This window comes from Musca autumnalis, unplaced genomic scaffold (genome assembly GCF_047663935.1).
Source record: "Musca autumnalis isolate F117 unplaced genomic scaffold, ASM4766393v1 scaffold_4, whole genome shotgun sequence".
Classification (NCBI taxonomy): Eukaryota; Metazoa; Arthropoda; class Insecta; order Diptera; family Muscidae; genus Musca; species Musca autumnalis.
Genome location: NW_027411977.1, coordinates 180757133 through 180901311, shown reverse-complemented (window position 1 = coordinate 180901311; position 144179 = coordinate 180757133). Strand labels below are relative to the sequence as shown.

Genomic DNA, 144179 nt, shown 5'->3' with positions numbered 1-144179 from the left:
ATTCCAGCTGCATATATTTGCGCTTCCGTGCGTGACATCAAAAATACTGATGGTGCCTCAGGTCGTTTTAGTTACTACTGCAGAATTGTTGTGTTGTTTTGTGTTGTGTTCTATTTTTTTTTTGTGTTATTTGTTTTTGGTTTTTTAGTTCAAAATTTCTATATTGTTATTTTAGGATCTAATTATGAGTGCATTTTCTCGCACCTGTATATTTCTGAAATATGGTGTTCCGTGCAAAGTGAAACAAAAAAACTTCAAAGCTGAGGAAGTATGTAATGAAGTTTTGGCACATGTTCAACTGGAGACTGAAGAGCACGTCTTCAATATATTTTATAGTCGTATATATAATATTTGCAAAAGATTGTCGAAATATTGGAGAGATTGCAATAGACACAAATCTGTTCTCTTAAAACGACATGCGAATTGGCTTGGACTAAAAAAAGCAATAACCATTGAAAAAAGAGTGTCACACTGCCAATCATATTCCACGGATAATAAAAAACGTGGACGGCCTGTTACTGATTTCGCAGACTCTACGAAAAGAACTAAGGAACGGCGTCTAAATAAATTAGCTGAAGTGGACGAATCAGCTGCTACTGCATTGCGCGATGTATGTTTCCAAGCAGAATCGAAAATATCGGAAGTGAGAGTTGTTGAGGTACTTTCACTTATAACACTGTGCGACAACAAAATAAAAAATGACGAGGAAAATCGAGTAGATTATGAAAGTATAGCTAAAAATATGAGACACGTGTATCGGCATTTTAAAAGTTTACGTCGGAGAGTAACCAAAATAGGCGGTGCAAGTTCCTCCCATTTTTATTTTTTTTTCGAAATATTCGAGTTAAGATATCTTTGAATCCTTGCATTTCAGGTATATAGTGTCTTTGGCAACTTTACGGAGGAGTATGTGGGCAATATTTTTGTTAAACATGTTAACCCTCATGCGGTTCATCAAAGGGGTCTTTTTTGTCCTTTTTTCAAAAATCTTTCAAAAACTCCTTAAAAATGTGGTTGTATCAAATCCAAATATTCTACAAAATTTTTTGCCATAAAATTTTACTATAGGTCTCAGAATACACCAAATCTGTAACTCTTGTCTAATCGCCAGGAATCTCTAAAAATGAAAAACACGTTTTAGGGTTAAAGTCGGACTTCATCTGAGTTTATTCAAAATTGTCCCACAAAACATAATTTTAGAGAGATGATGTCAGAGACAAAAATATTCTCCGTCAAATTTCACTATGGGTCACCAAAGAAACGATATGTCTATTTACATTTTATAGGATGAAAATATCAGTATCAATTTTGCTGAAAAAACATTCCGTAAATGCCACCAAAGTAGGAGTTAGTCCCATCATTGTAGTTTTTTGGACCACACCAAATTGTGCATGTGAGAGCCCATATGACACCTATATTTTCACTTGACCATAGCCGTAGACCACTAATGTATTTTCACTTACAATATAAGCAACCAATGGCTTATCCAAACTACGGAATTTAAGTTGAAAGTACTAAAAATATGTAATTTGGGCAGGTCCAATGTGGGTTTTTTATATTCCAAATATGCATGCACCACAAATATTTCAAAAGCATTATGAATGGAACGCACAACATCTTCTGTATGAATTCACAACGAAAAACCATCAATATGATATTTACAGTATCCAATCACAACGACAATCTGTCTGAAAATTGGGAAATATGGCCCTAAAACATATATATCAAAAACAAGTGCTGCTAAGAATGTTATATGCTATGGTTACAGATTTCTTTTATTCAGAGACCCATAATGAAATTTCATTTGAAACATTTCTTTCTTTAACAATATTCCCAAAAAGTAAAGGATTTTGCTAGATTTTGATCCAGTATGGAATTATGTAAAATTAACAGTCCAAAATTAAAACATATAATTTCATCCTAATATATATAAATTTGTAATCTAATTTTTTAAGGAAATAGTATACATAGATATATGTCTTATTTTGAAACTTATAGTGAAATTTTGTGTAGAATTTTTCATCCTTTGACACTTTTCACCTATAACCAAGTTTTATATTACTTCCATGTACCAACTCGAAAAAAGAAGGAAAAATTTTTCATCAAAAAAATTGGGAAATATTTTCATGTTTTTTCAGCAAAATTGATACTGTTATCTTCATCCTATAAAATGTAAATAGACATTTCATTTCTTTGGTGACCCATAGTGAAATTTGACGGAGAATATTTTTGTCTCTGATATCATCTCTCTAAAATTATGTTTTGTGGGACAATTTTGAATAAACTCAGATAAAGACCGACTTTAACCCTAAAACGTGTTTTTCATTTTTAGAGATTCCTGGCGATTAGACAAGAGTTACAGATTTGGTGTATTCTGAGACCTATAGTAAAATTTTATGGCGAACAATTTTGTAGAATATTTGGATTTGATACAACCTCCTTAAAAATGAGGTTTTTAAAGATTTTTGAAAAAAGGACAAAAAAGACCCCGTTGATGAACCGCATGAGGGTTAAAATGTTTAACAAAAATATTGCCCACATACTCCTCCGTAAAGTTTCCAAAGACACTATATTCCTGAAATGCAAGGATTCAAAGATATCTTCACTCGAATATTTCGAAAAAATTAAAAATGGGCGGAACTTGCCCCGCCTATTTTGGTTAGTTTCCGACGTAAACTTTTAAAACGCCGATACACGTGTCTCATATTTTTAGCTCTACTTTCATAACATATTCGATTTTCCCATCATTTTGAAAAAAATTGAATTTTGTTGCACAGTGTAATGGAAACCAATCTAACCAAACATCAATATTTATTGATTCGGAAATTTATAAATTCAAATTGTCATATAAGCTGTTGCCCAGCAACCAAACAATTCTTTCTGAAAAGGAAAAAAGCTACCCAAATGTAAACTCCATTAGTGTTACCGAATCAAAAGCGGAGGTGGAATTACAAGATCTTATGAACCACACCGCCTCTCGAATCTTGGAACTTCAAAGGGAAACGCTAAATCAAATAACGCAAGATAATGGAACCAAGCTTGTTCTAATTGGGAAATGGGGTTTTGATGGGAGCACAGGCCATAAGGAGTATAAACAGATGTCCTCTTGTATCAAACTTAATGAGAGTAGTTTGTTTGTAACATCATATGTACCATTAAAATTGATTGCATCTCCGCTTGATACGTGTGAATCTAAAGTAATCTGGACAAATCCTCGCCCTTCATCAACACGGTATTGCAGGCCAATCCGGTTCCAATTCATAAAAGAAACAACTGAATCTTCAATAGAAGAAAGAAATTATTTTATGAATAAAATTGCCCAATTAGAACCTACCGAATACTCTATCAATGGGGAAAAAATATGTGTTGATCACAAACTTCAACTAACCATGGTTGATGGTAAAGTTTGCTGTGCCTTAAGTCAATCGTCATCGTCAAAATGCTATATTTGTGGAACAAGCCCCAAGCAAATCAATGAGCTCGAGGAGTGTTCGAACAGATCGACTAGAAGAGAATACTATGAGTTTGGATTATCTCCACTGCATTCATACATACGTTTTTTGAATATTTTTAACATATTTCGTACAGAATTAATCTAAAAAAGTAGCGAGTAAGATCAGTTGAGGATAAGCGGGAATTTTTATCTAGAAAGAAGGAAGGATAAAAACAAAATTGAGAGCGAGAATGGGGTTGATTGTTGATGAGCCTAGATCAGGCGGCAGTGGAACATCTAACGATGGCAATACCGCACGAAAATTTTTTAATAATGTTGCATTATCTGCCGAAATTATTGGATTAGATAAAGTACTTTTTGAACGTTGTTCAACATTGTTACAAGCTATTTCATCTGGTCGAAATATAGACATTATTAAATTTAAAACATACGCCTGGGATACAGCTTGTGAACTTGTCAAAGCCTATCCTTGGTTTTACCTCCCTGCAACTGTACATAATATTTTACTTCATGCTGGTGAAATAATTCAGTATGCCTTAGTACCCATTGGAGAACTCTCAGAAGAGGCAGCTGAAGCCAGGAATAAGGATATAAAAAACTATAGGTTAAACCATACGCGAAAAATATTCAGAATTGCAACTAATAACGATTTGATGAATAGACTAATTTTAAGTTCTGGCCCGTTTGTAACGGAGCAAAGAAAATTACCCTGCAAACCAAAAAGAGCGCTATCTGAAGCAGTTCTTGAGTTATTGGATGGAATTGAATAATGTTATGTACTTATATATACCTATTTACATATCTTGAATAAATGTTTTATTTTTCTCTGAATAAAGTTAATTTTAAATTGCTGACAAACCAACTTAAAAATTTAGTCAAATATTTCAAAATACCTGATATCGGGAGGGACTGTTATATGGGGACTATTCCAATACCTGAACCTATGTCCACTAGTTTTGGTGGGGGAGTTTCTTGACCATTGGGAACCCCAAATGCCAAGTTACAGCCAATTCGGACCCAAAATGTAGATAAAAACATCAAAATACCTGAAATCGGGTAATACTGCTATATGGGGGCTATAGGAAAAAATATACCCAAAGTGATGATTTTTTGGATACAGTCTTTTTAACTCATTTTAAGCACTTACTGCAAAAATCAGATCGATCCGACGATTAGAAATATTTTTGCCGCACCTTCCCATACAAGTGGGACCACTGTGTCCTGTTACCTCAGTAAGTGGGAGTGCAATCCCGCCGAAATGGCTTTTAGGATAATGTCGTGAATGCCCTCCGTCCCACTGAAACCTTGGCAAGGACTAAGAGAACGCTCCTTAGTATCGTCGCCATTCAGTTGGCCTTGCAGGGTGAGTTGATAAAACTATCCTGATTAGCTCCCGATCTGACTCTGAACACAAGTACTCAACCATCGCGAGGACCTCAATGCTCGCAAAGGCACCCTCGGGGTCTTGCAAAGGGTAACTGCATTACGTGTAAAGATAACGCGAATCGATTTGATTTTTGCTGTAGCAACTTGTATCCACTGCCCCCCATACGATGGTACAAGTTTCATCCGGGGGCAAGTCCATACTTCCTGAGAAAATACCCTGAAAAGTGCAAAAAAATCCCCATGCCACCGTGTGTAGTGATTGGAGCTCAAGATAACTCTCGAACGGATCTGCCGATTCGGTCCAAAATTTCTTCGATTTATGTTCGATGCTAAGCTATATCGCTCCACTCCTTCAGGTACCTCCCCCACAAAAGTTCAAAAATGTTCGGAAATATTGTGCGCACGATAACTCTTGAATATATCAAGTTTGAATATGAACTATATTTGTCCACTCCTTTGGCTACCTCCCACACAAAATTTCGGATAAATTTACTCTAAGGCCCGTTCTCGAATCACTTTGATTTCTTTTGAAGCTGCCTCCTTTACGTCGGCAAGAGTTTTTTCAGAGGCAAGTCCATACATCTTGAGAAAATAGCCTGAAAGGCGCAAAAACCCTATGAACGCATCTGCCGCTTTGGTCCAAAATTTGGTCTTCGTCATATTTTGTCCAAAATTAGTTTCAGTTCGAATGGGCAATATCGGTATTTCCCCCAATATTTAAAAAATGTCACTAAAATGGTATGCACGATATATCATGAACGGGGCAACCAATTTGGTCCAAACTTTTGATCTCCTAATATTTTGTCCACATTTAGTTTAACTTCTACATGGTCCATATCGGTCCTCTCCTCCTCCTCTCCTCCACAAAAGTTCAACATTTATTTCTATGTGCAGTTTAGGGTCTGTTTGAAGATCCTTGGGAAATGTATACCGATGCTGTTCGTTGTGGCCCCGTTAACAGCGAGATTATGTTTTCCGTGGACAAGTCCATGCTTCCTGTCATACTTATCCAAAAGTTATACTACGACCCACTAAAGTGACTAGTGGGCGCTATATCAATCGAAAAGATATGACCCCCAAAGTAAGATCAACTTCCATAATGGACTATGCCGGTACATTCCTTCAAGTACCTCCTCCACAACATTTTGAACTTTAATCCCAATCCACATTTTTGTCGGCAAGTTCAAATGTCCAAAAAGAGCCACAAAATGCTGTACGTAAATGAAAGTTTCGATTCATATAGGCTGAGGGTATATCTCTGTCAGCAAAGCCGACTGATACTTTTTTTCTTGAGCCGTGTAGCTCAACTCATTCGGAAGATAGCTTGATTACAATTACAGACGGACGGACAGGGCTAAATCGACTTAGAATTTTACGCTGATCAAGAATATATGTACTTTATAGGGTCGCAAATGATTATTTTAATGAGTTACAAACGGAATGACAAACTTAATATACCCTCCACATTATGGTGAAGGGTATAAAAATATTTGGAAATATTTCAAAGAACAATTAAGAAAATCCCTACAGGGAACGATGAATTATGTCTGTCCAAACATTCGGTAAAGTGTTGATTTAAATATTGATGCATTGCCTTGGAGTTGGATGTTAGCTGGTAGTTGGTTCCAAAGTTTAGCAGAGTATATGAAAAAATTTCATTCAGAGAATTTGGAGTGGTGCCTTCGTATAACCAGTTTTTCCCCTTAGTTCAATTGTATATATGATTTTGTGAAGAAAAGTTAGAACTTTAATCTTAAGAATATTGTCGAAAGTCGCGAAGATATGTGGAGATATCCAAAACTGTAGTCTTCTCTGCCTTTCCAAAGCAAATAAATTAAATTGTGACCCACTTAAAAATGTTGTTTTAAAATTTAAATTAAATGAAAAAAAAACATTTAACTCAACTTGACAATTTACTCGACTTGTATTGTTGTCTTGTTTTAAACATTTGTATTTAAGTCTTTGTTTGTGTACAGTTATAAAATATGCTCTAATTTAAACCGCTATCGTGAAAATTTAAACTTTGCTCAACACGATCCAATCTATAAAAAATAAAAATATGAAAATAAAACGAAAAATGTTTTCTTCTAGGTACACAATATGTATATAATTCTTGGAAATACTTTACCTTTGATTAATGAATGACATGGTGTTTAACTTTCCTTCAAATGACACCATTCTGTGCAAAAATAATCATTTAATTAGTTATTGAACCAATATAAAAATGCCTACAAATAGTACCAACCTCGAATTCATACCATTGATACGATTATCCAATTCTTGTGTTCTATTAATAAAATACAAATGATGGAATTCAATAAGGACCTGGTTTTTGAAAGCTAAACTTACCTGGGAGAAAATGTATTAATTTGCCCTTCCAGACGCCCAATTCTATTGGAAATATTTATGCAAATTAAAATCGTACCATTATAAAAATATTTACAGTTTTTACCTTTGTGACATCATTTGCATATTACTTTCCATGGCAGCAATACTGTAACGTAATATGTTTAAAATTAAAAACAACATTTTATTTATCTAAATAGAATACCGTTGATTTGTTGTTTTTACATTTTCATCCAGCTGAGTTGTTTTGTTTAAAACTTCACTTAATTTTTCAAGTAATAATTTCACCACAAATACATGATCCTCGTTATTGGTTAAATCCTGAAAAAAATTACAAATTTAAAAAAAGATTTAAAATTAAACTTTGAATATAAATACCAATTCAGTCTTTTGACCATCAACACAATTTGAAAATTGATATGAAAATAGAAATATTAATATCAAATGTATGTTCATTTTTTGAAATGCGTTGTTTGTTTATGAACGATTTTTCTGAAACTGTTAATTCGTTTCACAAACTTGTTATGTTGCACATTTCATGTTTCAAATATTATCATTAGGGGACTTTTTCATAATCTCCATCCATTTAAGTGATTTACGTGAGGTTAAATCGGGGACTAACAATTTTATAATTGTTCTCATTTCTTATTCTTCTTATCTTTAAACAAATACATACATTTGAACTCTTACTAGAGATTGCGATTTAGAATTCGGACATTCGTTACCTTAATCCCTTATCACAAGAACGGTACAAAATTTATTAAAATGTACTTACTTACATACTTAGCTGGCCATCTACAGAATATTTGTTCCATAAGCCGAACTAAGAAAATATCTTCATTCATTCATTTTGTTGCTATATTTTGCTAATTCGGGATATCGTGTTCTCTGATTTCTTCTCCCACTTGTTGACTCCATCGAAACCATGACCTTCCAGTTCTGCGCGAGCCGCCATGCGGCCGGTATTGGTAGGTCTTTTTGGCGGGTCCATCATCACTCATTCTTATGACATGGCCTAGATACATACGTTTAACTATACCGATGTCGCTGCAGAGTTGATACAGCTCGTTGTTCATATGATGTCGATATTCATCGTCAACGCATATTTTTTTCTCTCGAACACACCAAACACTGCCTTATTTGCTTGCGCAAGTACCCATGCTTCGGAACCATACATTATTTGTTTGACGAAATGTGGCTTTATTTTTGAACTGCTTACTTACCAAAATAGCATCTGTTGGTCAATACAACTCTTCAATTCTACAATTTCACAACTGATGTTGTTTGTTGTGTTTTTATACCCTCCAACATAGTATGGAGGGTATATTAAGTTTGTCATTCCGTTTGTAACACATCGAACTAATCATTTGCGACCCTATAAAGTATATATATTCTTGATCAGGATAAAATTCTAAGACGATCTAGCCATGTCCGTCTGTCCGTCTGTTGTAATCACTCTAGCGTCCGCAATAATTGAGATAGAGTGCTGAAATTTTGCACCCGAGGGTCTTTTTTCCATAGGCAGGTCAAGTTCGAAGATGGGCTATATCGGTCCACTCTTTGGTATAGCCCCCATATAACGGTACCTCCGGATTTGAGGTATTTTGACGTTATTCGCCACATTTGCAGACCGAATTAGCTATAATTTGGCACTTAGGGTTCCTAGTGATCAACAAACTTATATCTTAAAGGATATGGGCATAGGTCCATGTTTTGGTATAGTCCCCATATAACGGTACCTCCCGATTTTCGTTATTTTGAGAATTTTAGCCACAATTTTTAACCGAACTATCTGCAATTTGACATTTGTGGTTCTCAGTGGTCGTGACACATCTCCACCAAACATCGTCAACATAGGTCCATGTTTTGGTATGGCCCCCTTATAACCGTACCTCCCGATTTTCGGTATTTTAAGAATTTTAGCTACAATTTTTAATCGAACTAGCTGTAATTTGCTATTTGAGGTTCTCAGTGGTCATAAAACATCTCCACCAAACATCGTCAACATAGGTCCATGTTTTGGTATAGCCCCCATATAGCGGTACCTCCCGATTTTCGTATTTTGGGAATTTTAGCTACAGTTTTTAACCGAAATAGCTGTAATTTGACATTTGAAGTTCTCAGTGGTCATGAAACATCTCCACCAAACATCGTCAACATAGGTCCATGTTTTGGTATGGCTTCCTTATAACCATACCTCCTGATTTTCGGTATTTTGAGAATTTTAGTTACAATTTTTAATCGAACTGGCTGTAATATGTCATTTGAGGTTCTCAGTGGTCATGATACATCTCCACCAAACATCGTCAACATAGGTTCATGGTTTGGTATAGCCCCCATATAGCGGCATCTCCCGATTTTCGGTATTTTGAGAATTTTAGCTGCAATTTTTAACCGAACTAGTTCTAATGATCGGTATTTTGAGAATTTTAGCTACAATTTTGTCTATTCAAAAATAATCGTCAATATAGGTCCATGTTTTGGTGTATCCCCCCATATAACTGTACCTCCCGATTTTCGGGAATTTTCAGTGGTCACGAAATTTCTTCACTATAATTCGTCAACATGGGTCCATTTTTGAGGGTCTACATTGTTTTGATGAAACTACCCTCAATTTGACTCTTGAAGTTCCCTGCAGCTATATAAGTGGTACCTTTCACCTAGCTGAACACATTTTTTTAGATAAGATTAGATAACACTGTGCAACAAAATGGAGGTGAAAGTCTGGGGCACGGAAAATTCCTCTTGGGGAAGAAAGGCCTTGGTGAGTATATTATTTTGTTAGAGACCCTGTGGGCCATCAGGAATTAGCGTTATATCTTTGTTCACTGTTGCTTACGTGCTCTAAAAAAACAACAAACAAAGATATAATGCTAATGCATGATGGCTTACAGGGTCTCTTGCAAAAACTTCATCACGCCATAACGCGGAAGTTCGACTCACGGCGCATCTGTTTGTGTGTTTTCAATATACACACACCAAGGGCTTTCATCTCCAAAAGGAATTATCTCTGCCCCAACATTTGTGTTCACAGTGTAATTTAAGCAATAGTGGGAGGCAGTTGGAGGCTATCCATTGTCGAAAAGTTGTTACACCTAAAATTGTGAAAGGACCCTAATTATTCCATTTTAATTAAGACTATTTTATGGTGGAGGGTATAAAAAATTCGGCCCGGCCGAACTTAACGTTTTTTTACATTTTACTACCTCAAAATGATAGGAACCAACTTCCACTGTTGTTCCGAGCTCTATGGACGCATTGCGCGTCGACGCCATCAACTTGGTCTTCTCGCCGTCTACCGCCAGACAAACTTGAGCAGATTTTCCTTCGACCTTCTTAAGGGTACCAGTTACTTGTTTTACTGATAGGCCCCTGATGTCTATATCGTCAGCAAAATCAAGTAACATGTGGCTATTACATGGAGGAAAACAACGCCTCTCTAACATATGTCCCAAACATATTTTGCAACAAACAAACATAATATATGTTTGGGTCCTGCAAACAAATATGTACATGTTTGGGTGCAAAAAAATTATATGTTTGTGTGCAAAAAAATTATATGTTTGGGTGCAAACAAATACAAACTCAAAAGCCACAAAAAACAAACACATGCATTGGTGGGCGCTTTCTGAGAACAAGGGAGCGTAAATTTCAATGTGAAACACATTGAAATGTATGCTCACTTGCTCTCAGTAAGGGCTCACTGGCTATCTCAAACATATACACACGTTTATAAATGGTGGTGATTTATTGAAAGGCATTTAACAAAAGAAAAACTAAATGAAATAATTTATAAAAAGTCGCACTTTAAAGAAAAATTTAAAGAAGCATCGTTGAACTCTTATCCTTGGTTGTGAAATAAACACATTTTCCTCAAAGTTGAAATCGTCAGCGGGAAATCGGCATCTGGAATCAAATGATTGTATCCATACATCCATATTTCAAATATACATATCAAGCTTTTTGTAGAAAATTAATTATGTTGAAACTGAGGTATGGGGTATTGTAACTCGCGAAAAGTTTTACTGTACCATAACTTTTGACCGCATTTCGGTAAAATAAACTGTTTTAGCCCGATTCACAGAGGGGTTTCTTAAAATCCATCCACTATCGACATCTATTGCACCACTCCGAAGATTGGATGTGGGTGAAGATGCAGATGTGACAAACGGAGCACAACTATATTGGTCCTGGGTTTTCCTCCGTCCCGGCACGGACCAAAATAATCTGGAGCAGGCATTTCGGGATATGCTGCTCCCAACACAGAAAACGGTACAAATACAAACATATGTACACTAAGGTGGCAGCCGCTGGCCGGAACACGAAACGATAGAACCCGCTGCCATGGGATTGACACGCACCATTGTCTCACAAATAAATTTCGAAACCGATACATTCGTAATTTTGAGTTTTTTTAAATTGTCCGTTTATCCGGTTTTTGAGTTTATACGGAACATACAAAAGTTGATTTTTTATATAAGATGAAGAAGATGGTTTTGTTCTAAAAACTATATTAAAAAGACTCAAAATTATGAAAATATCTTCACCCCTTCAAAAGTTTCAGAATTTTGACCAGGAAAAAACAATTCTGAACCACTGTGCGGCGGTCGGCAACAATAGAGAGTTTTGTTCTTCTTATTTTTACTCCAAATTTAGGAATTTCAAATATATTAAGAATTAAGAAATTCATACTTTGAAAAGTAAAATTGTAATTTCTTTTAAATCTTCATCAAATACTACTTATGCACTTGTGTGTGTTTGTACAGTGACTACACACATACATACATATTACTATTACACACAATAAACCCCCCATTACGCGGAGGTAATAATCCTTTATTTCACATCATTGATTGTAATGATGCTTTCTGCCAAGTGTTTGTCTTGTATTAACCACGAACCCGGTATTGTTCAAATGATTGAATTGATTGTTGTACGTTGTTGCTGTTATTTGCTTTCGACGACGACATGAATACAACAACACACATTTATATGTATGGATATGTTTGTATGGTTATTGTTGCTGTCGGACTTTTACAGAGAATTCAATGCTAATGGGGAAATCATAACATACACAACATGAATACATTTCGATATGAGTTTGAATACATCTGAATTTCGTTGAATACCATATTCAGCATTCGATATTTAATAAACCGGAAATAATATCTGAATTCAAATTTAAATGAACGGAAGTAATTTCAACAACATCAGCAACAAAAGGCAACCAGCCAGCCAGCATGATTTCAATGGACCCAAGCAACAACATACTTACGTTACCAACCAGCAAAGCAAGGACCAAAGACCACCATTGGTTACAGATCAACAACAGTCAGCCAGTCACACACAGTTCGAATACATGCGGACGCATATGAATCAAATGTGTGTGTGTGTGTATGTGTAAATATCCGCATACATAAATAGAAGATATACATACACACATATTTACACATACACTCCTACATATATTTCATATATATAATTAAATGAATATGAATGTGTTTGCATTACTGAATCAGCAACATCATCATGGGCATCTCTCCACAAATATTGATATCCTGTAAAGAAGCTATAGCTGCAGCACACATTATTAGTCCGTCCGTCCGTACATTCAGGTGGTAAATGGAAATTATTTTACAGAGAATAATATATTATTGAAGAATATAATAATTTCTAAATAAAATATTACTGAAATGAAAGCTGAACCACCCCAATATACCGGATATGAACAAATGCTCTTGGTATGAATCACATAAATCACTGTTGATTTAACTTTAAATAATGGACATTTTTCATTGTATGCATGCGAACAAAATTGGAAACCCATGGCTGCCAATCAATAACCTGATCGGATTTTAAATATAAAAAGAAAAGCTTGGCAATATTCATTGAATCATTATCATCGTACTAAATTAAGTACCGTGGAAAATATAGAAACTGTTTCACGGGGAAAATTTGTTTTTTTTTTGTGAAGAGAACAGATGTGGGTTACAATTGAACGGAGTAATGAATCGGAGAAGAGCAAAGAGTTGTTTTCATTAAATCCTTAGAAACAGTATCTACAGAAAATCAAGTGAAAATCGGTAAGGTGCAGAGCTGGATTTGGCGCACAGAATACCTTGGATGAAATACAGCACAATTGCGATTAATTGTACCCCGATATGATACTCAAGTTCCAATAATCGGGTAGGCATTCCTCTTATCGGATGGTGCCAACTAGTTGAGACATACACCTTATCAGTCGAGCACGCTATCCCAACATATTATCGTATTACCTGATCGCCTCAACCTATACCAAAGCCATCAGTTTTGATGTTGCACTTGATTATATCTCCTATACTTACTTAGTTGGCTCTCTACAGAACATTTGTCCCATTAGCCGAACTAAGAAAAGATTTCCTTTCCACTTTATTTGTTACTTTTTACTCCATTCCACTTCCACTTTTTTTACTTCATTGAAGCCTTGACCTTCCACTTCTGCGTATACCGCCATGCGGCCCGTATTTTATCGGTGTAAAACTTTCCCCAAAATTATGTCGGTGTAGGCCCACGCCTTCATATAGCCCCTATACACGCAGAGAAATATATGTTAGAAATATGTTTGGATACAAACAAATATATGTTTGCAACAGTTTGTAACATATCTCAATTTTATATGTTTGGGTACCAACATATGCTTTGTTGTTGTTAACCAACGTAGCAAGCGAAGAGGAAAATAAAAAATGGTATAAATCGTTTTTCTGCAGTGTTCTAGAGACAATTGTTGGTTAAAGTGAGTCAATAAATCAGTGTTTTGTCCATTCATAAAGAAATTTTGCTTTTTAAAAAAAGTAAATGTCCAATACATTTTATAATTGAATCAAAAAGTGAATGGAAATATTTGATTGGACAAGGAAGAAATCTTATTCAATATTGGTAATTACATCCATACATTTTTCATATACATACATACATTCATTTACATTATATAATCATTTGATTCCAGATGCCGATTTCCCGCTGATGATTTCAATTTTGAGATGTGCTTTATTTCACAACTAAGGAGAAGCGTTCAACGATGTTTCTACATAATTTTTTCTTTTTAAAAGTGCGAATTTTTATAAGTTATTTCATTCAGTTTTTTTCTTTAATTAAAGTCTGTTTTGTCTTTCTTTGGGATTTTGCTTCATTCAGCCCCCATAGAACGGTACATCTCGATTTTTGGTATTTGAAGGTTGTGGCCTCAATATTCCTCCCAACAACGGGAGGGTGAAAAAATTTATTTTTGCTTTGGTGGTGTTTATGCGTAGCGGACTAACGCTTGTGTTTCGTTCTGTGTTATTGTTGCGATTTATTCTTCCACAAGCAGTCATTTTTCTGTAAATCGCAGTTAACCAACCTAGCAAGCGAAGTGAAAAAGAAAAAAAAAATAATGAAAAAGAATAAAAAAGGTTGTAGGTGTCGATCTGCATTTATTGGGACTTTTCCAGAATTTGCCGCAGAGTAAATATCTGGTCAATGGCGAGCTTGTCAGGTCTACAACCGCATTGGTATGGTCCAATTATTTCATTGACCGTAAGCTTAAGTCGTTCGCACAATATCCCTAAGACTATCTAGTAGGCAATAGAGAGAAGACTTTTGCCCCTTGTGGACGGAACCCAGGATGCTCAGGTTCCAATCGTCGGGTACGCATTCTTCCTGCCAGATGGTGCTAACCAGCTGATGCACACACCTTATCAGCGTGTCTCCTCTGTTTTGAACAGCTCGGCTTCTAAGCCATCGGCTGTGCTGCCTTAATATTCTTCAGCCGGTTTATTGCTGTCTTTACCTCATCTGGGCCGGGTGGTATACATTCAATACCATCTTCTGGGTTTGGATCTGTGGTATCTTCATCGTCTTCGCTACTATTGGATATCACCAATTTGCAAAAGTGATCTTTTCATATCCTTAGCACAATATCTGCATAACTTACTAAATTACCTTGCTGGTCTTCGTAGCGCTAACATTTGCATACCACACTGGCGCCGCATAGGTGACCGATGACCGGCATATTGAGTCATAAGAGGTCAACAACGTTTCATTGTCAACACCCCAAGTGCTGTCGGTCATCGGCTTGAGAACCTAATTTATATGTACATCTGATTTTGTCGCAAATATCTTTGGCTTGCGCGGACGACATAAACCTTCAGTCGAACGTTGCACCCAATAGAAATTTAGCACTGATATCTGGCTATCTGGCTGCAAAATATGGTCCAAGTAGTTATTTTAGTTTTAGTGTAATATTTTTTTTAAATTGGGAAGTCAAATTTCAATCGCCATATATTCAATCGGCGTATAATTTCATATTCCTGAGATGGAAGAGCGGCACTGAGTAAGAAATGTAGACATTTAACCTGTCACATATGTCTTCCACGATAGGACTTGACGTCAAGATCGTACAATTATCTGCATACACTACGGTCTCTATGCCGTCTGCAAGATGTGGAATTTCAGAAAGGTAGAGGTTAAACAGGTCCGGAGATACCACCCCGCCTTGGGGAACTCACTGTTCCACACGACGGGTCTTGGATTTCTTTTTTCAGAATTCCACACATATACTTGATTATCTAACGTTTCATATATGTCTGGAGGGAAGTCTTTTCTCTATCCTCAAACACCTTGGCATTCTTGACGATATCGAAGTTCTTCCATAGGTCAAATGCCACCAAAAATGTTCGGTCGCACGGTCTGCTCGGGTCCAATTCTCGATTGATATGTGTGGATATGGCTTGTAATGGTGTTGTGATGCTGTGTTTCGAGAATCCATGCTGATGTTGGACAACTGGAAAACTACTCATCACGGGGAGAGGTAGTTCCTCTCATCGTTACTGAGGACAGGACGGAGATCGGCCTGCACGATTCGCCTCTACTAGCTGCATTAGCGGGACCACCATGACAACTTTCCAGGTTTCTATGACATGGGTGGCTAATGATATATTGAGGACCCTTGTTAAATACTGAACCATGTTTTCATCCAGTTGCTTAAACATTAACGTTGAGGTACCGTGTGAGCCCAGCGCTTTTAATGATTTCGCGTTTCGTCGCTGGGGGCTGGGGAACTGATCTAATTTAGAGTATTCGACCAGTAGGCATGTATCGAGCGGCTGCAGCTGTGATTATTTCCCTGAAAAGGATCTAAGGGAGTGCCAGCTCTCTGAAGTTGTAAATTCTCTGAGACCGTGTCAATCAGTTTTTGCGTGGTTCCGAAAAGTACGGCGTTAGAGGCTATGAGGTCAGGTGGTCTGTTAACGGAGACGATGAAGCGTCTTCATTCAGCATGCAAAATATGGAGCTATCAATTCGCTCGATCAGCGCTGTACCCCTCTGGTGTGGGCCACCAGTCCCGGCTCTGTTTGGAGACCAACTGGTAGTAGTCTTCTTGGTTACGACGTTGTACAAATGACTTAATTTTGGGAGCACGGCTGCCAGTTGCCCCTAGACGTCAACAGACGCCCAGTCTGGTAGTTGGTGTCGGGCTCCTTGTGGGAGTATTGTGGTGGTTGTGGTTGTACCCAAATCGCGGGTAGAGTCTCTGGCTTGAATGTGGTGTTGCATTGCAACCGGCTGTCTGAGCCATAGAAAGATAGGAATTTTTGATGAGTTCGGCACCAAAGCAATGTGGTGAATAGGGCCAAACACTTGAACAGAATTAGTACCTTTCATGGGCCGCTGGATGGTCGCTTGGAGTCAGCTCAGTGTTGTGTGAGCACCGTGGGGTTCGACCGGAAGGTATTTACCCAGGTTAAACACTGCATATCTGTACCCCTCTGGTAATTGCCTAGAACGGAATTCCAAAGCTCAGTATGAGTATTGAAGTCCCCTAGCACCAGACGGTTGGTTATGGCCCTCCAAAAGTGAACTGTTGTCGGGCATACAACATAAGCAACTCTACCTCGGCAGTCCCATACTTTACTGCTAACCTTATAGATTCCATGTATACGTCACTAGAGTCAAGCTCAAGCGAGATAGGGATGTACTGGACAGACTGATTTATACGGAAGGTAAGTCCTCCTCCGGTTCTTATACGATCCCTTCGCAAAACGTTGTAACCATCGTAACATTGCAAGCTACAAGTGAGGGTGAATTTTGTTTCCTGGATCGCGGATTTCCCATTATGTTCCTCTGACACATAAAGTATGCAATTTTGATGACTTTCCGGAGACCGTTGGAATTGGATTGCATGTATGATTAATTTGTGCGGCGCTGAACAATAACATGTATTGTTAGATGCTGCCTTATTTGTTACTGAGGACACATCGGGGGTGTCTCTTATTCCGATGACGACGATGATTCCGACAACGAAATTGTTGTGTTTTATATCTCTTTTGCATTGTTCAACATAATAACAATTTTCGTCTCCTTTTGTATAAAATAGTTTGTGGTAATTGTTTAGATTCCGTTTGTGTTCGAAAATTATTAAAAAATTAAAAAAGAAATTCCTAACAAAAACGCTATTTTAATTTTCCCCTAAATACCATTTAAGAGTAATTTTGACTACAAATCCTTAAACAAATACATGTCTAGTTCCATTGCAGCTATAACTTAGTGCGTAGCTTTGGCATGTTGTTGTGTCGCATCTTTTGTTCCATTCCACTTTCTGTAATATGACGAAAGCCTTGTTTTATTCCTTTAGTGTCACATACTAAGGATATGTTTTTGTCCTCAAAATGTTCAATGAATATATACAAACTCTTAAATGGTTTAAATAAAATAATCTCCTAATCAGTGTCATCAATGGAATACACTTCAATGCATAAAAGCATGACAAACAAATGTCTCTGTTGACACTTGGCTCTACTGCAGACTTCACTAATAACTCTTTGCTGTAGAAAAAATTGTTCGAAAACTCTTTTTTAATGATTAAATTTTTTTATTTCTTACCCCATTCCTTTTTATTGGCAGTTGATGGTGTGTTTCTTTTTGTTTTCTCTTGTCCTTTTGTGTATGTTCTGTTGAAAACCCATGCCATAAAAATTTATTGAACCGGAAAATATAACGATAATTACATTTTTTCCCGATTTTCGTTCGTACAGAATTTTGTTAGAGATAGGGAATAGGATAAAGGAAGAAAAAAATTGAAAAAGCAAAATAAAATAATTAAGACAAAAGTTGAACGGCCTTTACAAATTTATTTTGCTATGTATTCGTCATTTACGTACATAAATGCATATACATACATATATACATATGTATGTATGCATAAATCGTTTACAGCATTCCATATCTATTCGTATTTACCAGGGTTTCGGAGTCGAGATATTTTTGGCTCGACTCCGACTCCGACTCCAGACGAGTTTTTTTCACGACTCCGGCTCCGACTCCGACTCCGGGTCGACTCCGAGAGTAAATTCCTATACCACTAAAAATTAATAAAATTTGCACAAATTATTAACTTTTTCCTATATTTTGGCCTATATAGGCTAATGTGTTAGTTTTTCCTTACATATTCATTAGAAAGGGCATTCGATCGAATACATTCGAACATATCAGTATAATCTTTAAGTTTTCAAAATATGTGAAAATGAAGGGGCAATACGAATCATAAGGAATACATGCAATAAAAATTATAAGCAATTCATGACCAAGATTCAAACTGGATATTAGCCAACATTTAAGTGTGGTTAGCTTTAATTTTTACTTAATTGTTACTCAATTTTTTCGAACTTTTTTTTCTTCTTATGAGGGCAAAACCTATAACTCTGCCCTCATTGAGTATATAATGAATCCTAGAAGAAAGTTTCGCCGTTTGTCAGACTTCTGAGTTATGGCGGGATTGACCAACAACGAATTTATGATGCCCTAATTCAGAAGAGTAACCATCCGAATTTTTGCGAAATTTACCGAAATACATAAACATACGGTTTTTTGAGAAAGTAACTGGGAGAACTGATAAAGGACAATGAAAACGTGACAATATCGATTTCTTGGATATGGAAACCTACATATAATTTTCAGTGGAACATTTTTGTAGAATATTTTTTTTTTTGTTTTACTTTTTGAGTTCAAGAACAAAAAGGACATGGAAGGAACTGAGCTAGAAGGACAGCATATTCGACAGAAAGGTTTCTCATTCTATTTAATTGAAAACATGTCATCTACAAATGATGAAACAATATCTCCAAACAGAGATATAAAGCTATTTTCTCAATGATTGATGGGGGCCAAAAAATTCATTATGTCATAACTCAGAAATTTCAGCTGTGGGATCCTTTGGGGTTCTCAATTGGGGCTTTCATTCCGAAAAGTAATTTTTCCTCCCCCAGATAAGATTTCCCATAGAGGCCACAATGTCTTTAACAAGAATGACTTCTCATAAAAAACAAGATAAGAATACCAATAGACCTTTGTGAGAAGAACAGTAATACTTCTGACGAAAGAGGTTAAAGGTCCAATCTAAATTCGATTGTCATAGAACTTTACTTTTGTTTGCAAAAATGTAACGAATCAATTGGATCAACAATAGGATGAAATAAGGATGAATAGACTACACTTCAGAGGATAGTAAATATCCTGTGAATTGTCCTTTAACTGAGAATAATATACCGTTTGTATATATGTTTTCTCATACCTTTCTTTTAAAATAAATAATGATTTTTAAAAAATGTTCTTGTTCCAAATTTAATGTTGTATTTCTATAACGTGGAAAAAATTTCGTCCGGAGTCGGAGTCGAGTTATTTTTTTTCGACTCAGACTCCGACTCCGACTCCAGCAAAATTGCTCGACTCCGACTCGTAGACTCCGACTCCGAAACCCTGGTATTTACAACATTTATTTTAATTTTCGCGGAAAATTGACAAATAATAAAAAATCTTTAAGTAACAACCTTCAAAATACCGAAAATAGGGAGGTAACCTCCTTTGAAGGCTATATGAACATGTGGACCTATACTGCTAACTCTCTTCTGGAATGTTTTATACCCCCATCGAAGACTACATACAAAATTTCAGCCATTTCGGTATGATATTAAGACATATCAGAGATATCAGAGACCTTCAAAATATCGAAAAATGGAAGGTTCCCTTCTATGGAGGTTATATCAAAAATGTGGATCGAAATATCCCATTTTCAATACAAGGATATAATAAACTTCTGTACCAAGTTATAGAGCTCTATCTTAAATATTGCGAGCTGTGTCTTGATTTCAACAGACACACGGATGGAGGGACGTGGTTATATCGACATAGAATTTTATACTGATCAAGAACATATCGCTCATTTACTCAAAGAGTGGCATAACTCAAAAATGCGTTTCCTGAGTTAGCAGTTTCCATTTTTTCTACGACTTATAGTCTATCTTGTGTCAAATTTCCACATGGATATCTCTAAAGCTCAACGAGTTACAACTTATTTTTTTACACATATCAACAACAAAGTATTTTGAGTTTATGAAACACTAAAATACTTCAAAGTTGTTATTTTATATTTAGTGTAATAAGCTTTGTATGTTGGGAAGAAAATTTCAATCGGCAACTTAAAACGCGTTTTTCTCGAAATTGGGTTTTTGAGATGTGTCACACTTTGAGTAAATACAGCGACTGTTACTGAAAATGATGCAACATGAAATAAAATATATAATCGTTGATAATATTTTGTAGGTTGAAAAGTTTTCATTAAGATGGCATAGAAAAAAACATATGGAATGGTGGAATAATTGGTTCCCTAACGTTTTCAGTAGTTTGTCACTGATTCCGATAGAAAAAATGATGTTCCTTACGTAATTTTGGCATGATCGTAGTTAGTGCCCCTTTGTAGACAATTTGGCTAGAAATTTCTAGTTTTTGAAGTTATTTTCCAAAAAAATTCAACACCCATTGTTGCCATTCAAGCCCAAACAATACTATTTATTTTACTATTGTTTTTGGTGCGAGTTTTTTTTTCAAGCAACATATCACAGTGGTGGCACTTACATGGGAAAGCGTGACAAAAATACTTCTAGATAATATATAAAAACACTGTAACCAAAATATTGCAGTCCTAGGTCCAAGTTTTCGCGTGGTTCCCATGAAACAATTTATTCTGAATTGAAGTACATATTTACTGTTACCAACGCACAGTGTCCGATTTTCTGTAAAACCTGGCCAAAACTCTAAAAATGAATGGATTTTGACCTAACCTTTGGTTCTTATGTTTTTCGGGCCGCTGATTACATTTTTGATATTATTTAACCCTCAGACGGTCATTTAAGGGGTCTTTTTGGTCCCTCCTCCTATAAAATGTGATCTTATCGGATCAAAATATTCTACAAATTTGTTCGCCATCAATTTTTACTATAGGTCCTAGAATACACCAAAACTCTATATCTTACCTTAACTCCAGAAATGTGCAAATTAGAAAAACATTTTAGGGTTAATGTCGTACTTCATCAAAGTTTTGGCAAAATTGTCATACAAAGCATCATTTTAGAAGAATGGCGTCAAGGACAAAAATGTTCTCAGCTAAATTTCACTATAAGTCACCAAAGAAATGAAATCTCTATTTGCAGTACATACCAAGGAAATATCGGTATCAATTTTGCCAAAAAAAACCAAGAAACTAAAATAGGAGAGCAAGCTTCCACAATTTCTACAGTTTTGGAAATATTTGAGTTAAGATCACTTGGAATCCTTGCACTTAAGATGTATAATGTCTTTGGCAACTTTACTGACAAGAATGCAAGGAATATTTGTTTTAAAAAAATTAACCCTCGTGCGTGTCATAAAAGGGGTCCTTTTGGTCCCTTTTTCCACAAATCTTTAAAATCTCCTATAAAATGTGGTCGGATCAGACCAAAATATTCTAGAAATTTGTTCGCCATAAAATTTTACTATAGGTCTTAAAATATATCAAAACTCTAAATTATGCCTAAACGCCAGAAAGTGACCCTATACTATATTCTGACATTCTGAATGAAAGAAAATCTGTATATACCTGCAAGACAAAATATCACATAAAAACGAAAAGTGGAAATATGTGCAGGATGTTTCGATGGAAATTGGTAAAAAATCCTTCCTTTTTTATGAAATGATAAATTTCACGGCCCAACTCGATCTTACTCACAACTATTTTCATAATTTATTGTGAAAATTGATCTTGAAAAAAATTAACAAGTACGGACATCAATTATTAAAGAAAGCACAATTCATTGGCGACATTGAACATCTTTCACATACCTTTCATTACAATTACAAAAAAAAAATTTAATAACCGTTGTTTATTTCGCAAATTATCATAGATTTATAAACAACTTAAATATTAAAAAAAAAATTCCAAATAGGGTCACTTCGACCTGCTTTTATACCCACTTATTAAACAAGAAATGTATATATTTTTTCATAACTGCACGCACTGGGATCCTGTAAACAATATCTGACCCTTTTTAGTGTAAATTGATAATTTTTTTCGATTTTTGGCCAGGTTTTTTGGAAAATCGGACACTGTGCAACGCACTGTTCAACCGAGTTTGCTGTAATCCGGTATCAGAATTCTTATTACATATTAAACCTCCCCAAATATTCAAACCGAATAGGTTTTAATAATGAACTCTGAGTTCAGAATACCACATTATAAAGAAATGTCAAAGCGGTCCACTTTTGACCATGTAGAGTTACCATAATGTTTTCGGTACTTTATGTAACTTAATCACCTTTTTTATGAATAGTTACCTGTAATAATGTTTTTTTGGTTCTCAGTGCGGGGAAAATCTACACGTTTTGCCGTGGTCCAACATTAGGGTGTCCCAAAAAAGAAAAATTATTTGTTAAAGTAAATACCCCCAAAACTTTTTCTTTCTCGAATATTCCATGCGGCTCTAAGTTATCATGACAATAGAAATCGCTAATAGCACAAAAAATATAATATTGAACATAAATGAAAAAAATGACATAAAATTACTTAAAAATATTTCAAAACGCATAAATTCAACGCATAAAAACGAGTTAAACTTTTGGTCATAACTACTATAACTGCAAAAGACCGAAAAATGTCTAACCAATTTTGAAATCTACAGACCCTTGACTTTATTTTGATACTAATGGCGATTCTTGCATATTCTTGGAAAGTAACTACAACTTTAAGAAAATCCATACATCCATATTAAATATTTTCAATTTGGTCTATATTATAACTAAAATATTTGGTAACCCTTGCAAATTAGAGGAAGGAAACCGAAGTTTAGGGAAATTACTAAATCATTCAATTAATTAAAGTCGTGGATAATAGTCTTTTGTTTCAAAAACTCGCTTAAAATATAACCATTTTTTTCTCATTTTAAAATACATCTTTTCTCCATCCACATTTCTCGCATTCACTGTGCATATGCCTTAATCCCTGAAAGCCCTGTCTCGCCTGGTTGCCTTGCTTTCCTGCTTCATTTCTGACATAACAAAAATAAAAGAATAAAGAAGAAAAGGGCAACCTAGTTCAAAATTGGCTCGGCCTTCTTTATTCTTTTATTTTATTTATGTCAGAAATGAAACAGGAAAGCAAGGTAACCAAGCGAGGCAGCTTATGTGCCCAGGCCTTTATTTTTTCTGGCATAGTGTGGTGTAAAATTCTTAGTTCGGATGAAAATCAGTATATCTGGCGTAAAATCGATATTTTACTTGTGGAAGAAGGCAACACACACCTGCGTTTAAATAAATGAACTGTCGCTATCAAAATGGTTAAATGGTTTGTACCTACGTACTCTACACATACCTTTAATAATTTTTCATAGTCAATTTTGGAAAATAATTTCAAAAACTAGAAATTTCTAGCCAAATTGCCTACAAAGGGGCACTAACTACGAACATGCAAAAAATACATACAATGTCTTAATTATTAATCGATTATTGTGGTGCATTATTTTCAACGCTCAATTTAAAATTGTCCATTTTTTGTTTTCCGGTAAAATTTTAGTACAGCGGTACTGTAAATGAAATATTTTTTATTTATTTTATTTTATTTTATTTTATTTTATTTTATTTACTTTGCAATTGAAGCCAGTTTACAATTCTATGGCCAATTTAAATATAATTACAAAGAATCCACATGAATATCATAGCTACTCGAAAATATAATTAAGTAATTACATATATTTAAATAATCTTAATAAGTAATATACATTAATGATTTTAAAGAATTAAATTCAAATTTGTTTAAAATAACTAGCACAACATTATTTCATAACTACTCAGCTATATAGCCTACTTATAGAAAGGAAGTATTATTTATAATGTCTAAATAATTTTAATAAGTAATGTAGTTTTTGTTTGAAACGTCTATCATTACATTATTTCATAGCTACTCGGTATTTTTCTATGCTATCTTAAAGACAACATTCCAGCCTACAAAATTATGTTTTAAATTTTTAAAAAATCTCAACTCGTTTCAAAGTTACCAGCGATTACATTTTCTATTTCATGTTGCATCATTTTCAGCGACAGTCGCTGTATACTTTATAGGGTCTACGCCGAATATTTCGATGTGTTACACGACTACTACGAGAAAGTAATCTAATTGACTTTCAAATTCTTTCCCCCGTTGTGGGGAAGAAACATAAAACCATTAACAATTTCAAATTGTAATGATTAAAATTGAAACGCTTTAAAACTTGTTTGCAATTATTGTTTAAGTAACGGCTATTATCAACGCGGTAATTATAGATTGCCTATGGTATGGCGGAAAATATAACAACAACATTGTTTAGGGGTAACAAATGGACCAACAATAATTTCTGTGTCATTTCAAACATATGTTTAAATTAAGCTAATTCCTTGTGTATTGTTTAAGTGTAATTAATCAGACAAACGTTGTAAACTGTCTAATTTAGATATTTAAACAATATGCTGACTGAATAATTACCCTAATATATCTTTATTTTAGGAAATCCTATAATTAATCTGACTCGAATTTATTCGCTACTTCGCTGCGGAGTTTCAAATCAGCATATTTGAACTGAGACATTAATGCTAATTAATACGGTTAATAATTTTAATGGTCTCCTTTCAAATATTCCTCGCTTTTATGATGTTTTGAATATAAGTCAACCTTTTCGTTATATACCCTATGTAGATCCCAACATAGTAGTATTGTATAAAGAAGTTATGCAAAGTTTGGTTTTCCCAAAAATAACGTAACATTTTAAAATTTCGGTCTCAGATCCACCTATATATGGTAAAAATTAAATTTCCTTTATAATTCCATTTGAAAGAATTAAAAAAAAAAATTTGCTAGCACATCTACGATTTTTGGTATAGAGGTTAAGGAAAAAAATCTGGTTTCCAATCTGCTCGCGTTCACTAAATTGTGTTATAGCGGTTTTTATTCTCTTATAAAGAAAAGATATTTTAAAGTTCCTTATTTGTTGTATGGAGAAAATGTGTGCATATATCAGTAACATCATTTGATATCCATCCGTAGATGCACCATAATTTGTAACATTTGTTTTTTTTTTCGCGGAAAATCAAAAACTTAAAAAAATCTAGGAAAAAATCTAAATTATTCTACCTTAGAGTCCGTATAAACCTCTAAAAATAAAAATTAAAAATATCTACAGAATCTAGACAATGCATAAGAAAATGTGAAACCGAATTTGTAGAGATTGGGTATATATGTAAATTGCATATTATAGCAACAATAAAAGAGAAAAAACTTATTGTTAAACAAGTAAGAACAGACTATAGTCGGACGGGGCCGACCATGTGATACCCTATACCACTATCCCTGTGCACTAGCTTTCCGGGCTAGCTGTTATAAGATGTGCATTAGAAATTTTACCAATTTTCACACAAAAGTTTTGATCAATTTAACCCGCTAAATATTATCCGATCATACCGTTGACTTGCACGCTACTTCTTCATCTCAAACCAAAACTACGTTTAAAATTTCGCGCCGATCGGACTATTATTGCGACCTACAGAGCGGCTACAAAATCGAGCAAAAATTTTGTTTTTGGTCCATTTCATCCCTTTAACATTTCACGATCATCGCCAAAAACTAATCAGTTCTATTCTGGTCCAAACCCGACCTCCATACTAAATTTCGTGACAATCGGTCCATAATTGCGGCCTCTAGCTTGATTACAATTTTTAATGGACGGACAGACGGACGGACGGACGGACGGACACACATCGCTAAATCGCTTTATCTCGTCGAGATATGAAGTTTGGTATACCACATGAGGGGTCTACGACGAATATTTCGCGGCGTTACATGAATTTTTGGGAAAACAAACTTATTATACCCTTTTCCACATTGTGGTATAGGGTATAAATATTATTCGAAATATATATTTGTATATGCTTAGTTTCTTACAGTGATACCTTAAAAGGATAGGAAATTAAAAGTAATATTGAAATTAGTGAATGTTGGTTGATGCGCATCCGATTTTGGATACAGCTAATCAATCTATTTCAATATCTATGCATATTTCGATGTTCCACTCGGCGGCCTTGTGTGCCGTCAGTTGCATCTCACAATGCCAAAAACCTTAAAGTGGGTAAAAGTCACGCAATGTGCACACGATTTTGATGCGCATCCGGTTTCATTAGCGCCCATAAAAAATACGTCAATATACACCTATTTCAAATAGATTCTTTTAGAACCGCGGATGTGCCTCCACATTCTATTTTGCGTAAAAAACGATATTACTCGCGTATCTCTGTAACTTATGGCACGCGTTTTCGAAAATATTATAATCGTGTATAAGGGACTCCATTTATGTAAACATTTTTAAAGAAAATCGCGGTTTAGTACTCGGATTTGTCAAAATATGTTTTTGCTGATTTTCCAATTTTAAGGTATCTATATCCGCGTCTTTAGTTAATAGATTCGATCGCAGAAAGGCTCATTAGATCCGTCCCGTAAAAAAAAAACTAAATTCACGCGGGGTTCAAAGGAAATTGAATGACACTTGTAAATTTTAAACGCAAAAATAGGTTTTTTAAGAAAATTCATGCATCAAATTTTGGCCTTTAGACTCCAATCACTACGACACTCTAAGCAGCACACTCATGAGATATACATTAAACGACGTAAAATCACGAATCCTATAATCCCATTACTAGTTTGGAATATTATATTGTTGCGCGTCTGGATTATTAATTATTTACCCTTTTTCTACATTGATGCCAACACAGCTTCCACGAAAATTAATTTTAATGGTCTACATTATGGGATCCCTCCTAAAATACTTCATTTTAAAGAAGACATACTATATACAGTGCCCGGCATAATTATTTTGTCAAGTTTGAAAAAATTATGTGTTTGGTTTTTTACCGGATTAGACTTCAACAAAAATATGAAAAAATATTCTGGCTAATCCTTTACTAGAGTACTTAAAATTAGTAATAAATTTTAGCAATTCAAATTTACGATTGCACTTTTGTAATGTAAATAAAATTTCACTGCGTGGCATAAGTATTTTGAAAAAATTGTTTTATTGATTTTTAGACTTCAAAAATTAAAAATGTTTTGTTTATACTTATGATTATTATTAGTTACGGCAAAAATAACGTGTTTTACAAACATCTGTACCGTTATGTACCCATTTACGGATCGATATTTCAAGGATATAGGGATATTGAAGAAATTTGTCTTTAAACAACATTTTCGATGGTTTTCTCCCATTATCTCGGAATATTTTGCGGATTTCCACTTTTTAATGAGAGTAGGAACCATTTTCTCTTACAAATGTGTCATTTGGATGAAACTACTTTTAATTTGAACCCGAAATACGCTCCAAACCTGCACCACAAAATTCAGCCTTACCATAGTAGCAGTGTTCTGCAAATGAATACATAACACTTCGATCAGTTTACTACCATGTATTTGTGAAAAATTGTTTAAAGTGCGAAAATATTCATTACAGTCCACAGCATTATCGATAAAAATTAAATATCACAGTATTATAAATGGTGGATCAACCTATTCTGATGCCTGGGAACATTTGGGCATGGCAGTAGCATCAGAAGGGCATTTATTTCACAAAGATATCAAACTTTTTGGCGGTTTTTTGACTCAAGCTTACTGAAAAGTGTATTTAAAAATGAATTATGTTCAAATACATTTTTATCAGTCCATAATATCCTCCACCGCAATGATTGATGGGGTGCAAATGATTTTGATCGAAAATCTAATTGACAATTTCTGTGGCTGTGATTTATCAACCGAGTGGAATAGCAAAAAATGACTTCACGTTGATTTTTTTCTAATGTTTAGAGGTTCTAGTCTTAATAGAGAGTTTGCTTTGACATCGAAATTTCTCAGAAGATGAAGATTTGTGTGCTTAAGTGAGATAAGATTTGCAATTCTGCTCTATTTACCGGAGAACAACTTCAGTAATTTCACATTTTCTGCCTAGATCGCGCATATTTACATCGTTTTCAGTATTTTGAGATTTATTTGTAACAAAATAAATAGATAACTGCAGCAATGTCTAAACATTAGCCACATTTATTACCGAAACTGTAATTTTAAATATCACTACAATTTTTGACACCAACATTCCCTATTTGAATTAAAAATCTATGACTGTCAAGTACATTTTCTCTAAAATGTTAATAATTTAGCTAAATCAATTAATTTTGTTACCAAAAGATTCGATTAAGTACCAAAAGTAATATAATTATGACATGTCAAAATACTTATGCCGTATTGCGTTTGCCTCCCTTTTTAAACATTCGCCTACCTAATCACAAATAAAGCTGGACTTTTTTTGATCCACTTATTTTTATTTAGCTGAGAGGACAAAGAAAAGCCCTAAGCTGTTAATATCCCGTTATATGAATGCTGACAATAATTATATGCCCTTTAAGACAAATGTAGATTTTGTCAAAATAATTATGCCGGGCACTGTAGAATATGTTAACAGTTCGCGAACTATGAATGGATGAAACTCGGATTCATATTGTATGTAGGTTTTGACTAACCCCCATGGACCGGTATTACCCATGTTTATGTATTTTGAGGGATTTTTGTAAAATTTTCGAACCGAGATTGCTGTAATTTGGTATTATGTTCAGTCAGAAGATAAGAATATCAACGATGAGCTTTTATAAAGAGTGTAGCTAAATTTTCCTTCTGGAGTGGATATAACTTGGTATTTTAGAATTTAAATGGGTAGAAAATCTCCACTCAGAAAATTGTAAGTATAAAATGGTTATCATCAGTTAAAATATTATTATCCTCCAAGGAATTATACTTAGTGCAAAAAAGATCTTAGTAGTTACTAATTGTTCATATTTAATTCAATAGAGTGGTGGTGGAGGGTATAAAATATATGGCCCGGCCGAACTCAACGCCGTTCTTACTTGTTGAATATGTTATATCTCAAAAATTACTGAACCGTTTTTCATGAAAATTGCTGACACCTTTTAAACTTTGCCCGGGGTAAGGAAATGAAATAGACCCATAGTCCCTCTTATGGGTATATGTACATAGAATCATTTTCTTAGTCGAATTATGTATGTCCTTCCGGTCACTACATACAGGTCGAAATTATTGTCCAATTCCAACGAAAAGTGGGGAAGATCATTTGTAAGCCATCGGAAAACGTTACTGTTTTGGTGCGAATCGGTTCAGATTTTGATATATCCCCCATATATATTTTCGGCCGATTTCATGTATTGGGTGCACCAACCTGTACATATGTCCAGTTTCAATGAAATTTGGAACCCCTGATGGAATATGGTCTAGAAATAAATTTGCTATATTATATTTAAATCGGTCCAGATTTATATTTAGGTACAAAATTTCACCGAATTCAAAGTTCAGATTTCAATTTAGCAGGAAAATTTCACTGAATTCAAAGTAGAAATAAGTTTGTCAAATTCTATTGAAATCGTTTCAGATTTGGGTGTTTGGTGTACCAAACACAAATTCTATCCAATTTTCATTAAATTTTCTTTCGATTTCATATATTGGACGCAAAATTGGACAAATATTTTGATGAAATTTTGTAAAATGTGACGCAATTTGGTCTAGAAAAATTTCGCCCAATTCAATTAAAATCGCGGTGGTATAGGGTTCATACAGTTGGTAGCGTCCGACTTTCATATTTTCCTTACAGGTAATTTTATTGACCATAAATAAGCCTTCAAACTGAATTTAAGCGATTTCAAGGCTGTTTTCTTTAGTTAAAATAAGTATAAGTAAGAATGGGACGGACTGGCCCGAACATGTAATACCCAACACCACTGCTATAGGCACTAGCTTTCCACAACATTTATTTTTACATCACATGGGTAATAGCAATATTTTCTTTACGGACCTACCATATCTGATTCTATGTCACTAGGGTTATAACTTTTTTGCATTTTCTTGCAAATATAAAAAATTCCAATTTATTTCAGCCGAATTATTTCACCGGAGCGACCTTAAAACGCCTTTTCGTTATCAGGACAACTTTTGTCCATAGTTTAAATAGAGATGTACGCATCCCGTTCGATATAGTCCCCATACAAAAGTTCCGCCCGGTATTTTACGTTTTGGTGTATCCCAGAATTTTCTACCATATTAGCTCTTATTTGGTATTTTCGCTATCGAAAGTTTTCATTATCCTAATTATATCAAACATTTTGTCATTTGTCCAATTGATTTCATGGACTTATAATCCGCACAAAACTGAACTCGTTTTTTTTTTTTTTTTTTGAATACCTAATGAGTTTAAAGCCTCAAGACCTTTATAGTCATTATAGAATTCCGCCACACTTTTTATTTGATAATGTAATGACATGACATAAAGACTTTATTCAGATATTAATGAAAGTTTGTTAATTAAGTACATTTTCAGTACAGAACCATAAGAACAATATAAATTTTCATTTGAAATTTCCAAAAACCAAACCATTTCGGGTGGAACCCGGTCCCAGTGACCCATCCTACACTACACTAATACTTGAATCTAGGTAGTATGTTTTGATGAGATGGTCAAATATCCATAAACCAAAATGCAACCAGTTTGGTTGGAAAATATTTTAAATGATTAAAAATCTCTCAATACACAACAAAATAAATCGAGAAACAATTTTTGGAAAAACCTAAAGCCTAGTTAGTTATTGTCAGATATACTCCTTGGATCCTTGTATCTATTCAACGCAATAAGAGTTACCGTGAGTCCGCAAGTTCCCAAATTAATAATGCCGTGGTGTACAAAACAAATACACAAACGTTTATTGATAATTTAGACAACAATATTCGAAGGCTTTTCAGACAAGAATATTCGTAGAAGTTTAAAAACGGTAATAAAATATTTTATATTGATTGCTATGAAATAAAAAAACTGTTTTAACAAAGTATTTGAATTGAAAAGTATAAATACTACAACAGTCATCACCAAATGACAGCAGTTAGATATAGTTTACACTAGCTATCAATGTCATATGTACGTAAATAAACACATTCCATATCTACCCACACATACAATGTGGAGACGTAACGTAAATAATGCAGTGATTATTGTCGGTGTAGACTCAAATAGAAAATGGTGTAAGGATAATCCCCAATATTGCACAGATTAGCGACTGTATAAGGATGGAAAATACCTCATATGACATTGATGGATAGTGTAAACTACCTCTTAATAAGAACCCAGTTGTTAGGGTAACTAGGGAATAACTAGCAATTTTGCTGGCTACTGGCAAACACCCCTAGTTACCACCCAATCTACTCGCAATGTTATATACTGGTGAATTTAACATGGGGATGTCATAGGAAGGGGTCTATTGTCTCCTCACTGCATTACTAGTAACCACCCAATTCGATAGTCGTGTGAAGGCAATTGTCTCTTTATTGCATTACCAGTAACCATTCAATTCGGTAGTCAGAAATTATAGCCAAAATTATTAGTAAGTTGAAGTCAGATAAATGGGTAAATGCATATATGTATGTATGCATTAGCCACACTTTATTTTATTGCATGGTGTGCAAAAATTTTACAAATGACAATAGCTGTGTCTTTTTACGTGATAATTAGTAATAATAATTATTAATGTCGCAGATTTTGACAGTTGTATAAAGGAAAAGTTGCTGAAAAAATGTTTCAGCAACATTTAGTATGTAAAATGACACCCCTAATATAATCTTGTATACTTATGGATATGACAGGTCCATCCTGATCCTTGATACTGGAACCAGTGCGTTACTACTTGATACAGCGACTTCTGTTTATTTCGTCCTTGGAATATTTTTCTAGTGCGTCAGATCATTCAAAAGTTCCTGAAATAAAATGTATACAAGTTTATTGAAATGACGCGATAATGTATTCCGTCAAAATAGATATCAATACTTACCACAGATATATTATAAATATTCTTCTTAAATTGTTCATCCTTTCCATGATTTAGCTCGTAACACGTTCTTTTTTGGCATCTTAAATGTTTGCACAACAAACGCATCAAAATACGTTTATTTAATTGTGAATAAACAATATGACAGAACATTTTTATATTTTGTTTAAAAAAAGAAATAATGTTGAAAAGAGATTACAAGAGAGAAACATTGTCGAATACACTATCCATCGGTAGTCTATAAAATAGTCAATATATTACATGCCGCATTACCTGTAACTAGTGAATTGACATGATAGGCAGGAAAGCCAATTTCCAGTGGCAAAAGCAGGTTATAGGCTATTTTGTCTGTCATTTTTGGGTGTAAAGTAACTAGGATCAATGAGTTACTAGTTACATAACTATGCCAAAGTAGACAATTGCTATTTATTGAACAACTGGGAAATTAACGCATACATATGTACATACATATATGTAAATTTAAAACTCTATATTAGAAATTCAACCCGAAAAAATCAATAGTTTCGCTTTAGCCTTAAATTCCTCTGCAGCCACTGAACCGATTGTTAGCGAATTTAAATTGAAGAAAAGCTTGTGATAGTCATTTTTAAAATGCCGTTTCATTTTTAAAACTATGTCACGATGTTAACAAACTGTAGAAATCATTACTACACCATTCTATGCGGGTAATCATTTGGTAATTTATTATTTTTTACGAAAATTATTATTTCTGTAACAAGTTATTTCAGAAAGAGGGTAGTTGTGCATTATTTTATTAATACAGCTCACAAATCTCTGGCAATTTATCATTTATTTTTGTCAGCTATTAATGATGGTCATTAAGATACACAATATCTCAATTTCAAAAATAAGCAACAAGAACAAAAACAACATCTGCGCCAAAGCGTCTGCATTTAAAATTCTGTGTTTAATCGCAATCGTGTTTTATATCGCAATTCGATAGCTTTGATAATACGATAGCTTTGGCCATTAGCTGTAATATCACAGTAGGATAATGCACAGTTCTATAATTTGCATAGCACAATTTCGAATTACATTTGCAAATTAAACAAACTTGTCTAGTCTCTGTGTACAGTAGAATCTCGATAATTTGTGAATAAAATAATAATTGATAGCATCTCGATAATTGGTAATTGTGTATACAGTTACGAATTATTGTGGTAACCGCATACTAGCAAAATTGCAAATACAATGTAAATGCATTTGGTTATACAAATTCTCCTGCCACGTCCCCTCTGAAAACAAAATTATTATAAATTATTATGTAAATGTAGAATTATGATTATTAATTTGTCATTTAATATTCATTAACAACTTTTGACAACTGAAATTAATCACATCTGTGGTTTTTCATGCGGATGTTTTTTTTTTTGCTTCTGGCCTCAATATAAAGCAAAATAAAGAAGCTAACGATATTATTAACTGTCTTCTGGTGGTATTTATAGGTAGTAATTGGTGAATTTCATTATAATAAGTTTCAGTTATGTCAACATTTCTTTAGTTAAAGAGCATAAATATTTAAATAAATACTCTGTCCAACTAAAGTATAACACGATCCGAATATTTTCAAAAAATTGCATTACACATGAACCGGACTATATACGTTTGAAACTATAGGAAAAATGGAGTAAAATGATACTTAAGATTCTTCGTTCTCTCATCCTTTTGACCTTTTAAAGGACATTCAAATTTCAAAGGACAAACTTTTTCAAAACAAATATTTAAAATACTTGTACTCATCGCACGATGCTGTTGTTGGTGTCATATTAAAGAGGAAAATATTGGCTTTATTTTGATTTATTGCATTCAAGGATAACTAGGACATCAAAAATGTCCCTTAAAAATTAAATACTAAAAAATCCTTTGAAAACATATTTTTTTTCAAAAATTGTCTTAATATGCTTTATGTAGTGCAATACTTCACGAAATTTCAATATCCTAGCTTTGTATGTTATCGTTATAAATAAAAATCGAATGTCGTTAGTAAGGGTTTTATGCAAAGAAAATTTGACCACGACCACTTTTACGCACACTTTTTTCAATTTTTATCTTTTCCACAAAAACTACTGAACCGATTTTTCTGAAATTGTCACGGAATGTACAGGTATGGCCCCCAGTGAATAAAGGCTACAAATTTAGTTACGGAGGGGACGAGGTACTTCCCATATACCCTATTTCTTTAAAAATAAAAATCAAACCCTCGTCATAACCCGTCTTAGATTTTTATTCAAAGAAAATGTTCATCTTTTCTACAAAAACTACTGAACTGATTTTCCTGAAATTGTCATGGAATGTCCAGGGATGGCTCCCGTTGATAATAGGCTATATACTTTATTGAATTTCGGAAGGGGCGGGGTACTTCTCCTATACACTATTTCTTTAAAAATGCTATATTTACAATAATTACGAATGTATCGGTTTGGAAATTAATTTGGGAGACAATTGTGGCTGTGTCTCCGATCTTACCTACCTTATTTGGGACCCAAAGTCTTGACCACGCCCACTTTTTAAAATATGTTACATCTACAAAACTACTGACCCGATTTTCCTGAAATTTTTAGGGAATGTACGGGGATGGGCCAGGTGAAAATAGGATGCATTTTTTTTTTTGACTTTCGAAAGGGCGGGGAATTTCCCTTTGCCATATTTAAAAAAAAGCCATATCTTTATGAATAAAAATCATAACCCAACTTGGGTTTTTATGGAAAGAAAATTTTACCACGCCCACTTTCTTCAATTTTCAATTTAAATTGTTTTTTCAGGGAAGGCTCCCGAAAACATGCTACATATGATCTACAATCTAGGTACTTCTTTGGGGCCTAAAGACCCGACCACGCCTGCTTTTTTGTAAATATGTTATATCTCCAATACTACTGAATCGATTTCCATGAAATTTGCAGCAAAAGTTCATGGTAGGAGAGCACAACCAGAGACAAACCTGAGGAAAGTCAGCAAGAGGACATATAACAAGGCTAGGTGGACCAAACTTTGTGCAAATTACGCCCTATACAAGGATAGTTTCAACAATTATAAGTATCAGGTCAGGAAAGCTAAGAGGAATTCTTGGATAATCTTTAGTGAGGCAATAGAGAGCGTTACTGTAGCTGCAAGATTTCGCAAGGTGATCTCAAATTATCCAAAACCTATTGAGAGTATCAAACGAAGTGATAACAAGTGGACGAACTCCGTTCTAGAGACTCTAAACCTACTGGCAAAGAATCACATTCCTGTGTGCAATGGGGCTAATTCTTGTGCTGAAATTGGCTTGCCAAAGCATATGCGGAAGTGCTGGTGAAAAGGACAAATAATAAATGATTTGATTTGATTTGCATCCCCAAATTCTTTTTCTACCTCATTGTAACTCTTTAGCCGAATTACCTCTTTTTTGACCGCATTCTGACTGGGAGTAGTATACATTCAATTACAATTGCTACTATGTACTGAAGTTGCTTGTCTCTACGGGAGGATGTGCATGTGGCAAAAGGATATGAATAAGGGGCGTCATAATTGTTTTTGCCACAAACGAATTCAACTCATTGAAATATATTTTAAAGATAGTTAACACAGTAGTATCTCGATTTAATGGTAGAGTAAGAGCAATATTGACTAATTATCGAGGTTTTTAACTTCTTAATAGCGTTTCTTACATGTTATATTCACTATAAACTCATTGCTAAAATTCCTCTAAATCCATTCACAATAATCAAGGTTTCGGTCATAATAGTTCAACAAAAAATTGTTAACTTTTAATGGACTACTTCAATACCAGGAATACAAAACTATTTCAATAACATTACAACTTCGAGCGTGTATTCGTGTATACGTTCTGTGTAAAACTTATTACTTAAGCCAGAAACATTGACAAACTTCGTTGGCTTAAAGTGACAACATGGTTAATGACAAACTACAGACTTTTACCTAAATTCAAAAGTTTGATATCGGTACCTAATGACTATCACATTTGTCTAAACAGCTATCATCCTTTGCTTGAAACAGAATCTGTGTACTCTAATACCTCGATTTGCTTTAATAGTTGGTTCCGGCGAACTTCAAAGCAATGCGAAACAACGCAAAGCGAAACACATGTTTGTGTGAAGAATTTTTTTATTGGTTCCAATGCGAATAATTCATAGCATTTTATTTCTCTGAGAAAAAAAACTGTATTATTTTTTTGGATGAATTAATTATTTGGCAAATAAATGTCTTTTCTATATTCTTTTTTAAGCTAGGTAGACCTAAGTTTGTGTAAATTTAAAATTTAAATTTGTGTTATTACTTGTGCTCATTGACGAAAAACGTCATGTGAATATTAATTTAATTTTATATTGTCATGAAGCTTGGATTAATTTGATGTTTTTTAATAAAATAGACGAATCCCCTGCAGATGTGCACAAAAATTGACGAAACGTGGGGAAAAATGGAATAAAATGGTATTTTTATTCACTCAAACATAGGTCTAGCTAGCATAACAAACAATATAAAAATCTTCTTTTATTCCCTTTTTGAAATTTCCGTTGCGATTTTCATCTGAATCGTTGTATACAAATATATCAATTGCTTTTGATTATAACTTGCATACCTTCTGATATTTGAGTGGCCTTTAAATTTCTTTTTTCTGTGGTAACATTTTTAAGCACGGGTAATTCTTCCTCTAATTCATGTTCTGAGGCAATGGAAAATAAATAATCGTTGCTAATTGTTTCATCGTGTGACGTTAAGTACTCATGAAAGTCCTCTTCACGAGATATAGTATTTTTTGTAACGCAAATCCAAACAAAATCTATTATTTTCGAAACAACGCAAATCGAGGTATTAGTGTATATGTGTACGATATGTACTTTATAAAATGATTTTGTTTCATTGGTTGCGTAAACCCTTTATTTGGCAACGAGTATTGTGCTCGTAGTAGAAAACGAAGTTCAGATGAGTTGGTGGTTAGTTGTGGCAAAACTTATTTGAAAACTTTAATTAAAACATATTAACTCCCTATTAAATTCATAATACAATCTTACCTCAGTATCATCAACAAAAGAGTAAAGAAGAGTACAAAACAGGACATTTTTTAAACAGAATGGAAAGAAAATAATTTTACGTGTAAGGGAAGTGAGGAAACAGTGTATCTCTTAAGTTGTTTGGGTAATGATGAAATGAAATGATCTTAGCTTATGCTTCATAGTTTTTCATTTAAGTGTAAAATTTTAGAGTATTATACGGCTTTGAAAAAATATGTAAAGCACGGTGGTCGGGAACTCATTTTAAATGAAAGGTGCTTACACCTAGGAAGTTTTTGCGGATTCTGAAACTATAATATTCATTAGGGTTATGACTTTTTTACAACTTCATATCCCTGTATCACAGCGTGATGAGTTTCTACATAAGATTACATAAAATCTTAAATATAAAGTGATTCGATAAAAAAAGCTTCCGCACAAAAAGCTTTTAAAGTTTTTATTTTCCAGCTACTTTCCATACTTGTTAGGGGTGGCGATTCAGTAACTCAGCAAATCCCGATCCCGGGATTTTCGAAATTATTTATTTATGGCGTTTTATTCACATATGGAAAAAATCATCTGTAAATTTGTTGTTGAACATATAATTGATCAATTACGCCACGAAGAGTAATATTTTAAATACATTTAGTACATAAATGAATACGTCAAAGAGAGTTTCTTAAAAACATAGTATAATGAAATTGTACTTTTGAAAAGAATGAAAACGAGAACGCTGTGATAAATACTTCAGCAATTCGCATCTAAGGCATCCACTAATACAGGTAATTGGAAATACCGTACAGAAGCTATGTGAGTTAGATCCCTAGAACACTCTCGCGTCGTTAATAGATTCCAAAAAACTGTGAAACGAGGCAAAGTGTCTACAAGGAACATCGGAAATGTAGCGACACACAGTGAAAATGGGTACTTACATAACACAAAGGTCTTAGTGTAATAAAAAACATCTAACGAATTAGCTTTACAAGGAACATCGGAAATGTAGCGACACACAGTGAAAATGGGTACTTACATAACACAAAGGTCTTAGTGTAATAAAAAACATCTAACGAATTAGCTTTTTTGGTAAGGGAGTCATTTCTCAGAAATCTTATTTTATTTTTTTATTCAAATAATATTTTCCTCTTTTAATTGGATCAATTTATTTAATTTTTCAATAAAATTTGATTTTTTGCTTTAAAAAATACTTCTATAGCGGCAAATCCCGCAGTCCCGAAACCCCGGGATAAGGAATTTCGAAATCCCGAACCCAGAGATTTTTGAAACCCTGTCCCGTTCGAAATCCCTAATACTTATAGGATAATGAAGATAGTTGTAAAATTTTGAAAAAATTTCAATTTTTGGACAGCTAGAAAAGGTGAAGTAGCCGTACCGGGAAATGACATGATTTTGAAAGAGTGGATAATTATTTTTACAATCTATATAAATAAAAATTAAATGTCGTTCGTTGGTAATTGCATCAGTTGAGAACGGCTGGACCGACTTCGATATACATATATATTTTTTAAATGTTTCATAGTACATCTTAGGTTTTTACGGAAAGAAAGATTGACCACACTTACTTAACTCTCACTTTTTTCAATACGTTATATCTTTAAAAAAATCCAACAAAATCTGAGCGAGTTTAGTCCACGTTAGATCCATTTAAGCAAAAATAGCCCATTTAACCCACTTGTGTAATCGAAAGCCCAACGGGAACGACCCCAACGAAAACTCTCCGATTTTTTTAATATTCGTCCGAAGGTAGGGTTTGTTGCGCTGATTACGGAGAAAGTCATGAGCGGCGGATCCGGTACGCTGGTTATTCGAACCGAAAGGCAAGATTTAAAAACCGGGTTAAACCCGGTTCTACTGAACCGATTACAGCAAAGTAGATATCGTTTGAAAGCTTATGGAAATATGGAAATATTTACCTGTTCGCCTCATAATGTACTTACGCGGCTAATTTTTAATTTGACCTTTAGATCGTGATATCTCTAAAATAGTAGGTGTTTTTATACCCTACACCACTATGTGGGGAGGGTATTATAAGTTGGTTTTGGCCAAAAAGTTTGTAACGCATCGAAATAATGGTCGTAGACCCATACTTATATATACCAAAATGAATGTCTCGACGAGCTGAGTCGATCTGGCTATGTGTGTCCGTCCGTCCGTCCGTCCGTCCGTCCGTCCGTCTGTCCGTCTGTCCGTCTGTCCATCTAAACCTTGTAATCACGCTACAGGTCGTAATTTTGATCGGATCGTCACGAAATTTTGCATGCTGATGGGGGTCCCGGAGGGGATGAAGCCTATTGTTTTTGGTGATGGTCGGATAATATTTAGGGGTCGGAAAGGGCAAAAAACTTAGGTGGATAAAATGACAAGGTTTTTTTCCAAAGCGAATATCTCAGCTTCTATTTGGGGTATACCAAAAGCAAGACCCGACAATGAAAGTAAAAAATATCACCTTTCAGATGATGTAAGGTAGGTGCTCCTAGGTGATCAAACAACGAAGATATCACAATAGTAGCAAATAAAACCCCAATTTTCGTTTTTGCGATTTTAATTATATTGACGAATATCACAGCTTTGGTTGAAAGTTTTCCAAAAGCAAAGCCTGACTATAAAAGAAGAAGATCCCGTCTTTACAATGATGCAAACTAGGTCGGCGTAGGTAACCAAATAACGGAGACACCGCAATAGTCGGTAATACATCCCATTTTTCCATTTTTTTGGAAATCACGCTACAGGTCGCAATTTTGATCGGATCGTCACGAAAATTTGAGGGTTAATGGGGGTCTCACAGATGAAGAAGCCTACTGATTTTGGTGACGGTCGGATAATATTTAGGGGTCGGAATGGGCAAACACTTATTTGGAGAAGAGGTCTACGTTTTATTTCAAAGCAAATATCTCTGTTTCTTTAAGAGGTATATCAAAAGCAAAACCTGGCAAGGAAAGTAGAAAATATCACCTTTACAACGATGTACAGTAGGCTGTTGTAGGTGGTCAAACAAAAGAGATATCTCAATAGTCGGTAATGCATCCCATTTTCTGATTTTTTTTGTAATCACGCTACAGGTCGCAATTTTGATCGGATGGTCACGAATTTTTTGGGAGTTGATGCGAGACCCACAGAGGAAGAAGCCTATTAAGTTTGGTGCTGGTCGGATAATATTCAGGTGTCGGAATAAGCAAAAAGTTTATGTGGAGAAAAGTCAACGTTTTTTTCTTATGCGAATATCTCCGATTCTGGCAGGAGTATTACGAAAGGAAGGCCAATGGTAGAAGAAAATATCTCCTTTATATTGATGCAAAGTATATTGACGTAAGTGGGCAAACAACCGAGATATCGCAAAAGTCAGTAATATATCCATTTTTTGTAATCACGCTATCGGTTGGAATTTTGATCGGATAGTCACGAGATTTTGGGGGTAGATACGGGCCCCACAGAGGAAGAAGCCTTTTGATTGTGATGATAGTCTGATAATATTATACATATTATGTTTGATGGTATTCGGATTATATTCCCTAAAAGAAATGTTTACCAGTGAAAAGCTTATGCACAGGGGTAGTGGTGTAGGGTAACACATGGTCGGCCCCGTCCCGACTATAGCCTTTGCTCACTTGTTTTAAAAATCATAAATGCCATTATTGTACACAATTGTTAAATCTACAACACGTAATTTAACCGGCTTTTGCTAGGTCTTAAAGATTTTGAGAAAAATTAAAAATCTGAATAATGCTTCCAAAAATGGTCTTTGACCCCGCATAACTTTTTTTGCACACATGGGATCGATGGAGACTTCTAATGGTAAACCCAAGCTCTCCACCAAAATTCAGCTTTGTGGAAATTTTTGCTATTTCCCACTTATACGCATGTCTATTTTGACTGGGCTACTCCGTTAAAGTAAATAAACCTCGTCATATTTACAATATATTCTATGAATTGAATATTTTTTTGAATTTACCATAAAAATCTGAATTTAAAACGAAAAAATCTGAATATCATGAATTCTAGTTGCAATATTCTGAATTTGGAATGAATAATCGGAATCTGATGAATTTCAAATTTCAGTAAAATGTATTAATTTAAAATGGAATTTGGGAATTTCAGTTAAAAATGGTGTAGACTCAGTCCGAAACCCAGGTTTTGATAATGAATTTTATCCGCGGAAATATACCCACCAATACGGGTATGTTCTGTCACACACTTAACCTCTCACTTCACGTCTCAAGCATTTTGTTCACTTCATTTACGCTTATTTTTTGAGTATTTTATGGACGGAGTAGGGTGTATTCTTATTTTTAAATGCCCTAATAAATCTTAGCCTCAAGAAATTCGCAAAAAAATATAAGTTAATGGGCTCAACAAAATGTTTGAGGCGTGAAGTGAGAGGTGAAGTGTGTCTCAGAACATACCCGATAGCGTTTGGATGATTGGTCCGGACCTACTATAGAATTTCCTTACTTGTTCTTGTGTTATATATATTGTGCATTTAAGGCCTGGGTACATAAGCTCGCCTTTCCTGCTTCATTTCTGACATAATAAAAATAAAAGAATAAAAAAAGGGCGAGCCAATTTCAAACTAGGTTGGCCTTTCTTTTCTTTCTGTATTATTTTATCAGAATCAAGCAAAGGAAGCAGGCGAAGCAGCTTATGTACCCAAGCCTTTACTCTGGATTATTACTGTCGTAATAAAATCAAAACAAAAATATTAAAAAGTATATTCCTTTATTTGTTTGCTTTATTTTCATTTTGTGTTTACATAAATGCGATGTATCTAAGAAGAATGGAATTTAAGCATGTGTTTACGCCATTGTGAGCGATACGTGAAATCCAGGGAACAATCGTTACACTTATAGAGGTAATTGCCCGTGTGTTTGGCCATATGTTCGCGTAAACTGTCACTTTTTGTATAACTCTTCTCACAATGAGTGCAATGAAATCTGCGATCAGAGTGAACTTTAGCAACATGTTTACGTAAGTGCATGTCGCTGGCAAACGACTCACTACACTGCGAACATTTAAACTTTTGGACGCCTTTTTTAATTATTATACCCTGCTTATAGCGTGGACACTGGCGTGTATGACGTACCAAAGTAATTTCAAGGTCAAAACGTTTCTGACAAGCCTTGCACTGGTAAGACTTAGGCTGGTAAGGCTTGCCGCTAGTCAATGAAATATGACTCTCGTATTGTTGGGGCATCTGATATTTCTGTCCGCAGCAGTAGACAAAGAATTCTTTTCCGTTATGCTTTTGACAAAAGTGATTCTTATAAGAGGTAAAACTGCCCATGATCTTGGGACATAAACGGCATTTTAGTGGCCCGGGTCCTGGACAAGTTTTCGATTTAGCATTTTGGAATTGGCCTTTGTTGGCTTTTTCACCATTCCATTGTTTGCCAAATGACTGTTGTTTAGAATTGTAGTCGTCTGGTTCGTCTGTGTAGTGGTTACCATCATTATACGAGGAGTCTGCATTGTTTATAGGTATTAGCTCTGATGGCACTTCATTATCATCATTTTCACCACCGTAAAGTAGCTCTGGCATCAGCATATCATCGAAAGCACTATCCGGACTATCGGTTATCATTTCATCGCCTTGTGGTTCATCTTTAACATGGATATTTTGTTGAAATGAATCTGTCCGTCTTGTCTTGATAATTTTAGGTTTATCCATGAGTTTCTTTTGTGACTCGGTAACAGTTTGTTGGAAATTATAAAAGTCGTCAATTTGGCACCAACAATCATAACACACCACGCTCAGATCGTTTTCCTTTAAAAACTAAAAATAGAAAGAAAGAAGTTAGTTTTTGTAACGCAGGGTAATCTTTTGTGGAACCAACCGTTTCATCGAAATATTTGACCGTTATTCTATAGACTTCCAAATCATCAAAGAGATGCCTGTAGTTACTGCAGGCGCTTACACACAATCGACATATTTTGATGGAACTCATTTTCTTTAGCTAATATTTAACTGATTTTTGCAATCAGACAGACTCTCTCTCCGGTGGCTCCTTTGTCTTTGGCTTTAAGTGTGCAACTAAAATAGCTAGCTATCCGCAGTTCCAAAGTAGGGTTCCAACAGATCACGCGGTTATGTTGCAATTTGGTACCTAATGTGCGCAGGTATACCCAAAATCATATTATCCTGATTTTCGCGTTTTTCCTTGAACTACAGCAGATGTCCGTTTTCCGCTTAAGCTGAAGCCAATTGCCGTATCGTAAAATACCTGAGTAATAAACAAATTTACTTATAAGAATTTCCTATAATTTTTAAATTTACCTGAAACGGTATAATGTAATAAATAATGCTAAGTCATGTAGGAAAGTAATACAGGGGCAGGTGCTTACTGTGTACATCTGGTTTAACCCTAATCCTGCTTTCAGTGTTAATATTTCCAAGAGTATTGTAATTTTGCCGTAATTTTGATTCCATTAAAAATGTTCATTTATTGCAAAAGGGACTACAGTCGGACGGAACAGAAAACGTGATGCTTTGCAAAACCACTTCGATGCACAATGTTTGAGATATGAGACTATGTTAATATAAAATTATTATATATTTAAACTATATTTACTTAGAAGACCCGAACCAGATCGAATCGCACTGTGCTACAAACACGAATACCAAGTTTGGAGTGTGGAAAATTCATTTTGAGAATGGAAACCTTGCGTGAGTATATCAAAATTCAGAAGGATTACTAACTAATAGCACGGCAATGATGATTTAGGGAATGAAAGATACCGAACAACTGTCCTGACCCACTTTAACATGGCAAAGCCCAGGACTTATCTTGGTTCTTCTTTTATCTCAAGTGGACACTGACCTACCCCGTGTTATCATCTGGGGAGCTGTATTTAACACTCGTTTATGGTAGTGAGCTAATTTGCGCCGCGCATTCACCTAGCGTTGGCCCATTGAGAAACAAAAAGGAAAACAAAACCTTCTAATGTTGACGAAACCCGCAAACTTTTTAAAGACTATGCATGATCTGCAAACATGCACATGTAATGTTCGGGCTCTTTATACAGAAGGTGCAGTTTAGGCACTGGCGGATTTAACACAGAAAATAAGATGGATTGAGATTAGGACACACTGTATTATAGCTGCCATGATACAAAGCACGAATTTGGTTGCGGATTTATAGTTAATCGGAGGTTAAAACAACTGGTCTCCCGCTTCACCACGATGGATAGAAAGACTTGCTGCAATTCACATATGAACTAAATTTTTCAGTATCAGTCTTATTTGCGCACATGCTCCCACCGAAACATATGGAAATTGGAAAGTAGAAAATCATTGGCCCAGCAGTCGAGAAATTCAGTTTCCACAGTAAAAAGTCTGACATTGGAATGAGGATCACTGACTTCGCAGCGGTAAAAAACATAATAGTTAGCAGTAACAGATTTAAGCATCTCGACCTTTATAAGGGCACCGGCTGTCTCCAAACCACAAAATAAAGTACGAACAGATACAACACGAAAGTTGGACATCGGTAAGCTGCAATCACGACAGATAGCTATAGCACATTTTACTCAACTGGGCCAAATTCATGGTCAAATTACATATCGGCACAGTGGGAAAGTATTGCTTACTTCATGTAAACAGCCGCAAAATCCATATTTGGATACCAGAGACCTCCAACAAGGAACCTATGGTATGATCAGGAGTATAGTGCTGCTACCGAAGAGAAGAGTGCTGTATATAGGGCAGCCATGTACGCGTCTTTACGAAAAAGTGAACTACAACTCTCTTTCCCATACAAAAACCCAAAAAGGCATTCTCTTCTTGTGCACCATTGATATAGGGCTACTCTACATTCAGCAGCAAAGCGTATCTCACAAGAGAGATATCGGGAGAAAAGGAGAGAGGAGAAACGTCATTCCGCAGGAAAAAGAGAAATGAAAAAACGAAAGAGTTTTAAAAAATCGAGATCAAGGAGCCAGAATGATACCCGAAAATTCGACAAAAGGGCGAAACATCAAACTGATGAAATTCGTACCGGCACTTCCTCCTGCAGATAGGAGCAATGATATTAGGAAGCAGAAACAGATAGTGTACTTAGGATATGAAAAGTCTATTTTTACGAAGATACCCCGCGGCGGCGGGTTCTTCGATACCGGATAGGGCTGGAACCAAAAACACCCGTGTTCCAGACAGCGGCTACCACCTCATGTACAGATGTTTGTATTTGTATCGTTTTTCAGTATTGGTTGCAGCATATTCCGGATTCTTTTTGTCAAATCCGCATCTTCACCCAAATCCAATCTTCGGTGAGATGCAATGGATGCCGGGAGTGGGTGCATCTAAGGGGTTGTTCTGGGACTAAGAACAAAGCCCCAGTGAGTCGTCGTCATTACGCGATTTCCCCACAGTCCCCCAAACAGCAGCCCTACACGCCGTATTTAACACCAAACCCTGCAAATGCATAATTTTTTTGCAATTTAATTGCAATGGCTCCGAGGTAAGATCGAGCCCATTAGTGGGCTTCATGAGTCGGAGGAATATCATGGAAGCGACGGTACAGGAAAACAAGCTCAACAACAACTGCAGCTTACAGCGTTGTGATGGTTACAACGTACTGATCGCATCATAGGCGGGGGACTAGCTTTCCTATTGCACTGGTCTGTTCAACACAGACCCATCTTGCTTGACCCTGGATCTAATGACAGAGCAGATTTATAGATATATGTTTTGCACGGTCAATGAGGACGCCCCTACCAGAATTACCGGAGGGTTTTACAGTTCACCAAACATAATCATCATGCCACCTGGTCTGACAAAACACGTCACTTGGCAACCCGTTGTTTTTCTTGGATCAGACCATATCCAAAAACATATTTATGTTTTTGCCATATCCCCATAATTATCTCCAACGCACGTAGAAAAAGGGCAGGGTGGTCACGCTACTGAAGTCAGGCAAAGATGACAGTAATAGTAAATCGCACTAGGCGATTTCGCTTTTGTCGTCTGTAGGAAAGGCAATTGAGGCCTTAGTCCTCCACAGCGTCAGAAATAACTATATAATTGCCGATCATCAACACGGATTTCGTAAGCAGCACAGCACGACAACAGCGCTGCACGACATCTCCATACATATTTGTCGATGACTCAACGAGGATAAGCGATAGAACAGTGATGGTGGCGCTTGACTTATCAAACAAAAGCCGTTGATATTGTCAGGCACTCCACGCTGTTTGAAAACGCTAGCAGACAACCCTCAGGCCAAGTCTGAAACGGTGGATAATCAATTATATGTGTGGACGCCAGTCGAATGTGGAGTTCAGGACTAATAAGTCCAAAGCCCGGAGAGTGAAACAGGGAGTTCCCCAAGGTGGGTTAATATCTCCGGAAATGTTTAACCTCTACATCTCCTGTATTCCGCCCCCACCAGATGGCATTGAGATCGTAACATATGTGGATGAATGTACGATCTTCGCGTCAGGTACCTTCCCTGATGTTATTTGTGAAAGACTGAACTCCTATTTGACCGATCTTATCACTTTTTTCCACGCAAAGAATATGCAAATATCCGCCACTAAATCTACGGCCACTCTGTTCACCACCTGGACGGCAGAGGTGAGAACGGAGTTGAATGTCATGGTCGATGGTAGCAGAATTCCGACCACCAACTACCCTTAAATTCTAAGGATCACATTCGACAGCATGTTCAGTTCGTGCGCGCATTCTATCTGCTACGAGCTGAGATGTAGGAACAAGTTCCTCAAGTCCCTAGTCGGCAGCACTTAGGAGCAGATAAACAAATCTTGTTGACCACGTATAACGCGATATGTCGCTCTGTGTAAGCTATACATTGCCAGTTTGGTCTGCGAATGTAAGTGCAACGCGAACGAAAGATATTCAATCTTTTCAGAATGCCGCCCTGAGAACAGCAACAGTGTGCCTCCTCATGTCTTCAGTAGATCATCAACATGAGGAGACAAAGATTCGTCCAGTACAGCAACACAATGGCATGCTTTCGTTGCAGTACTTCCTCGGGTGTTACCGTGAGAGCCATCATAATTACCATATGGAGGATAGGATCCCCACCCCGGCATGTCAGGCCGTATCTTCATGATCCAACGTTTCAATAAGTAGGTTTAAATAGCATTCACACGGATGCAGTTGCAGATGCCATAAACAACTATTGTGTGAATGCGGTCCTCGGAGAAGATCTCCATCTTTCGCAGCTGGGGAGCGTCAGCTGTACAACAAACCAGAGTAGTTTTGGCTCCACTACTTTTGGGATGATGCAGCCGTCTGAATTCCTATAGGGCAAGGATCGACGACACCGTGCAAAACATGCAGCACAGGCCCGCACGACACACTGCCACTTTTCAACTACCTTGCCAAACCTACTCAACTAACTCAAGTAGATCTGTGGTTGCATTCCATCGAAGCAGCAACATTCCTAGAGCTGGTAGGGCCAGGGCCAGGTTAAGCAGAAATGAACGTAAACACTTAAAATAAAAACGCTGTTAGACTGACTTCCGTATCGTCAGTTGCTTTACAAATGACTGAAGATCTGCGAAGTATTTTATTTCTTCAAAACGTCAAAAATACGGATTTTTAACGTAGGTAAAAAGCAAACATGTATGATTTTTATTTCAGGTACATTTAGATGCATTTTCGAGGAACAATTTGTGAGTGTGCAACTGAAATATTTTGACGAAGTTTAAACAACACAAAGCAATTGACGATACGGAAGTCAGCCTTACAACAACATCCAATATGCGTTGACGGTGAATATCAACGTCGTATGAACGAAGAGCTGTATCGGCTGTTTGCTTTGGCTAGGCCATGTCATAAGAATGAGCGATGGATGATTGAGCCTCTAGAAAGGCCTATAAATACACACGCAGAACTGGAAGGCCAAGGTTTCCATGGTGGAAACAAGTGAAAGACGAGGTCGAAAAACAGGTTTAATTGAAAAGCAAAACAACAAATAGATAGGAATGGGAATTTTTTCTTAGTTCGGCTTATGGAAATGTTCTGAAGAGAACCAACAAAGAAGGTAAGTAAGTGTAATCATTAAACAACTTTTAACAATATTTTTTTCCTTATAATTTTTTATTATTTATATAAGTATCAAAGAAAATTTACACATATTTACATAAGTGTTAAAGAAAAATTACACATAGTTTCATTTAATTAAATTAAACGAATTTGTATATACATCTTTGTAATAAACGTTGCCTTAAACTGGTGATTTAAAATCCTTTTTTGTAAAAAGGAATAAAAACTAAATCTCTAAAAGGGCAACAACTGTTAAACTACACAATACATTTTTTGGTTTATTTGTTTTTACATTGTGCATACTTACACACAACTTATTTATCTAAGATGAGTGGAATTTAAGTATGTGTTTACGCCATTGATAACGATACGTGAATTCCTGGGAACAATCCTTACACTTATAGAGGTAATTGCCCGTGTGTTTGGTCATATGTTCGCGTAAACTGTCACTTTTTGTATAACTCTTGTCACAAAAAGTGCAATGATATCTGCGATCAGAGTGAACTTTAGCAGAGAACATTTAAACTTTTTGACACCCTTTTTCGTCACTATGCCCTGTTTGTAGCGGCGGCACTGGTGTGTATGGCGTACAAAAGTAATTTCAGGGTCAAAACGTTTCTGGCAAGCCTTGCACTGATACGACTTACTCTGGTAGGGCTTGCCGTTACTCAAGGATATATGACTCTCGTATTGTTGGACAAAGCGATGTTTCTGTCCACAGCAGTAAACAAAGAATTCTTCTCCGGAATGTTTTTGACAAAAGTGGTTCTTGTAAGAGGTAAAACTGCCACTAACTTTGGGACATAAACGGCATTTCAGTGGCAATTATTTGATCTAGCTTTTGTGTAATCACAATTTGTCTCTTGTTCTAAGGTGCTCATAGATTCTTCATGGTTAATAGGCATTAGTTCTGAGGGCACCGTAGTATCATCTTGTTCACTACTGTAAAGTAGCTCTAGCACCACCATCTCATCGTAAGCACTATCCGTATTATCTGTTATTACTTGATCCTCTTCTGGTTCATCTTTGATTTGGACATTTTGTTGGAACGAAGCCTGTTCATTGCCATCTTGCGTTCTTCTTGTTTTGATAAATTCAGGGTTTTCCATAAGTTTCTTTTGTGACTCGGTAACAGTTTGTTGGAAGTTATGGAAGTCGGCAATTTGGCACCAACAATCATAACACACCACGCTCAAATCATTTTCTTTTAAAAACTAAAAATAAATAAAACTTAGTTTGCGTAACGCAGGGTAATCTTTTATGAAATCTACCATTTCATCGAAATATTTGACCGTTATTCTATAGACTTCTAAATCGTCAAAGAGATGTCTGTAGTTACTGCTGGCGCTTACACACAACCGACATATTTTAATGGAACTCATTTTGATTCGCAAATATTTAACTGATTTTTGTAATCAGACAGACTCTCTTTTTAATGTTTCCTTTGTCTTTGACTTTAAATGTGTAACTAAAGCAGATGGCTAAATAGTGTACCCAACAAATCTCAGATTATGTTGCAATTTGGTACTCAATATGCGCAGGTAAACAAAAATTATATTATCCTGAACTACAGCAGATTTCCATTTCCCGCATAAGCTGCAGCCAATTTTCGTAACGTAAAATACCTGGGTAATAAACAAATTCACTTATAAGAAATATACCTAATATACTTAAGAGCATAATATGACATGGTAAGCAGTACAAAAGAAATACATTGTTTAAATTTTGCCATAATTTTTTTATTAATCTATATATAAAAGAGCTCAGTGAGTGAGTGACTGACATATCAACGCCCAGACGAAACCGCTGAAGCTAGAAAGCTGAAATTTTGACTGTGGGTTGCTGTCGGTGTGTAGGGGTGAGATAAGGCTTGTAAATTCGACATAGAAAGGTACGAAAAGTACTAAATATGGTACCCTTTGTATTAGGCAAACGGGAAGAGCTAGAATTCTGAAATTTGGATTGAGGGTAACTGATGGAGAGTTAGAAAGACGTACCAAAGGGTTTTTGGAAATTCGACATTCTAAGTGTACGAAAAGTACTAAAAGTTACCAAATTTAGTAGCATTTGTATATTTTGAACGGATTTAGCTAGAAACTTGGAATTTGGTATGGAAATGAAGGCTGTGAAGTGGTGTTTATAAAAGGAAATGGTTTAGGAAATTCGTAGTCATGTGTACGAAGAGTACTAAATGGTACTAAATTTAGTACAATTTGGATTTGGGTGAACGGATAGAGCTGGAAACATGAAATTTGGAATTATGATTACTGACGGAGTATGGGATTATAATATGGGGGTGGTCCTCGAAATTCGTACTTATGTGTACGACAAGTTCTAAATGGTACTAAATTGTGTACAACTTGGATTTGGGTGAACGGAGAGAGCTGGAAACTTGAAATTTGGAATTAAGATAACTGTTGAAGTGTACGATTTATATATGGGGTAGTTTTAATACTTATGTTTACTAAAAGTACTAAATGGTACTAAATTTGGTACAAATTGGATTTGGGTGAACGGATAGAGCTAGAAACCTGAAATTTAGAATTAAGATTATTGACGGAGTATAGGATTGCGATATGAGGGTAGTTTTTGAAATTCGTATTTATGGGTACGGAAAGTACTAGATGGTACTAAATTTGGTACAATTTGGATTTGGGTGAACGGATATAGCTGGAATCCTGAAATTTGGAATTAACATTACTGTTGGAGTATAGAATTAAGTTAGTTTCGTAAATTCGAACTCTATTGTACGAAAAGTACTAAATGGTACTAAATTTCGTACAATTTGGATTTTGGCGAAAAGATTACTGTTGGGGTGTCGGTTTGAGATAAGGAGGTAGTATTGAAAATTCATACTACATACGAAAAGTACTAAATTTGGTACAATTTGGATTCTGTTGCACGGATAGTGATGCAATGATGAAATTTGGAATTAATATAACTGTTGGATTATGTGATTAAGCCAGTTTTAGAAACTCATATTAAAGTGCACGAAAAGTACTAAATGGTTCTAAATTTTATACAATTTGGATTTGGGTTAACGGATGGAGCTGGAAACTTGAAATTTGGTGTTACGATTACTGTTGTAGTAAAGGATTGAGGTGGTTTTGGAAATGGTACTAGATTTGTTGCAATTTAGATTATAGTGAACGGAACGGAACTGACAACGTGAAATTTGGAATTGAGATTACCGTTGAAGTGTAGGATTGAGATGTGGGGGTAGTTTTGGAAATTCGTACTTATGCGTACAAAAAGTACTAAATGTGGTACAATTTGGATTTGGTTGCACGGATAGTGATGCAATGATGAAATTTGGAATTAAGATTATTGTTGGAGTATAGGGTTGAGGTAGTTTGGTAAATTCGTATTTATGTGTAGGAAAAGTACTAAATACTACTAAATTTCGTAAAATTTGGATTTTGGAGAACAGATTGAGCAGGAAACCTATAATCAATATATGTTAATATTCAAAAAAGTTTTACAATCCTTTTCTTAAGAAAATTATATTGTTCTTGCGTCGCAAAATTAGTCGGGAACTGCAAGTGACTATAAATAAAACATTTTCAGAAATGTTCGTGTCTATATGAAATTTTGGCGGTAGGTTGACTGATGACTTGAGGTATGCATTTATTTCATCTGCTGGAATAGTATAACTGGCAGTGTTTGTCTGAAATCTAAACGTGAATTGCTCTTAAATCCTTCAAGAATCTTTCTAAAGCTTCTTGGGAATTTGTATGTGCTATCGTACATTTGTTCCAGATGATAACTTCTATTTAATATTGCATGTGTGCAATTCAATCAAAAGAATGTGCAGTGGCAACTTAAGGGTCGACTGTGTCGTCCTTGCACCTTCTTATAATGTATACCTGATGAAGCTATAGCTATCGATAGTTCATTGAACTTATTTTTTTTTATTTGTTTCAGCGCCTGTAAATTAAATGTAGTGCCAAAATGAATGAATTTTATATTAGAGAAGATATAGATTTGCTATTCACCTGTAAGCGGATTTATCATTTTGATCGAGGAATCATAACCGTCTTCACCTTGCCAAAATATGATGGGATATTGTAACGCATAATATGATCGGTGGGTTTCGTAAACACGCTGTAGCTGACTATTTCGTCGATGTAGAACGATATCACGGGATTCGAAATTTTCACCAACTACGACAATAGCAACATCGTCAATTGTTGTTGCATTGAAATGCCTTGAGTGTTCTCCCGCAGGAGTCTTATCGGTTCTAATAACAATTTTGTGATTGTCAAAGGGCATGCGGTCTATTGCGGCTTTGAACAAAGCAATTAATTGATTATGTTGATGAAAAAAATGTTGCAGTTGCTCAACAATTGGTCTCTGTACCGAACACAACGCTGATCTACTTCTTGTGGTGCATTGCCCATGAAGTAAATCTGCAGAAATTTATGGTCAGCATCCGGAACTGGCAAAAGTGAACCTGCTCGATGATATATTTGAATCTGTAGTTTTTAATTTACATTAACAAAATTAAATACTGTGATTGTATTGAAATTACCTTGAAAGTAGGCATAAAATTATCCTGAACAACATTTGTTGCGCCAAATGAAGTCATTTGGAAACAATTGTTGTACTTTTGGATTTGTGTTAGGAAATGTTTGGACTGTGCTCTTGTTCCAGAAAGCAATGAGCGCAATGGCTCTGGTGGTGGCATCAACGGTGCCAATTTCACCTTGCCACCTGCGCAACACATACCAGGAGTTTCATTCCTATATTTCAATGCGTTACAATGTGACATACAACGCTCATCGAACCAATAGCAACTAATTGGTCAGCACTGTAATCAATTGTCCTATTGTAATGGAATACAGCTCGATGAGTATTGAACGCAACATTTGTTTGCCTTCTTGCACGAACATTTGAATTTATTAGCACTCGGGTCAATTCTACTGAATTCACTTTGTTCTTACCTTGCAACTTATTTCAATTCACGAAACGATTGCAATGTACTTACAATGGAATTGTAATTACAAAAAACTTATCACCGTTTATTTTTCGTCGCACGATTAAGTTAATCCACAATTTGATAGTTGAACAGTTTATGACTTTGTGTGATTGGCACTGGATCGTATCATTTGTTTGTGTTCATTGATAGAAAGTCCCAATTTACATTAGGCGAGTTTACTTGCGGCAATTGTCAGTTTGTGGGTGAGAGAGGGTGTTGAGAGGCAAAGGGTTACCATATACCTCACCTCTCTCTCCATCAAACTGACAATTGCCGCAAGTAAACTCGCCTAATGTAAATTGGGACTTTCTATCAATGAACACAAACAAATGATACGATCCAGTGCCAATCACACAAAGTCATAAACTGTTCAACTATCAAATTGTGGATTAACTTAATCGTGCGACGAAAAATAAACGGTGATAAGTTTTTTGTAATTACAATTCCATTGTAAGTACATTGCAATCGTTTCGTGAATTGAAATAAGTTGCAAGGTAAGAACAAAGTGAATTCAGTAGAATTGACCCGAGTGCTAATAAATTCAAATGTTCGTGCAAGAAGGCAAACAAATGTTGCGTTCAATACTCATCGAGCTGTATTCCATTACAATAGGACAATTGATTACAGTGCTGACCAATTAGTTGCTATTGGTTCGATGAGCGTTGTATGTCACATTGTAACGCATTGAAATATAGGAATGAAACTCCTGGTATGTGTTGCGCAGGTGGCAAGGTGAAATTGGCACCGTTGATGCCACCACCAGAGCCATTGCGCTCATTGCTTTCTGGAACAGGAGCACAGTCCAAACATTTCCTAACACAAATCCAAAAGTACAACAATTGTTTCCAAATGACTTCATTTGGCGCAACAAATGTTGTTCAGGATAATTTTATGCCTACTTTCAAGGTAATTTCAATACAATCACAGTATTTAATTTTGTTAATGTAAATTAAAAACTACAGATTCAAATATATCATCGAGCAGGTTCACTTTTGCCAGTTCCGGATGCTGACCATAAATTTCTGCAGATTTACTTCATGGGCAATGCACCACAAGAAGTAGATCAGCGTTGTGTTCGGTACAGAGACCAATTGTTGAGCAACTGCAACATTTTTTTCATCAACATAATCAATTAATTGCTTTGTTCAAAGCCGCAATAGACCGCATGCCCTTTGACAATCACAAAATTGTTATTAGAACCGATAAGACTCCTGCGGGAGAACACTCAAGGCATTTCAATGCAACAACAATTGACGATGTTGCTATTGTCGTAGTTGGTGAAAATTTCGAATCCCGTGATATCGTTCTACATCGACGAAATAGTCAGCTACAGCGTGTTTACGAAACCCACCGATCATATTATGCGTTACAATATCCCATCATATTTTGGCAAGGTGAAGACGGTTATGATTCCTCGATCAAAATGATAAATCCGCTTACAGGTGAATAGCAAATCTATATCTTCTCTAATATAAAATTCATTCATTTTGGCACTACATTTAATTTACAGGCGCTGAATCAAATAAAAAAAAATAAGTTCAATGAACTATCGATAGCTATAGCTTCATCAGGTATACATTATAAGAAGGTGCAAGGACGACACAGTCGACCCTTAAGTTGCCACTGCACATTCTTTTGATTGAATTGCACACATGCAATATTAAATAGAAGTTATCATCTGGAACAAATGTACGATAGCACATACAAATTCCCAAGAAGCTTTAGAAAGATTCTTGAAGGATTTAAGAGCAATTCACGTTTAGATTTCAGACAAACACTGCCAGTTATACTATTCCAGCAGATGAAATAAATGCATACCTCAAGTCATCAGTCAACCTACCGCCAAAATTTCATATAGACACGAACATTTCTGAAAATGTTTTATTTATAGTCACTTGCAGTTCCCGACTAATTTTGCGACGCAAGAACAATATAATTTTCTTAAGAAAAGGATTGTAAAACTTTTTTGAATATTAACATATATTGATTATAGGTTTCCTGCTCAATCTGTTCTCCAAAATCCAAATTTTACGAAATTTAGTAGTATTTAGTACTTTTCCTACACATAAATACGAATTTACCAAACTACCTCAACCCTATACTCCAACAATAATCTTAATTCCAAATTTCATCATTGCATCACTATCCGTGCAACCAAATCCAAATTGTACCACATTTAGTACTTTTTGTACGCATAAGTACGAATTTCCAAAACTACCCCCACATCTCAATCCTACACTTCAACGGTAATCTCAATTCCAAATTTCACGTTGTCAGTTCCGTTCCGTTCACTATAATCTAAATTGCAACAAATCTAGTACCATTTCCAAAACCACCTCAATCCTTTACTACAACAGTAATCGTAACACCAAATTTCAAGTTTCCAGCTCCATCCGTTAACCCAAATCCAAATTGTATAAAATTTAGAACCATTTAGTACTTTTCGTGCACTTTAATATGAGTTTCTAAAACTGGCTTAATCACATAATCCAACAGTTATTTTAATTCCAAATTTCATCATTGCATCACTATCCGTGCAACAGAATCCAAATTGTACCAAATTTAGTACTTTTCGTATGTAGTATGAATTTTCAATACTACCTCCTTATCTCAAACCGACACCCCAACAGTAATCTTTTCGCCAAAATCCAAATTGTACGAAATTTAGTACCATTTAGTACTTTTCGTACAATAGAGTTCGAATTTACGAAACTAACTTAATTCTATACTCCAACAGTAATGTTAATTCCAAATTTCAGGATTCCAGCTATATCCGTTCACCCAAATCCAAATTGTACCAAATTTAGTACCATCTAGTACTTTCCGTACCCATAAATACGAATTTCAAAAACTACCCTCATATCGCAATCCTATACTCCGTCAATAATCTTAATTCTAAATTTCAGGTTTCTAGCTCTATCCGTTCACCCAAATCCAATTTGTACCAAATTTAGTACCATTTAGTACTTTTAGTAAACATAAGTACTAAAACTACCCCATATATAAATCGTACACTTCAACAGTTATCTTAATTCCAAATTTCAAGTTTCCAGCTCTCTCCGTTCACCCAAATCCAAGTTGTACACAATTTAGTACCATTTAGAACTTGTCGTACACATAAGTACGAATTTCGAGAACTACCCCCATATCATAATCCCATACTCCGTCAGTAATCTTAATTCCAAATTTCAGGTTTCGAGCTCTATCCGTTCACCCAAATACAAGTTGTACTAAATTTAGTACCATTTAGTACACATTAGTACGAATTTTCAAAACTACTCCCATATCTCAAATTTAGTACCATCAAGTACTTTCCGTACCCATAAATACGAATTTCAAAAACTACCCTCATATCGCAATCCTATACTCCGTCAATAATCTTAATTCTAGATTTCAGTTTTCTAGCTCTATTCGTTCACCCAAATCTAAGTTGTACACAATTTAGTACCATTTAGAACTTGTCGTACACATAAGTACGAATTTCGAGGACCACCCCCATATTATAATCCCATACTCCGTCAGTAATCATAATTCCAAATTTCATGTTTCCAGCTCTATCCTATCACTCAAATCCAAATTGTACTAAATTTAGTACCATTTAGTACTCTTCGTACACATGACTACGAATTTCCTAAACCATTTCCTTTTATAAACACCACTTCACAGCCTTCATTTCCATACCAAATTCCAAGTTTCTAGCTAAATCCGTTCAAAATATACAAATGCTACTAAATTTGGTAACTTTTAGTACTTTTCGTACACTTAGAATGTCGAATTTCCAAAAACCCTTTGGTACGTCTTTCTAACTCTCCATCAGTTACCCTCAATCCAAATTTCAGAATTCTAGCTCTTCCCGTTTGCCTAATACAAAGGGTACCATATTTAGTACTTTTCACCCACAAACTGACAATTGCCGCAAGTAAACTCGCCTAATGTAAATTGGGACAAAGTGCAAACAAAAATTAACAGTTTTGAAAACTGTCAAAATTCAAAACTTCTTCTAAACAATAAACATTTTTTTTAAACTCGAAAATGAAATTATCTAACAGTACAATAAAAGTGGACGTGGACAATTTTTCTGTATGTTAAAAAACGTTTGTATACTATTAAAACATTTAAAAGTTTAGACAAATCACGATTTTCTTAAAAATCCATTCCGTAGTTTTGTAGATATAACCTAATTAGAAAGTGAGCGTGGTCGGATCTTAAGTCCCAAAATATCTACGTAAGGTTGGAGACACTATCGCCATTGACTCGCAAATAAATTCCCAAACCGATACATTTGTAATTGCTGCAAATATTGCATTTTTACAAAAATAGGGCATAGGGGAGGTACCCCGCCCGATCCGAAATTCAAGCAAATATGTAGCCTATTTCAACCGGGGGCCATCACTCTACGTTCCCTGAAAATTTCAAGAAAATCTGTTGAGTATTTTCGTAGATATAACATATTTATAAAAGTGGGCGGAAAAGTGGGCGTGGCCAATTTTTTTTTTTTGCATAAAAACCTAAACTGGACTATGACTAACATTTCCACAAAAAATTATCCAAATCGCTCCAGCGGTTTTCAACTGATTCAATTACCAACAAACGACAATTGAGTTTTATATATAAAGATGAATATATTTATATTAATTGAAGTGTTTGAGCCACGATCTCATAATATGGACCATAACAAATCATTTTCGTGGAAGCTGAAGTAAACAAGTTTTTTTGTGTTGTTTCTTGATTTCTGGCCAAACCACGCAAAATCCAAACCTGTGCTCAAAAAAAAAGAACTAAAGAATACCCTTTGGGCAACATGGTTCTAGTGCATGACTTTTCGATATATACACTGCATCCCCCTAAAATCGATGCTAACATTTTGAAGTTTTGATTTCAGTGTTTTTTGAATTTTTCTTATAATTAGATGGTGCAGCTAGATAATAATCGAAACTTGTCTATAGGATTATAGAACTCGCGATTCCACGTCGTTTGATGTATATCTCATGAGTGTGCTCCGTACATCTTCCTAGTAATAGGAGTCCAAAGGCGAAAAGTTGGTGCGTAAATTTTCTGAAAAACCCTATTTTTTGACTTTAAAATTTACAACTGTCGTACAGGTAGATTTTAGTTTTCTTACATGCCGGATCTAATAAGCCCTTCCGCATTCGAATCCATCCACTAAAACGCCAGATATAGATACCTTGAAAGTAAGAAAATCTGCAAAAATACATTTTGACAATTCCGCGAATTGAACCGCGATTTTCTTTGATTATTTTTGCATAAATGTAATCCCTTATACGCGATTATTATATTTGCCAAAAAGGTGTGTCACAAATTACAAAGATTCGGGAGTATTATCCCTATTTATCCCAAAATAGAATGTGGTGGCACATCCGCAGTTCTTGACGAATCTGTCTAAAATAATTTATATTGACGTATTTTTAATAGGCGGCCATTGAAATCGGATGCACCTTATAATCATATGCACATCGCGTAATTTTTGCCCACTTGAAGGTTTTTTGAATAGTAAGATGCAACTGATGGCACACTTTGGCCACTGAATAAAACATGGGAAAATCAATGCATATTGATAGACATGGACTCCCTGTATCCGAAAAGCACATGCACCTCAACTGATTTAAACGGATTCGCGAATTACACGCTTTTGAATTGTTGTGTTTTTTCTTTGGTTGTAATTTCATTATTACTCTCTACTACTTATTTCTATTGCTTATCGCAAAAAGCAAATATACTTTCAGGATGACAAATTATTTTCCTTGTAATAGTTTTTGCAAAATACTTCAGGTTTTGTATGGAAAATTAGCGAAATAGTAGAATAACTCCCAAAAATGTTTCTCCAATTTTTCGCATTAAACCAAAATATATATTTTTGAAATAAATTTCAACAATAAGTTTTCGTCTTTTGTTGTTGCTGTAATATGCATGTAATAACCCCAATCTTTATAATTTTGGTCTCACATTTGTCTATGCGTTGTCCGGATTCTGAAACTACAATGTTCATTAGGGTTATGACTTTTTTACAACCTCATATCCCTGTATCATAGCGTGATGAGTTTCTACATAAGATTACATAAAATCTTATTTACCTTCTAAAGTTTTTATTTTTCAGAACTTTTGACCATTTTTTGAAGTCACTATAAGCAGATACTTAACTGAAAACAAGGTATAGGGGCACACGACATAACCGAAATGACATAACTGTTGGTTTCTCACTATTTTATCGTCGTATTATTACATATATATCATATTATATTATATATAACATTATTTCATATATCATACAAATTAATAGTGGTTGTGCGAGACGTTTTCCAATATTTATGTGAAATAAAAGTTATTTTATTCATGCAACAGGAATTAATTTTTTTGCGATTTTTTTTTATACCCTCCACCATAGTATGGAGGGTATATTAAGTTTGTTTTTCCGTTTGTAACGCATTGAAATACTCATTTGCGACCCTATTTTTTTTTTTTTTTCCTTTATTTATTCCACTTGGGAACATAGGGCATTTACAAGAAAATTCCATTCTACTTTATTATGACAAACAGTTTTAATCTGCGACCCTATAAAGTATATATATTCTTGATCAGGGTAAAATTCTAAGTCGATCTGAGCACGTCCGTCCGTCCGTCCGTCTGTGGTAATCACTCTAGCATCCACAAAAATTGAGATAGGACGCTGAAATTTTGGGAAAGTGTGTCTTTTGTTTGCAGGCAGGTCAAGTTCGATGATGGGCTATATCGGCCCACGTTTTGGTATAGCCCCCATATAACGGTACCCCCCAATTTAGGGTATTTTGACGTTTTTAGCTAAATTTTCAGACCGATTTAGCTATAATTTGACATTTAGGGTTCTTAAGTGTCAATAAACTTATATAACAAAACTTGTGGACATAGGTCCACGTTTTGGTATAGCCCCCATATAACGGTACCCCCCGATTTAAATTATCAGACCGATTTAGCTATAATTTGACATTTAGGGTTCTTAAGTGTCAATAAACTTATATAACAAAACTTGTGGACATAGGTCCACGTTTTGGTGTAGCCCCCATATAAGGGTACCCCCCGATTTACGGTATTTTGACGTTTTTAGTTACATTTTCAGACCGATTTAGCTATAATTTGACATTTAGGGTTCTTATGTGTCAATAAACTTATATAACAAAACTTGTGGACATAGGTCCACGTTTTGGTATAGCCCCCTTATAACGGTACCGCCCGATTTACGGTATTTTGACGTTTTAAGTCACATTTCTAGACCGATTTAGCTATAATTTGACACTTAGGGTTCTTATGTGTCAATAAACTTATATAACAAAACTTGTGGACATAGGTCCACGTTTTGGTATAGCCCCCATATAACGGTACCGCCCGATTTACGGTATTTTGACGTTTTAAGTCACATTTCTAGACCGATTTAGCTATAATTTGACACTTGGGGTTCTTAGGTGTCAATAAACTTATATAACAAAACTTGTGGACATAGGTCCACGTTTTGGTATAGCCCCCATATAACGGTACCCCCCGATTTAAATTATCAGACCGATTTAGCTATAATTTGACATTTAGGGTTCTTAAGTGTCAATAAACTTATATAACAAAACTTGGGGACATAGGTCCACGTTTTGGTATAGCCCCCATATAACGGTACCCCCCGATTTAGGGTATTTTGACGTTTTTAGCTAAATTTTCAGACCGATTTAGCTATAATTTGACATTTAGGGTTCTTAAGTGTCAATAAACTTATATAACAAAACTTGTGGACATAGGTCCACGTTTTGGTATAGCCCCATATAACGGTACCCCCCTATTTACGGTATTTTGACGTTTTTAGCTATATTTTCAGACCGATTTAGCTCTAATTTGACATTTTGGGGTTCTTAAGTGTCAATAAACTTATATAACAAAACTTGTGGACATAGGTCCACGTTTTGGTATAGCCCCCATATAACGGTACCCCCCGATTTAAATTATCAGACCGATTTAGCTATAATTTGACATTTAGGGTTCTTAAGTGTCAATAAACTTATATAACAAAACTTGGGGACATAGGTCCACGTTTTGGTATAGCCCCCATATAACGGTACCCCCCGATTTACGGTATTTTGACATTTTTAGTTATATTTTCAGACCGATTCAGCTATAATTTGACATTTAGGGTTCTTAAGTGTCAATAAACTTATATAACAAAACTTGTGGACATAGGTCCACGTTTTGGTATAGCCCCATATAACGGTACCCCCCGATTTACGGTATTTTGACGTTTTTAGCTATATTTTCAGACCGATTTAGCTCTAATTTGACATTTAGGGTTCTTAAGTGTCAATAAACTTATATAACAAAATTTGTGGACATAGGTCCACGTTTTGGTATAGCCCACATATAACGGTACCCCCGATTTACGGTATTTTGACGTTTTTAGTTACATTTTCAGACCGATTTAGCTATAATTTGACATTTAGGGTTCCTAAGTGTCAATCAACTTATATAACAAAACTTGTGGACATACGTCCACGTTTTGGTATAGCCCCCATACAACGGTACCGCCCGATTTCAGGTATTTTGACGTTTTAAGTCACATTTCTACACCGAATAAGCTATAATTTGATATTTAGGGTTCCTTGTGACTAAAAAACTTATATTCGAAAAAATTATGAACTTAGGTCCATGTTTTGGTATTGCCTCATATAACATATGGTCTGTTCCTTTACTTTTAAAAATGGTAAAACCGGCAAAAGTAGTAAAAGTTGTAAACTGCTCCCATATGAATTGTATGGTGTCTGAAGTAAAGGAACGCTTTTCGAGTAAAAAGCAGTAAAACTTGAAGATTCTTGCACGCAAAGGAACAGGGCTATTACCTTCAGATTTTCGGTATTTTGAGAACTTTACCTACAAGTTTTAACCGAATTAGCTGTAATTTGAACATTTGAAATTTGAAGTTCTTAGTGGTCACCACACCTCTCCACCAAAAATGTTCAAGAAAGGTCCATATATGGATAAAGAACCCATATAACGGTACCTCCCGATTTTCAGTAATTTGATGATTTTAGCTACAATATTAAACCGAACGAACTGTAATTTGACATTTGAAGGTTGTAGTGGTCACCACACATCTGCATCAACAATTTTCAACATAGCCCCAATATAACAATATCTCTCGATTTTCGGTACTTTGAGGATTTTACTTAAAATGTTTAACCGAACTTAGGTCCATGTTTTGGTATAGCCCCAAAACAAACCTCCCGATTTTCCGTACATTCGCTTTATCTGTTGGACGAACTTTCTGTAATTTGAAATTTAAGAGCCAACAAAAATTGTTCATTTAAGTACATCCGAACTAGCTGTTAATGCCATTTGTAGTTCCCACGTTATGTACCGATTTTCGGCATTTTAAGGATTTAAGCTACAATTTTTAACCGAATTAGGAGTTATTTGGCATTAAAGGCTCCCATCAAAAACTGTCAACATAGGTCCAAGTTTTATTATAACCCCTATATAACGATACCTGCCAATTTCTAGCCCACCAAACATTGTCAACATACATAGTTAGATATAGGCACCATAAAAAAGGGCCTCCCGAATGAAGCATTTTTTGTACATTATCTGACATTTTAACGTACCCACTTAAAGTTGGGGACAGGAATGAAAACTAATTATTCTATTTTAGTTCCGAATATTTTATGGTGGAGGGTATGAAAAGTTCGGCCCGGCCGAACTTAACGCTTTTTTACTTGTTTTCATTTCATAGTACTTTTTTAAAATTTTGTTTTTTCAAAGTAGTTTTTGCCGAACCTTTTTTTATAATAAAATGGAATGAATGTTATTTTAGGAATTATTAGGCAAAAGTTCATTCATTCTCACTACAGGAAATCATTTTTGAGAAAAAATGCCAAAACCCTAATGTTCATACTATGAACTTCATAGATGAGACAAATTAAAAAAAAAAAACAAAAAATCGCCGGAGGGATTTTTAAATAAATGTTCACTGTTCACATTTGTAGGGTTTTTAGGTTTTCGGGTTTTTGCTTAAAAACGGCAATTTTTATCGAAATGGGGCTACACCATTTTCAACTGTAATTCAGAAAATAGCAGTTGTAATTCAGAAATTCTATTTGAAATTCAGATATTTTTTTGTAATTCAGATATTCCATTTGAAGTTCAGAAATTCTATTTGAAATTCAGATATTCAATTTCAAATTCAGAATACATATGTAATTTGAATTTCAGAATTTCGATTTGAAATTCAGAAATTCCATTTGAAATTCGGACATTTCGTTTGAAATTCAGAAAATTTTAATTGAAATTCAGAAAATTTTAATTGAAATTCAGAATTACTTTATAACGCTGTTGACGTAAATAAACCACATCAAATATAAATTACATTTCATAAATTGATTATTTTCTGAAAAAATAATTGAAGTGTTCTGAATTCCAAATAAAATATTCTGAATTTCAAATGAAATATTCTGAATATCAAATGTAATTTCTGAATATCAAATGGAATATTTGAATTACAAATAAAATGTCTGAATTTAAAATGGAATATCTGAATTACAAACAAAATATCTGAATTTCAAATGGAAATTCTGAATTACAAATAAAAATTCTGAATTTCAAATGGAATTTCTGAATTACAACTGCTATTTTTTGAATTACAATTGAAAATGGTGTAGAGAAAATCTTATAGCTTTGAAAATTCTCTACAAGATTAGTTTTATAGTTTTTTTTCCTAGGTTGTGCCATTTTTGAGATACATAAGTTTAAATTTGAAAATTTAATAAATAAGTTTCGGAATGTCATATTCCAAAGTATTTTTTGCCATTCTTCTTTATTGCATTTTATTTAGTCCCCCAGGTTAGTGGCCGGCCTATTCCCGACTTTTTCCTTCAAGTGTACCCATGAATTGTCGATGGGGTTAATATGTAGACATTGGAACGGGGTGTAAATGACTTTGGTACAGTTGTATAAGAACCAAGTCCTACATAAATTAGATTTATGCTTAGGGGCGTTGTCTTGGTAGTACTTATATTGCAATTTTTTTTTTGAATTTTCAGGGCCAACAGGCCAAAATTTCTTGACGCTTTTGGTTAAATCAAGTTTTGAAACATCTAAATAAACTTCCTCTGTCATTATTTCCTCCAAAATCTGGATGCTACCAACGTCACTGCTTGGTATACAACCCCATACCATAAATGACAGTTTTCCAAACTTTACGGTATGTATTAAATTCTGGTTTTCAATGGCTGTTAGGGGTTTTCGCAACACTTTTTGAGACCCATCGTGATAGTACAGCATCATTTTAGTCTCATCAGAAAATATAACGTCATGAAGATACTAAAGGTAGCGTGAAACGTTGTCTGTAACAAGTCTGAATAGTTTCTATATATTGTGCTGTGGGAGGGCAATGGTTTTTACCTAGTAAGTCGTGATGAGTGCTTGTTATTATGTTGCATTTTTCAGACTCTTCCGTGTGACACTCTTACTCCAAAATCATTTTTAATTAAAAAAAGTAATTTTCTGGTGCTGCTTTGGGCTCTTTCGTCAATTTGTTTAATCAATATCCTGTCAATTCGTGTGGTTACTATTTTGGGCCTGCCATGTAACGCCTTCAGGTTGAGCCTGGATTCTTTCTCGGTGCGGTATATGTTGTTGTATACACTTCTCAGCTTACGAGAGGTGACTTTAAGGATTTCTCTTTCGGATTTACCATTATTATAATTGGAATAGACCAAATGTAGCATATTTTCCGAAACCGTTTACCTGACTTTCTCTTTTTCTGATTATACTGTCTATGTTACAAACACAAAAATTAATTTATGATCAAAAACTATGGATCTACATGCTCACATACCATAAAATTCATAAAAATCCTTTATTGGAAAAAATTGAGGGGAAAATCCCAGATTTTATTGCACATTCATTCATTTTGCAATTATTTAGTTGACTCCACAAAAACCAGGTACCTATCCTTTTTGCCCGCTGTTTTTGTTATTTCCGACCGATTTCTGAATTTGTTGGCTTGATGTTGTCATTAACAAGTAAATCAACAGATATTTACAAAAAGTCCAACAATATTGAAAGAATTTCTTGTAGTAATTCCTAATTAAACATCTAAATTTTTAAAAATTTATCGTTTGCAATAATATAGTTGACTAACTGTACATTTAGAACACGTTTCATAAATGAAAACGTCACAGAGAGTTTCTGAAAAAATAGTTTAATAAAATTGTACTTTTGAAAAGAATGAAAAGGAGAACGCTGTGAGATATACTTCAAAGCAATTCGCATCTAATGGGGTTTCTACACGGTATGTTTTTTACATATTCATGCATAGCAACTGTCACTGTTTTTCGCCCATATTTGATTCCTTCTGCACTGCAAAATTTTATTTTTCGTTCGTTTTCTGTGGTGTTTTTTATTTATTCCGCGTACAAACAAAACAGCTGTTTACCTTTGGTTGTACAGACGAGAATAGAGCGCCTTCTATTCGAAAAATATACAGTATCGGCCAAAACTAAAGCACCCCCTCAGTAAATTTTTTTATGAAAACTAAATTATAAATTTATATTTTATTTTTCTTTTTATTTATTTATATCTTTATGATTGAAAAATACAAAAATAAGGAATTCAGAATTTAATAAACAAAAGTTAAAATTCAAAAAATATTTTAGGTCGCAAATATAAGCGGACAAAACTAAAGCACCCCCCAATTTGAGGTACAACAAAAACTATTGAAATCAATATTTCGTTGCATATCCTCTATTCTGGATGACACAGTCACATCTTTTAGGCATAAAGGATACTAAATTATTAATTATTGCAGGCAAAATAATCAATTTTCGGAAAATTTAGCTTAAATCCTCAAAATACTGAAAATCGGAAGGTACCGTTATATGGAGGCTATACCCAAACGTGGACCCAGGTCCACGATTTTTGGTGGATATGTTTTATGACCACTATGAACCCTAAGTACCAAATTACAGCTAATTTAGTAGGAAAATATGGCTTAAATATCCAAAATACCGAAGATCGGAAGGTACCGCTATAAGGTGGCTATACCAAAACATTAGCCGATATTGTTCATATTCATCCAAAAATGATGCTGCAGTATCCACTAGTCAAATACAATACGCTAACGTTTAAAAATTAGCAAAAGAACGAATTACACAAGAACGATAGACGCCGGCTTATTCAGTCGACGACCAGCAAAAAAAAACCTTTCATATCGACTAAAAATGAAGGAGCCAGACTGGCATTCGCCAAGACCCATTTGAACTGTTTTCCGATGAATCTATGTTTAATTTAAAGTATTCAGATGGTAAAAGGCTTGGACCAAATGGGCAACCGTTAAATCCTAAATATTGCAAAGACGCTGTAAAACATGGAGGCGGAAGGTTTTTTGCTGGTCGTCGACTGAATAAGCCGGCGTCTACCGTTCTTTTGCAATTCCTTCTTTTGCTAATTTTTAAACTTAAGGGATTTAGTATTTGACCAGAGAATGCTGTAGCATCATTTTTGGATGAATATGAACAATATCGGCTAATGTTGTGGTATAGCCCCCTTATAGCGGTACCTTCCGATCTTCGGTATTTTGGATATTTAAGCCACATTTTCCTACTAAATTAGCTGTAATTTAGTACTTAGGGTTCTTAGTGGCCACAAAACATATCCACCAAAAATCGTGGACCTGGGTCCACGTTTGGGTATAGCCTCCATATAACGGTACCTTCCGATTTTCAGTATTTTGAGGATTTACGCTAAATTTTCCGAAAATTGATTATTTCGCCTGCAATAATTAATAATTTAGTATCCTTTATGCCTAAAAGATGTGACTGTGTCATCCAGAATAGAGGATATGCAACGAAATATTGATTTCAATAGTTTTTGTTGTACCTCAAATTGGGGGGTGCTTTAGTTTTGTCCGCTTATATTTGCGACCTAAAATATTTTTTGAATTTTAACTTTTGTTTATTAAATTCTGAATTCCATATTTTTGTATTTTTCAATTATAAAGATATAAATAAATAAAAAGAAAAATAAAAAATTAATTTATAATTTAGTTTTCATAAAAAAATTATCATTTCAAAAAAATTTACTGAGGGGGTGCTTTAGTTTTGGCCGATACTGTACATATGTATGCACATAACACCTTCATGCATTGAAATTTCTGTATGGTTCACACCATGTGTACAAAATTCAGATTTGTAAAAAGTGACAGTTGGTATGCAGAAATATGTAAAAAACATACCGTGTAGAACAGCTTTAAGGCATCCACTAATGCAGGTCATTGGAAATACCATACAGAAGCTGTCTGAGTTAGACCCCTAGAACACGCTTCGCGCCGTTAATAGATTCCAAAAAAACTGTAAATCAAGGCAAAGCGTCTACAAGGAACATCGGAAATGTAATATTTTCCTCTTTTAATTGGATAAATTTAGCGGCAAGTCCCGCAGTCCCGAAATTTCCCAGAAAAATCCCGAAACCCCGGAATAAGGAATTTCGAAATCCCGAATCCCGGGATTTTTAAAAACCTGTCCCATTTGACATCCCTAATACTTATAGACTAATGAAAATAGTTGTCAAAATTTGTCAATTTTTGGACAGCTAGAAAAGGTGAAGTAGCCGTACCGGGAAATGACATGATTTCGAAAGAGTGGATAATTATCTTTACAATCTATATATGTAAATACAAATCAAATGTCGTTTGTTGGTAATTGCATCAGTTGAGAACGGCTGGACCGATTTCGATATACATAGATTTTTTTAAATGTTTCATAGTCCGTCTTAGGTTTTTACGGAAAGAAAGATTGACCAAGCCCACTTAACTCCCACTTTTTTTAATACGTTATATCTATAAAAAAAATCCAACAAAATCGGAGCGACTTTAGTAGAGTTATTCCATGTTAGATTCATTTTATGCAAAAAATAGCCCATATAACCCACATGTGTAATCGGGAACGACCCCAACGAAAACTCTCCGATTTTTTTTAATATTTGTCCGAAGGTAGGGTTTGTTGCGCTGATTACGGAAAAATATAATTTTCATGGGCGGCGGATCCAGTTCGCCGGTTATTCGACCCGAAAGGCCAGATTTAACAAGTGAGAAAAGGCTATAGTCGGTACGGGGCCGACTATGTGATACCCCACACCACTACCTCTGTGCATTATCTTTTCACTCGAAAACATTTCTTTTAGGGAGATACGAAAGTTTTCACCTATCTGGCTTTTATACCAAATGACTTAAGGCGAACTGAAACAAAATAATTAATATTTAATTTTATATTTGACTACTATCGACATCACAAACATCAATATGCTTCTATCTCTGTGAGAAAATTTCGTGATGATCCGATCAAAATTCCGACCTGTAGTGTGATTGCAGAAAAAGTGCAAAAAGGGGATGTATTACCGACTATTGCGATATCTCTATTATTTGACCACCAACGCCAACCTACTTTGCATAATTTTAAAGATGGGATTTTCTACTTTCTTAGTCAGGCTTTGCTTTTAGATGGTCCCCAACCAAAGGTGTGATATTCGTCATTATTATTAAAATCGCAAAAATGAAAAGTTGGGTTCTATTAGCGATATCTTCGTTGTTTGACCACCTATGACAATCTACGTTACATCGTTGTAAAGGCGATATTTTCTAATTTCCTTGCCACATTGTGCTTTTTATATACCCCATATAGACGCTGAGATATTTGCTTTGGAATAAAATGTTGACTTTTTCTCCAAATAAATTTTTTCCTCATTCCGACCCCTAATTGCTCATTTGCGATCAGTAGCGTGATTTCCAAAAAAACGGATAAATGAGATGTATTACCGACTATTGCGATATCTCCGACTTTTCATTTTTGCGATTTTAATTATAATGACGAATATCACAGTTGTGGTTAGAGACTTTCCAAAAGCAAAGCCTGACTATGAAAGTAGAAGAACCCATCTTTACAATGATGCAAACTAGGTCGGCGTAGGTGACCAAAAAACGGAGATTTTGCAATAGCCGGTAATACAACCCATTTATCCATTTTTTTGGAAATCACGCTACAGGTCGCAATTTTGATCGGATAGTCACGAAATTATAAGGGTTAATGGGGGTCTCACAGAGGAAGAAGCCTATTGATTTTGGTGATGGTCGGATAATATTTAGGGCCGGAATGGGCAAAAAACTTATTTGGATAAAAAGACAACGTTTTTTCCAAAGCGAATATCTCAGCTTCTATAAGGGGTATACCAAAAGCAGAAGCTGACAATAAAAGTAAAAAATATCACCTTTCTAATGATGTTAAGCAGGTTCTCTTAGCTGATCAAACAACGAAGATACCACAATAGTCGCAAATAAAACCCAACTTTTCATTTTTGCGATTTTAATAATAATGACGAATATCGCAGCTTTAGTTGGGGACTTTCCAAAAGCAAAGCCTGACTATGAAAGTAGCAGATCCCATCTTTACAATGATGCAAACTAGGTCGGCGTAGGTGACCAAATAACGGAGATATCGCACTAGTCGGTAATACATCCCATTTTTCAATTTTTTTGGAAATCACGCTACAGGTCGCAATTTTGATCGGATCGTCACTAAATTTTGAGGTTTAATGGGGGTCTCACAGATGAAAAACCCTATTGATTTTGGTGATTTTCGCATAATATTTAGGGCAGAAAACTTATTTGGATAAAAAGACAACGTTTTTTTCCAATGCGAATATCTCAGCTTTTATATGGGGTATACCAAAAGCAAAACCTGACAATGAAAGTAGGTGATCAAACAAACAAGATATCACAATAGTCGCAAATAAAACCCAACTTTTAATTTTTGCGATAATAATAATAATGACGGATATCACACCTTTGGTTGGGGACCATCTAAAAGCAAAGCCTGACTGAGAAAGTAGAAAATCCCATCTTTAAAATTATGCAAAGTAGGTTGGAGTAGGTGGTACAATAATAGATATATCGCAATAGTCGTTAATTCATCCTTTTTTCCACTTTTTGTGCAATCATACTACAGTTCGGAATTTTGATCGGATCATCACGAAATTTTCTCGCAGAGATAGAAGCATATTGATGTTTGTGATGTCGAGATGACGAGAGTTATCGTGCTCACCTGCCGCCACAGGGGGTTTTTATACCTTTCGGGCTGTTTTTCCAAAAAATATGGACTTGCCCCTGAAAAAAACTTTTACCGTCGTAATTGAGACAGCGAATGCAAGTTGCTTCAACAAAAATCAAAGTGATTCGAGAGAAGGTCTTAAAGTGAACTTATTCGAAATTTTGTGTGGGAAGTACCCGAGGGAGTGAACAAATATAGTCCATATTCGAACCTGATCTATATCTGGTAGATATATTAGGATGTGCAAAGTATGGATTACATCGGTCACACCCTTCAAGAGTTATCGTGCGCACAATACTTCCGAACATTTTTGAACTTTTGTTGGTGAGGTACCTGAAGAGGTGGACCAATATGGCTTATCTTCGGACAAAATATTACGGAGTCCAAATTTTGGACCGAATCGACAGATCCGTTCGAGAGTTATCTTGGTTGGAACCAGTACACATGGTGTCATAGGGGCTTTCTGTTTCTTTCAGGCTATTTTCTCAGGAAGTATGGACTTGCCCCTGATGAAACTTGTACCGTCATATGGGCGGCAGTGAATACAAGTTGTTGCAATAAAAATCAAAGCGATTCGAGAGCAGGTCCTAATCTGAACTTATCCGAAATTTTGTGTGGGAGGTACCCGAAGGAGTGAAACCTCATCTAAGATTGGTAGAAATTTCACGATGTGCAAAGTATGGATCAAATCGGTTACTTCCTTCAAAAGTTATTATGCGCACAAATATTCCGAACATATTTGAACTTTTGTGGGGAGGTACCGGAAGTAGTGGACCGATATAGCCCATCTTCGAACTTAAACTAATTTTGGGCAAAATATTTTGGACCGAATCGGTTGATCCATTCGAGAGTTATCGTGCGCTCCCGCAACCCAGACAGACGGACGGACATTGCTAAATCAACTCCAAATTGTCTGCAACGGATTTCGTCCAAACATAATTGGAGTCTAATTATTTCGATGAGGCACATTTTGCTCGTATGAAAGTGTATATACCCTCGTTAGCATAAATGCTGAGGGTATAATCATAAAGACCATTATTGTACACAATTGTTAAATGTACAACTTTTACTTTAGCCTGCTTTTGCTAAGTCTTACCGTTTTTGAGAAAAACAAAAAAAAAAAATAATAATGCCTCCAAAAATGGCCCTTGACCCCGCATAACTTTTTTTGCACACATGGGATCGATGGGGAGTTTTAGGACGTTGCTTCTAATGGTAAACCCAAGCTCTCCACCAAAATTCAGCTTTGTGGAAATTTTTGCTATTTTCCCCTTATACGCATTTTGACTGGGCTGCTCCGTTGACGTAAATAAGCTTCATCATATTTAAAATCTGTTCTATAAATCGCCTATTTTTTTGCATTTACAATAAAAAATCTGAATTTAAAACGAAAAAATATTCTGAATTTGGAATGAATAATCTGAATATGAAATGAAATCTGATGAATCAAATAAAATGTATGATTATAAAATATAATTTGTGAATTTCAGTAAAAAATGGTATAGACTTAGAGTCCGAAACTCAGGTTTAGCGTACTTCCACGTGTTTCGATAATGCATTTTATCTGCGGAAATATACCCACAAATACGGGTATGTTCTGTCACACACTTCACGCCTCAAGCCTTTTTTCACCCCATTTACGATTATTTTTTGATTATTTTATGGACGGAGTAGGGTGTATTCTTATTTTTAAATACCCTAATTAATCTTAGCCCCAAGAAATTCCCAAAAAATATGAGTAAATGGGCTCAATAAAATGTTTGAGGCGTGACGTGAGAGGTGAAGTGTGTCTCAGAACATACGCGATAGTGTTCGGATGATTGGTCCGGACCTAATGTAGTATTTCCTTACTTGTTCTTGTGTTATATAGATTGTGCATTTAAGGCCTGGGTACATAAGCCTCCTCGCCTGCTTGCTTTGCTTTCCTGCTTCATTTCTGACATAATAAAAATAAAAGAATAAAGAAGGGCGAGTCAATTTCGAAGCAAGGCAAGCAGGCGAAGCAGCTTATGTACCCGGGCCTTTACTCTTGGTTATTACTGTTGTAATAAAATTAAAACAAAAATATTAAAAAGTTTATTCCTTTATTTGTTTCCTTTATTTATTTTCATTTTGTGTTTACATAAATGCGATGTATCTAAGAAGAATGGAATTTAAGCATGTGTTTACGCCATTGCGAGCGATACGTGAAATCCAGGGAACAATCGTTACACTTATAGAGGTAATTGCCTGTGTGTTTGGCCATATGTTCGCGTAAACTGTCACTTTTTGTATAACTTTTCTCACAATGAGTGCAATGAAATCTGCGATCAGAGTGAACTTTAGCAACATGTTGACGTAAGTGAATTTCGCTGGCAAACGACTCACTACACTGCGAACATTTAAACTTTTGAACGCCTTTTTTGATTATTATACCCTGCTTATAGCGTGGACACTGGCGTGTATGACGTACCAATGTAATTTCAAGGTCAAAACGTTTCTGACAAGCCTTGCACTGGTAAGACTTAGGCTGGTAGGGCTTGCCGCTAGTCAATGAAATATGACTCTCGTATTGTTGGGGCACCTGATATTTCTGTCCGCAGCAGTAGACAAAGAATTCTTTTCCGTTATGCTTTTGACAAAAGTGATTCTTATAAGAGGTAAAACTGCCCATGATCTTGGGACATAAACGGCATTTTAGTGGCCCGGGTCCTGGACAAGTTTTCGATTTAGCATTTTGGAATTGGCCTTTGTTGGCTTTTTCACCATTCCATTGTTTGCCAAATGACTGTTGTTTAGAATTGTAGTCGTCTGGTTCGTCAGTGTAGTGGTTACCATCATTATACGAGGAGTCTGCATTGTTCATAGGTATTAGCTCTGATGGCACTTCATTATCATCATTTTCACCACCGTAAAGTAGCTCTGGCATCAGCATATCATCGAAAGCACTATCCGGACTATCGGTTATCATTTCATCGCCTTGTGGTTCATCTTTAACATGGATATTTTGTTGGAATGAATCTGTTTTGTTGCCATCTTGAGTTCGTCTTGTCTTGATAATTTTAGGTTTATCCATGAGTTTCTTTTGTGACTCGGTTACAGTTTGTTGGAAATTATAAAAGTCGTCAATTTGGCACCAACAATCATAACACACCACGCTCAGATCGTTTTCCTTTAAAAACTAAAAATAGAAATAAAGAAATTAGTTTGTGTAACGCAGGGTAATCTTTTGTGGAACTTACCGTTTCATCGAAATATTTGACCGTTATTCTATAGACTTCCAAATCATCAAAGAGATGCCTGTAGTTACTGCAGGCGCTTACACACAATCTACATATTTTGATGGAACTCATTTTCTTTGGCTAATATTTAACTGATTTTTGCAATCAGACAGACTCTCTCCGGTGGTTCCTTTGTCTTTGGCTTTAAGTGTGCAACTAAAATAGCTAGCTATCCGCAGTTCCAAAGTAGGGTTCCAACAAATCACGCGGTTATGTTGCGATTTGATACCTAGTGTGCGCAGGTATACCCAAAATCATATTATCCTGATTTTCGCGTTTTCCTTGAACTACAGCAGATGTCCGTTTTCCGCTTAAGCTGTAGCCAATTGTCGTATCGTAAAATACCTGAGTAATAAACAAATTTACTTATAAGAATTTCCTATAATTTTTAAATTTACCTGAAACGGTATAATGTATTAAATAATGCTAAGTCATGTAGGGGAGTAGTACAGGGGCAGGTGCTTACTGTGTACATCTGGTTTAACCCTAATCCCGATTTCAGGGTTAATATTTCCAAGAGTATTGTAATTTTGCCGTAATTTTGATTCCATTAAAAATATTCCTCGTGAAATTTAGAAGATTCATTTATTGCAACAGAAGGGACTTCAGTCCGACGGAACCGAAAACGTGATGCTTTACAAAACCACTTCGATGCACAATGATTGAGATATGAGGCTTTGTTAATATAAAATAAGTATATATTTAAACTATATTTACTAAGAAGACCCGAACCAGATCGATTCGCACTGTGTAGCAAATACGAACTCAAAGTTTGGAGTGTGGGAAATTCATTATGAGAATGGAAACGTTGCGTGAGTATATAAAAAATCAGAAGGATTACTAATTAATAGCACGGCAATGATGACTTAGGGAATGAAAGATACCGAGCAACGGTCCTGACCCATTTTAACATGGCAAAGCCCAGGACTCATCTTGATTCTTCTTTCATCTCAAGTGGACACTGACCTCCCCCGTGTTATCACCTGGGGAGCCACATTTAACACTCGCACCCAGCGTTCGTCCTATGAAAAAACAAAGAAAAATCAAAACCTTCTAATATTGACTATCCTCGCAAACCTTTTAAAGATTATGCATAATGAGTGTATATGCTCATGGAATGTTCGGAATCTTTAAAGGTGCAGTTTAGGCATTGCAAAGTAAGCGGCCGTTATTACTGCCGTGCAGGAAATGCGATGGATTGGGAAAGGCGTCACAACAATACCTAAAGGTGACGCACTGTATTATAGCTGCCATGGCACAAAGCATGAGTTTTGTTGCGAATTTGCAGTAAGTCGGAGGATAAAACATCTGGTCTCCATTTTCCCCAAGTGAATGAAAGACTAGGGTGCCACAGAGGTACAATGGCATGCACACCCGCCTTGCACGCTAAAGGTCGTGGGTTCGACTCCCCGGCCAAGCAACTTCAAACAATTTTCAACGGTGGTAAAATATGCCTCAGTAATGTTGGCGACATTTCCTGAGTATTTCAGTCATGTAAAACTTCTCTACAAGTGGTGTCTTGAGACAAGCCGTTCGGACTCGGCGATAAACTGTAGGTCCCATATCATTGAGCTAATTGAATCGGGGTGCACTCATTGATATGAGAGAAGTCTCCATTGTCCCATTTGGGATGTTTGTGGAACAATTATATTATTATAATGAAAGACTTGCTACACTTCGGATAAAAGCTAAATTTTTAATGCCAAAATTTAAAAGTAGAATAGCCTTCGCCCATTCGTCGGAAAATTCAGTCTCCACAGTGTAACGTCTGACACTGGAATGAGGTTGATAAACTATGCAGTGGAAAAAATATGGTAGTTAGCAGTACCAGACTTAAGCATACAAAAAAGCACTAGACCAAAAACCAAAAAATCAAATTTATCACGTTGTCTGAATGGAAGACATTCATCGAACATGTTGAATATACGATCATTACGAGGAGCAAACATAGACTCGGACCACCAACTTGTTGCAGCAAAGGTACATACCCGATTAAACGTAACAGATAAAGTCGTTTATGAAGAAGACAAAATACCAATTTCAGTCATTTCTGTAGAATATTGACGTCACATCCTTCAGAATTACGAAAATCAGCTGGTATTGTTCTAGGAGGCTATATCGAAACGTGCACCTATACCGACGAATTTCAGTCGGAAATGGGGCTATATAAAGGCGTGGACCTATACCAACAAATTTTAGTTGGAACGTTTTATGTCCTCAATGAAGACTAATTACCAAATTTCAACCATTTTGATGGGATAATGAAGCTAAAACCTTAAAAATACCGAATATCAGGAGGTACCGTTCTATGGGGGCTATATGAATGCGTAGACTTATACCAACAAATTTCAGGTGGAAAGTTTTATACACCCAACGATAACTAAATACCAAATTTCAGCCATTTTGGTAGGATAATGAAGCTAAAACCTTAAAACCTGTATCTTGATTTGAACAGACCGACTGACGGACATGGTCAAATCGACATAGTATTTTATGCTGATCAATAATATATACTTTATAGGGTCTCCGACGAATATTTCGATGTGTTGCAAACGGAATGACAAATTTAATATGGTGGAGGGTATAACCAACAAACGTACAAACATTTTTCTACTTTATATTACATCCAGCAAAATAAATATTTCAAAAAAAATTAACGGTAACGACACCGAGTACATTTTGTAAAAAAAATGTGGCAAATCGACACATTTTTTAATGAATGGATTGAAAATGCAATTGGACAATTAATACGCTAGGGCTCCACGCAATTTTCAATAATGCAAAAACTGAGTATCTCTCTGTCATGATAGAGCCAATTTGTACCATGGGAGGACAATTTTGTTCTCTACACAAACCCATTATATTAGGCAGTAGGACCGTAACGAGCAGACACATTATTGTAATTTGCATCAGGGGAAAGGTCAGTAGTTCTTTTTCCATATCATATCATAACATCCCAAAATCGCTTTATCTCGTCGAGATATCAATATTGGTATACCATATTTTGGGGGTCTCCGAAAATTATTTCGCGGTGTTACATCAATTTTTACCAAAACAAACTTATAACACCCTTTCCACATAGTCGTGTAGGGTATAACAAAAGAACGTTAATAATTAAAACATTCTTAAGTGGAATATTCTATCTCTATCTATAATTCTCAATTTAATATTATATATCGTCACCATAAATGCCCGAAGACGTAACCCACAAAACCAAAACTTTACAGGAGAAGCAAAAAACGTTATAAAATTAAAAACTGTTTTATGGAATATTAACCTTATGAAGGTGAGTATATGAAAATATTATCGATCATATACGATGGGGAATAAGTAGTGAAACCAAAACCGCTGAAGTGCTTAGTTTTGAGATCCTCCATTACAACAAAATCTGCAATATTATCCCATTTTTCGAAATGCCATTTCTTGAATAGGATCGTTGTTTTTGAACGTAGAAGCTTGAAATTTGCCCGAGCATGTATTTTAGCTTTATGTATCAGATTACGTCAAAAAACGAATTTCGATTTTCATGTCGATTACGTCTTCGGGCATTTATGGTGACGATATATTGGCGTCGAAAAGAAAGTAATTTTACATAACGTCACCATAAATGCCTGAAGTCGCATCTCCAAAAAGTCAAAATTATATTTTTTGATTGAATCTAATACATAAGAGTAAAATAAATGCTCTTGCAAAATTTCAATCTTGTACGTTAAAAAGTAACGATCCTATTCAAGAAAAGGCATTTCGGAAAATGGGACAACATTGCAAATTTTGTTGTAATGACGGATCACAAAACCAAGCGTTTCACCTTCATAAGATTAAAATTTCATAAAACAGTTTTTCATTTTATAACGATTTTTGCTTGTTAGTTACGACTCATGGAATTTATAGTGACGATATACTTACATCCACTTGCATAGCGAATATCCAAAACCTATTAACTTGTTATTTAAACAAAATTATATCAACTTCCACAATGAACTACTGCGTCTGAGCCTCTTTAAATACTCTATTCATATTCAAAACATGTCTTGTCATGATGAGTATGTTATATAACATTTTGTTGCCGATTAGTGCATGAAATCGATCGAAAATATTAATGGAGATTATTTCTAAAGTGACTTTGGCACTTTTTCAAATCTTATCAAATACCACAAATCGGTCGAAAATATATTGGAATTATACCCAAATCTGAACCAATTACAAAATAATTTTTGGCAATTTTTAGACAAAATATCTTCACACATTCCCCATTTCATCTCAGTTGGCCAGTAAGTAAAACAGTCACAACCTGCTAGGCATATTAAATACATGTAATCGACCGAAAATATATATATGGGAGCTCTATCGAAATGTGGAACGATATCAATATTATTTGGCAAATTTACTTTATTTTTCAATTCCTATCATCGGACTTAAATATGTATGGGACCTATATGCAAAGCTAGAGCGATTTCAATATAATTTGACAAATTTATTTCTAAATGAAATTCCGCCACATTTTCCAATCTCATCAAAATTTGACTGATATAGCCTGTTGGGTGCATCAAATACCTCAAATGGTCCAAAAATATATATGGGAACTAAATCTAAACCGATTTCAATATAATTTGACAAACTAGTTTCTAGACCAAATATCGTCACATCAAATTTCATGAAAGTTGCGCAGACATAGCATATTTGGTGTATATTTTACATGAAATCGGAGGTATATCACCAATATTTTTGAAAATTTAACATAGCTGAAGCCAAGGTTTACCCTTTTAGAAAACGCGACTCGTGATTGTATATTATACAAATTAAATACTTTTGGATAAAATAAAATGTTTATGGTCGTGGCAAAAAATATTAGCCTAAAAAGATAATTTGCCTGGAAGCTGTGGCTACATTTATGTTAAAAAATTGGTGAAAATGGGTTGAAGCCACCATGTCTTTTTTTGTTATATCTAGATTTGTGAGTAAACCACACTTTTCTCGAGTTTCCTGTCAAAGTAAAAGCAGAAGCAAACTAAATAAGGATCATCTCACTAATGTATTACTTTTCAAAATTTCGTCTGCTTCTACCATTAAAAGATGCTGACATTTTGAAGCCAGATTTACAGTGTTTTTTGAAATTTTCTTTTAATATCATTCCGCAAACAGGTTTTTCAAAAAATCATATATAGAATTGTAATACTTTTGATTCTGAGTTATTTGATGCGTATATTGTGAATGTAGTCTGCACAGCTTCATAGAAATCTGCATCCAAATGCGGAAATTTTGTGTGAACGTTTTTCTAAAAATCATATTTTTCGGGTCTAATATTTGCAATTGTCTCTAGAATACTTCGTACTCCATTGCACATTTTAGTTTTTTACGTTTCGGATCCAATAAATCATTCCTCGTGAAAATCTATCTACTAAAACGCGAGTTACGAGAAATTCCAAAGTAGAAAAATCACCTAAAATTGTTTTTGAAAATATCGCGTATTTTATCGCGTTTTCTGCGCATCGTTTTCACTGCAATGAAAAAACTAGTACAACATCTTTGTTTTAGCGGAAACAGAGATTTGAAAACTTTACTGATAAGGAAGCTACATTCATTTTATCCCAAAAAATAGTGTGTGATGCTACATCCGCGGTTCTTGATTGATCGCCTTCAAATAGATATATATCGATGTAGATTTTCATGGTTGACATTGAAATCGGATGCGGACAAAAATTGTATGCACTTTGCGCAAATTAGCGATATTTTATAGGTTTTTTAATGCTAAGATGCAGCCGATGCTACATCTTAGAGTCCAAATTATATTTCGAAAAATATATACAATTTAATAGATATGGTCTTGCTGTACACGAAAATCACATGCGGACAAAATGATTTTGATAATTACGCGATTTACACGTATTTTAAAATGCATATAAATTAAAATGGGTTATTTGACCTCTATTTCCATTTCAGAAGCTTTGAGACACATCCTCATCAACCCAATTACCTTCCCTAATGGAAAAGCTTTAATATGAATGTCAATAAAGCAAAATCCGTCTATTTTATTGGGAGATTTAAGCAAAATGAAGGAAGTATTCCTATAGATTTTTACAATTTTTCCTACTACATAATGCATGTGAAAAAATATTTTTTCAAACAAAAAATAATTTTTTTGACCAAAATATGTGCTTATTTTGGCTGTAACATCGAAACTATAACATCGAAACTATAAATCGTTGATGTAGCGCGAAAAAAATTTATCCTTTTTTTCTGAAATGGAATATGAAATAATTGGCAATATTCCTGATATACAAATCAGAACCGATTTTAATATAATTTTGCAAATTTATTTCTAAACCAAATTCTGTCCGTATTCCAACTTTCTTAAAAATTGGAAATATATAGCGCGTTTGGTGCATCAAATACCTCAAATCGGGCCAAGATATATATGGGAGCTATATCCAAATCAGAACCGATTTCAATATAATTTGGTGTATTCATTTCTGTATTCATATTTAGAGTTTCTTCAAAATTAAACAGGAATAGCGTTTTTGGTGCATCAATTACCTCAAATCTGCCGAAAAAATATATGGGAGCTATGTCCAAATCTGAACCGATTTCAACAAAATTTGGCGTAGTTATATCTGGACTAAACTCCATCGCACCTTCTAAATTTCATCAAAGTTGAACAGAAATAGCGTTTTTGGTGCATCAAATAAAACAAATCGAGCGAAAATATATATGGGAGCTATATCCAAATCCGATTTTGATATAATTTGGCACATTTATCTATAGACCTAAATCCGTCACACATTCCAAATTTCATCAAAATTAGACAGATATGGCGTGTTTGGTGCATCAAACACCTCAAATCGGCAGAAAATATATATGGGAGCTATATCCAAATCCATTTATTTATTGATCAAATTCCTTCACCCGTTCCAAATTGCATCAAAATTGGACAGATATAGCGTTTTTGGTGCATCAAATACCTCAAATCGGCCGAAAATATTTATGGGAGCTATATCCAAATCTGAACCGACTTCGATATAATTTGGCACATTTATCTACAGACATAATTCCGTCACATATTCCAAATTTCATCAAAATTGGACAGATACAGCGTGTTTGGTGCATCAAATACCTCAAATCGGCAGAAAATATATATGGGAGCTATATCCAAATCTGAACCGATTTTCTTCATAGGGCTAAAAAAATGATCTTCCCTAATTTTCGGCCAAATCGGACAAAAAATGCGACCTGCACGTTGCGAGCGGACGGACAAACGGCCATGCATAAATCAACTCAGAAAGTGATTCTATGCATATCCCTAGAAGGAACTATGGATCTATCTCTTTTCCTTAGACATGTTACATACAAATACACTAACACATAATACCCCTTCCACAGTGTGGTGTAGGGTATAAACACTGTTAGACTGACTTCCGCATAGTCAGTTGCTTTACAAATAACTGAAAATCTGCGAAGTATTATGATTCTTAACGCCGTTGCACTTAACAACTACGAAGCTACGTGTTTCAAAACGTCAAAAATACGCATTTTTAACGCAGGTAAAAAGCAAACATGTATGATTTTTATTTCAGGTACATTTAGTTGCACTTTCGAGGAACAATTTGTGAGCGTGCTACTGAAATATTTTGACGAAGTTTAAACAACACAAAGCAATTGACGATACAACAACATCTAATATGCGATGACGGTGAATATCAACGTCGTATGAATGAAGAGCTGTATCGGATGTTTGCTTTGGCTAGGCCATGTCATAAGAATGAGCAATGGATGATTGGGCCGCTAGAAAGGCATATAAATACACACGCAAACACGTTAAATTGAAAAGCAAAGCAACTAGATAGGAATGGAATTTGTTTCGAAGTTTGGCTTATGGGAATGTTCTGGAGAGAACCAACTAAGAATGTAAGTAGGTGTAATCATTAAACAACTTTTAACAATATTTTTCTTATATTTTTTTTTATTATTTACATAAATAAGTATTAAAAAAATTACACATATTTATATGAGTATTAAAGAAAAATTACACATATTTTCATTTAATTAAATTAAACGAAATTGTATATACATTTTTGTAATAAACGTTGCCTTAAAGTAGTGGTTTAAATTCCCTTTTTGTAAAAGGGAATAAAAACTAAATCTCTAAGAAGGCAACAAATGTTAAATTACACAACACATTTTTTGGTTTATTTGTTTCTACATTACACACACCTTATTTATCTAAGATGAGTGGAATTTAAGTATGTGTTTACGCCATTGATAACGATACATGAATTCCTGGGAACAATCCTTACACTTATAGAGGTAATTGCCCGTGTGTTTGGTCATATGTTCGCGTAGACTGTCACTTTTTGTATAACTCTTGTCACAATAAGTGCAATGATATCTGCGATCAGAGTGAACTTTAGCAGCATGTTGACGTAGGTGAATTTCGCTGGCAAATGACTCACTACACTGCGAACATTTAAACTTTTTGACGCCCTTTTTCGTCATTATGCCCTGTTTGTAGCGGCGGCACTGGTGTGTGTGGCGTACCAAAGTAATTTCAAGGTCAAAACGTTTCTGGCAAGCCTTGCACTGATACGACTTACTCTGGTAAGGCTTGTCGTTACTCAAAGAAATATGACTCTCATATTGTTGGACAAAGCGATGTTTCTGTCCACAGCAATAAACAAAGAATTCTTCTCCGGAATGTTTTTGACAAAAGTGGTTCTTGTAGGAGGTAAAACTGCCACTAACTTTGGGACATAAACGGCATTTCAGTGGCCCACGACCCGGACAATTATTCGATCTAGATTTTGTGTAATCACAATTCGTCTCTTGTTCTAAGGTGCTCATAGATTCTTCATGGTTAATAGCCATTAGTTCTGAGGGCACCGTAGTATCATCTTGTTCACCACTGTAAAGTAGCTCTGGCACCACCATATCATCGTAAGCACTATCCGTATTATCTGTTATTACTTGATCCTCTTCTGGTTCATCTTTGATTTGGACATTTTGTTGGAACGAAGCCTGTTCGTTGCCATCTTGCGTTCTCCTTGTTTTGTTAAATTTAGGTTTTTCCATGAGTTTCTTTTGTGACTCGGTAACAGTTTGTTGGAAATTATGGAAGTCGGCAATTTGGCACCAACAATCATAACACACCACGCTCAAATCATTTTCTTTTAAAAACTAAAAATAAATAAAACTTAGTTTGTGTAACACAGGGTAATCTTTTGTGAAACCTACCATTTCATCGAAATATTTGACCGTTATCCTATAGACTTCTAAATCGTCAAAGAGATGTCTATAGTTACTGCTGGCGCTTACACACAATCGACATATTTTAATGGAACTCATTTTGCTTCGCAAATATTTAACTGATTTTTGTAATCAGATAGAATTTCTTTTTGGTGGTTCCTTTGTCTTTGACTTTAAATGTGTAACTAAAGCAGATGGCTAAATAGTGTACCCAACAAATCTCACGGTTATGTTGCAGTTTGGTACTCAATATGCGCAGGTAAACAAATGATATTATCCTGAACTACCGCAGATTTCCGTTTTCCGCTTAAGCTGCAGCCAATTTTTGTAACGTAAAATACCTGGGTAATAAACAAATTCACTTATAAAAAATATACCTAATATACTTCAGAGCATAATATGACATGGTAAGCAGTACTAAAGAAAGACATTGTTTAAATGTTGTCATAATTTTTTATTAATATTACATATTGGGATTTCTGAGTGAAATCAGATACTTTTTCAAAAAGTAATTTTTGATTTCCTTTATTTATTGCTGTGTTGATGCAGCTCATCAGCAAAACATATGTACCTATTAGTATATTTTCAGATTTTTTTGGGTTAACGGTTCCTGAGCTAACGCGCCTTGAAAAAGTCAAATTCTGAAAACACTTTATGCAATGAAATACCCATAATAGTGGTCCTAATAAAAAAATCTTTTTTGTATTTTGTTATCAACTATCTAATAAAAACTTTTCGCACAGTTGTCTTGGATGCAATTTTTAAAATTTTCTATAAAGTAGGAACGGCGTTAAGTTCCGACAGGCCGAAATTTTTATACCATCCACCACGAATTGTATTGATTTTCTTTCTTCTGGGAACACAAAATTGCAATTTACAATAAATTCTGTAAAAAAAAATGTGACTAAAATTCTCAAAAAAGTTTAAATGGTGTGGTACCCTTACCAACCAAAATTTGGACCTATAATGTCTGATTTTTTGCAAGGGATATTATGTACCTGTTATAATGCCTTGTGCACCTAGCGAAGACTAAATGCCAAATGATAGTCATTTCGGTTTGAAAAATGTGGCTAAATCGTACAAAATACCGAAAATGAAGACATGTACCGAGAAATTTCTGGATAACAAATTTCAGCCATTTTGGTTCGGTATTGAGGCCACAGCCTTCAAAATCGAAAATGAATTGGACCTACAGTAGCAATTCTCTTCTGGAATGTTTTACACCCCGATGGCAGACTCCAAATTTTGTATATTTCGGTGGTACCATTCTGTGAAGGCTATATGAAAACGACCTATACCAACAATTCTCTTATGGAATGATTTATACCCCCATCGACGTGGACCTTTACCGAAAAATTGCATAAGGAAAGTTTTATAATTCCAACGAAGACTACATACCAAATTTCACAAATACCGAAAAACGGAAAGTACCGTTTTATGGGGGTTATATCAAAATATGGGCCAATATAGCCCATGTTCAATGTCCATGTTCCCTAGCTATAGGCTCCGAAAATTAAATTATACCCTTCGTATTTATGGTGGAGAGTATACAATTTTGCAGCTTCTTTAAAACAGCAACTGTCATTCATGCTAGTCAATGTGTACTATGCTTAACACCTCTACAGCGTTTCATTTCATTATTTGTTCAATTCAAAATGAAATCACAATTTTCGCGATTTTTATATTTTAGCCAAGTTGACATCAAGACCGGTGTGGCATGGAGAGCAGTGATTGAGGTACCCAAATCACCCTCACGTAAAAAGTTCTTTGGAGGGAAGCAAAACATAAAACACACAGAAATAATTTCTCATTGTTATCCTTGTATAGTATACAGATTTTCGTAACAAAAGTAAGTCGGAAAATTGATAACACAAATAATAAAAAATAATAACAAATATTGTTTACGTGTTGGTTACTTTCTGCTAGTGATTTTTGATAACTTGCCAAATGGTTTTCCTTTTATTAACAAAGTGTTTAATAGGAATGCAATTCAGTACACAATTCACTTTATATTGCGGCAAAATTCTTCGTTTGTGGTAGCTTGTGTTGATTGTTGAAAGGTGGTGGTTTCCATTCCATTTCTCTCTGGTACGAAATGAGAATTGAAAATGACTGGTGGCAAGTCAAATTTAACAAGGTAGATGCATCCGAATTCGGTTACAATAAAAAAAAAAACAGTGCCGTACTGTGAAGTGTCAATATATTTTGCACAAACAAACCGATTTATAAAATTTTTACACACAATAACAAAAAATTTTACAGATTAAAATCCCGATGTTGGCCCTATAAACCTATATAATGATGTAAACAAACACTTTGACAGCATCTACCTTGGTAAATATGCATTGCACGCATATGAAAACATGTTGTTTGTTATCATGGAATCAACATCTGCTGCAAGGGGAGATAAAATTGCAGTGATGCCAATGTTGTTTTATGAGTACCCAATGTTTTAAAGAAAATAAATATGGTTTTAGTTATTCATTTTTTTATTAATGAAAATAAATTTTCCAATGTGATTTACAGTCCAAAAATATTATGCTACGGCTACACCACGGTGGAATAAGAAGGTGTTACATCAAATCATACCAAATGTCAAAATTGAATTGCTTGTTTACCTTCTATATGTGATTTTATTCACAATAATGCAACTAACGTGATAATCAGCTGATTTTCCCGTTGTACCTGTATTATTGTGCCATGGGCTATACTGAGACAGTTTTTATACCCTTCACCATGGTAAAATAATTACAGGTAGGACACAACCAACAGCTGATTACAATCTTTTTTATTATGGCCTATTCTGTCAAAAGCAAGGTTGACATTTTTATTGTTGTTGACATTATGCAATAATAATGGTAGATGCATCGGTGAATTTTTCCGACAAAAACTTCTTCTGCAACCCTATATCTTAAAATTAAAAACAAGTTAAAACCATGGTATAAGTAAAGAGGTAGATTTAAATGAAAAAAATCTATAGAACCCTTGTTTTTCTTGAATTCCTAAAACTTCAAAATAAAAGCAACAAGTGGGTTTGTTTACAATGCATTTTTTGAGCATTTTATAAAAAACGCGAAAAATGAATGAGGCGTTAAGTTTTCTCCACATAATCGAGTTGTGAATATGATAAACTGATTGTTTCCATGCAAATCTCACCAATTTCTTCCATACAAATGATCTAAAAACAATTTTAAAAATCGTTGAATTCGATTGTTTTTAAAATTCTTTGGCATATTATTCAAACACCACACACACATACACAGTTTGTTTATATTGTTTTGAAGTTTTAGGCATACTCGAATGAAAAAATTTAAATTGATATAAAGCTTTGGCTAACCTTTCTTATTAAACCATGGTTAAAACGGTTTTTATGCGCATGGCAAAGTTAAATTTTTAATTTTTAAATAGAAATACTTGCGAAAGAACTATTCGTCAAATAATTGGTTTGTTCCTTTACTGTTGAAAATCGTAAAGCCGGCAAAAGTAGCAAAAGTTATAAAATGCTCCAATATGAATTGTATTGTGTCTGAAGTAAAGGAACGCTTTTCGAGTAAAAAGTGGTAAATCTTGAAGATTCTTGAACGTAAAGGAACAGAGCTAATGATATTAATTGAAATTTGTTCCAAAAGTACGGGAATATAAAAATGAAATTTTTTGTAAAAATAGCTGAAATGTATCTGCAAATCAGTAATCACGATGTTAGATCAGCCAAACTTGTCAAGTAGAAAATAACAGAATGACATTGCTATTTTTGAAACACTTTACTAGCAACAATATTCCGGAGCCTAGCTTGAGTAATTTTTATTTTTTACTCTATTTGGTACTTTAAACATATAAACAGTGAAGTTCTAAATTCTATATGTTTTTGTAAAACGGGTTAACTATGCAGATACATCTATCTTTATTATTGTACCATGTCATTTGATTTTCATACCTGGCCCATAATGGCCAAATACATACGGTCCGTTGTGCGACGCGTTGCGCGTTGAAAACAATAACCACATGATAAACGTGTAAGTGATGCCAAGTTTGTTCTTAAAGTTTTCATGTGGTTGTTGTAACGCAACAACGTAACGTATGTGCAGCGGCCTTTATTGTATCGATCTAAGAACTACTAATATCATGAAATTATTTCATTAAAATCGCTTTAGTTTGGACCGGAACTAAAGAGTTTTTTTCCGCTTGTAGCGCATTGAAATAAACATTTGGGTCCATATAAGTTAGCTACATTTTAAAACCGAATTAGCTATAATTTGGCATTTAAGGTTTCTAGTGACCAAAACAAATGTACAAAAGTCCTCGTTTTGGAATAGTCCCCATATACAATAACATTACCAACTGATTTCTGGTATTTTAAAATTTTTAGCCACATTTTCAGACCGAATAAGCTATAATTTGGTATTTAAAGTTCTAGTGGTTAAAAACTTCTCCATTTAAAACTGTGGGCGTTAGTACTTTCGTAACAGAAAGAAATATAACTATTTTCAAAATAATTTAGATCAACTGCTACATTTCCTCGGTATTTCAGCCATGTAAAACTTCTCCACAAGTGGTGTCTAACACTGCGTTGAAACATGACAGGACATTTGAGCTCATGTGTTGATTGTCAAAAACCAAAAACTTGCCCGAGAACTGCAAAAACAGTTGCGGAATTATGAATGAAAATCATGGATTTCCATGGTATAAGTACAGAGGTAGAGTTAAATGAAAACAATCTATAGAACCCTTCTTTTTCCTGAATTCGTAAGTCGATAGTCAGACTAGCAAGGTTTCATGAAACCAATTTCGTTAAAGTTTCTTTTCAAATTTCGTTAATGTCCACACACGTTAACGTGAAATTTAAGATCTTTTCGTGTCCTCTTTATTTTACCATTCGCGTTTGTTGTGTTTCTCATACCAATAAAAACAAAAAAAGACATAAATAAACCAAAAAACAACACAAAATAATTAACATTAATAATTAAATTAATATTAATAGTTAAATTTTCACTATTTCATTAATTAAATGTTTTTATTAAATATATTTATGTTTGTTTTGTTGTTAACGTTTGCTTGAGAAAATAAAAATGAAAGAAAATTGAAGAAGAAATCTTGCAACGAAGAACAAGAAGAGGCAACACAACAAACACAGAAAACCATGTGCATGGGTTTCACTACTTCATACCCCTCGCCTATAAACTTGACGTCGCCATGTTGAAATCGTGCTAGTCTGACCATCGACTAACACTTCAAAATTAATAAACACAAAAGCAACAAGTTGTTTTGTTTACAATACTTTTTTTTTGAGAATTTTATAAAAAAACGCGAAAAATGATCGAGTTGTGGATATTATAAAATGATTGTTTCAATGCAAAGCTGACGAATTTCTTCCATACAAATGTTCTAAAAACAATTTTAAAAATCATTGATTTCGATTGTTTTTAAAATTGTATATTATTCAAACAGCACACACACAGATTGTATATATTATGTGTGTTCGTTTACTCAAAATTTGTACAAATTGTTACTGAATGCTGTTCGTTTACACTTCAGTACAATACAAAAGACATTAGTCGTTTGCAAGAAGTTACTGGACTTGTACAAATTTGTACAAATTATTGAGTAAATGAACACACCTATTGTTTCGAAGTTTTAGGAACACTCGAACGAAAAAAAATTAAATTGACACATAGCTTTAGCTAACCTTTTTTATTAAACCATGTGGATTTCTTTTTGTTTTCCGTTCACATATTTTGTTATTGTTCATGTTCTTTTGTTTTCAACACATTTCAATTGTTATCTCATTACGTCTGTACGATAACTTAAAAGTTTGTACAAACTTTTAAAAAATGCTGTTCGTAACAAAATTGTTCAGTAAAAGAGAAATGAGAAGTTCTTGCAAGTAGTTACAAGCTCTTGCAAATACTTTTTAAGTTAACGAACGAACAGGCCTATTTTTACAAAAATTCGTTACCCCTTATGGCCCCGGCACATACGGTACGTTGTGCGTTGCGTCACGCGTTAAAAACAACAACCACATGAAAAAAATGTAAGTGATGCCAAGTTTGTTCTTGAAGTTTTCATGTGGTTGTTGTAACGCGACGCACAACGTACCGTATGTGCCGGGGCCATTACTGTTTGTGAAAAATTGAGGACAGCTGGGGGCAAAAGACAAATATATGAATTGGTTAGTAAATCAGGGTTGTACTTCAAAAGAAATTGTCTTGTGTAAACGCCTAGTTAAGAGACGCCGTTCGGAGTGGGCTATAAACTGTAGTACTATGTTTACATTTACGAAATCCACTCGATTTCAAATGTCAATTCCATAGTTCAAACGTCAAATGAAATCCAATCGATTTCAAATGAGTTTTCATTTGACGTATAAGCAAAGGAATTGACAGTTGAAATCGAGTGGATTTCGTAAATGTAAACTTAGCATTAATTGTATTCAATGTTTTTGTAATGTAAATGTCGTTTAATGATTCAGGTTTCGTGAGAGAATGTAGACATTCGTGTTTTACAGATTATTTTTAAAACACGATTTATTTAAAACACGATTAACTAAAAAAGTTAAAAAAAAGTTAATCGTGTTTTAAATAAATCGTGTTTTAAAAATAATCTGTAAAACACGAATGTCTACATTCTCTCACGAAACCTGAATCATTAAACGACATTTACATTACAAAAACATTGAATACAATTAATGCTAAGTTTACATTTACGAAATCCACTCGATTTCATCTGTCAATTCCATAGCTCAAACGTCAAATGAAATCTCAACTGAAATCCATTGGATTTCATTTGACGTTTAACCTATGGATTTGACAGATGAAATCGAGTGGATTTCGTAAATGTAAACATAGCATAAGAATAAAAATGCAAAAATGTATATATGAGAAATATGTTATATATAACCGGATTTAACAAATGCACTGGACTTCAAATTCCAATTCCTTTGCGTATACGTCAAATAAATCTTCATTAAGAATGTTAATCCTGCAATAGGCTATAATATAAACATGGCTCAAATTATGTTTTCTGACATAATTGTGGCACGTTCTTTGCTCTTTGGTTAAGGTTTGTTTCCAATATCATAAAACGGCGTTTGCATTAGAACTTTTTGCCAGTTTAACCTTCTTTATTTGACGTTTGCGCTATGGAATTGACATTTGAAACGCAGTGGGTTTATTAAATCCAGTTAAGTGCAAAGAGGTATAACACATATCAAAACAATTAATGTAAAAACCTCGCATTCAATAAAATTTACATCAGCGCTTATTATCTTGATAGCAAAAATCACTACATGGTGTACGTTCAGTGTGCAGATAAATTATTTTCATACTGCCTCTTCCCATCTCTGTAAACCACCATATTAATGCCAATTTGGCAACATTGTTATTGTTGTTTGGCGGCTTGTTTTGTAGATCATAAACACAGATCCTTCAAAAAAATTATAAATATATTTTGCTAAACATTCCTTTTCATATTGTGTCCTGCTGCTGCAGGTAAAATAAATGACTAGAGAAAATTCTTATAAGTTAATTTGTTTATCGCCCAGGTATTTTTGGCATTCGATAATAGACAAATTGCTGAAGCGAAAAAGGGACATCTGACATCTGCTGTTTGAGTTCGTGGAAAACGCGACAAGGAGGATAATATTATTTGTATGTACCTGGGAATAGCAGGTATCAAATAGTAACAGAACCACAATCCACTAATTTAATTTCTTACTAAAAGAAAATAAATGCGCCATTAGCTTCTGTAACAATTATTACCCAAATATTTGCAACACCGAACAATGAGTGAAACAAAAATATGCCGATTATGTGTTAGCGCCTGCAGCAATTACAAGCAACTCTTCGAAGATTTGGAGGTCTATGAGATTACGGTCAGATATTTTGATCCGATGGTAGGTGCCAGTGAAGATCAGTTGTTGGAACTATATTAATTTTTTTTAATTTTCAGTTTTTGAATCAAAATGATTTACACGTTGTATGTTATGATTGTTGGTGTCACATTGCCGACTTCCACAATTTCCAGCAAACTGTTACAGAATCACAAAAGAAACTTACAGAAAAACCTAAACTAGTAAAGATCAATGATACATTCCAGCACAACATACCCATTAAAAATGAGGTACAAGACGGTCAAATGTTAACAGATAGCAGCCCCGATAGTGCTTACGATGATATGCTGTTGTCGGAGTGTATTTATGGTGGCGAAAACGACTATGATGATGATGCGGTACCCTCGGAATTAATGCCAATAAACAATGCAGAACACATGAATTTTTATGCTAAACAAGAGCACACAGGTGGACACATAAACTACAACTCACAGCAACAGAGCCCCAGTAAAAAAGTAAATGGTGGCAAGACAATGAAACCTTGCCCTGGTCCTGCGCCACTTAAATGTCGTTTTTGTCCCAAGATTAGTGACACCTTTGCGTCTTACCGCAATCACTTTTGTCAAAAGCACACAGGGAAAGAATTTTATGTTTACTGCTGCGGCCGCAAGTATCAGGTCCGCCAACAATACGAGAGTCATCTATTTTTGAAAAACGATTTCCCTTACCAGTGTAAGGCTTGTCAGAAACGTTTTGATCTTGAAATTACTTTGGTACGTCATACACGCCAGTGTCCATTCTACAAACAAATTACAATTTCGGAAAAAGTTGTTCAAGAGTTTAAATGTTCGCTGTGTGGTGGAATGTTTTCGAGTGAAAGCCTTTTACGTCAACACACTTTTAAATTTCACGCAGATCGCAGATATCATTGCACTTATTGTGACAAGAGTTATACGAAAAGTGACACCTTACGCGAACATATGGCCAAACATACAGGAAATTATCTCTACAAGTGTAATGATTGCTCCCTGGATTTTACGTATCGTTCACAATGGCGAAAACACATGATTAAATTCCACACTTCTTAGATGCGTAAGATATGTTCAGGTAACCTGAAAATGGAAGCAAATATACCAAAGAAATTGTTTGTGTAATTAAAAAATTAGGTATATCCTTAAGATATGTAGTTTTTCTTGTTTTGTTTTATTTTTTGCCAACAAATGAATTCAAACAACCGTAAGTCAACGCGTATTGCAAACAAATGTATAAAATTTTGTTATAACATAATTTGTAAATTTCTTCTAATATAAATAAAAAATACCTAATAAGAAATCATTTAATTAAAAGTCATTTAACTAAGGAGACAAACCAGAGTATGTATGAACACAACATTTTCAGTCTATATAAACATTTAAGTTCTACTCTGAAACTATTTAACAAATCAAATCTGTGATTTAAGAGAAAATCAAAATTTCAGTAGAAACCAGAGACCTGGAACCGGTGCCAGTTTTTATACCCTCCACCATATGGAGGGTATAATTAAATTTGTCATTCCGTTTGTAACACATCGAAATATTCGTCGGAGACCCTATAAAGTATATATATTATTGATCAGCATAAAATTCTATGTCGATTTGACCATGTCCGTCTGTCCGTCCGTCCGTCAGTCTGTTGAAATCAAGATACAGCTCGCAACTTTAGGGGTACAAAACTTTCTCCCAGAATTTTGTCGGTGTCGGTCCATGTCTTCATATAGCCCCCATAGGACGGTACCTCCCGATTTTCGGTATTTTTAACGTTGTGGCCTCAATATTCCACCGAAATGGCTGAAATTTGGTGTTTAGACTTCGTTGGGGGTACTCAAACTTTCCCTTTAAATTTGTCGGTATAGGTTCACGCCTTTATATAGCCCCGTGGAAAGGTACCTCCCGATTTTTCGTGTTTTGAAGGTTGTGGCTTCAATATTTCACCAAAATGGCTGAAATTTGGTATTTAGTCTTCAATGTGATATAAAACTGTTCGCCAGAAATATGTCTGTACAGGTCCACTCTTTCATATTGCCCCATTTCTGACTAAAATTCGTCGGTATAGGTCCACGTTTCGATATAGCCCCCATAGAACGGTACCTCCCGATTTTCGTAATACTGAAGACTGCGACGTCAATATCCAACCGAAATGGCTGAAATTCGTTATTTCGTCTTCCAAGAGTAATAAAATATTCCAGAGGAGTATTATCAGTATATGTCCACGTCTTCCTATATCCCCATAGAAGCGTACTTCTTGATTTTCGGTATTTTTTAAGTTTTAGCCACATTCTCTTACCGAAATATAGGAAATTTGGTATTTAGTCTTCTTTGAGCCTAAAAACTTTCCGGTCGGTATAGATCGACGTTTTGAAATAGCCCCAATAGAATGGTGCCTCACATTGTTTTACCGAAATTGCTGAAGTTTAGTATTAAGTCTTCTTCATACACGAAAGGAAACAAATTATTCCATTTCACTTCAATACAACTTGTGGTGGAGGGTATAACAAGTTCGGCCCGGCCGAACTTAACGCCGTTCTTACTTGTTTGATTTGCGGTATGCACACCGCCACTCTCTTATTTTACGTTCGAATGTAATCAACATTATGTTGATAGTCAATAGTGATTCATCAATATAATGATTCAAAATTTAACGGAGTGTAAGGTAGTCAATTTACTGCCTCGTAAAAACAATCGCTTCTTTACCCAGCAAACCAATCGTACCCATATCGTAAAGAAATCGGAACAAAATTCGGATCCGAAATCGTAACGATATCTTAACGAAAGTTGTATGAAGTGGTTGACATAATTTCGGAACGAAATGTCGGAGAGAAATCGGATCGATTTCAGTCAGGGGCCTAATTATGTGATTCGATTCGATCGTGAATTTACTCGTGAATAAGTTTTCGACACGAGAAAAAAACGGCATGATAAGACTCGATCGAAATCGTTGATCGAATGTTTCGAGAGTAACCGGTAATCGAACTATTTGTTCTTCAGGGAATGTTATGAAGGTAGATGTCAAAAAAATGTGTTTATTTCAAAGCAAAAACTAAAAAACAAAATTATGGATGAAAAATGTAAAGATTTGTGGAATTTTTTGAACAATACATTGAATAATAATTTCGGAATGAAGTTGTGCTAAGAAAATATGGAAATTAGTAATGTTTGCAAAATTGTTTTGACATTCTTGTTACAGTTTGCTAATACATCTACCTTAATAATTCTCTCTCAAAATAAATGAGAGAATTTGGTGGGTGTTTTGACTTAGCCTCTCTGAGAGAGTATTTCCTTTGGTAAACAACGGGGGATGGGCTGTTTAAAATGCACTTTATTAAAAGTTGTTCACCTATAAAATAAAGGCTGTTAATATTAAATAATTTTTTGTTTTGCAGAAATTCATATTTTTTCAACTTGTATTTTAACGACTGCAAACACTAATTTTTGGTTAGGGGTAGTTTACACTATATGTAAATGTCATATGACATGAAATTTTCCATCATTATATAGTCGCTAATATGTGCAATATTGGGGGTTTTCCTTACGCCATTTACTTTGTGCGTCCACACCAGCAAAAATGTAATAAAATTACGTCTCAACATTGCCTGCGTGGGTAGATATGGAATGTTTTTATTTCGTGTCATATGACATTTACATATAGTGTAAACTACCCCTTAATGATAGCATGCATATGTATTTATTTTAATTCTAATTTTATCTCAATTTCTCAAAATGACTGAAAAGGACTTTTCCCAATTTCTCTTGTTATTTTGTGTAAAAAATGCTCACAATTATTTACTAATATCATTTTTCCTCTATAAACCGTCAATAAACATCAATTTTTTACATTTTAAACAATAATACAATAATAAATCTTTCATTTCGTTTATTTACGATAGGCCATTTGGCTGCGAGAAATTACTCGCAAATTTATGCTCAATTTCTCGATAATTTTACTCGATAACGAATGTTGTCATCCCAACTTTGAGTACTCGGGTCGAAACAACTCGATATCGAATCACGTAATTAGGCCCCAGAATTCGCAACGAAATCGGAAGAAAATCTTTGGGAAATTCGGAATGCGAATTTTTTCCTCCGAATTTTCTTACAGATTTCGGAGTAATGTCGTATAAAAATCTGAGATACCTTCCGAACATTCGTAAAGATTTCTGAACGATTTTGGAATAATTTCGTATGATTATCGAAGGAAAAAAATTTTTCTGATGCCTCTTTTTTATTGGTAAATTTTCTTTGTTATGTTTTTTGTTGGAAGAATATAATTTCAAAGATATCCAATTATTTTCACTGTTGTTATCATTTTGTAGTTATAGTAGAACAATGTAAACTTTTGGTCTGTTCCCGTACTACACATTTCTACACATTTTTACTCCGATAACCGATTTTTCCTTTATGTTATCGAAAAAAATAGTAAAAATGTGTAGAAATGTGCAGTACTGGAACAGACCATTTGTGTACGAATATGTTGAGTCTATCAGCACTAGCTTGAATTATTATATGTTGCATTTATATTTAAAATATTTAAAAAATGTATATGCGAATTTTATAACCAACCATTTTGTTTTTCGACAACAAACTAAAATGTTGCTTGTTAGATATATACAAAAGGTGGTTGTTGTGCAAAGGGAAATTTGTTTCCGACATATCGATCCGAATTCGTAACGAAATCGGAAGAAAAACATTAGCATATTCGAAGGGAAATTTACTTCCGACATTTTCTCCAAAATCGGAACGAAATCTGAACGAATTCCCCTACGGACATCCGACATTTGGTTTGCTGGGTATTCAATTGTTCGTGTCGACTTCGTTTCGAGTATGCAAACATATGCAATTGGTGAGAACAGCATCATCACAAGAACAGAAAAAAAAACTAAACACATCAAATGCAAAGGTGCGCAAAATATTTCGTGCGTTGATATTGGTAAGCCAGCATTGGCATTAGTACGTTATTACATTAAAACACTGCAGATCATGGCACAATTACCAGGTAGATGCATCAGCAAACAACTACAACAAAAACGAGTTCAGTACTGTGAAATTTCAAAAATGTTTTCCAAAAATAAAGCGATTCACACATTTTTTTCAACAAAATTTTGTTAGGCAGTTATTAATAAACACATTATAACAAAAAGTTTTTCTTTTAAATTTTTGTTTTTTTTTAATTTTGTGTTTTCAATTACAACAACTTTTTTGACAGCTCACAGTACATCGTCTGGGCTGACGCGGGTACCTGTATAATTGTGCCATGCTGCAGATGAAAATAAAGAAACAAAAAGTGTGGTTTGTTTGCACTTTTTCGTGTGGCCGAATCATCCTTGATCAAATGTAATGAAATTTTTCTCCACTCGTGTACAGTGCCAAAGGGTCAGTTAAAATGGAGTGCCTCTTTCCGTAGTCACGCTCTTGTAAAAATCATGAGTGAAAATGCATAATTTGATGCACTTCCAGATCACTTGTACATATCATTTAACTGCCTCTTTGGAGGCAAACTTTTTGCTGGGATATTCTTTCTCATGATGGAATCTCTCAAATAAAAAGCTTGCCGTTCAATTTTGCCACCATTTATAATTTATTTATTTTATTTAAATTTAAATATTTATTACAATTAAAAATTATAATAAACATATAGCTTAAAGCACTAGCGACTACGGCTATCGGCTTTATTTATAATTTAAATGCAAGCGTTTTATTTGATAGATTCAATCATGAAAAAGAATACATTTATTGAGGCTAAGCGACAAATTATTTCCTAGTTTTAAGTGCATTTCTAAATAAAACACTGAAACTTATTTTGTTGAATTATATTTTATTTAATTTTGTGTGTTTCAGTTACATCAGCTGGGCTGATGCGGCTACCTGTATGATTGTGCCATGCCCACCACTCATTAGTAGTTTTTAATGCAAACATAAGCTGTGTTCCTTTACTTACCTGAGGTTACCATTTCTACCATTTGTTACCATTTTTAACCTGCAAAGTGTTCCTTAACCCCGAAAAGTGGCAAAACTGGAAGCAATTTTTAAGAGAGTGAGAGTGGAGAGAGAGCGAAAATGCCTTTCTCTTCTACCACAGGCTACCAGCAAAATTTCTGCAGGTAAAAAATGGCAGAACTGATTTTTCGACTTTTGTTTGACGATTAACGACGAAACTGGACGAAAAACAGAAGAAAAAGTCGAAGGCTGACAAAACTAAATTAAAAACTGTGAAATAAAAGACGAAAATTGTTTTTTTATGTTTCTTTTTGACATTGCTGCCAGATCTACATTTTTTCCGTTCCTTTACTTTTCTGGTAAAAATGTTCATGAGAGAGTAATTTTGACACTTTTCTCTTTTACCACCCTTACCATTAAAACAGTGGGTGACGTAGGGGATGGAAGATACCAAGGAACGGTCCTGACCGGTTTTAACATGGCAAAGCCCAGGATTTATCTTGGTCCCTCTTTCATCCCAAGTGGACACTGACCTCCCCGTGGTGTCACCTGGGGAACTGCCTTTAACACCCGTTAAAGGTAGTGAGCTAACATGTGCCGCGCGTTCACCCATAAGAACGTTAAAAACTTGGGTTTGGGCGTCGGGTTAGTAACCCTCCCCTAGAAAAAACAGCCTACTATGAAAAAACGAAAGAAAAGAAAAACAAACCCCTCTAAAGTTGACGAACCCCGCAAACGTTTTAAGGACCATGATCTGCGAATCTGCACCTGGAATGTTCGCACTCTTTATAGAGAAGGTGCAGTCTTCGCATTGGCAGACGTACTTGAAAAGTACAAGACCGATATTACTGCCATACAGGAAATACGATGGATTGGGAAAGGCGTCACAACAACACCTAAAGGTGACGCACTGTATTATAGCTGCCATGACGTAAAGCATGAGTTTGGTTGTGGATTCGTAGTTAGTCGGAGACTAAAACATCTTGTATCCAGCTTCACTCCAGTGAATGAAAGACTTGCTGCAATTCGAATAAAAGCTAAATTCTTCAACATCAGCTTTATTTGCGCTCATGCTCCCACTGAAGAAAAGGATGAACAGACCAAAGATATATTTTACGAGCGCTTAGAAGAAACATATGACCGTTGCCCTGCCCATGACATTAAAATCATTCTAGGCGATTTTAATGCCAAAATTGGAAAGGAGAATATCTTTGGCCCAACAGTCGGGAAATTCAGTCTCCACAGTGAAACATCTGACAATGGTATGAGACTGATAGACTTTGCAGCTGCAAAAAACATGGTAGTTAGCAGTACCAGATTTAATCATCTCGATATTCATAAGGGCACCTGGCTGTCTCCAGATCAGAAAACAAGAAATCAAATTGATCATGTTTTGATAGATGGAAGACATTCATCGAGCGTGTTGGATGTACGATCGTTCCGAGGCGCAAACATTGATTCGGACCACTACCTTGTTGCAGCAAAGGTACGCACCCGCTTAAACGTAGCAAACAAAGTACGAACAGACACAACACGAAAGTTAGACATCGGTAAGCTGCAATCACAACAGATAGCCACAGCATATTCCACTCAACTAGCCCAATTGCTTAATCAAAGCCCTCCTCATCCCGATAACATATCAGCTCAATGGCAAAGCATTGCCCACTCCATGCAAACAGCCGCAAAATCCATACTTGGATACCAGAGACCTCCACCAAGGAATCCATGGTATGATGAGGAGTGTCGTGCTGCCACCGAAGAGAAAAATGCGGCATATAAGGCTACTTTACAATCCGTAGCAACGCGTAGCGCACGAGAGAGATACAGGGAGAAAAGGAGAGAGGAGAAACGTCTTTTCCGCAGGAAAAAGAGAGAGATGGAAAAGCGGGAGTGTGAAAAAATCGAGATGTACAGGAGCCAGAATGAAGTCCGAAAATTCTACCAAAGAGTCAAGCATCAAACTGATGGCTTTGGTACAGGCACATCCTCCTGTAGAGACCAGCAAGGTAATTTGGTAACTGATACAGATAGTGTACTCAGGATATGGAAAGAACATTTTTCAAATCTGTTGGTATCCAATAGCAGCGAAGACGACGAAGATACCACAGTCCCAATCCCAGAAGATGGTATTGAATGTATACCGCCCAGCCAAGATGAGGTAAAGACAGCAATAAATCGGCTGAAGAATAATAAGGCAGCAGGGGCCGATGGCTTACCAGCCGAGCTGTTCAAAACCGGAGGCGACACGCTGATAAGGTGTATTCATCAGCTAGTTAGCACCATCTGGCAGGAAGAACGAGTACCCGACGATTGGAACCTGAGTATCCTGTGCCCCGTCCACAAGAAGGGAGATAAGACTGTATGCTCTAACTATAGGGGCATAAGTCTACTCCCTATTGCCTACAAGATCGTGTCAGGGATATTGTGCGAACGACTAAAGCCAATGGTCAACGAGATTATTGGACCATACCAATGCGGCTTTAGACCTGGCAAGTCCACCATTGACCAGATATTTACCCTGCGGCAAATCCTGGAGAAGACCCAAGAGATGCAGATCGACACCTACCACCTTTTTGTCGATTATAAAGCAGCCTTCGACAGTCCGCTGCGCTCAAAGGTATTCCAAGCCATGTCTGAATTTGGTATTCCCGCAAAGCTCATCCGGCTTTGTAAAATGACTTTAACTGACACGAGGTCCTCAGTTAAAATAGGAAAGAACCTCTCCGAAGAGTTTGGTACCAAAAGAGGTTTCAGACAAGGAGACAGCCTTTCGTGTGACCTCTTCAACATCCTGCTAGAAAAGGTTATACGAGAGGCAAACGAAGTGGCACAATCTACACCAATAGTCAATGTTACTTGCTTATGCTGATGATATAGACATCATGGGTCGATCAGTAAAAGAAGTAACTGATACCTTTATAAAAGTCGAAGGAGAATCTGCTAAAGTGGGTCTGGCGGTAAACGGTGAGAAGACCAAGTTGATGGTGTCGACGCGCAATGCGTCCATTGAGCTCGGACCGACTGTGGAAGTTGGTTCCTATAATATTGAGGTAGTAAAAGACTTCGTCTACCTCGGCACCTCCGTCAACACAACAAACGACATCAGTTGTGAAATAAAAAGAAGAATTGTATTGGCCAACAGATGCTACTTTGGATTAAGTAAGCAGTTTAAAAACAAAGCCACATCTCGTCAAACAAAAATAACGCTCTACAAAACACTGATACTACCCGTGCTGATGTATGGCTCCGAAGCCTGGGTACTTGCGCAAGCAGACATGGCAGTGCTTGGTGTGTTTGAGAGAAAAATTCTTCGAAAGATCTACGGACCAATCTGCGTTGACGGTGAATATCGACGTCGCATGAACCACGAGCTGTATCTGCTATACAACGACATCAATATTGTTAAACGTATCGAGATGCAGCGATTGCGTTGGCTAGGCCATATCAAAAGAATGAGCGATGATGAACCCACTAAAAAGGCGTATGAATACATGCCACATGGCGGTGCACGCAGAATTGGCAGGCCAAGGAATAGATGGCGCAAACAAGTGGATGATGAGATGACAAGGCGCGGTATTCCAGAGTGCAAAGCAACAAATAGAGAGGAATGGAGATCTCTTCTTAGTTCGGCCTATAGAACAAATGTTCTGTAATGGGCCAGCTAAGTAAGTAAGTAAGTAACCATTAAAACAGTAAAGGAACAAAGCTATATTTGTGAACGATCAAAACGATAGTTTGAACAAAACAAAGGTAGTCACTGCGGAATTTTATGCAACCCCTATTTTTGGTCCGATTCATGTCAAATTTTGGGACTGGGCATATTTTTGGCTTCTGATTACATTGCAACGAAACATAACATATGCAAAATTATGCAAAATGCATAAATTTTTGCATATGCAAAATTTATGCATTTTTCATATTTTCTTATGCAACAAATATTTCAATAATTGGTACAAAAATGTTTGTGTGTACAATTTTTCTGTTTAAAATTATCTTCAGACAAGTCAATAAAATAGAGAAATGTATAACCACAGCCACAACCTCCAAAGTACCGAAAATCGGGAGGTATCGTTCTATGGGGGCTATATAAAGGCCTGAACCTAAACCGAAAAATTTTAGGTGGAAAGTTTTTTACCCCAAGGAACACTTAATATCAGCCATTTCGGATGGATATTGAGGGCACAACTTTCAAAATACCAGAAATCCGGATGTACCGTTCTATGGGGGCTATATGAAGAAGTGGACATATACCGACAAATTTCAGGTGGAAAGTTTTATACACACAACGAAGACAAAATGCCAAATATCAGTCATTTCGGTGGGATGTAGAGGCCACAACCTTCAAAATACCGAAAATCGGGAGGTGCCGTTCTATGGGGGCTATATGAAGACGTGGACATATACCAACAAATTTCAGGTGGAAAGTTTTATACCCACAACGAAGACAAAATTCCAAATTTCAGTCATTTCTGTGGGATATTGAGGCCTTAAAAAAAACGAGAATCGGGAGGTACAATTCAATGGGGGCTATATGAAGACGTGGACCTATGCCGGCAAATTTCAGGTGGAATATTTTATACCCCCAACGAATGCTAAGTACCAATTTTCAGACATTTCGGTGGGATATTGAGGCTACAACTTTCAAAATACCGAATATCGGTAGGTACCGTTCTATGGTGGCTATATGAAGACGTGGACCTATGCGGACAGATTTCAGTTGTAAAGTTGCATACCCCTAACGAATACTTAATACCAAATTTCAGCCATTTCGGTGGGATATTTAGACCACAAATCCTTGAATATATTTTTGCATATGGTTTTGCATATGCTCATTTTATGCAGATATGTAAAAATATGTCGAAATATGCAAAAATTTCTGGGCATAATTCGTTTTATTTTGTAATAAAACGAGTTTCTGTTTAATCAGATTTTCACTACGACCATCCTAACCATATATGCATTTGCATAGGATTCCGCTGTCTAGTCATTGGTAATCATTATGTTGATTTTTGCATATTCGATTATGCTAACGGAATTTTTTACTCTGTAAACTGAATGACTGGTTTATGAAATGATTTTATACACTACCTTGTTGCGTTGATTCGAAGAAGGCCTCTGGTAAAAACAAGTAAGAAGGGAGTATAGAAGTAAAATGGAACAATTTATTTTGACTATTCAACGTTTCAAGCTTGGCCGGAGGGCGGGACCACCCTGCCCATTTTCCAGACTTCGGGAACAATGAAGGTGGCTAGCGACAAGTTGAGAACTTTAGTGAGATATTCCTCTCCCCGTAGAGTGAAACAGGGAGTTCCCCACGGTGGGATGATATCTATGGAACTGTTTCAACCTCTACCTCACCGGTATTCCCCCCACCCCCTCCTTCAAACCTGGCGTCAGGTACCCCTGATGACATCTGTGAGAGACTGAACTCCTATTTTACCGATCTTACCTCTTTTTTTCCACGCGAGGAATATGCAGATTTCTGCCACAAAATCTACAGGCATTCTGTTCGCCACATGGACAGCGCAGTTTGGAAGAGAATTGAATGTCTTGGTCGACGGTAGCAGAATTCCGACCACAAACTGCCCCAAAATTGTAGGGGTCACATTCGACACTACATTCAAGAAGTGCGCGCATGCCACAGCTATCTCCGACAAACTGAAAAGTAGGAACAAGGTTCAAGTTCCTAGTCGGTAGTAGCAACAGGGTGCCTCCTCAAGTCTTCAGTGGACCATCTACATGAGGAGGCAAATATTGTTCCAGTATAGCAACACAATGATATGCTTTCGTTGCAGTGCTTGCGTGAGAGCCATCCCAATCAGCATCTGGTGGGTAGGCCCGACACATTCAGGCATATCAGGAAAGATATTCATGCTCTAGAGAGGGAGGTCCAACAATATAGGAGAGAACCCCTAGATCAACAGGCATATCAAGCAGGTTTAAATAGTATTCACACGGATGCAGTTGCTAAGGCCATATGCAAATATTGTGTGAATAAAGTCCTCGGAGTACATCCCCAATCTATCGCAGCTGAGGAGCGTCAGCTACCGCGACAAACCAGAGTAGTTTTGGCTCAACTACGCTCTGGATATTGCAGTCGCCTAAATTCTTATTGGGCAGAAATCGACCACGCCGTGCAAGACATCTGCCCAGTATGCGGCATGGGCCCGCACGACACAAAATACCTTTTCAACTGCCCCGCCAAACCTACTCATCTAACTCCAGTGGATCTGTGGTTGCATCCCATGGAAGCAGCCACTTTCCTGGAACTGGAGATAGAGCCAGATTAAACGAACATACAAACATAATAAACATTGTTACAACAACAAAACAACAATTTATTTTGAAACTGCTAAGCTGTTCCGCCACGTTAACTGAGGGGTAACAAGGTTTAATACCAATGAGACATCGATATTTCTACCTGTTCAGTATTGGAATTTTTGAACTAATTTGTTGGTTACCGACACAAATCGATAAAATTAAAAAGTAAAATTATGGAAGAAAGTACAGTCGGGCCTCGATTATCCGGGAATAGACTATATGCAGAACTCCGGGAAGGGAAAACACACAATGTTTTGTTCATTTTACACTGCTTAACCGTGAACATTTTTATTTAAAAGTCTTCGCAATGAGCGGTATCGTAGTACCTCCAATCTGAGAACCAGCTATACCTCTTCTAAGGGGGTTATATTAAAACGCTCAGCTATACCCAAAATTCTCTGTAGGCACGTTTTATACCCATATCGAATGGTAAATATCAAATTTCAGTCATTTTCGTTAGTATAATAGGGCTAAAACCTTCAAAAAACCGAAAGTCAGGATGTAGCGTTCTGTGGGAGGTTCATCAAAAGGTGGGCCGATAACGACAAATTTCTGGGGGAAAATTTTATATCCCTAAGAAGTCTAAATACCAAATTTCAGTCACTTTTGTGTTATAATGAGGCTAAAACCTTCAAAATACCGAAAATCGGGATGTACTGTTCTATTCTATTCCTCTGGGGGGTATATCAAAACGTGGACCGATACCGACAAATTCCTGAGGGAAAGTTTTGTCCCGAAGAAGACTAAATACCAACTTTCAGCCACTTTGGTGAAACAACGCGGCTAAAACCTTCAATATACCGAAAATCGGGATGTACCGTTCTATGGGTGAAATATCAAAACGTGGATCGATGAAAAAACTTTTGATATAGCTATATACGGCCCAATATCGGCCAAATATGCATATTGGAGCTATATCAAAGTCCGATTCTATTTTCAACATTTTTTGTAGAAATCGTTTTTTTAGTGCCATTTAGGAATTTTCGTTCAAAATGCATCTTTGGCCCCCTAGGGGAGTTGCCATTCTCCTAGCAGGCGAGTCTTCCCTGGTAGCGGATGGGAAGGAGGTCTCCGCGATGTGTGGGGTCGGAACTGACCTAGGGCAACCAAGGCCGGACCTGGCTCCACACATCGAGGAAACCTTGGGGTTCGGACTCCCCGTGGACCAAAATTAACTAAGATGGGTAAAAAGAATGGATGAAATAAAGTTACGGTGCAGGGAGTTAATAACCCAGTACCGGCGGCAAGCGTTGGTGAGACCCCAAGCCATTTGTCGTTGAAATCAAGTGATTATGATCCGGCTGTTTTAGGTGTGGATGCCTTAGCATCTGCTGCTGTACCCGTTACAAGTGCATCAAATTTAACCCCAAAAAATGACGACCCGACAATTGTAAGGGAACATGATTTGGCATGGGCTGGCGAAAACCAGTCTACGGCAGACAGGACCGCAGTTATGGGCGTCTTCCCCTTAGAACTATTCACGATAGTCTAGAGAGGCAAAGTAGGGAACTCTTCGACCAGATGGACAGGCTTTTTCCGGAAGAGTAAAGTGGGGACATACTCCCGGAGGAATTGCTACAATTGCTGACCCCAACTGATGATGAGCTGGACACCACGGTGATTCCAGCCAAGTCTACACAGGAAGATTGCTGTGACTCTAACGAAGAGGGTATGGACCTTGATGCCCAACCAAAGGCAGGTCTGACTCCGACTGATCCTGTGTCGGCATATGCCAACATTAAGCTTCAGAGGCAGACTGCAACTGAATCGATGTCCAACGACGGGGAATCTAACTAAACCCCGACAACGGTAAGCGACTCAAAGGTTGGATCTGCCCGAGAAGCATCGGATACGAAACATTATAAATGTGCCGTATCGTATCTTCGCAAGTTAAAAGGGCGAGATGCGAACTTGTATTCCGTGAGGGGGGGTCCACCTCATCAGGGGTGAGCTGAAATTCGTAAGAAAGTTCGAAAGAACTTACCAACACGCTTTTCATCGCGAGCTCCAGGTACAAAGGATCTTCCTCCCCAATCAAGTAGTAGAGCCGGCGAAGCACTCTGCCTTTGGCATAGGTGTGGTGCCAAATCTGTTCCGAACCCTAACCCGGGCCAAAAGCTACTGGAAAAAGCCATTGGGTGCACCCCAAACCAACTGACACCCATAAAGGTGATCGACTGGCGAAGAACTCTGCCTCAAAGCCTTATTCTGCACCAAAAAGCAAAGGTTAAGCTGATGGAAGTAAGGTACCTTGTACCTCCACTGTCCGTCTGGACAGGATGATGGTCAAGCCAGCTAAGGAACCATCGTCTTCTGGAGTGACAAATAATGCTAAGCATAAATCTGTGAAGCGCAGAATCTGCAAGAATCTACTATTTTCGACATTTTTACTATTTTTCTCAACTTTAAACGAGCATCGTATTTGAACTTGATAACCGACACGTTATTTATTTTTTTAATTGTTTGAATTTTTTCTACACAGCTCTTGCAGCAATTTTATCCCAAGAAGTTCTTCAATTTCTTCAGGATTATCAACATGACGAAAACATCTTAAAATCATCAATTAAAAATGACAGGATGCCTGTCATGCGGCCAACAATACAGCCAATAGCCAATGACTTTTGTGATTACGATGTAACTCGCACTTGGTCATGGTATTATGTTCATGGCGTTGCTCAATCTGAAAGAGCTTCTTTATCTCTTCTTTGATCATCAATACCGCATCATTTCCAATGGGGGAGGGAAATTGTTTTCTGTTATAGAAAAGCAAGACTAATCATAATAGAAGAAGAAGAAGAAAAAACGACAACAACAACAGCGGCAGGCATTATAAATGGCATTTAGGCATTACAAGACGATACGAAATAATCTTCAATCAAGCATTATAAATTGTGCTAGTTTTAATAATAATCATAACAACAGCGATGACAATAATCACAACAACAACAATGTGGGATATAAGCAACAAGAGAGTCTATCTCTGGAACATTAGCTTCAGAGGCAAGCATCTTTCTCATCTTTAACTAGACAATCAACATCCCAGTCATTGTCAATAACTCGCAATCTAAACCACCACCCCATGCCCCTGTCCATTTCCATTTTTGCGTTTGCCAAGCATCAGCCATAATCATGACCATCAACCATCATCTTTGTCAGTCTGTATCATTGTCACCCAATAAATCCTCTTGTAGTTGGTGATGATTTTCTATTTCCATTGACGCAGCTTCTATGGTTAATACCGCGCGCTCTGTTCTGGATAGATGACACTGTTACAATTGCCAAGACGAACGACACTAAGAAAAATGGCCAATACTGATGATGATAATGATAATAATAATAATGTGGGGTGGGAGTAGGAAATGGATTGGAAATTTTGTTAAATATAAAGGAACTTTAAGACGCCGACATATAAAACGAGAAATTTTTCAGCTTTCAAATTCAAGGAGGGCATAATTAAATTTGAGATTCCGAAATATTCGTCGGTGACCCAATAAAGTATATATTCTTGATCAATATAAAATTCTAAGTCGATATAGAGATGTCAGTCTGCCCATCCATCCGTCCGTCCGTCTATCTGTTGAAATCAAAATAGAGTTTGCAATATTTAAGATAGAGATCTATAATTTGGTATAGAATTTTTCCATTACTCCTAGTAACTTTGGTATCGAAAGTGGATTATTATATTATTGAGCTAAATGTTGTTTGCCAAAGTAGAAATGATTTGTAACACCCAAGGCAGCTTTATAGTCGACAAATAGGTGGTATGTGTCGATCTTGGTCTTCTCTAGAGTTTGGCTTAGAGTAAAGATTTGGACTACTGTAGATTTGGCTTAAACCGCATTGGTATGAAACGATTATTCTATTGACCATAGGTTTTAGCCGTTCACACAATACGTCTGACAGCACTTTATATGTGATGGATTTCCCTATCCATGCGTCTTTTGTTTGCAGGCAGGTCAAGTTTGATAATATATCGTGGATATATCGGCCCACGTTTTGGTATAGCCCCATATAACGGTACCTCCCTTTTTTCGGTATTTTGCAAATGTTAGCTACAATTTTTATCCGAACTTGCTGTAATTTGACATTCACGACACTTTTCCACCAAAAATCGTCAGCATAGGCCCATATAACGGTACCTCCCGATTTTCGGTATTTTGTGGATTTTTCTCCAATTTTTAACTGAATTTGGAATTTGATGTTCTCAGTGTTCACGAAACTTCTCCACCAAAAATCGTCAACATAGGTCCATTTTTTGGTATAGCCTTCATATAACGGTTCCACCCGATTTTTGATATTTTGAGGAATTTATTTACAATTTTTAACCGAACTATATTTAATTTGACATTTAAGGTTCTCAGTGGCCGCGAAATTTCTCCACCAAAAATCTTCAATACATGTCCTTGTTTTGGTATAGCCACATGTAACGGTACCTCCCGATTTTCGGTATTTTGAGGATTCTAGCTAAATTTTTTTGACATTTGAGGTTCTCAGTGGTCACAAAACTTCTGTGACAGTCCGGTTGAGTGGAGGTGGTACATGCTGGTAGGCTGCGGCTTAGCTCGCCGGATGGGGAGTTCGTCTTCCACTTGACTGCACATTTAAACTCATGTACCTTCACAAATTTGGGTCGATTAGTAGCTGACATTATTTTAAAAATGAAACATAAAAGGAAGTAACGGATGTATACTTATAATCCCATGGCCTTTCAATTTAAAATAAGTACATAGAAGAATTCCATAAATGTTGAGGTTTTGATATTGTACCCCCTTGGCATTTGCCCACCCCTCTAAGACATGTTTCAGTCTACCTTGGTGTTTCTTTCGCCAAGAAAAATTTTATGAAACAGCCCAAAACTGAATATCACTACCTTAAATCCTCTTCAGCCCATACTAAGAATTTAGTTAGTTTATTAAAAAATATACTAGAATATCGAAATTTTTTTTTAACCAATTTTCTATATTTAATCATTTTTGTAACATGTTGTTTATAATCAGTAAAAAAATAGCACTTTTAATTATGATACCTAATTAGCTTACAAAATTTTGATATTATTAATCCTTTGTATCAATTATAAGTGTTTTATATGCATGCATATTTATCTATTTACATAATTGAAAGTATTTTTACATTTTTTTTACTAGTACAATTTTATCATCTCTGTATTATTTTATATTTTTATCCAATTTAAATTTTTAGTACATTATCATATGAGTAGGGAAATTATTAATATATTTATCTGATTTACAATTCTTTGAAATTTAGGTTTTTTTATTTTCGCTGTCTACAGATATTTCATTCATGGTGTAAACAGAATAAAATTAATATGCCTTAAATTAGGCTTTAGTATTGACATAGTAAATTAAAATTTTCAGATAGCAAATTTAGTGTAAATTGCAAAATAATTGAAAAAAGTTACCTCGTATAAAAAAATTGGATTATATGACTTTTGAGGCCTTAATTTTGGAGGTTAACATCTGTTTTTTTAGTTTGATAACCATTTTTTGATAGATTTAAAATACATCTTTGGGACAGCTTAAAACTGGCATATTTGTGTCATATCTCACTTTGGTTATGAATAAGGTTCTTGTACTCACTCTCATAGCATGTGTAACCTAGTGGCTTATGATGGAACCAAAAGTTATAATTTCTACGACTCCGCTTTCTTTTTCGTGGTTTTTGATCATGATGACTTCTATTTTCTAGCAAAAAGCTCATTTGCTAAAACGTGGTGGTACCATCTATGAGTCGTTTTAAAATCACAATTTAAATGGATATGTTATGTTCACCCTAAGGAATATTGTGGTCAATCCTTAAGCGGGATTTAATAGATTTTCCACAATATTCTAAATAAAGAAAAAAAAACAATACATTTATAACCTTACACTTACTGCATGCATTTTTATAGCCACTATGCTTACCCCAGGGTGAAAACTGATTAATTGATGTAAATTGTGACGGGTTTCGTCCAATATATTACTGCTTTTTTTGCTTTTATAAAACAAATCTTTGATAAAGGTTTAAAAAAAACTCAATGTCACTTTAAAAATGTATTAACAGTATACCACGATTTAAAGGTGAAGATTAAAATTTGGTACTCCTTCACTTTACCACAGATAGAACAAAATGGTCGATAAAATGTGGTTTAGGTACGGGGTGACGTTGCAAGTTCAAGCTATACATGTGATTATTTCTCCAAATACAACAATGGTGGAACCTGCTGATTTTCCACTAGGGATATATGAATCGACTTAACAGATCAGCAAAATCGACTTTGAAGATAAATGACAAATTAAGTTAAATGTTGGGTATATAAATTTATAATGCTATAGTATTATTTTACTGCATTATCTTTGTATATTCTTCTATTGGTCTCAAAGGTGTTAAATATTGTATACGTTCATCGAACCGTGATCGTAAAATAAACTGTCTCCATTTAACATGACGTAAACTTTACATAAGAGCTTCTTGTAAGGTAAACCTCCATATTAAGATTTATTTGAAGTACAGACAAAGGAATTGATTATTTAAATTTACGACATTAAATAATAACCGGTAAAGTTAGTTTACATATGACCGGATTTAACAAACACACTGGGTTTTAAATGTCAATTCCATTACATATATTTCAAATAAATCCTCATATATTATATGTATGTAAACGTCCTAAAAGATATATGAAAATATGTGAAAATCAAACAAAACAGAATTATAACCATTAAATAACTACACATTTGTATTATTTGAATTGACAAGAATTGCGTATTTTTTTTTAATCCTTTTGGACTTTGAAACGTATTTATATGCTTCGAAGTTTTTGAATATTAAACGCTTGCGTTTAACAATAATGTTGGTACGTCTTTTAATTTGGTTGCAACGAGTAAAATTCTGTTGACCACACTGAATATGGACGGACATTTCTTTGTTTACATTTTGTTTGCATATTTATGGTTTATGGGATATGATCTTGTGCAGCCAAACAAATAAAAGATAATAACAAAGATGAATAACAGCCAAATAAATAAATGTGGCTGTCACAAAGCCAGATCATTTTTCGAAGCCTGTGGAGCAAAAATGATTTGGGAATCTGTATGGATGTTAAAAGCAGGTTGTTAATTGTCAGCTGTGGCAAAAAAAGTAACATTCATATAATGTATCAATTTCTATGTATCATCAGAATGTGTGCTATTAGAATCATTGAACATTTGTGTGAAACCCCACAAAACGTCTGTACCACCACGAAAGGCTACAAATATTAAAAATGATGGAACAACTTCACTTTACCCTGAAACCTCGGATTTTTTAAAAAAAATTTTTTTTCGATAGATCTTGTCTTCCTGATTACGGCAATATATATTTTTCGGCTGGGACGTACCCGGTTATCCGGTTATTTGATCCGTAAGTTTGAATAAAAAACCCACCCGTAGAACCGGTTATTTTGAACCGATTTACTTGATATGGGTATCATATGAAAGCTTATAAAAATGCCTATCGAATGGTATACGGGTTTATACCCGTCAGTTCGACAGATATATCCAAAAAACCGTTTTATTTTTTTTATTTTATAAAAATGTTAAATCGTTAAAAATAACCAAGTTTTTCCTGTATTTTAAAGTTTTCCTAGACAGACGGCCTTCGGCCGGGGCTTAAGATTTTCATCCCTGGGGTATGTCCAAAAACCGGCTACGCAATCCAAAGTTTTCCTACATCCAAGTTTTTCCTATATTTTAAAGTTTTTCTAGACTGCCGGCCTTCGGCCGGGGCTTAGGATTTTCACCTCTGGGGTATGTCCAAAAACCGGCTACGCGATCCAAAATTTTCCTACATCCAAGTTTTTCCTATATTTTAAAGTTTTTCTAGGCTGCCGGCCTTCGGCCGGGGCTTAAGATTTTCACCCCTGGGGTATGTCCAAAAACCGGCTACGCGATCCAAAGTTTTCCTACATCCAAGTTTTTCCTATATTTTAAAGTTTTTCTAGACTGCCGGCCTTCGGCCGGGGCTTCAGATTTCCACCCCTGGGGTATGTCCAAAAACCGGCTACGCGATCCAAAGTTTTACTAAATTAATTTTATTCCATTACATTAACATGACATTCTATTGTAAAAATTTAGATTTGTATAGAAAGAATAATGTAAATAGTTGAAGACCAATATCTCCGGCTCCATATATGGTGCCGGTGCGAATAGTATCGCGTTGGAAAGGTTACAGTGCAGGCTACAAACTATGTGATGTACTTCATAATCGGTTATTTTTAATGTTTTTAATTTTTTTATAAAATATCCGGTTTTTTGGATATATCTGTCGAACCGGTTAAATGAAGGGTATGAACCCGTATACCATTCGATAGGCATTTTCATAAGCTTTCATATGATACCCATGTCAAGTATATCTGTTCAAAATAACCGGTTATACGGTGGGTTTTTAATTCAAATTTACGGATCAAATAACCGGATAACCGGATACGTCCCAGCCGAAAAATATATGTTGCCGTAATCAGGAAGACAAGATCTATCTATAACAAAAATTTCAGCGTTATCCGAGCCTTAAGGGTAAAGTAAAGTTAAGCCAAAATGATGCCAATACAAATTACCAAATGCAATAAAACGAAAGCAGGGGAATATTACCAAAGTTCATGTAACTAAAATACATATATGTGTGTCCATTGATTTTAGTGTTCTTTTCGTTATATTAAAGAATTTTTTATTTTCTTTGCAGGTAATTGTGTGGACAAATATGTACACGCAATTTTCTATTGTGAATATGGATATGTGATTACTTTTAATGTATCAAAAAAATTTATTTGTCATGCAGTTTATAAATTAGTTTATAGCCTGTGATCCCGTGATGGATGGATTTTTTATTGTTCCGGACAATTATCATACTTGCATCAATTCATATATGGTTTTTCATCTATATTTATATGTATGCCTAAGATTTGTTGCCAACTTGCGAAAAAGTTTTAGAATGCGACGATCATAGATAGAAATAGATAGAAATTGTGTTTTCAGTGAGTTTGTCTCCAGTAAAAATTTAGTTTTTTTTCAATATAAGGGATTAATTTTTACAGATAATGTTCAAGCAACATATGTGGACTTTATGTGATGGAATTTTGACAAATGATGTCTTACGTAGTTGTCAGGATATAATTTAAAAATTTGGTATGGACAACGTTCATATCCAAAAAATAACATACGTCCTTATTTTGTACATTCGTACATTCAGGTTTAAATTTATGATTTTTAGCAACACATTTTTTTGTATGTTTCAGATACTGAATTTCCGTAATAATAACATTATTAACAACGACATCGGGTGGAGTTCTAAATTTACCAATAATGACACCAAGAGCAACAGAATTTGTGGTAATAAACACGTTTTTCATTTTTCTCAAGCAAAACGAGTTTTATAAATTTGGAAAAGGTTAATAATTTTAGTTATATTGGGATTTTTCTTTTAATGCGGTTGACTGATGCAAGTATGATTATTGAATTATAGGTAATTGACGATTTTTGTGTGAGATGTAAATTAAATTCTTTTTGTAAATATGCGGATAGATCTTTTTGCGTAAATTCGAACCCACGATATGAATTATAACATAAACTCTTGTTCAGAATATTTTAGTTTATAATTTGGATAGTTCATAATTTCATAAAATATAATTTGTTTAGCATATTTTGGTTTTCGTAAAAATACTTTTTTACGTTATTCTTTTTCAGTTAACTATTTTCTTTTAAACTACTTCTTATTTATACATGTAATATTTTTAAGAAAGTAATATTCATGTAATATTACTTTCGTGATTTTTTTAAGAGTTGTATTTTGATATTCTAACTCATTTTCTTAATTTAACTAATAATTACATAAAACCACATTATCTTCAAATATATATTTTTTTATACAATGATATTAATGTTGGCTTCTACATTGAGTGAAATAATAATGTGCTTTTATATAATGATTATTTTTTTTATATTTGAAATGTGCATTTATACAATATTTTTTAATGCTTTCTTTTTTTAAATTAATTTTTAATATATTTGTAATATCAAACATATTTTTTCGATTCCTTAATTTATTTTCTTTTTGTTTTTTTTTTTTTCATTTTTATATCAGCAAAATTAATTTTATTTTTTTTTTTTAGATTATATTTTCTTAGGAACTAAAATTGAACATTGCCAGAAAATATCTTGTATATTAGGTGTATTGTTTCTGTAATATATTGTTTGATTGAAATGATTTTTTAAGTGAAATCTTTAATTAAGTATTATATACAACGACATTTATTATTGTTTTATTGCTTACATAACATTTTTTTTATGTTTTGGAGACATTAAATGAAAAACTAATGCGTTTGTATATAATAGTTAATTACATATATTTAATTTTTTTAGGATTATTTTTTAAATATTTTTTTTAATACTTCTTAGATTACAGTATAATTTATTTTTACAAAATAACTTTTTTTTATTAAATAATTTTTTTGTTTATTCAATAAAATATACGTTTATTTATTTTTTTTTTACCATATAATATTGTTTTTTTTTTTTTTTTTTTTTAAGACAAAATAATTTTCAATACATTTTTTTGTATATTTTTAAAATTTATTTGTACAATTTATGTATTTTAATATATTATTTTGTATAATTTGTATATAATTATTACTTTTTTTATAATTAATTAATTTTATTGGTTATGGTTTTTCTTTTTTTTTACTTGCTAAATTTTTTTAGGCTGAATAAAATTATTAGATAGTGACTAATTATAGATTTTTAATTGGAAATCTGGAAAATCAATTTATTTGGTTTTTCAAATTTATTACTCATTTCTAATTTTTTTTATTAGAAATATAAATAAATGGAAAAATTTAATTGTTTCGAAATTACTTTAAGTTATGTTTATTATTTTTTTAGTAAACATATAAAATAAAGTACTCATTTTAAATTGAAAATTGGATTGTTTTAATAAAAAGGCTTATTGGGGTTTAAAGGTTAGTAAAAGTATACAATTTGGGACAAAATAGACTTATTTTGTATGCAACCTTTCAGTGTAAATGGTTTCAGCTTTCATAAAAGGAACGAATATTAACCTAGCTATATAGCCTATCGAATATGTTTCCTTTTTGATTGCATAATCCATTTCACTCGATTGGTGACTTGTGTATTTGACAGCATCTTTGCACCTGTACAACGCGGCATGGCTCTACACGTGCCTTCCGGGATACCGATGCATAGTATGTAATCTCATACAAAGTTTGGGATATGGAAAAAATCAAAAAAATTTTAAATGCCCCACGTTGGGCGCCAAAATGTGACAGTCCGGTTGAGTGGAGGTGGTACATGCTGGTAGGCTGCGGCTTAGCTCGCCGGATGGGGAGTTCGTCTTCCACTTGACTGCACATTTAAACTCATGTACCTTCACAAATTTGGGTCGATTAGTAGCTGACATTATTTTAAAAATGAAATGAACACAACATAAAAGGAAGTAACGGATGTATACTTATAATCCTATGGCCTTTCAATTTAAAATAAGTACATAGAAGAATTCCATAAATGTTGAGGTTTTGATATTGTACCCCCTTGGCATTTGCCCACCCCTCTAAGACATGTTTCAGTCTACCTTGGTGTTTCTTTCGCCAAGAAAAATTTTATGAAACAGCCCAAAACTGAATATCACTACCTTAAATCCTCTTCAGCCCATACTAAGAATTTAGTTAGTTTATTAAAAAATATACTAGAATATCGAAATTTTTTTTTAACCAATTTTCTATATTTAATCATTTTTGTAACATGTTGTTTATAATCAGTAAAAAAATAGCACTTTTAATTATGATACCTAATTAGCTTACAAAATTTTGATATTATTAATCCTTTGTATCAATTATAAGTGTTTTATATGCATGCATATTTATCTATTTACATAATTGAAAGTATTTTTACATTTTTTTTACTAGTACAATTTTATCATCTCTGTATTATTTTATATTTTTATCCAATTTAAATTTTTAGTACATTATCATATGAGTAGGGAAATTATTAATATATTTATCTGATTTACAATTCTTTGAAATTTAGGTTTTTTTATTTTCGCTGTCTACAGATATTTCATTCATGGTGTAAACAGAATAAAATTAATATGCCTTAAATTAGGCTTTAGTATTGACATAGTAAATTAAAATTTTCAGATAGCAAATTTAGTGTAAATTGCAAAATAATTGAAAAAAGTTACCTCGTATAAAAAAATTGGATTATATGACTTTTGAGGCCTTAATTTTGGAGGTTAACATCTGTTTTTTTAGTTTGATAACCATTTTTTGATAGATTTAAAATACATCTTTGGGACAGCTTAAAACTGGCATATTTGTGTCATATCTCACTTTGGTTATGAATAAGGTTCTTGTACTCACTCTCATAGCATGTGTAACCTAGTGGCTTATGATGGAACCAAAAGTTATAATTTCTACGACTCCGCTTTCTTTTTCGTGGTTTTTGATCATGATGACTTCTATTTTCTAGCAAAAAGCTCATTTGCTAAAACGTGGTGGTACCATCTATGAGTCGTTTTAAAATCACAATTTAAATGGATATGTTATGTTCACCCTAAGGAATATTGTGGTCAATCCTTAAGCGGGATTTAATAGATTTTCCACAATATTCTAAATAAAGAAAAAAAAACAATACATTTATAACTGTTGCCGCCGTTTACCTACTTGGTGTCATAAATTTCAGTTACATCAAATTTTATTTTCATTATTTTTTATTTTATTAATTTTCATTTGAGTCATTTATTTGTATGGGGATATCTTCCCCAAGAATTCTAATTTGCGAATATGTACATACATACTTTCAATTTAGAGTAAATTTCATCTTATGTAAAAACATACATATTTATATTTGTATATATTTCTATTTTTCTCTATTCCTCTTTGACCGTATGTATTTGTTATTGTTTTTGATCTTTCAAGGAGAAGTAACGGTCCTTGTTTATGTGTCACGTAGACAAAATGCCCAACGACAGAAATAAGCATAGATTATTAACTTTGTAAATTTAGTCGGTAAAAAGGCACGGTCAAAGACAAAATTGTTTTAAAGCGCTCGCTCGCTCGCTCACTTTCTTTGCTAATTTTATTAATTTGTAAAATAAAGTGAAATATTTGCACACGGAGTGCTCTTAGAAATTTTGTTCTTTTATTTAAAAGCCGGCTCATATTAACCCGTGCCGCAACATTCTTTAAAACAATTTTTATGAAGTTTTAAATAAAACAAATTTAATATCTTCGTGGTTGAACAACAATAAATAAAGAAAATTATAATTCGCTACTACGCTTCGCGCGAATAAACAACAAATAATTGTGCGTTTCATATTTATAAGAAACAAAAGTTCTTCGTGAACAAACAAACAAAATACAAATTAAAAGAGTCAAGAAGACCAACATTTTTTAATATTGAAAATAATTGAAATAAAATTACACAATGTCCCACCAAGAAGGATTAAAAAGCAATTTTAATTGCAACAAGTGTAATGAAGTGGACAATGATGACATGGTACAGTGTGATAAATGTGATAAGTGGTATCATTTTAATTGTGTTGGCGTCAACAGTAGTGTATCCGAGGTGAGTTGGAGTTGTGACGGATGTAACCTCAATAAGGAGACAACATCCATGGAGGAAAATCAGTCCGTAGCGAATACCACAGGTTTGCTGAATGTGCCGCAAGCGACATCGTCCCCAACAAATGCAGGGGAGTTACTGCAAATGGCAAGTAAGACCACAAGTGGAACCGGCGGAAGAATTCCAACAGCTTCCACAACATCGACATCCGTGAATAGGCCAACGAACACTTTGTTTCAAGGTAAAGCGAAAGACAATAGAACAAATACGGTTCCCTCTTCGCTAGTACCAGTGAATTCATCTGCAATCACGGGCACACATTTGTCCACATCAAACATAAATCAACAAAAACCGGTTTCAAGCCAACAAAATAACAACGTTACACTACAAGTGGATTTGCAGCTTAAAATGTTGGAAGAACAGCAGCGTATGCAGCAAGAGTTTTTAGAAAGAAAATATCAGATTCTCTCTCAATGTAGTCAACAAGAACAGACCCATCAAAACTCGTTTAATATGACGTCAAATTGGAATATTTTTTCCGGGCCAACTCCCTCTCAACTTGCAGCACGGCATTCAATTCCTCGTGATCTACCACATTTCCATGGAGACCCGGAAGAATGGCCGCTTTTCATAAGCAGTTTTGAAAACAGTACTGCGGTAGCCGGTTACTCTCACGCAGAGAATTTAATACGGCTACAATCGTGTCTTAAAGGTAAGGCCAAGGAGCTAGTGAGAAGTAAACTTATGCTGCCTGCAATGGTGCCGGAAATTATTCAAACTTTAAGAATGTATTTTGGACGGCCGGAGCATATTCTTGAACGAGTTATAGAAAAAGCGAGGAAATTTCCTCCCCCGAAGGATAAATTAGAGGGTATAATCGAATTTGCACTATGCGTAAAAAATATTTGTTCTACCATGGAGGCATGCAAGTTAGACTCTCATCTGAACAACCCCATGTTGGTGAAGGAGTTATTGGATAAACTGAACAGTCAGTATAAATTAAATTGGGCTACACATCCTAAGGACGATCGGATTCCAATCGTGAAATTATTTAGTGATTGGATTTTCCAAATTGCAGATGCCGCCAGTACAGTCGTATCAACAATTCCATCATCAAGAAGCGCTCCAGTGAATACACATGCAGAAGACGTACAACAAAGCAAAATAGTGTGTTTTTCTTGCAGAAGCAATGATCACAAAGTTTCTGTATGCAGTGAATTTAAGAAACTCTCATTGGATCAAAAGTGGAAGTTGGTGAAGACACACAATTTATGCCGGCAATGTTTAAATAGGCACCGCCGTAAGTGTTTCATTAATAAAGAATGCGGAATTGATGGTTGTGCTGCCAAGCACCATAGATTGCTGCACAAATACGTGGACCAACAACAATCGTCTTCAGGACAAAGCAGAGCTATTTCGGCAGCCAACAATACCAGTGAAACAATTAATTCTCATTCCACTAAAGAGCAAAATCGAAGTTCATTTTTTAGAATTCTACCGGTGCGCCTTTTGAAGAAAAATGGGTTCATAGACACATATGCCTTTCTCGACGAGGGTTCCTCTGTAACGTTGATTGAAAGAGACGTTTTTGATCTACTTGATCTTGAAGGTGTTGAAGAGCCACTTTGCCTAAAATGGACGGGAGATACAACTCGCCAAGAAAATACATCGAGAAAAGCTTCGATTTCTATTGCAAACTCTAAAAATGGTGCAAAGTTCTTTTTAAATAGTGTTCATACTGTTGACGGTTTAGATTTACCTACACAGTCGTTGGAAATGGAGGAATTGATATCAAAATACAAATATCTGGCTGGTCTCCCAATAGAATCTTATTCAAATGTTAAACCAACAATTTTAATTGGAGCAGATAATTGGAAGCTCGCAGTGCCACTAAAGATACGGGAAGGTTTGTGGAATCAACCTATTGCCACAAAAACGCGGTTAGGTTGGACAATTCAGGGGCCCAACGACTGCTACCGGCAAGGTTCATGGCTAAATATACATCATTGTGATTGTGAAGAGAAATACAACGAGTTGCATCAAATGGTGAAAGAAAATTTTAATCTTGAAGATTCATCAGTGAAAACCGTAGTTTCAGCGCAGGACTCCAGGTCAATGAATATTTTGAAGACTTCGTGTCAGAAAGTGGACGGCCGTTATGAAGTGGGTTTATTGTGGAAGTATAATGTGAAACAACTGCCAGAGAGTTACAACAATGCCCGTAAACGTCTTACGTGTCTACAAAAGAAATTTCAGAAAGATAAAAATCTTCGTGATGTTCTCCAAGAACAAATCAACAACTTGCTGAAAAAGGGATATGCAAGAAAATTATCTGATGAAGAGATAAGTAACAATGGTAATCCCGTATGGTACCTGCCAACATTTATAACACTCAACCCCAACAAACCGGGTAAAATTCGAATGGTTTGGGATGGCGCAGCAAAATCTAATGGAGTTTGTCTCAATGACTTTATACACTGTGGACCAGACTTGTTAAAATCATTGGTTGATATTTTGCTGAGTTTCCGCGTAGGAAAAATTGCAATTTGTGGAGATATCGCCGAAATGTTCCATCGCATCAACGTTAGGAAAGAAGACATGCATGCACAGAGATTTTTATGGTGCGATGAAAACGATAATCCTGAGAAGCCGAGTATTTATGTAATGAGAGCGCTTACCTTTGGAATATGCTGTGCACCATGCATTGCACATTATGTACGAGACTTCAATGCTGAGCAATTTAAGAACGAGTTTCCACGAGCCGTCGAAGCCATACAACAATATCACTATGTGGATGATTTCATCGATAGCGTCAACGATGATGAACAGGCGATCGAATTAGCGTCACAAGTACAATATATTCATTCCGCTGGAGGATTTCATATCCGAAATTGGGCGTCAAACAGCAATGCAGTCATCAGCCATCTACAGGATGATTCATCAAAAGATCAGAACCCACGAGATCTTGCTGAAACTGAAAAGGTTCTTGGTATGTATTGGGATCCTAACAAAGACTCGTTTGTATATATTTTCAGATTTGCCAGACTTCGTCGTGATCTGTTTGCCAGCGAATTAATTCCCACAAAAAGAGAACTACTAAAGGTGCTGATGTCAATTTTCGATCCGCTGGGGTTGATATCATGCTACACGACCACATTGAAAATCCTTCTTCAGGAAGTCTGGCGATCTGGAATTGACTGGGATGATGAAATCTGCAACCCTGTACACGTCAAATGGCAGAAATGGAAGACAGCTATCGACTACATATCGTCAATTGAAATTTCCCGATGTTACTCTCCACATATAAATGAAGCGACCGAAGTTGAACTGCACACATTCGTCGACGCAGGCGAAGACGCTTACGCAGCAGTGTGCTATTTACGGGTTGCGTACCAGGGTGGATGTGACGTCACTATCGTTATTGGCAAATCCAAAGTTGCTCCGATAAAACCAATGTCAATACCAAGACTGGAGCTTCAAGCTGCTATTGCGGGTGTTAGACTAGCCAACAAAGTCATAAATATTAAACGTATTAATTTTACATCAAAATACTTCTGGACGGATTCCAAGACTGTGTTGCAGTGGCTTCGAATGGACCCCAAAAAGTTTCAACAATTCGTCATGCATCGTGTTGGAGAAATCTTGGAGACGACTGAGGTGACACAATGGCGATGGGTACCCTCCAAAATGAATCCTGCAGATCTAGCAACGAAATACCAAACGCGCTGGGATGCTGCTATGTGGTTCTCGGGGCCTAAATTTCTTCATGAAAACAAATCAACATGGCCAACTTGTACCAATGTGGGTGAATGCGGACAGGAGGAAATGAGACACCAAGTATTTATTATAAACAAAAGCAAACAATTTAATTTGGAATATTTTTCCAACTGGAGAAAACTCTACCGAGCAGTAGCTACATTTATACTCTACGTGAGCAGATTAAAATCGAGATGTAAAGGAAGGGAACCACCAAAAGATATTTCCTTTGAGATGATACAACAAGCGAAGGTTTTTCTCTTCCGACAAGCTCAGGAGAGCGAATATCTTGGAGAAATTTGTAGTTTAAAAAAGGGTAAGAGTATTGAAAAAAGCAGTAAACTAATTTCCTGTAATATCTTTCTAGATGACGAGGGCATATTAAGGGCCAGGGGCCGTGTATTATATCTAAATCACCAAGATACAATAATATTGCCTACCATGCACCATGTTACCGTCCTGTTAGTTCGCTATGTACATGAGAACTTTCACCACATATCGCATGAGACCGTCATCAACAACATCAAAAGTCAATATTACATACCCAAACTTCGCGTTCTGTACAAAAGCATACGTCGATCCTGTCAACATTGCAAGAATTTATCAGCCAATCCGGTTATGCCACAAATGTCTACACTGCCTAAAGCAAGGCTAGCCAGCTTCGAGCGACCATTTACGTATGTCGGCATTGACTACTTTGGACCACTATACGTTACTGTGGGCAGAAGAAAGGAGAAAAGATGGGGTGTGCTTTTTACCTGTCTTACAGTTCGTGCAGTGCACATCGAAATTGCCTACAGCCTTGATACCAGTTCATGTGTTATGTGCATTAACAATTTCATTGCTCGAAGAGGGATTCCCAACGAGATCTACACTGATAATGGGACAAATTTTAAGGCTACAGCGAAAATATTCTCACCCGAATCCAAAGCTTTCGATCTGAAAGATATGGCCTCTATGCTCGACCACATCAAGTGGAAATTTAATCCACCTGCAGCTCCCCACATGGGTGGAGCCTGGGAAAGACTCGTCCGATCCGTGAAAACAACACTATACAACATTTGTCCAAACGCAAACTTTAATGATGAAACTTTAAGAAATGCCATGGCAGAGGCCGAATTCATAATTAACTCCAGACCACTCACATTTGTTTCTCTGGAATCATGTGACGACGAAGCACTCACGCCAAACCACCTGTTATTGGGTTCATCCAGCGGCTACAAGCCAATAGTCACCGAACTAGCCGACCTGCGTCTACGATGGCGACAAACACAACAGTTCTCCGACCAATTTTGGCGTCGTTGGGTAAAAGAGTACATGCCAACTTTAACCAGAAGAGGAAAATGGTTCCAGAAAACAAAACCACTAAAAGTTGGTGACATCGTAATCATCATCGACGAGAACCTGCCAAGACATTGCTGGCCAAAAGGCAAAATAGTCAACACCATAATAGCCAAAGATGGGCAAGTACGTCAAGCAACTGTTCGTACCCAGCACGGTGTCTTCCAACGACCAACAGCCAAGTTAGCAAAATTAGACGTCGGCATTATTGATCAGTAAAATCGTCCCAGGAGCTCATTTACGAGGAGGGGAATGTTGCCGCCGTTTACCTACTTGGTGTCATAAATTTCAGTTACATCAAATTTTATTTTCATTATTTTTTATTTTATTAATTTTCATTTGAGTCATTTATTTGTATGGGGATATCTTCCCCAAGAATTCTAATTTGCGAATATGTACATACATACTTTCAATTTAGAGTAAATTTCATCTTATGTAAAAACATACATATTTATATTTGTATATATTTCTATTTTTCTCTATTCCTCTTTGACCGTATGTATTTGTTATTGTTTTTGATCTTTCAAGGAGAAGTAACGGTCCTTGTTTATGTGTCACGTAGACAAAATGCCCAACGACAGAAATAAGCATAGATTATTAACTTTGTAAATTTAGTCGGTAAAAAGGCACGGTCAAAGACAAAATTGTTTTAAAGCGCTCGCTCGCTCGCTCACTTTCTTTGCTAATTTTATTAATTTGTAAAATAAAGTGAAATATTTGCACACGGAGTGCTCTTAGAAATTTTGTTCTTTTATTTAAAAGCCGGCTCATATTAACCCGTGCCGCAACAATAACCTTACACTTACTGCATGCATTTTTATAGCCACTATGCTTACCCCAGGGTGAAAACTGATTAATTGATGTAAATTGTGACGGGTTTCGTCCAATATATTACTGCTTTTTTTGCTTTTATAAAACAAATCTTTGATAAAGGTTTAAAAAAAACTCAATGTCACTTTAAAAATGTATTAACAGTATACCACGATTTAAAGGTGAAGATTAAAATTTGGTACTCCTTCACTTTACCACAGATAGAACAAAATGGTCGATAAAATGTGGTTTAGGTACGGGGTGACATTGCAAGTTCAAGCTATACATGTGATTATTTCTCCAAATACAACAATGGTGGAACCTGCTGATTTTCCACTAGGGATATATGAATCGACTTAACAGATCAGCAAAATCGACTTTGAAGATAAATGACAAATTAAGTTAAATGTTGGGTATATAAATTTATAATGCTATAGTATTATTTTACTGCATTATCTTTGTATATTCTTCTATTGGTCTCAAAGGTGTTAAATATTGTATACGTTCATCGAACCGTGATCGTAAAATAAACTGTCTCCATTTAACATGACGTAAACTTTACATAAGAGCTTCTTGTAAGGTAAACCTCCATATTAAGATTTATTTGAAGTACAGACAAAGGAATTGATTATTTAAATTTACGACATTAAATAATAACCGGTAAAGTTAGTTTACATATGACCGGATTTAACAAACACACTGGGTTTTAAATGTCAATTCCATTACATATATTTCAAATAAATCCTCATCTCTATATATATAAATGAGCTTGGTGATAAGTGATTGACTGACTGACTGACTGACTCATCATCAACGCCCAGCCAAAACGGCTAAAGCTAGGAGCTTGAAATTTTACCAGTGGGTCACTGTTGATGCAAATGTGCGAGATAAGGCCGGGTTTTAGAAAATTCGTCCTGGAACCACAAAAAATAACAACAACAAAAATCCTTATTTTTCATTACTATTACGTACTTATTCATTTAGTTGGCCCTCTGCATGACATGTGTCGAATTTACAATGCTATAACTTCATGATACCGTAAACGATCACACATAATTTCAAATTTTGTAGTTTACTTCTAGGCGCACTTATTTTTATCGTAAACCACTAAATAATAGAAAGACAAGACATTTGTTATCTTCCATTGCAACAGATGTCGCAGTTGGTGATAATGGTACAAACATTAATTACGCGAAAAATACAAACCGATATTGATTTTGTTTTCACATAACAGGTGTCGCACAGAAGATTTTCATTCGTTAAAATCCAGTTAGAAAAATGATTACAAAGGATGCATTTGTACAAATTTTGATTTTCAATTTAAAATTAAAACAAAAATTCTTTCAATAAATAATGTTGGGTTTGTTGAACAAATAAGTGAGTTGCTTTTGAAGACAACATTAGGGTAATAAATTCAGAAATCGGCCAGAAATAACAACAACTAAAAACTGTATGGACCTCACTTTTTGGTAATAACTAAATGTTTGCAAATCAATGAAAGTGCAATAAAATTGTGCATATTACCACGATTTATTTGCAATTAAGAATTTTATCGTATATGGAGATGTACAGTCATAACTATTCAATTTCAAAATCTGTAATTTGAAGAAATCGCTAAATAATTAATGAAATCAATAATAGGCCCCAGGAATATAGGAATTTGGTATGGAAATCAAGGTTGGGAAGTGGTGCATCTAAAAGAAAATGGTTTAGAAAATTACCAATCATGTATACGAAAAGTACTAAATGGTACTAAATTTATTACAATTTAGATTTGGGTGAACGTAAAGAGCTGGAAACCTGAAATTCGGAATTAAGGTTACTGTTGTAGTGTAGGATTGAGATATGAGGGTAGTTTTGGAAATTCGTGCTTATGTGTACGAAAAGTACTAAATAGTACTAAATTTGGTACAATAGGGATTTGGGTGAACAGATAGAGCTGGAATGCTGATATTTGGAATTGAGATTACTGTTGGAGTGTAGGATTGAAGAACTTTTGGAAATTCGTACTTATGTGTATGAAAAGTACTAAATGGTACTAAATTTGATACAATGGGGATTTGGGTGAACGGATAAAAGCTGGAATCTCGAAATTTGGAATTGAGATTACTGGTGGGGTGTAGGATTGAAGTAGTTTTGAAAATTCGTACTTATGCGTACGAAAAGCACTAAATGGTACTAAATTTAGTACCATTTGGATTTGAATGAACGGAAAGAGCTGGAAATCTGAAATTTGGAATTAATATTACTGTTGAAGTGTAGGATTGAGATATGAGGGTGGTTTTGGAAATTAGTACTTATGTGTACGGAAAGTACTAAATGGAACTAAATTTTGTATAATGGGTATTTGGGTGAACGGATAGCTCTGGAATCTCGAAATTTGGAACTGAGATTACTGGTGGAGTTTAGTATTGTGGAAGTTTTGGAAATTCGTACATAGGGTACGAAAAATACTAAATAGCACTAAATTTGGTACAGTTTCGATTTGGGTGAACGGATAGAGTTTGATTCCTCAAATTTGGACTGAGGATCACTGATGAAGAGTAAGAAAGATGCACCAAAGGGTTTTTGGAAACTTGAGTGTACGAAAAGTACTAAATGGTACTAAATTTAGTACAATTTGGATTTGGGTGAACGGATAGAGCTGGATTCCTGAAATTTGGAATTGATATTACTGTTGGAGTGTAGGACTGGGGAAGTTTTGGAAATTCTTACTTATGTGAATGAAAAGTACTAAATGGTACTAAATTTGGGACAATGGGGATTTGGGTGAACGGATATAGTTGGAATCTCGAAATTTGGAATTGAGATTACTGGTGGGGTGTAGAATTGAGGTAGTTTTGAAAATTCGTACTTATGGGTACGAAAAGTACTAAATGGTACTAAATTTAGTGCAATTTGGATTTGGGTGAACGTATGTATGTAGCTGGAAACCTGAAATTTGGAATTAAGATTACTGTGAAGTGTAGGACTGAGATATGAGGGTGGGTTTGGAAATTCGTACTTATGTGTTCGAAAAGTACTAAATTTGGTACAATAAGGATTCGAGTGAACGGACAGAGCTGGAATCCTGAAATTTGAAATTGAGATTATTGTTGGAGCATAGGATTGGGGAAATTTTGGAAATTCGTATTTATGTGTACGAATAGTACTAAATGGTACTAAATTTATTACAATTTGGATTTGGGTGAACTGGAACTGGAATCCTGAATTTTAAGTATTTTAATTTTATTTATTTTAATTTAAAGTATGAATTTTAGTAAACGGAAAGAGTTAGAATTTGCAACCCGTTCGCGGTAGGCTATAGAGGTAGAATTTGGATTTGGGTGACGGATAGTGTTTAAGTCCTGAAATTTGAAATTAGGATAACTATTGGATAACTATTGGAGTGTATGGTACTACCTGTGATACAATTTGGATTTGGGGGAACGGATAGAGCTGGAATCCTGGAATTCGGTCAGACTGCTGTTGGAGTATAAGATTGAGATGGAAGTAGTTTTTGAAATTCGTACTTATGGGTACGAAATGTACCAAATTGTACAACTTGGATTTGAGTGCACGGATAGCGCTGGAATCCTGTTATTTGGAATTATGGTTACTGTTGAAGTGAAGGATTAAGGTTGTTTTGGAAAATCGAATTGTACAGAATTTGGTACAATTTGTTTTTGTGTAAAGGGGTTTTTGGAACTTCGTCGTAGAAAGGTACGAAAAGTGCTAAAGTGTACTAAATATGGAATCCATTTTATTAGGCAAACGCGAAGAGCTAGAATTCTAAATTTTTGAACGAGTGGTCATTGATGGAGAGTTAGGAAGATGTACCAAAGGGTATTTAGAAACTCGATCTATAAGTGTACGAAAAGTACTAAAAGTTTCTAAATTTGGTACAAATTGCATATTTTTAATGGATAAAGCTAGAATCTTCAAATTTGGTATGGGAATCAAGGTTGGGAAATGGCGTTGAAATAAGGAAATGGTTTTGGAAGTTCGTATTTATCATTACGAGCAGTAATAAATTTGGATTTGGGTGAACGGATAGAGCTGGAATCCTAAAGTTTTGAATTAAGATTACTGTAGGGGTGTAGGATTGAGATAGTTTAGGAAATTCGCACCTTTGGGTACGAAAAGTACTAAATGGTACTAAATTTGGTACAATTTGGAGTTGGATGAACGGATAGAGCTGGAATTCTGAAATTTGGAACTAAGATTACTGCCGGACAGTAGAATCGAGGTAGTTTTGGAAATTCGTACTTATGGGTACAGAAAGCACTAAATTTGGTACAATTTGAGTTTTAGTAAACGGATAGTGTTGGAATTAGGAATTAAGATTACTGTAGGAGTGTAGTATTGAGGAAATTTTGAAAAGTCGTACGTATGGGTACGAGAAGTACTAAATGGTACTACATATGGTACAATATGGATTTGGGTGAACGGGTAGAGCTGGAATCCTGAAATTTTTGTTTGGAAAGAAATGGTACTAAATTTGATACAATTTGGATTCGGGTGAATTAATAGAGCTGGATTTGGCTGGATTTGGGTGAACGGGTAGAGCTGGAATCCTGAAATTTTTGTTTGGAAAGAAATGGTAGTAAATTTTATACAATTTGGAAGAGTAGGATTCAGGTTGTTTTGAAAAAGCGAACTTTTGGTTACGAAAAGCACTAAATGGTACTAAATTTAGTACAATTTGTATGTAGGTGAGCGGATAGCGGTGGAATCCTGCAATTTGAAAGTATGATTATTGTAGCCGATGAGGAAGTTTTGAAAATTGGTACGAAAATTCAAAATTATTCTAAATTTAGTACAATTTTAATTTGGTTTAACGGATAGAGTTTGAATCATGAAATTTGGAAGTGAGATTACTACTAAAGTGAAGGAAGGTACGAAGAGTTCGAATTGATACTAAGTTTGGTACAATTTGGAATTGGACGAACGGATACAGCTGGAATCTTGAGATTTGGAATTACTGTAATTATTATGGAATTTACTGTAATTATTTTTTATTAATGTCCGTGTATGGCTGAAATATGTCGTCGAAATACGTACCATAAGTATACGAAAATTACTTAATGGTACTCAATTTGTTTTTGGGTGTAGGGACAGTGCTGGAATTTTTATTTTTTGGAGTTAGGGTGTGTATTGGTGTGCAACGTTGATCTCGCTGTTAATGTGTAAGGGTGAAATACGGCTTTTTAAAAATCGAACTTAAGGGGTACGTACAGTACTAAGATAAAAATAAATATTGACTAAAATTTGTATTAGAGCGACCAAATTTTCAGTGTTTGTAATTTCCATATTATATATTGTTTATTTGTTTTTTTATATCCTTTCCGCATACGAAGTAGCGGGCATTTTGCTAGTATATTATATGTATGTAAACGTCCTAAAAGATATATGAAAATATGTGAAAATCAAACAAAACAGAATTATAACCATTAAATAACTACACATTTGTATTATTTGAATTGACAAGAATTGCGTATTTTTTTTTAATCCTTTTGGACTTTGAAACGTATTTATATGCTTCGAAGTTTTTGAATATTAAACGCTTGCGTTTAACAATAATGTTGGTACGTCTTTTAATTTGGTTGCAACGAGTAAAATTCTGTTGACCACACTGAATATGGACGGACATTTCTTTGTTTACATTTTGTTTGCATATTTATGGTTTATGGGATATGATCTTGTGCAGCCAAACAAATAAAAGATAATAACAAAGATGAATAACAGCCAAATAAATAAATGTGGCTGTCACACTTCTTTACGAAAAATTATCAACATAGGCCCATGTTTTGGTATAGTCCGCAGGAACTACCCGAAACGTCACTTTTGAGGTTCCCTGCAATTATAAAACTATTACTCCAAAAACTGTAAAGGTATATGGAAACTTTGATATAGACCCATAGGCAGTACCTTTCATCTCTCTCCTCTTTTCCCGATATATTTCCTTTATGCGCGTTCTTGTCTTCAGTAGCCTTACGACACTCCAGATCGTACCATGGATTATTTGGTGGTGGTTTTTGATGCCCAATGTATTCCCTGCCAATGCTCTGTCTCATTATCGCGACAAAGAGTGCCGTCTTCCAGCATGTGGGTCAGTTGCGCGGAGTAAGCTTGTGCCATCTGTTTTGTTTGCAGCTTCTCGAATCCAACTTCCGTTAGATCGCTCTATTGCCGATCACACTCAGGACGAGTGCGTAGCTTAGCTGGTACAAGGAAATTACCCTAACCGATGTTTACTTCACAAATGGAACGGACATATAACACACTGGAAGAGCGTATTCCGTCTACATGACATGACCGATCAGCTTTCTGGTTTGCCCACCTGGGGACATCCACGTGACCTTGTGTATGTCGAGGTGTTGTAACCTGGTGCTGCTTACTACCATGTTTTTTGCCGCTGTAAAATAGATCAGCCTCATTCCATTGTCGGATGTCACCTCATGAAGGTTGAACTCGCCGACAGTGGGACCAAAGTTATTTTCCCTCCCAATTTAAACCTTAGAATCTCCTAGAACAACCTTAACGTCATGGCCAGGTCGGCGGTCATATGCTCTCTCTAGGCTCGTAAAATATGTCTGTTCGTATTTTTCTTCGGTCGGGGCATAATCGCAGATGAGACTGATGTTAAACAACTTTGCTTTTATGCAGATTCTAGCAATTCTCTCCTCAAGCGGAGCAAAATTGGAGACCAGGTTTTTAAGACCCCAATTTACATACATCCAACACCTAGATCATGTTTTGCTTCATGGCAGCTATAATACGCTGCGTAATCGTTTCTGATCTTTACGTCTGCCCAATTTCATTGCACTTCCTGTAAGGCGATAATATTAGGTTTGTACTTACCAAGTAAATCCGCCAATGTACAAACTCCACCTACTCTGTAAAGAATCTGGACATTCCAGGTGCAGATTCGTAGATAACATTGAGGGATTGTTTTTCTTCCTTTCTTTGTTTTTTCCATAGTACGTTGTTTTGTTTTCTTCATAGTACCACGTTTTTGATCGTTCTAATGAAAGGGCGCCACATGTTAGCTCACTACCTTTGATCGGTGTTAAAGGCAGCTTCCCAGTTGGAACCATGTTTGGTTTTGCCATTTTAAAACCAGACAGGACTGTTGGTTTGTATCTTCCACCAGCACGTCGTTGCTTGATTACTCCGAAGAAAAGAATTATTCCTTCATGTCTCTCCCGATGTTCTGTATACCAGGGACGTAGCCAGGATTTCATTTCGGGGGGCCCACCTGACCAAAATTTTGAAAGTTTATTTGAGCGAAAATTTTTTATTTAGCAAAGACGTAAACCTTATTTTAGACTTATATTACTGATGAAATAATGTTCATTACTATATTTAAATTAAAATGACGTAAGACTTCTATGCCAATGTCCCTTGTTTTTTGACAATATATCATAGTTAATATATGTTCAAAACAATGGATATATTAATAATCGTATATATTTTAGGGCATATCATTTATCAAATAACTTACAACTACAGTGAATGTTATATAATTCAGTGATATCACTTCGGTAAGGCCAAAAGAAAGAGTATACAATCGGAAAACCTTAGGGATATCTTAACATTTAGGGCCTTTGCCTTTGAGGGCCTTTCCTCTGTTTCCTACTTCAAAAAAGTTCAAAATCACGGCTTCCATTTTCCACACTTCGGTAAGACCAAAAGAAAGAGTATACAATCGGAAAACCTTAGGAATATCTTAACATTTAGGGCGTTTGCCTTTGAGGGCCTTTCCTCTGTTTCCTACTTCACAAAAGTTCAAAATCACGGCTTCCATTTTCCACTCCAATTATAATGAACAATTTATGGAAGGAAAATGGGATTAGTAAAGAAATGATTTATTCAGAGGGAACGTTCGGATATCATGGCGTTATCCAGTAGTATTGTTTATATTTACAGCTATATTTAGCAGTTATATAAATAAAGGAAAAAACGCCGAGACACGGGTCTTCTTTTTTGTCTTTTATCACGCTGCCGTGTCAGAGTATGGTCAATTTCGGAAAGTCAATCGTTGTTATTGTCATAAAGAAACCAATTGTAGTTATTTCCCTAAGTATATTTTTGTGTCCAATCGTAGATCTTATCGCAAAGAATTTCTGATCAGCCTTAAGAAAGTGGTTTTCTTGATAGAGAACTAATGCTGAGCAATAGTGCGTCTATCCATGATGAAATTCTAGCACCCAATCGCGGAACAATCGTCGGACTTCTCTTATAGAAATTCTGGTTTCCTATCGTGGATCTTCTCATAAGTTGATCAGGAACTAGGAAAACTCTGGCAAACAGTCTTGAATTCTTTTAAAACGAAATTCTGGCGCCAATCCAAGGCCTATACATTAGGGTGGGGCGATTTGAACACCACCACGGGCGCCTGGATTTTCTGATTATTGGGATTGTACTGAGGAAAAAAGTCCACTAGACCATATGTCTACGGTGAAAATTGAGCCCCCGGATTTAGACTTGAAGTTTCCTTTCAAGGTTTTTTGGATATTTTGGTATATATGTAACAGCTAAACCACTGAGATTTTCGATTCAACACAAAGACAAGAATTGTAGCCAAGACAATAATTAAGAACTCTTTAGTACATCGCAAAATCATTGGAACGCTCCTTCAGACAGTTATGGCCCCATGAAAGTGCACATTTTTCGGAAAATATCGATAAATTACACTGTGCTACAAAATTTGACTCAAAGTCAGTGGGTGGAAATTTCCTTTTGGAGATGAAAGCCCTTAGTGAGTGTACTAAGAACGCAAAAGGAAATTTTCAGGATAGGTCAAGTTTCTGAGATATGGTTTGGCCAATATATCCTTGAAAAAAATTTCAAGTCAAAATCCGGGGGCTCGATTTTCACCGTAGACATACGGTCTAGTGGACTTTTTTACTCAGTACAATCCCAATAATCAGAAACTCCAGGCGCCCACTATCACTTTTTTCCTTCCATACAAATCGCCCCGGCCTACTATACATGTATACATTCTTTTAGTAAAAATCCATAAACACAATTTTTCCCAAACGGCATTTTTAATACTCTCAGCCTTTAGTCAAAATGTGCCTCATCGAAATAATAGTTTTAAGCGCAAAGAGTATTTGGAAGAAATGTTTCAGAAAATTTGGAGTCCACTTAGCTATGTTCGTCCATCTGGGTGGCTGCCTGGAGAACACGATAATACTCGAACAGATCAACCGATTCGGTCCAAAATTTGGCCTTCGTGATATTTTGTCCAAATTTTGATCAACTTCGAATATGGACAATATCGATCCAATCTTTCGATATCCTTCCACAGAGTATTTCTAAAATTTTCAGAGAAGTGCAGTTTAAGAACTCTCTGGATAATTAGTATATATGGCTTCACTTCCTTTAGTTATAAGTAAAAAATATGAAATTAATAAACAAAAAGACCTCCCGGGAAATGCTTTGCTTTTTTGCAACAATCGTTCTCGGGTCCCCTATTACTACGGTACAAGTTTTTTCAGGGGCAAGTCCATACTTCAAGAGAAAATGGCCCGAAAGCTGTAAAGAACACCTTCGGCAATCATGTGTAGTGGTTGGTGCGCACTACAACTTTCGAACCGGATACTGCGTTGGTCCAAACTTTGTTTATCGTGATATTTCTGCGAGCCTTATATAAAGTTCGAAGATGGTGATTTTCGGTCTATTCCTTTTGGTATCCAATCTTTGGATTTAGTAATATTTTGTTTAAGCTCGAAAATGAACCACATTGTTAAAGAATTGCAATGACTGGTGGGCGCAATATCTTTTAAAAGGAATGACCCCCAAAATAATATCTACTTCCAAAATAAACTATGTTGGTCCGGTCCATTTCTTCAGGTACCTTCTCCGCATCACTTGTGATCAATGATAAAATCCATATTTTGTTGGCAAGTTCTACGTCCGCAAATGGCTACACAATTCTGAAAATCTCCTATTACATAGCTTTGAGTTAAGGGATTTTGGTTGTGTAGCCGTTGTTCGATCTGTCCATAGATGAAAGTTTCAGTTCACACAGGCTTAGGGTATATTCCTGTCCACAAAGCCGGCTGATACTTGTTGAGATTTTGACGAACAAGAATCTGTTTCCGACCAGTTTTTTTTTTTTTTTTGATTTCGTTTGTCGTCACGAAGTCCTTTGTCGAAGAGGGAAAAAAGAACATTTCTAGAAATGTGTATCCATTGAAAGTACTTCCCAAAATACAATTCAGTGAGTAATCGACAGAAAAATCCCTGAAGATTAAATTCAATGTAATTTCGAAATATTGGAAATAATATGCAATAAATAAAAATATAAACTTTAACCTCAATAATCTTGATTTTACTATCATTCAAAAGGTCGAACAAAACATAAAAATACGACAGAAAAATCCTTTTTTTGTACAATAGGCATCTACTAATTTGTAGCAAGAGACCAGTTTCAAATAATCTCAACGGGCGACACTGCGGTGGAACAGAATTATATCATAAACAAGTAAGACAACGTTAAGTTCTGCCGGACCGAACTTTTTATACTCTCCACCAAAATTAAATTGAACAAGTAAAAAAGCGTTAAGTTCGGCCGGGCCGAACTTTTCATACCCTCCACCATAAAATATTCTGAACTAAAATGGAATAATTAGTTTTCATTCCTGTCCCCAACTTTAAGTGGGTACGTTAAAATGTCAGATAATGTTTATAAAATGCTTCATTCGGGAGGCCCTTTTTATACCCTTCACCACTATGTGGGGAGGGTATTATAAGTTGGTTTTGGCCAAAAAGTTTGTAACGCATCGAAATAATGGTCGTAGACCCATACTTATATATATCAAAATGAATGTCTCGACGAGCTGAGTCGATCTGGCTATGTGTGTCCGTCCGTCAGTCCGTCCGTCCGTCCGTCTGTCCGTCTGTCCATCTAAACCTTGTAATCACGCTACAGGTCGCAATTTTGATCGGATCGTCACGAAATTTTGGGGGTTGATAGGGGTCCTGGAGGGGAAGAAGCCTATTGATTTTGGTGATGGTCGGATAATATTTAGGGGTCGGAATGGGCAAAAAACTTATGTGGATAAAAAGACAAGGTTTTTTTCCAAAGCGAATATCTCAGCTTCTATATGGGGCATACCAAAAGCAAAACCTGACCAAGAAAGTAGAAAGTATCACCTTTCTAATGATGTAAAGTAGGTTCTTGTAGGTGATCAAACAACGAAGATATCACAATAGTTGCAAATAAACCCCAAATTTTCATGTTTGCGATTTTAATTATAATGACGAATATCACAGCTTTGGCTGGGGACTTTCCAAAAGCAAAGCCTGACTATGAAAGTAGAAGATTCCGCCTTTACAATGATGCAAACTAGGTCGGCGTAGGTGACCAAATAGCGAAGATATCACAATAGTCGGAAATTCATCCCATTTTTCCATTTTTTTTGGAAATCACGCTACAGGCCGCAATTTTGATCGGATCGTCACGAAATTTTGAGAGTTAGTGGGGACCTCAAAGAGGAAGAAGCCTATTGATTTTGATGATGGTCGGATAATATTTAGGGGTCGGAATGAGCAAAAACTTTATTTGGAGAAAAAGTCAACATTTTATTCCAAAGCAAATATCTCAGCTTCTATAAGGGGTCTACAAAAAGCAAAACCTGGCAATGAAAGTATAAAATATCACCTTTACAACAATGTAACGTAGGTTGTCGTAGGTGGTCTAACAACGAAGATATCGCAATAGTCGCTAATAAAACCCAACTTCTCATTTTTGCGATTTTAATAGTCATGACGGGTATCACACCTTTGGTTAGGGACCTTCTAAAAGCAAAGCCTGAAGAAAGTAGAAAATCCCATCTTTGAAATTATGCAAAGTAGGTTGGCGTAGGTAGTCAAATAATAGAGATATCGCAATAGTCGTTAATGCATCCCTTTTTTCCACTTTTTCTGCAATCACACTACAGGTAGGAATTTTGATCGGATCATCACGAAATTTTCTCACAGAGATAGAGATGTTGGTGATGTCGACAGTAGTCAAATATAAAATTAAATATTAGTTATTTTGGTTCAGTTCGCCTTAAGTCATTTGGTATAAAAGCCAGATAGGTGAAAACTTTCATATCTCCATAAAAGAAATGTTTTCGCGTGAAAAGATTATTCACAGAGGTAGTGGTGTAGGGTATCACATAGTCGGCCCCGTACCGACTATAGCCTTTTCTCACTTGTTGTGGTGTCTATGTCTAACTATGTATGTTGACAATTTTTGGTGGGCGAGAAATTGGGAGGTACCGTTATATAGGGGTTATAATAAAACATGGACCTATGTTGACAGTTTTTAATGGGAGCCTTTAATGTCAAATAACTCCTAATTCGGTTAAAAATTGTAGCTAGAATCCTCACATAACGTGGGAACTTCAAATGTCATTAACAGCTAGTTCGGAGGTATGTGGGTTATACGAAAATATGAACTTTAATGAACAATTTTTGTTGGCTTTTAAATTTCAAATTACAGAAAGTTCGTCCAAAAAATAAAGCTAAGGTACGGAAAATCGGGAGGTTTGTTTTGGGGCTATACCAAAACATGGACCTACGTGATTAAACATTTTAAGTAAAATCCTCAAAGTACCGAAAATCAGGAAGTATCGTTATATTGGGGCTATGTTGAAAATTGTTGATGCAGATGTGTGGTGACCACTACAACCTTCAAATATCAAATTACAGTTAGTTCGGTTAAAAATTGTAGCTAAAATTGCCAATTACTGAAAATTGGGAGGTACCGTTCGTTATATGGGAACTATATTCGAACATGGACCTATGTTGACAATTTTTTATTGAGAGGTGTTGTGACCACTAAGAACTTCAAATGTCAAATTACTGCTAGTTCGGTTTAATATTTACTGAAAATCGGGAGGTACTTTTATATGGGAGCTTTATCAATACATCGACCTTTCTTGACAATTTTTGGTGGAGAGGTGTGGGGACCACTAAGAATTGCAAATGTTCAAATTACAGATAATTCGGTTAAAACTTGTAGGTAAAATTCTCAAAATACCGAAAATCAGTTATATGGGGATACCGAAATCCGTTATACCGAGGTACCGTTATATGGGGCTATACCAAAACATGGACCTACGTTCATAATTATTTCGAATATAAGTTTTTTGGTCACTAAGAACCATAAATATCAAATTATAGCTAATTCGGTCTAGAAATGTGAATTTAAACGTCAAAATACCTGAAATCGGGCGGTAACGTTATACGGGGGCTATTCCAAAACATGGACCTATGTCCACTAGTTATATAAGTTTATTGACATTTAAGAACCCTAAATGTCAATTTATAGCTAAATCGGTCTGAAAAAGTAACTAAAAACGCCAAAATGCCATAAATCGGGGGTACCGTTATATGGGGGCTATACCAAAACGTGGACCTATGTCCACAACTTTTGTTATATAAGTTTATTTACACTTAAGAACCCTAAATGTCAAATTATAGCTTAATCGACCTGAAAATGTAGCTATAAACGTCGAAATATCGTAAATCGGGTGGCACCGTTATATGGGGGCTATACCAAAACGTGGACCTAGGTCTGCAAGTTTTGTTATATAAGTTTATTGACATCTAAGAACCCTAAATGTCAAATTATAGCTACATCGGTCTGAAAATGTAGGTAAAAACGTCAAAATACCGTAAATCGGGGGGGTACCGTTATATGGGGGCTATACCAAAACGTGGACCGATATAGCCCATCATCGAACTTGACCTGCCTGCAAACAAAAGACGCATTTTCCCAAAATGTCAGACAATTTTGGAGGAGAGGTGTGGTGAAAACTAAGAACTTCAACTGTCAAATGTTCAAATTACAGCTAATTTGGTTAAAACTTGTAGGTAAAAATCTCAAAATACCGAAAATCAGGAAGTACCGTTATATGGGGCTATACCAAAACATGTACCTATGTTCATAATTTTTTCGAATATAAGTTTTTTGGTCACTAAGAACCCTAAATATCAAGTTATAGCTAATTCGGTCTAGACATGCGACTTAAATCGTCAAAATACCTGAAATCGGGCGGTAAAGTTATATGGGGGCTATTCCAAAACATTGATCTACGTCCACTAGTTTTGTTATATAAGTTTATTGACACTTAAGAACCCTAAATGTCAATTTATAGCTAAATCGGTCTGAAAATGTAGCTAAAAACGTCAAAATACCGTAAATCGGGGGTACCGTTATATAGTGGCTATACCAAAACGTGGACCTATGTCCACAACTTTTGTTATATAAGTTTATTGACACTTAAGAACCCTAAATGTCACATTATAGATAAATCGGTCTGAAAATGTAGCTAAAACTTCAAAATACCGTAAATCGGGGGGAACCGTTATATGGGGGCTATACCAAAACGTGGACCTATGTCCACAAGTTTTGTTATATAAGTTTAGTGACGCTTAAGTGCCCTAAATGTCAAATTATAGCTAAATCGGTCTGAAAATGTAGCTAAAAACGGCAAAATACCGTAAATCGGGGGTACCGTTATATGGGGGCTATACCAAAACGTGGACCTATGTCCACAAGTTTTGTTATATAAATTTATTGACAGTTAAGAACCCTAAATGTCAAATTATAGCTACATCGGTCTGAAAATGTAGTTAAAAACGTCAAAATACCGTAAATCGGGGGGTACCGTTATATGGGGGCTATACCAAAACGTGGACCTATGTCCACAAGTTTTGTTATATAAGTTTATTGACAGTTAAGAACCCTAAATGTCAAATTATAGCTACATCGGTCTGAAAATGTAGCTAAAAACGTCAAAATATCGTAAATCGGGGGGTACCGTTATATGGGGGCTATACCAAAACTTAGACCTATGTCCACAACTTTTGTTATATAAGTTTATTGACACTTAGGAACCCTAAATGTCTAATTATAGCTAAATCGGTCTGAAAATGTAGCTGAAAACGGCAAAATACCGTAAATCGGGGGGTACCGTTATATGGGGGCTATACCAAAACGTGGACCGATATAGCCCATCATCGAACTTGACCTGCCTGCAAACAAAAGACGCATTTTCCCAAAATTTCAGCGTTCTATCTCCACGTTTGTGGATGCTAGAGTGATTACCACAGACGGACGGACGGACGGACGGACGGACGGACGTGCACAGATCGACTCAGAATTTTACCCTGATCAAGACTATATACTTTATAGGGTCGCAAATGAGTATTTCAATGCGTTACAAACGGAAAAACAAACTTAATATACCCTCCATACTATGGTGGAGGGTATAAAAAGAATGGAATAATTAGTTTCCTTTCATCTACGAAAGTACTTAGCTCCGCTTAATTTCAACCATTTTGGTGGTATAATGAATCTAAAACGTTCAAAATACCGAATATCGGGAGATACCGTTCTATGGGGGCTATATGAATAAGTGGACTTATACCAACAAATTTCAGGTGGAAAGTTTTATACACCCAACGATAACTAAATACCAAATTTCAGCCATTTTAGTAGGATAATGTAGCTTAAACCTTAAAAATACCGAAAATCGGAAGGTACCGTTCTATGGGAGCTATATCAAAACGTGGACCGATATATTCCATTTTCAATACCAACCATCCTGCAAGTAATAAAAATTTCTATCTTTAAAACTGCGAGCTGTATCTTGATTTCAACAGACAGACAGACGGAGGGACAGACGGACATGGTTAAATCGACATAGAATTTTAAGCTGATCAATAATATATATACTTTATAGGGTCTCCGACGAATATTTCGATGTGTTACAAATGGAATGACAAATTTAATTATACCTTCCATATGGTGGAGGGTATACAAATGGTTGATATAGTTTTTTTTTTTGCAAATTTCAAACATAATAAAGAATTTGTAATTGTTATGATGTTTAAAATAATTCATTACAAAAACAAAAAATTTAAAACCGCAAGCATTAAGCAACGATTTTATCTTTTATTGTTGAATTGCTCTTATCAAAAATTTCAAAAACAAAAGATCGCAAAAATGTTGTTTATAAGCCAAAGTATTGGACGTAATGTGCAATAAACGTTCAATAAATACAAATAAACACCTTGTTCTGAACTAAGTAACACTTGCAGTCAACCTAAAATTACGAATAAACGCTTAAACAACACCTTAAAACTTAACAAAAACTATGCGGGGCCGGGCCTCCCGGGCCACCCCCCCCCCTGGCTACGTCGGTGCTGTATACTGAAGGCTGTAGCTTCAATATCGAACCGAGAATATCTTTGGCCCAACAGTCGGGAAATTCAGTGTTCACAGTGACAATGGTATGCGGCTGATAGACTTTGCAGCTGCAATAAACATTTTAGTTAGCAGTACCAGATTTAAGCATCTCGCTATTTATAAGGGCACCTGACTGTCTACAGATCAAAGAAAGTAAGTAATCAAATTGATTATGTTGTTATAGAGAGAACAAATTCATCGAGCGTCTTGGATGTACGATCGTTTCGTGGAGCAAACATAGATGCGGACCACTGCCCTCTTGCAGCAAAGGTACGTACCCGTCTAAACGTTGCAAATAAAGCACGAATAGATTCAACGCGGAAGTTGGACATGGGCTGTAAACACAACAGATAGCCACAGCATATTCCACTCAATTAACCCAATTGCTTAATGAAAGCACTCCTCGTCCCGATAATATATAAGCACAATGGCAGAATATTGCCCACTCCATGCAAACAGCTATACAATCCATACTTGGATACCAGTGACCTCTACCAAGGAATCCATTGTCTGACCAAGAGTTTCGTGCTGCTACCGAATAGAAAAATGCGGAATATAGGGCTACTCTACAATCAGTTGCAACGCGTAGCGCACGAGAGAGGTATCGGGAGAAAAGGAGAGAGTTTTCCTCTCTCTCCTATTCCGCAAGAAAATGAGAGAAATGGAAATGCGGTGTGAAAAATGGCTTTGGTACAGGCACATCGTCCAGCAGAGACCAGCAAGGTAATTTGGTAACTGATACGGATAGTGTGCTCAGGATATGGAAATACTATTTTTCCAAACTGTTGGTATCCGATAGTAGCGGAGACGGCAAAGATACCACAGATCCAATCCCAGAAAATGGTATTGAATGTATACCACCCAGCCAAGATGAGATGAAGACAGCAATTAACCGGCTGAAGAATAATAAGAAGGAGCCGATGGGTTACCAGCCGAGCTGTTAAAAACCGGAGGCGACACGGTGTATTCATCAGCGACAAGGTGTATTCATCAGCTAGTTAGCACCATCTGGCAGGAAGAACGAGTACCCGACGATTGGAACCTGAGCATCCTGTGCCCTGTCCACAAGAGATATGACCTACAAGATATTGTCAGGGATATTATGCGAACGACTAAAGCCTGTGGTTAATGAAATAATTGGACCATACCAATGCGGCTTTAGACCTGGCAAATCCACCATTGCCTAGAAATGTACCCTGCGGCAAATTCTGGAGAAGACCCAAGAGGTGCAGATCGACACCTACCACCTTTTTGTCCATTACAAAGCAGCCTTCTACAGCCCCCTACGTTCAAAATTATTTGAAGCCATATCTGAATTTGGTATCCCTGCTAAAGTGGGTGTGACGGTAAAGGGCGAGAAGATCAAGTTGATGGTGTCGACGCGCAATGCATCCATAGAGATCGGACCAACTGTTGACGTTGGTTCCTATAATTTTGAGGTAGTACAACACTTTGTCTATCTCGGCATCGCCGTAAACACAACAAACAACATCAGTTGTGAAATAAAAACAAGAATTATATTGGCCAGCATATGCTACTTTGGCTTAAGTAAGCCGGTTAAGAACAAAGCCACATATTGTCAAACAAAAACAAAGCGTACAAAACACTGGTACTATCCGCGCTGATGTATGGTTCCGAAGCCTGGGTACTCGCGCAAACGGACAATGCAGTGCTTGGTGCGTATGATACAAAAATTCTTCGAAAGATCTATGGACCAATCTGCGTTGACGTATCGATATGCAACAATTGCGTCTGCTAGGCCATATGGTACGAATGAGCCATGATGAACCCGCTAAAAAGGCGTATAAATACGTGCTTAGATGGAGCAAACAAGTGGATGAAGAGATAGAAAGGGCAGTATTCCAGAAAGCGAAGTAGCAGACAGAGAGAATTGGAGATCTTTTCTTAGTTTTCTTTTCTTTATTTTCAAAAGTAAAGGGTGTTTTTTTAAGCTAGATAGAACTTTAAATTATAAAAAGTAACACAAAAAATTAAATTTTGATGAAACTATTTTTTTTATTTGTTTCAGTATACTCTGACAAATCATCATGAATAGACTCATGCTTGAACAACGCTACGAAATTATCCAAATTTACTTTGAAAATCAGTCGTCGATTCGCGCAACTTATAGACGACTTCGTCATTTGTATGGCGTTCAGCGATGAGGCGCATTTTTGGCTTAACGGGTTTGTTAATAAGCAAAATTGCCGCATATGGAGTGAGACCAATCCACAAGAGACCCTACAGACTCCATTACATCCAGAAAAATGCACCGTATGGTGCGGTTTTCACGCTGGTGGCATCATCGGACCTTATTTCTTCAAAAATGAGGCCGGAGCTCGTGTTACGGTCAATGGAGATCGTTACCGCACCATGATCAATGATTTTTTGTTTGAAAATATGGATGACATTGATCCGGAGGAGATGTGGTTTCAACAGGATGGCGCTACGTGCCATACGGCGAATGCAACCATCGACTTATTGAAATCAAAATTTGGCGATAAGTTGATTTCGAGAAGTGGACCTGTCAATTGGCGATTTGACACCTCTCGATTTTCAAATGTTAATGCCACGTATTGAAAAAAAAAATTGATTAAAATTTAATTTTTTGTGTTATTTTTTACAATTTCAAGTTCTATCGGGCTTAAAAAAACACCCTTTACAAATTCAATTCAAATTTTAACTATTTTTTAAGAAACTCTCTGTGACGTGTTCATTAATGAAACATGTTATAAATGTATTTAAAATTAAACCGTTCGTAGCGGAATTGATCAATTATATTTTCAACAACTTATTTTTCAGACTATTTTTCCATTTGTGAATAAAACGCCATAAATAAGTAAGTTCGAAAATCCCGGGACCAGAATGAAATAAATCCCGGTATTCAGGATTTGATAAATCCCGAAATACCCGGGTTTTTGGGATTTCGAGATCGCTATCTCTAGTATTACTAAATAAATTGCACATTTAAAATTCAAATCATCTTTTGTTTAAATAATCATCTTCTGAAAAAATATCACCTTAATATTTAATAGATTATTTGGCTTTGATTCCCAGTCATATAATTCCCGAGCTGTAGTTAATTGATCATCAGTTTAGTAAATTTATTATTCGGCTGGTACAATAATTGCTAATCCATTTTCAAAATCGAGAAATAACTCCGTTTTTATGATGTTTCAGATAAATTCTTAAATAAAATAACAAAACTCATTAATATGTATAATTTTTTATTTGTAAAATAAGAACTGCTTCAACGCGGGTATAAAAGAAAATTTATATGTGTTGACAAATGTTAACAAATTAAGAAAAAATAGTAATCATTCCAATCCCTCTAATAAGTAGGACTAAAAAATTTTGTAATTTATCATAGTTTAATACAAACAAATTTCGAGAAAATCGAAGAGTACAATCATTGATTTTTAATATTAAATCGCGAAAATTGCATCCAATTTTACCTGGCCAGAACTCTAAAAATTCATGGATTTTGACCTGACCTTGGGTTCTTATGTTTTTTGGGTCGCTGGTTTAATTTTTTATATTATATAACCCTCAGGCGGTCATTAAAGGTGTATTTTTGGTGCATTCTCCTATAAAATGTGATCGTATCAGATCAAAATATTATACAAATTTGTTCGCTATTGTTTTTTACTATAGGTCCTAGAATACACCAAAACTCTATATCTTACCTAAGCTCCAGAAATATGCAAAATTAGAAAAACATTTTAGGGTTATTGTCGTACTTTATGTGAGTTTTGTCAAAATTGTCATACAAAACACCATTCTAGAAGAATGGTGTCAAAGACAAAAATATTTTTTTTATTTTATTTATTTATTTATTTATTAATTTATTTATTTATTTTTTTATTAGTTTGTTTTCTCTGCATAACAAGACAATGTATTATAATTTAAAGTACAGGTTTATAATTGCAAAATTGATCCGACTTTTTCTAATAAATGGAAAATACATATTAAGTAAGGTTTCAAAAAGAAAAATGTATGTTAAAATTTAATTTAAAAAATGATAATTAATAAAATAAAAATTACAAAACAAAACAGTTAATCAATTATTGTTCTATTGAGTGTGAAAAATAATCTTTTAATTTATTTCTAAAGGTAAATACGTTACTGATGCCCCGTAAATTATATGGAAGAATATTCCAGAGACGTATAGTTCCGATATAGAACTGCCACTCAGAGACCAGACTACGTCGTCTCAGAGGTATAATATTCCTTCCTCTATTTGACCTACCGAATTTTAGCTTTTGATAAAGATACTTCTGTTTTTGAGTAATGATGATTTTGTGTAGACATTGCAAAGACTTAATACTGAGAAGCGCTTTGAAACTTACTCCATAAAGGGAAGTGGTATATTGAGAGACACGCTGCGACCTTCTCAAGCCATACACATATCTAATAACGCTATTGAATGCTACTATTAATTTACGGAGACTTGTCGCATCACAATTTGCAAAAAGTTCGCTACCATAAAGTAATCCAGGAATCAGATAGGTTTTAGCGGGAAGACAACGTATGATGAGTGGTGTAAACGAGTGTGTTAGCCAAAGTGTTCGTAGCTTTGCAAAGGTGTGCCCAACGATCAAATTGACATGGTTTTCCCAGCTAAGAGATTTGTTGAACACTACACCTAAATTTTTAGCACTGGGAACTATATCTACCCGTTCGTTATTAACAAATATATTAATGTCTTGTATTGACAATTTCTTATTTTTATGTATTATCAGGCATTTTGATTTACTGGGATTTAACAGCAAACCATTTGCCCAGGCCCAAACATAGACACGATGTAGATCATAGTTTAATTTTTCAATAGACTCATTGATATCACCTAGATGGCTACTTAAGTAGATTTGCACGTCGTCTGCATACATATGGACACGACTGTGAACCAATTGAGAAGGAAGATCGTTCGCATACATAGAAAATAAAAGGGGCCCGATAATAGAGCCTTGAGGGACACCTTTATCCACTGGCAGTGGTCGAGATTTCGAAGTACCTGTGTATACTGATTGTGACCGATTGATAAGATAAGACATTATTAGTTTTATTGATGAGGCAGAAAAACTGAAAAATCGATGTAGTTTTAAACACAAATTTTGGTGATCGACAGTATCGAAGGCTTTCGAATGGTCAAGAAGAGCAAGAAAGCATACTTTATTTTCATCAATTTCGGCCCTAATCGACTCAAAAACCTCTAGCAGCGCAGTAATACAGCTGTG

The 144179-nt window shown here is 35.4% G+C and overlaps 5 protein-coding genes across 16 annotated transcripts; 2 read left to right on the top strand and 3 right to left on the bottom strand.

Annotated features, from left to right (window-relative positions):
• Positions 1-6340: 6340 nt before the first annotated feature.
• LOC141403437 (uncharacterized) lies at positions 6341-7672 on the bottom strand. Its single transcript, XM_073985838.1, has 7 exons — positions 7565-7672; positions 7392-7507; positions 7293-7334; positions 7190-7231; positions 7086-7127; positions 6969-7019; positions 6341-6882 (listed from the first exon to the last, which is right to left on the bottom strand). Exons 1-7 carry the CDS (start codon positions 7640-7642, stop codon positions 6831-6833), a joined length of 423 nt encoding a protein of 140 aa, XP_073841939.1. The 5' UTR covers positions 7643-7672; the 3' UTR covers positions 6341-6830.
• A 34519-nt stretch (positions 7673-42191) lies between these two features.
• On the bottom strand, positions 42192-85187 carry LOC141401959 (uncharacterized). 8 transcript variants are annotated; one of them, XM_073982539.1, is made up of 3 exons: positions 84982-85187; positions 43308-43694; positions 42192-43246 (listed from the first exon to the last, which is right to left on the bottom strand). In XM_073982539.1, exons 2-3 carry the CDS (start codon positions 43416-43418, stop codon positions 42242-42244), a joined length of 1116 nt encoding a protein of 371 aa, XP_073838640.1. In that variant the 5' UTR covers positions 43419-43694; positions 84982-85187; the 3' UTR covers positions 42192-42241. The 8 variants fall into 8 exon arrangements, with proteins under 8 accessions (XP_073838640.1, XP_073838642.1, XP_073838639.1 ...); XM_073982541.1 differs by having other exon boundaries at positions 85021-85187; XM_073982538.1 differs by lacking the exons at positions 42192-43246; positions 43308-43694 and adding exons at positions 72647-73739; positions 73801-74184 and having other exon boundaries at positions 85021-85176.
• On the bottom strand, positions 49238-50101 carry LOC141404201 (uncharacterized). Its single transcript, XM_073987565.1, has 2 exons — positions 49753-50101; positions 49238-49695 (listed from the first exon to the last, which is right to left on the bottom strand). Exons 1-2 carry the CDS (start codon positions 49861-49863, stop codon positions 49297-49299), a joined length of 510 nt encoding a protein of 169 aa, XP_073843666.1. The 5' UTR covers positions 49864-50101; the 3' UTR covers positions 49238-49296.
• LOC141401960 (uncharacterized) lies at positions 84905-92233 on the top strand. 5 transcript variants are annotated; one of them, XM_073982551.1, is made up of 4 exons: positions 84905-84925; positions 90614-90719; positions 90793-90964; positions 91021-92233. In XM_073982551.1, the coding sequence occupies exons 3-4, from the start codon at positions 90854-90856 to the stop codon at positions 91987-91989; spliced, it is 1080 nt and encodes a 359-aa protein (XP_073838652.1). In that variant the 5' UTR covers positions 84905-84925; positions 90614-90719; positions 90793-90853; the 3' UTR covers positions 91990-92233. The 5 variants fall into 5 exon arrangements, with proteins under 5 accessions (XP_073838652.1, XP_073838647.1, XP_073838649.1 ...); XM_073982546.1 differs by lacking the exon at positions 84905-84925 and adding an exon at positions 90453-90560; XM_073982548.1 differs by lacking the exon at positions 84905-84925 and adding an exon at positions 90476-90560 and having other exon boundaries at positions 90637-90964.
• A 24427-nt stretch (positions 92234-116660) lies between these two features.
• Positions 116661-122114, top strand: LOC141403173 (uncharacterized). The gene is made up of 3 exons (XM_073985348.1): positions 116661-117510; positions 118666-119787; positions 120922-122114. The coding sequence occupies exons 1-3, from the start codon at positions 116661-116663 to the stop codon at positions 122112-122114; spliced, it is 3165 nt and encodes a 1054-aa protein (XP_073841449.1).
• The last annotated feature ends 22065 nt before the right edge of the window (positions 122115-144179 follow it).

Bases quoted from the DNA above. Each gene is read 5' to 3' on its own strand.
- LOC141403173 (XM_073985348.1), top strand. From the start codon at position 116,661: ATGTCCCACCAAGAAGGATTAAAAAGCAATTTTAATTGCAACAAGTGT. The intron at 117,511-118,665 runs GTAAGGCCAAGG...TAATTGGAGCAG, and splicing joins GCTACAATCGTGTCTTAAAG to ATAATTGGAAGCTCGCAGTG. The intron at 119,788-120,921 runs GTATGTATTGGG...ATATCTTTCTAG, and splicing joins TGAAACTGAAAAGGTTCTTG to ATGACGAGGGCATATTAAGG.
- LOC141403437 (XM_073985838.1), bottom strand. From the start codon at position 7,642: ATGAACATACATTTGATATTAATATTTCTATTTTCATATCAATTTTCA. The intron at 7,335-7,391 runs GTATTCTATTTA...ATTACGTTACAG, and splicing joins GTAAAAACAACAAATCAACG to TATTGCTGCCATGGAAAGTA. The intron at 6,883-6,968 runs GTAAAGTATTTC...TATTTTTTATAG, and splicing joins ATGTCATTCATTAATCAAAG to ATTGGATCGTGTTGAGCAAA.
- LOC141401959 (XM_073982538.1), bottom strand. From the start codon at position 73,911: ATGAGTTCCATCAAAATATGTAGATTGTGTGTAAGCGCCTGCAGTAAC. The intron at 73,740-73,800 runs GTAAGTTCCACA...TTCTATTTTTAG, and splicing joins TCAAATATTTCGATGAAACG to TTTTTAAAGGAAAACGATCT.
- LOC141401960 (XM_073982551.1), top strand. From the start codon at position 90,854: ATGAGTGAAACAAAAATATGCCGATTATGTGTTAGCGCCTGCAGCAAT. The intron at 90,965-91,020 runs GTAGGTGCCAGT...TTTAATTTTCAG, and splicing joins TCAGATATTTTGATCCGATG to TTTTTGAATCAAAATGATTT.
- LOC141404201 (XM_073987565.1), bottom strand. From the start codon at position 49,863: ATGAGTTCCATTAAAATATGTCGGTTGTGTGTAAGCGCCAGCAGTAAC. The intron at 49,696-49,752 runs GTAGATTTCATA...ATTTATTTTTAG, and splicing joins TCAAATATTTCGATGAAATG to TTTTTAAAAGAAAATGATTT.